Genomic DNA, 144,179 nt, shown 5'->3' with positions numbered 1-144,179 from the left:
AAAAGAAACATAAAAGCTAAATAGAACAAATGGAAAGGGAAAATAATACAGGAAATAAAAAACAGACTCCATTTAGGAGCCAACTACTATCTTTCTATGTACTTGGCAGGTGAGCATGAAAACAGGATTTTGGAAGAGTTTAGCAAAATCATCTATTCCTGCAGAAATTCCTCTTTATTGATACTAGTCACTACTTGATTTTTTTTTTTTCCTACTCCATTAAAAACATTCTTCTAACCCCACCCCAGTACTGTTACTTGGGTGTTGATAATTGATGGCATCAATGCAATACTGTAAGAGAAGATGGATGATAAACAGATTGAGTCAGCCTTAATGGATATGTACATGCTTTGAAAAGAAATAATAGGTGATTAGAACAGTGTTAACTGATTCTTAATCAGAGTCCAATATAGTGAGAATTGTTTTAATATCATGTGTCAAATGTTTGCGCTTTTTTGCTGCTATTGTTTTTGTTATACGTATCTTGATCATTTAAAACTTGTGTTACTCTGGGAATATTTATTCTCAAACTATCAGTTTCTACATGTAGAACAAGTGACTATGAATTTAGAAGAACTTAAAATCCCATCAAGTTCTAATACCCTGGGATTAAGGTAAGAATACTTACCAGATCACTATCTTTTTCATTTACCTTCTGTCTATACTGTGTCAGCAGTGGTTCATTTTTCACAGGAAAAGTCAATTTTGATACTTAGAGAGAAAAATTGACCTACTGCAATATTTTTTTATAATCTGATTTGAATGGCCTTCTGTGTTCATAGAAGAAATTTGTGCTTCCCTCAGGAAGACTGCTGTTCCCTAGGATAATTCAAGACCTTTTATATTTCTCTGAGGCTTTTGAGACTAGTTTTCTGATTTCACATCAGATCCCAGGAACACACACTGATACCTCACTCCCACTGGGAATATTTACTGCATAATTACAGTTTTACTGAGACTGAGAAACTTTTTAAACACAAAATTAAGTGATGTCATGTTTTTCTACACGTTAAGAATGTCTCAGGGAAACATATTATTATATTGTGGCTCACAAAATGCTATGCTATTATATGTAAAATTGTATTATATATTTGCCATCTAATTTTATTTAACCTGCTCAAAGCAATTTATCAAACAATTAATAAGCTATACTAGGATGGTGGAATAAACTGGTATAGCCTTAAATTGGTGCAGTGATGCTCAGGCCAAAGCTGTGATGGCATCTTTGAGGAAGAGCAGGAAGATAAAGACTCTGAGTTCAGGAGCTTCGGATGATTCAGTGACAATGGACTCTCCCACAGGAGTGCTTTCTACTATATGTCAGGTCTGGGAAACCAAATGACAATTTTTTTGTTTCTTCTGGAAAAAAAAAAAAGAATAAGGGAGAAAATATGTTTATATTAACTTCAGAAAATTATAGGCATCACTTTTTTTTTTGCTTTATTTTTTATTTTTATTGAACACTCTTTGAAACACAATCATCAAATAACTCAAAATGTTTAATGTCCCAGTGGATCCCACTGACTAAAAGATTAAAATTCGAGTATGAGAAGAAATCAATGTAATTCCAAACTTTAATCTATCAAAATAAATCGAGCTGATGAATTCAGTTAGGTATTTTGTTGGACCTTGAAACATAATCAGTGATCTAATTTAGAGCCTGAAAGAGATCAACTCTTACTTTGGGAAATGTCGTAAGTCTGCCAAAGTAGGGTGACAGCTTTTATGATCCTATATAATCCATGCTAATTGTTCTATTCAGTTATCAGTCACATAAATTTGCAGTGGGTTTGTACAATTCCCTTGTTGGGGAGTATAACCCATCTCTTTGAAATTAGTGGCTCATAAGGACAGTTACATTTGGAATTGTGCAGAATATACAAAAGAGAATTTCAATATATGCTGAAGATCATCATCACTTTTACCTATCAAATTAAAAAAGGGATTTAATTAATTATAATAGTAGTGGTCAGTGTCAATAAGGACTGAGAAAGATGTAACTCTGGTACACATTTTTCTGGAAAGCCACTGGTAACATATTTCCCAAGTCTTAGCCTTGAAAACCATAAAAGCTATATGATTTTTAAATGAGATTTTTTTTCTTGACAGTGAAAGTGGGTCTCCCCATCATGTCCAACTCTTTGTGACCCCATGGGCTGTAGCCTGCCAGGCTCCTCTGTACATTAAATTTTCCAGGCAAGAATATAGGAGTGGATAGCCATTCTTTTTTCCAGGATATCTTCCCAACCCGGGGATCAAACTCAGGTCTCCCAAATTGCAGGTGGACTTATTCTTTGTTAGTTATTAAAAGAAATAATTTAATTACATTTTGATAAAATTGAGAAAAAAATATCTCCAAAGCTACAATGTAACATTGTTTAGAATTCTAACTATAGGGAAAGTTAACAGTGAAAAAATAGAACTTTTTTTTTTAAACTATAGGGCATCATATCTTGGGTAGAAAATGATCATGTTATTTAAAATTATGGTTTTGCATTTTTAAAAATATGGTTAATTTAAAAAATAAAGATATCAAATTGTACATGTAGTGTATATACGCAGATGTAAGTGAAGATGTATATGTAGAGATATGAATGCACAGAGATATCATATGTTATCACTCTCATTTGGCTACAACCCTAAAAAGATAACTCCTTTATCCATATTAAGAAAGGCAACTAAAAACTTCCCCAAGGTCTCTCAAGTACTACAGTGCAGTTTCTATGTAAGTAGGATCTACCATTCAGACATTTTCCTGAGGAAAAAAAAAAAAAACAAATGAAAATCAGGCAATTTTATTCTCTGCCCTCCTTCCTAGCAGCAGGAGAATTATAACATGCTTTCATATATACAGTAATGAGATTGATTCAAGTACTGGAAATCTTGGTATCCAGTATACCTGGTATATTCTCTATGCATGCATGCCAAGTCACTCAGTCATGCCCGACTCTTTGAGACCCCCATGGGCTGTGGCCCGTCAGGCTCCTCTGTCCATGGGATTCTCCAGACAAGAATACTGGAGAGGGTTGCTATGCCCTCCTCCAGGGGATCTTCCAGACTCTGTGATTGAACCCAAGTCTTTTACTTCTCTTGCACTGGCAGGTGGGTTCTTTACCACTAGTGCCACCTGGGAAGTGCATATTCTCCATACCTTGAGCTAATTTCTTTAAAATAGAAAATTCTCCAGTTCTTTAAATTGAAAACATTTCACTTTCCTGAAGTCATACTCTTTTTTATTGCCTGACCAAACAACAAATCGAAGCAAAACGAAACAAAAACAAATTGTAGCAATAATAGCAACAAAAATTGAGTGTTTTGCCTACTTCAGAGTTAAAACAGAAAAATCAACTTGGAAAATTTCCTTCCTTAAGTTTTAGACTAATAATAAGAAGCTAATCCATGATAAAGCCATAGCTTCATCATTTTATGCCCTCTTTATTCTTAGTAATATTTCTTGTTCTAAAGTCTACTTTCTACTTTGTTTTATATCAATATAAATCATGCATGAGATGCTTTCTGCCATTGTATATTTAACTCAATACATCTTCATAATTGAGATTTCTTTAGAAAGCAGTTTAAGTCACTCATTTTAGAGGCACATGAGTTAAAAAAAATGAGTAACATCAATGTAAATTACACTCTACACAGCTATAGGAGTTACCAAAAACTAATTGAAATCTAAAGTTAAATAATAGAAGAGTATGGAATTTTACATCAGTATGTACTGAAGAGCATCAATGCCTGTAGTGTTTCCATATTAAATAATCCTCTTGATTATGCCACACACTGATTTTTAAATCACGATCAGAGGACTTAAGTAATATGTATTTCCATTTTTTCAGAATAAGAATAAAGGAATTGTGTCTCTGAATTAATCAAAAAAATTAGTCATCCTTTGTCAAGATAGATAAGAAACATGAAAATTTATGCCCTGAAAATGGATTATTTATTATTGATTTGAGTCAAGGTTAATATAACATTTCTGCTACTTTCCACTGATATTCTAGTTGATGTAAATATCAAGTAAGCAATGATTTGTAGAAGAATATATTTTATTTATGAATATATAAAATAATGTTGGTTATCACTACATATCAAAATGTTAACCAGAAAAAAGTGATTTACATAATTCACCCTTGTAAGTTTGAAATCATATAAGCATTTGAAATTACCTCATTGAACTGTTTTCAAGTTTTTACTTCATCCTCATGGAAATAGAATTATTTCTCTTAATATTTTTCTCAAAAGGTTTGAAATTTCATTCAAATACAAAGATTATAGAACACAAAACAGATGTGTAAGTAGTTCTAGCAAAACTGATAAGGCAACAGATGAAAGAAAATATAAATATGATTGTTAATTTCAAATTAGATACATGTGCCTATGAGGGTGAAAGTGAAAGTTGCTCAGTAATGTCCAACTCTTTGCAACCCCATGGAGCACAATTCATGAAATTCTCCAGGCCAGAATACTAGAGTGGGTAGCCTTTCCCTTCTCCAGTGGATCTTGCTGACCCAGGAATTGAACTTGGATTTCCTGCTTTGCAGGTGGATTCTTTACCAACTGAGCTATCAGGGAAGCCCCTAAATATCACATTGCTTAGAGGAAAATGTAATCCTCCCTGATATACACAACCATATAGATTAGATTATTTCAATGTTTAGATTATACTTAAAAATTAGAGCTATTTTAAAGCAATGTTCAAGTCCCAGGAAAGCTATTAGCTCCCAATTTTTACAGAAAATACACTCAATTGTTTTATGGAGACTTTCTAGAGAGTCCTGTTAAGGAGAACTAAGATACAGGCTTGATCAAACTGCCATGTGAAGTAATAATATATGTATAATGATTGGGAAGTGATAGGCAGGCAACACAAAACATACAACATGTATAAAGTATCTGTTTTTGTTCTCAGTATTTAAGAAGCAAGCTAATTTTCTTAAGCCTCTTGTAAATTCTTTCATTCTCTATACTGAGACTTTCTTCCAAAATAAGTTAGAATTGTAGCTACAATGTATGCAAAATTTCATTTCTTCAAGCACCTAGCAAGATACCTTGTAGGCATATGACATAAAATAATAGCTTAAAATATGTTTAACTCATTGACTCTTGACCATTATGTTCTTTCAGTTCAGTTCAGTTCAGCCACTCAGTCGTGTCTGACTCTTTGCAACTCCATAAAACGCAGCACGCCAGGCCTCCCTGTCCATCACCAACTCCCAGAGTTTACTCAAACTCATGTCCATCAAGTCAGTGATGCCATCCAGCCATCTCATCCTCTGTCATCCCTTGCTCCTCCTGCCCCCAATCCCTCCCAGAATCTGAGTCTTTTCCAATGAGTCAACTCTTCGTGTGAGGTGGCCAAAGTATTGCAGTTTCAGCTTCAGCATCAGTCCCTCCAACACCCAGGATTGATCTCCTTTAGAATGGACTGGTCGGATCTCCTTGCAGTCCAAGGGACTCTCAACAGTCTTCTGCAACATCACAGTTCAAAAGCATCAATTCTTCGGAGCTCAGCTTTCTTCACAGTCCAACTCTCAGTTCCAAATAAAACTTAACGTCATTCTCTTTTGTTTCTCTTTAAAAATCTGTCTATCCTTCAAGGCCAAGTAAAAGATGCATGATAGCCACTAATGATTTTTTACAGTCTCTTCCCACCAACTGTATTATGATATTAACTAACACCACTGGCTTGGGAGGTTCTTGAAAGTAAAACTATATCTTTCCCTATCATCTATTCACCAAATTTAAAGTACTAAATTAGTCATTTATTTAAGACTACTTGTTAGTCATGAGGAAAAAAGGAATAACAGAACTAGAGTTTACTGCACATATACAATATGTTTGATATATTATCTATATTTTTGTTCTATATACCACTTTATGAACAAAATCATATTAAATTGGTTTTGTAGATAATGACTGAGTCAGGTCAATCCATATTCTCTGACAAATTTAGTCAGAGCCAGGTATAGTCTCCTGATGTAAAACTCATACTTTTTCCATTGTGTTTTTGTTTTTCTAATCTAAAGTGATTTTTTAAGTGAATTTTTGACACATAATCCATTCAAAATCAGAAAAGTGTTCTTTAATAACCAAAGTAAATATTTAGCAGTTACATGCCTTCAATGTGAAAACAATTTTGTTTTCAGTAGTTTGCTGACTGTGTCCTTGACATCTTTATTTCTCAGACTGTATATCAGGAAATTCAACATGGGGATGACCGCTGTGTAGAACACAGACACCACTTTGTGTGCCTCGAGGGTGTGGAGTTGGGCACACAGTAGAGGAAGAGGATGGTGCTTGGGAAGATGCTGATGGCGGTCAGGCGGGAGGCGCCGGTGGAGAAGGCTTTGCGACGACCACCAGCCGATTGCATCTTCAAGGTGGTGACAACAATGAACATGCAAGACATGAGAATGACGAGCAATGTGATCACCTCATTAAAGGTGGCAACAGTGAAAAGAAGCAGCTGGCTGAGATAAGAATCAGAATAAGAGAGGGAAATCAAGGAAGAAAGCTCACAGAAGTGATTGTGTTGAAACCGTGAAAAGAGAATTTGACAACAGCAAACGTGAGAGTCAAGGAGCAAGCCATTCCCCATGCATATGACACGACCACTAACATGGCACAGAGTCTCTGGGACATGACGACTGTGTAGAGAAGAGGGTTGCAAATAGCCACGAAGCCGTCATAGGCCATCACAGCAAACAGAATTAATTCAGTCACCACAAAGGTGCAAACGAGAAAGAACTGCACCATACATCCCCAAAATGAAATGGTTCTGTCTTCTGCAAGTAGGTTCACTGGCATCTTGGGGGCAATGATGGAAGAATAGCAGAAATCCACAAATTAGAGGTGGCTGAGAAAAAAGTACATGGGGGTGTGCAGTTTGGGGTTAACTTTGATGATGACTATCATCCCAAGGTTCCCTGCTATGCTGAAGTTGTAGATGGCCAGAAATACCAGGAAGAGGGGGGCTTGCAGTTCTGGAGAGTCTGAGAAACCCAAGAGGGGGAATGTGGCCCAACAGTTGTATTTCTCTTGGTCAAAGACATGCTTCCTGATGGACAGATCTGAAAATCTGTCTTGGAAATAATATATTAGAAGAGTGAGTGACACATAAAGCATGCTTAGCTGTGCCCTGTGCAGAGGGGATATGAAATGAATCCTGATAGCGGTTCATCAGCCAAGGAAAAAATAGCTGCAGCTTCAGAAAAGAATTACTAGTTACTTTTTTTTCCTCAAAAATTATAAAACTTTATTCTGTTCAAGTTCAGAAATATAATTTTAATGACATACAAATGTAATAATTATAAATCAAGCAATTTTGTTTGTAACATGTAATCAAATCCTCATATGAGACATTCTAATACTGATTTCCATGAATTCTGCAAAATGAAATACTTTTAGCTGATACCATTATTAATAAAAAGTGAAAACACTTGAAATAACTTCTATAATCAGAATTAAGTTTTACATAAAATATGTGCATATTTGTGATGTAAACAAAGATTAGTCTGTGTGGTAAGTAACAACAACTTATTTTTTGCCGTTTAATTGGTAAGTCCTGTCTGACTCTGCAACCCCATGGACTGCAGCCCACCAGACTCCTCTATCCACTGGATTTCCTAGGCAAGAATACTAGAGTGGGTTGCCATTTCCTTCTCCAGGGGATCTTCCTCACCCAGGGATCGAATCCAGGTCTCCTGCATTGGCAGGTGGATCCTTTACCATTGAGCCACCAGGAAACCTATACTTACTTATGCTCATATTTTAAATATGTGATTAGCACTTTAATCATCATTCCTCTTTTTTGACTGAAAAGTTCAGCTAGCAAATTAAATAATGATTTACAGCTTTCGGGAAATAATACCTATTGAGTGGCCTTTTTTACATGTGAGTAACAGAAACTTGAAGAAGCTATGACTTGCCTAGTGACATACAGGCATTGAAGCTCAACTGTAGCTAGAGCCCACGTTCCTTATTTCCCAGTGACACACCCATCTCCAAACAGGCTGTGATTCACATCACAGATTGAGATGAGCACTTCTACTTTGTTAAGATCACATTTTACTGCTCACTTTGCTAATTCTTTTGGCCACTTTAAAGACAAACTTCACTCTCTAAAGCTATAAAAGTTAGTCCAATGTTTATGTGAGGGCTGCAGAGATCTTCTGAAGATCTGTGTAAAGATGGAACATAAAGAATGGATGTTAGGGAAAGCCCTTTTTAGAAATAAATATGGTTAAAAGTCCTAAATATTGACACTTGTCTAGATAATTCTCTCTTCCTTGCTGCTGCTGCTGCTGCTGCTGCTAAGTTGCTTCAGTCGTGTCCGACTCTGTGCGAGCCCATAGACGGCAGCCCACCAGGCTCCCCCGTCCCTGGGATTCTCCAGGCAAGAATATTGGAATGGGTTGCCATTTCCTTCTCCAATGCATGAAAGATAAAAGTGAAAGTGAAGTTGCTCAGTCGTGTCTGACTCTTAGCGACCCCATGGACTGCAGCCTACCAGGCTCCTCCATCCATGGATTTTCCAGGCAAGAGTACTGGAGTGGGGTCTCTCTTCCTTAGGCACCTAGAATACTCATATTGTCAGAAGCATGGATGAAAATTGAGATTCTCCACACTCTGATGACACTTAAAATAAAGGAGTTCTTAATATAGAAAAAAAAAAAAAAAAGGATGGATTTCTTAAACTGGCACATAGACAGGAAGCCCAGTTACATTTGAATCTCAGGGAGATAATGAATTAATGCTATAAATGCATCCCAACTATTCTATGGAGGTTTTCATACTAAACATTCATTGCTTATTAGAAGTTCAAAGTAAATTTACCATTCTGTATTTTTGATTGCTAAATCTGTCAACCTTATATCTAGAAGAATTTAGAATGTTATAGTGAACAATACATTCCACTTGGAACTTCCTTGTTTTAGAACAATAGGGTCTTGCCTGCCAGAAATTCCCTCCATCAAATAATGAAGACTTCTTGCTCAGACTAATATATCTGGTAAAAGGTCATCTCTATTTCCACATCCCTAGAACCAAGTGACTCTAGATGTTTCAGCATTAAAGGTTAGAGGTCCCATGTAGCAGGACTCTTGATGGTCCTGCATGTTCAGATATCCAAGGATTTAAGGATCAGTCAGAAGGTGATCTTTCCAAATTAATTCTCACTATTATAAAATTCTTTACTAGTGACCTTTCTCAGAATTTCTCAAACTCAGCACTATTGATATTTTGTGCTGATTTATTCTTTTTTATGGGTACCTACACTGTTCAAGGTACCACATATAGCAGCATCTCTGGCCTCTATGACAGCATCACCCTCCCCCTGGTCTCTCCATTGTGGCAATAAAAAAGATCTCCAGATATTGTCATGTGTACACTTGGGAGGGGAGAGAAGGTGCATTAATTGCCTGTAACGGAGAACTACTGTCTTGTTTCTTTTATTCTGGTAGCTATTCATTTTTCTTCTGTTTGACTTAAAACTATTTCTTATCTCCCAAATGATGTTATCATATGGATTAAACAATTTAGTTTATCTTTGGATCTGGAAAGAATGGTCTAAAATCTTCTTTCTAGAATGGAATTGGAGAAATCAACCTGCCTGACTTCAGGCTCTTTTACAAAGCCACAGTCATCAAGACAGTATGGTACTGGCACAAAGACGGAAATATAGATCAATGGAACAAAATAGAAAGCCCAGAGATAAATCCACGCACCTATGGACACCTTATCTTTGACAAAGGAGGCAAGAATATACAATGGATTAAAGACAATCTCTTTAACAAGTGGTGCTGGGAAAACTGGTCAACCACTTGTAAAAGAATGAAACTAGAACACTTTCTAACACCATACACAAAAATAAACTCAAAATGGATTAAAGATCTAAATGTAAGACCAAAAACTATAAAACTCCTAGAGGAGAACATAGGCAAAACACTCTCCAACATACATCACAGCAGGATCCTCTATGACCCACCTCCAAGAATATTGGAAATAAAAGCAAAAATAAACAAATGGGACCTAATTAAAATTAAAACCTTCTGCACAACAAAGAAAACTATAAGCAAGGTGAAAAGACAGCCTTCAGAATGGGAGAAAATAATAGCAAATGAAGCAACTGACAAACAACTAATCTCAAAAATATACAGGCAACTCCTACAGCCCCGTTCCAGAAAAATAAATGATGCAATAAAAAAATGGGCCAAAGAACTAAATAGACATTTTTTCCAAAGAAGACATACAGAGGGCTAACAAACACATGAAAAGATGCTCAACATCACTCATTATCAGAGAAATGTAAATCAAAACCACTATGAGGTACCATTTCATGCAAGCCAAAATGGCTGTGATCCAAAAGTCTACAAGCAATAAATGCTGGAGAGGGTGTGGAGAAAAGGGAACCCTCTGACACTGTTGGTGGGAATGCAAACTAGTACAGCCACTATGGAGAACAGTGTGGAGATTCCTTAAAAAACTGGAAATAGAACTGCCTTATGACCCAGCAATCCCACTGCTGGGCATACACATTGAGGAAACCAGAATTGAAAGAGACACTTGTACCCCAATGTTCATCGCAGCACTGTTTATAATAGCCAGGACATGGAAGCAACCTAGATGTCCATCAGCAGATGAATGGATAAGAAAGCGGTGGTACATATACACAATGGAGTATTACTCAGCCATTAAAAAGAAAACATTTGAATCAGTTCTAATGGGGTGGATGAAACTGGAGCCTATTATACAGAGTGAAGTAAGCCAGAAAGAAAAACACCAATACAGTATACTAACGCATATATATGGAGTTTAGAAAGATGGTAACGATAACCCTGTATACGAGACAGCAAAAGAGACACTGATGTATAGAACAGTCTTTTGGACTCTGTGGGAAAGGGAGAGGGTGGGATGATTTGGGAGAATGTCATTGAAACATGTATAATATCATATATGAAATGAGTTGCCAGTCCAGGTTCGATGCACGATACTGGATGCTTGGGGCTGGTGCACTGTGACGACCCAGAGGGATGGTATGGGGAGGAAGGAGGGAGGAGGGTTCAGGATGGGGAACACATGTATACCTGTGGCAGATTCATGTTGATATATGGCAAAACCAATACAATATTGTAAAATTAAAAATAAAAAAAAATATATATATATGTAAATTTAAAAAATAAAACTTATTTCTTATGATTTCTTCCTAATTTTTTTTTCATTTTGCTTTTTTGAGCTGACATATTTTTCCCCCTGCTCTAAAATCTTGTTTAGAGCTAGTCCTATTGATTATATTTCTCCAGAAGGTTCATTTCATTCTTTCAGTTCAGTTTTATGTAAATACCTCCCTATTGTCTGAAAAGTCACAGAAGCACAGAGCCACATAACTAAAAACTCTCAGGCCCCTCTGTCCTTCTCCTCCCAGGAAACACTTGTCCAGGAGACTATGAAGAAGCTCAGTTACACCAAGGACCCTCTACAGAGCTCCGTAGAAAGTATGGCCTTCCTGTTCTAAAAACATAACATTTGCAGGGGCTCAAACTTTCCCTAAAATAATTTTCCTTATAAAGAACTGACAAGCCTAAGATATCTTCTAGATCACCTTACACGGGAAAGAACCTGCAGGTGGGAAGGGCAGCCTCCCCTCCAGCCTCTGGACAGTCACTGATTTAGGGGAGAGGACTCTCATGTCTCTTCTATTCCTGGTGTCAACAAGACCCTAGAGAAAACTCCCTGCCTTGTTCTTTGGAAGCCTCAGAACAAGCAATTAGAATTAATGATTGTTTTCTGATGAAATTCTGATTTCTTGAAAAACAAACAGCAGCTTTAGAAATATTTTATATGAAAATTGATCAAAATTGTCAATGTCTTCTCCCCATGCTCCATGATCACTGAGGTAGAATCCAAACATTTTGTATAGTAACAAGAGACAGCAAAAGTTATGCTTACTAATAAGTAAATACACTTTTAGTATATTGTTTTATTCTTTTAAATTTTTTCTAGACTTACTGAAGTACAATTGACAAGCAAAAATTGTATATATTTCAGGTGTACACTTTAATGTTCTGATAAATAAATATATATTTAATCTGGCATGAGCAAGTGCACATACAATTAAGTTAATTTTCTTTTTTGTAGCTTGAATATTGAATATGATCAACATTGATGGCAAAACATTTACAAGGAACTCTGCAACTTATTTACATTCATTGTAATATTTAATTTTGTGTGTGGTTTATAAATGTTATCTCCTCACCCTCACTGAGGATTACTGTATCCAGCTAGAGGAATAATATAGTTCTGTTCATGTATTAATATGACAGTTTCTGATAGAAAATAGTATATGTTATAACCTTGTATAACACCACTGGGTGTTGCAGAGAAAACTTTGTACTTTGAATGTTATATAATACTACTCAAGTCTCCTTCATTGCAGGCAGATTCCTTACCATCTGAGCCACCATGGAAGCCAATTGTTAAATAATATATCCTTTATTCTTTAGTAAAGAAAAAGAAAAGAAGATGGAATAGGGACTGTTGGATATTACCCAGGGTCTGATAGAAGTATCAACACTAAGATCATACTTAATAAATGTTACCGGATATGTTACATACCAACAGGGAAAGAAATCATTCTCAGTAAATGATGTTGTGAACATTTCTATATAGTTTGGCAATGAGAGCTGCACAATTTGTTTATAAGTACTGTTTAACTTAACAAAGTATAAAACAACAACAAAAAACCCATAAGCTTAATACTTACCAAAATTTGAGTTCAAATATCATCCAAATTTGAGATAAAATATAGAATGGAGCTGGATTTATTTTCACTGCATTTGTTCTTTAAATCACTAAAAGTAAATGTAAGTACATAAAAATCTAGACTGCATATTGAAAACAAAACAAAAACCAACTACAAAGTAAACTACATATCGAAAAGCATGCCTGATACATAAAATTAAATGTTACCAAACTATGATATTTTGTAAATATTCTTCATAGAGGTTGGCAATTTTAAGGTGTAAAATGTTTTATAAATTATTTTGAAAAACTTGAACACCCAATGGAAATGTAAGCAAAGTGAACAGATATGAAAGGACATCATTGAACATTAAAATGCTTCCATCTTTTAAATTTCTCTTGCTGTTGTTTTTCTCCATTGCTTCTAATTTTTAGGTTCACATAGGAAATAACCCATAAATCCATGTGAGGATGTTTTCTGAAGTCTTATTTTATCTAAAATATATTATTAGCGAGAAATGTTTCTTTATACACTTTTTCTTGCTGATCTGTGTACTTTGAACACATGATTTTACTTGACACAAGGTATAAATATAGAAATAAAGTTGAATGCTTTATCTATATTTCCATGGTCCTGTGATTTATATATTTCTTTCGCTCCCTTCCACAATTCTGAATCACTCTTTCCATTCTATCTGATCAACAAAGTCACCAGCTTCAAAGAATATTTATTTTTGATGGCTAAAATTCCTTTTGGAACAAGTTGCCCAGGAAAACTTCATTTAGTTACTAAGTCTAAAATCAACTAAGGAGACTCTGAGTTTCCACTGCAGAGGGCACAGTTTCCAACCCTGGTCCAGGAACTGAGATCCTGTATGCCTTATAGCAAAGCCTAAAAAACAAAACCCATAACAACAACAACAACAACAAAGCAAAGCAACCCAAGAAAATATAGCAATTCTTACTTTAGAAATTATAAGGAAATTATGACATTTTTTGTACAATATGGAACTATGAAACTTTACTTAGGTCTTAAAAGATGACCACCACACTCTGTCATCTTTGGTTTATAAATATTACAAAGAATAAAGTATAATGTATCTATAATTAAAATAATAAAATGAAGATAAAAGGCTTGAGGACTACTTGAATATTCAGTTACTGAGAGATTTATACAGTAAGTGGAGCTTCCCAACTGGCACAGTGGTAAAGAATCTGCCTGCCAATCCAAGAGATGTGAGTTCGGCCCCTGGGTCAGGAACATCCTCTGGAGGAGGAAATGGCAACCCACTGCAGTATTGTTACCTGAAAAGGCCCATGGACAGAGGAGCCTGGCAGGCTACAGTCCATGGGGGTCACAAAGAGTGGGACACATATAAGTGACTGAGCGAGCGTACGCGCGCACACACACACACACACACACTAAGTGAAATGAGAACAGGTTAGAAAAAGAAACTCTGCGTTGTGTACTGCAATCCCTAAAAAGTTATGGTTGTAGCCTTTTGTCATATTTTCATGTCTACTCTTCGATTCTTTGGGCCACAATATTGCTGCTGGGACTTGCTATCTGAATCCCCAGATGCACTTGTTAACTGGCTTACCTTTCAGTTCAATTCAGATCAGTTGCTCAGTTGTGTCCAACTCTTTGCAACCCTATGAACTGCAGCATGCCAGGCCTCCCTGTCCACCAACAACTGCCAGAGTCCACCCACTCTCACGTCCATTGAGTTGGTGATGCCATCCAACCATCTTATCCTCTGCCATCCCCTTCTCATCCTGCCCTCAATTTTTCCCAGCATCAGAGTCTTTTCCAATGAGTCAGCTCTTAGCATCAGGTGGCCAAAGTATTGCAGTTTCAGCTTCAGCATCAGTCCTTCCAATGAACACCCAGGACTGATCTCCTTTAGGATGGACTGGTTGGATCTCCTTGCAGTCCAAGGGACTCTCAAGAGTCTTCTCCAACATCACGGTTCAAAAGCATCAATTCTTTGGTGCTCAGCTTTCTTTATAGTCCAACTCTTACATCCATACATGACCACTGGAAAAACCATAGCCTTGACTAGACAGACCTTTTTTGACAAAGTAATGTCTCTGCTTTTTAATATGCTATCTAGGTTGGTCATAACTTTCCTTCCAAGGAGTAAGCCTCTTTTAATTTCATGGCTGCAATCACCATCTGCAGTGATTTTGGAGCCTCAGAAAAGGCTTACCTTTAGGTTCAGCCAAAGGCAGAAAAAAAGAGAAAGGGGAGGGGGAGGAAAAGGAGGAAAAGTTCAAAGGAAATGGGAAGGAGAAAAGAAAGAAATGTCTTCTTGCTTTCCAGTTTCTTACCATACTCTACTCAGAAGCAAAAGCAGCAGTCTGGCTTGTCCCAGGGACCAAAGACCAACGGGGCCTGTGCCTAGAAGCTGAAACGTGTAGACACCCTTAAAGCTCTGTCTCTTCCTCATAAGCCTCATATCAGATGAGCAGAGCATGTCCTCCAACCTCTGAGATTCTGACAAGGATGCTTCTTCCCTGTTGTCCGCACACACAAAGAGTGATAGCTGCTTTCTGAAGTTAGTAATCATTAAATCAGAGACTGCCTTGGTGATCCAGTGGTTAAGAGCACACCTCCAATCTAGGCACCACAGGTTCAATCCCTGGGCGGGGAGCTAAGATCTCATATGCCACGGGGCAACTAAGCCCACACACTATAACGAGACAGCCTATGTGCTAAAACAAGAGAAGTCCACGGACTGCAACTAGAGAAGCCTGCATGAAGCAACGAAGACCCAACACAACCAAAATAATTAAATAAATAAAATACCATTAAAAGAACACATTCTTCATCTCTCCAGGCTTCCAAAATCTAACATTCCACATATTCAACCTCACTAGGGATTTCTTTTCCTAAGTGGACCTGCCTCATATAACACACCATGTACAACATATTCAACATGGAATAATTTTGAACCAATTTACAATCTTAAAAGTCAACATGGTACTTTAAGTTCTAATATTAAACTCAATATACATACAGTTTATATACTAGTTTTTATTCATCTAACTATCTAGTAAAAAATAAAGATAACTTATAATATGTAAGTGATAGTGAGAGAGAAAGGAATAAATAGTTCCAGGTCTCAAAGATTTTACTGAAACACATGTAAAGTATCTTCCTAGTGCCAGTGAGTACCTACATGTTGTCAAAATGTAATCTCGGTACAATGTTGAGAGATTAACACTAATAACCATTGTTCAAACTTGAGGAAACAGAAATTAAGAAGTTTGTATTACTTGTCAAATTAAAAAATGAGAGTCAAATTACCTATCCTGGTTTTCATAAACTCCAGTGTAGTTCTTTCTAACATTAGTATAGACACACAGAGAGATGCTTCATTGAGAAAGTGAATGCAATGTAGAAATTTACATAAAACATAATAGAAGCACAAATAGAGTATAGTGGCACATATGAACCAAGGTTGAAGGAAGACATGAAGTTTAAACACATAAAGGAAGGATGAACAAAGGTCATTTTATCAAGACACAAAAAGAAATATACACAGAGGTCAGAAGTCCACTTTTGAGTCACAGTAAACATTAAATGCATATTTTTAAAGTAAGCCTGAAGAAATAATTAAAAGTGAGAAAAGAGGCAAAAGTCAGAAATGCTGCTATCCATAACAATGGCTATTAGATAATTGCATACATAGACGTATCTGATGGTCTATAGTCCATGGGGTCGCAAAAGATCTGAACCTGATTTAGTGACTAAACAACAACCAACCAATACATACACATATATAATCTATCAATATATCTACATAATGTGTAGGTATATACATTTATAAGCATATAGACATAACTGGGAGATATTATAGGTTTGGTATATTCACTTTATTGTTATAAGGCAAATTAGGCTTCCCTGGTGGCTCAGACAGTAAAGAGTCTGCCTGCAGTGCAGGAGACCCTGGTTCGATCCCTGGGTCAGGAAGATGCCCTGCAGAAGGAAACATTGCCTTAAAAAAATCCCTGGATGGAGAACCTGGCAGGCTACAGTCCATGGGGTTGCAAAGAGTTGGACACGAATGAGCAACTTCACTTTCACTTTCCAATAAGGCAAATATCATTAATAAAGCAGGTCAACACATTTTCAGTGTGCATATGTCTAAGTGTGCACACTGAAATATTACTTCTAATAAATATACATATATTGGGACTTCCTTAGTGGTCCAGTGGTTAAGAATCCACTGTCCTTTTCAGGGGACTTGTGCTTGATCCCTTGTGGGGCAACTAAGATACCACATGCCACAGGGAATTAAACCCAAGCACTGCAACTAGAGAAGTCCACAGGCCACATAGAAGAACCAGCCAAAATAAAATAAAATAATTTAAAAAATTTATGCAAATCAATAAAAACTAAAAAATATGCATATTCTAGTTGAAAAATACTTTAAAATGCTAACCACCATCTAAACTTTCAGTGAGTTATAATCTTTTTCAATAGTAACATCAGAGATGGCAGATCACCATAACTTATACAGTAATGAAAAAGTTTAAAACATTGCAAGAATTACCAAAATGTGACATGTAACAGAGACATGAGTGAGCAAATGTTGTTGGAAAAACAGTGCTAATAGACTTGCTTGATGCAGGGTTGCCACAAATCTTTAATCTGTAAAAATGCAGTATCTGCAAAGCACAAAACTATCAAGTGCAATAGATAATATACTTCTATGCACACACACATACACACACACAAACACACATATACACATACGTAAAGAGATGACCAATTATGTGTTAGGACTATTCTTAAGCTATTTTCACTTGACATGTAGTTTAATTTCCCTAAAATTTCTGTAACATAATTATTATCAATGTCTCTATTATTCAGATGTGATAATATATGAAACCCCAAAACCACTGTATACTGCAATGACAAAAACAAAAAATAATAAAGGAAGTAAGAACAAAACAATAAAGAGAATATATATATATTTATATACACATATGGAATCTTATTCTATGTAAAAACTGACAAAGGTGTGTTCCTTATTGTAAAATAACAGGTGTTCAATTGTAAAATGAATCATAGTCCTCATAATGGATGTTAAAATAAAATGTGATACTTAGGTCATTAAACTCATGAAAGTCTAAAGAAAATAAAATTTGTGTGTTTTAACGGTCCAGTACATGGTCCAATTTAAAACATTTTAGATAGCATCAAAGCAAAGAAGTAGGCTGCACATTTTGAAATATTCTCAATCAATCCTAAACTTGTAAATTGAAAAGGCACAAAGATAAGAGAATTAAAAAGACTCACTCATAGCTATTCACATCTTGACGGTTCTTTTCACTCCAACACTGAAACGCATCATTACCCTTTCATCAGCCTCCAATTTCTAACCCTGAGTCCTGCTAGGAAAATATTCTCTAGGGTAATATTTTGGAGCTCATCACTTTTCTGAGAGCTTCTTTCACATCCTTGTTCCTCAGACTATAGATCAGGGGGTTCAGCATGGGGATCACTACAGTGTAGAACACCGTGGCCACTTTGTCAGTATCCATGCAGTTGCCAGAGTGGGGCCGGCAATAAATGAAAAGGATTGTTCCGTGAAAGACAATGATGACAGTGAGGTGGGAAGCACAGGTGGAAAAAGCTTTGCGCCTTTTGTCTGCAGAGTGCATCCTCAGGATGGTGATGAGAATAAACAAGTAGGACATGAGGATGACCGTGATGGTGATGATCTCATAGAATGTGGCCACAATGTATAGCACCAATTGAGTCACGATGACATCAGAGCAAGCAAGAGACAAGAGAGGGGGGAGGTCACAAAAGAAGTGGTTGATCACATTTGATCTGTAGGATGGGATCTGAAGAGCTAAACACAAGTGAATCAGAGAACACACAACACCGTTGAGATAGCAACAAGACACCAACTCCACACAGAGATTCCGGGACATGGTGATCATATAGAGCAGTGGGTCAGAGATGGCCACAAAGCGATCATAGGCCATCACTGCCAGCAGAATGACCTCAGTTACCACAAATGTGCAGAACAGGTAGAACTGCACTGCACATTCCAGGAAGGAAATGGCTTTGTCTTCATTTAAGATGTTAGCTAGTATCTTTGGTGTGATGGTCGTGGAGTAACAGAAATCCACAAAGGACAAGTGGCTGAGGAAAAAGTACATGGGGGTGTGGAGTCTAGAGCTGACCTGAATGAGAGCAATCATGCCCAGGTTTCCCCAAACTGTGACTCCATAGATGGAAAGAAACAGCAGGAAGAGGAAGACTCTAAGCTCAGGGGCATCTGACAATCCAAGGAGGATGAAGTCTGTCACAGCAGTGCAGTTTTTCTCATCCATGTCCTCACTTTACTGTGGTTGCAGAAAAATATTAATAGTTATTCTCCATGAGATCTTCCCCAATTTAGTTTTGACTGTCTCCTAAAAGGGGAGAAGGCAATGGCAACCCACTCCAGTACTCTTGCCTGGAAAATGTTGCAGTCCATGGGGTCTCTAAGAGTAGGACATGACTGAGCGGCTTCACTTCACTTTTCACTTTCATGCATTAGAGAAGGAAATGGCAACCCACTCCAGTGTCCTTGCCTGAAGAATCCCAGGGATGGGGGAGCCTGGCAGCCTGCCATCTATGGGGTCGCACAGAGTTGGACACGACTGAAGCGACTTAGCAGCAGCAGCAGCAGCAGCAGCAGCAGCAGCAGTCTCCTAAAAGAGACATGACAATATATAGGAATTATTTTATAGCAAAGAAATAAGGCATTGCTTTTGGGAAGTTTAGGAAAAGTTCAGAATTTGCATCACTCAAATACATCGAGTCCGTAGTTTACTACACAGATCACAGGAAAGACTTGCTTCCGTATGAGCCTGTATGATTCCTTAAACTAGTTATACACAATTCGGAGCTTAGAACTTAATCATCAGAAAGATATCAAATATTATTTAATTATCCATATTGTTTTTTATTAAATTAGTATGTACTCAGCACTATATATAAGGGCTTCCCTGGTGGCTCAGTTGGTAAAGAACCTGCCTGCAGTGCGGGAGACCTGGGATCGATCCCTAGGTTGGGAAGATCCCCTGGAGAAGGGAACGGCTACCCACTCCAGTATTCTGGCCTGCAGAATCCCACGGACTGTATAGTCCAAGGGGTTGCAAAGAGTAGAACACTACTGAGAAAATTTCAGTCACTATGTATAAAATAAATAACAAGGACCTATTGTACTGCAAAGGGGACTATATTCCATATCTTATAATAATTTATAATGGAGAAGACTCTGAAAAAGAATATATCTATATCTATACAGAATAGATACAGTTACATAGATATAGACATATCTCAGTCATTTACTGTATACCTGAAAGGAACACAGCATTGAAAATTCACTATAGGTTAATAAAATGGTTATTAAAAATATTCCAATACCTTTTTACTGACTCACTCTTTAATCATTTTTCAAAGTATTGGGATTCAGTGGATACTTTTTTAGAAAATATTACATAGTAGTCATCTACTTTTGTAATGAAATATGTGAAGTATGCTTATTTAAGATTGCTAATTCACAAGTGTTTGTTTATTTAAATATGATTTAGTTGGGAAAGCAGATTTTATAATCTATATATTTTCCTATAAAATTTGTATAGTGGAGCCGGGTGGGCTGCAGTCCATGGGGTGGCAAAGAGTCAGACTTCACTTTCACTTTTCACTTTGATGCATTGGAGAAGGAAATGGCAACCCACTCCTGTATTCTTGCCTGGAGAATCCCAGGGAAGGCAGAACGTGGTGGGCTGCTGTCTATGGGGTCGCACAGAGTCAGACACAACTGAAGCGACTTAGCAGTAGCAGCAGCAGCATTGTTAATTATGGTACACACTGTCTGTCATTCTTCAGGGAACTGATATTCAAAATCTAACATTCTGTAACTGTGACTCTCAAGCCTTATGAAGACCTATTTGACAAATATATCCTCTGTTTTAGCTCTATTTGAAGAGCTAAACAATTATGTGAACATGTAATTAACAGAAATGCTTGCTGCTGCATTGCACCATTATTTATGAAGGTAAAATTTAGAAATAAAGTGTCCAGCAACAGGAAAAGAGTTCAAAGATATACTGCATACATATTATGGAAAATCACTCAGCTTTTTGAAGAAGTTTGCTTTTTTTAAATATAAATTTATTTATTTTAATTGGAGGCTAATTACTTTACAATATTTTAGTGGTTTTGCCATACATGAAGAAGTTTTAATGATCCAAAAATGATTATGATAAGATGGCAAGTGAAAACATAGTAAGCCAGATTACACAGACAGGATTTTATACATGCATAATAAGCTGCATTGTATATCTGATCTTCACAACATACATTAAATATAAGTATTTTACTCTGATAACTTTAAAAATAAACTTTACAAAAGAATCTTGCCCGAGTTCTCGCAAAACACAAAAGTTTTAAGGGTTGTGTTTATTATTTTTTTTAAATAAAGGAGATATATATTCAAAGCTTTTGACATATTGAAAATGCCAATGAAGGGATTTTCTCTCGTCAACCTTAGTAACAATAAAATGATTTGGAGGCACCAGTTGGTTATTTTCAGGGGGAAAGAAATCTGGCATAAACCCCAACACATCCAGGTATTTTCCACATTCTTCAAATAACTTCAAAAAGGTTACTGTGTGCATGTGTGTTCAGTTGTGTCCAACTATTTACAACTCTAGGGACTGTAGCCTGCTAAGCCACTACATACATGAGATTTCTCAGACAAGAATACTAGAGTGGGTAGCCATCCCTGTCTCCAGGGGAGACCCTGAACCTGGGTCTCTGCATTACAGGCAGATTCTTTACTCTCTGAGCCACCAGGGAAGCCCCCTGGACAGATGAGATGCTGCTAAATAGTCTACAAGGTACAGAGCAGCATCTCCCTCCCCAACCCCATCCTCCACACACCCACAACACATGAAGAGACTAAAATATAATTTGGCCCAAAATGTGAATAGTATCAAATGTGAGAAAATTACTATAGAGAGACATCTACAAATCCCTTTGGCACAAGGACAAGGTAATCCCTTTCCTGTCTGATCCAGAGGTAGTTCACATGTCTGTGTTCCTCCTGGAACAGTTCCGAGGACCCCTCAGCACCAACTCCCAGCCTCAGAGTGACTGTCGGGACACTCTCCCTGCTGTCTTTCCCAGGTTCTGTGGATGGAGTTAAAGTGAGGGGGGAGGAGGAGGGAAGGGGAGAGGAATCAAGCATTCCTCCTTGTTGGCTCACACTCTTTCCCTCTTACACTGACAGCTGTTTCAAGATATTTGGCTCTGCAGATGGAGTTGTTCCCATTTCCTGTCGAGATTGTTTCTCAGCACAAGAAGTGAAAATACTTTCAAAAAGGAGTCCTCAAAATTTGGGCATTTCTTAAAATACTCTATAAATACAGGCTAACTACAGACTTTTAAAAATATGTCTAACGTCACTACCCTCTTTTACAATTGTCCCCCCTCTCATACATGGCTAACAATGCTACCCTTATGAGAAGACAAACAAACAAGCTTCCACACCTCAGGAAATACAGTTCAGTCCATTCCCCCAGAAACAGAGTGTAGTCCAACCAACCTGTGAGATAGATCTTGCTTCCTGTTTGTGAAGAGGCTATGAGGGAAAATGTTACATGTTTTACATTTTTATGTGTGTATATCCCTGGAGCTCATATTTCTTAAGCTTCCAAACCAATCATTGATCTCTGAGGGATAACAACAAGACATCAAGCAAACAACTTCATCTTGGGACTCAAATAATTAAGGAGTTTTATGAGATGCAGTCAGATGGGAAAAGCTATTTAAAGCTGGTTCATGTACCAAGTCTCTTCAATAATGTCTGACTCTTTGTTACTCTATGGACCATAGCCCACCAGGCTCCTATGTCCATGGGATTCTCCAGGCAAGAATACAGGAGTGGGTTGCCATGCTCTCCTCCAGGGCATCTTCCTGACCCAGGGATTTGAACCTGTGTCTCCTGAATTGCAGGTGGATTCTTTATCCACTGAGCCACCTGGAAAGCCCCAAGTTGATACATGTTATTACAGTTCAACACAATTCCTTTCAGATGTCATGATGAACTGCGGAGCATTTTTTGCTGCTTTCAAACATTGCCCTCTGAACCAGGGATTATGTTGCCATTATGAAATATGTGGATAAGTCTTATAAACTGTGCAAGTCTTACACTTAGAACTCCTTTCTGGAGGACATAGGGTTTGAAGTCACAATAGCATTCTACCGAATACCAGGAAGGGGTGGAAATAATGATCCGCCTTTGCTGAGAATAACAGCAATTGCTCACATTTGCTGATCACTTTGTGTGTGCTGTGTACTCTTCTGAATGCAACCACCCACACCTTTCATCTTTATAAAAATAAGTGAGATGATTATAGCTATAAAAATAAGTGAGATGATTACTGCTATGCAGCATCTAAGATGACTTAGACACTGGCAGCTGTAACTTGCACAAAGTCATAAGTGCAATCACTGATAGAATGAGCTCATATGTTGCTCTTTGATTTTTGCCATCTGGCCCTGTGTTAGGAAGAGCAAAGCTACTGATGGTGCTGGAAACCGTGCTCCCTGCTCAATGCAGAGACGGTTTAATGAGTCTGCCTGAAGGATCTCTCCCAAGTCACTTCTTATCTGACTGCATAACCTCTCCTTCAACCAACAGTGCTCAAAGGAGAGTCTGTTGTGTGTGCCCATGAATATACCAAACATTCAAGAATTCCATGTAATTTCATTTTTCAGAAACAAGGATTCCTCTTATTCATTCATGTATTACCCCGTGAATTATCTCAATTAGAAAAGCAAAAACAAACTCCCAAAACTTAAAACATAAGAGTGCTATGAAGTACTGCTTTCCAGAAATCCTGACATTATCTTTGTGTGTGTGTGTGTGTAATAAAGTTTTATTAAAATATAAAGGAGATAGAGAAAGTTTCTGACATAAGCATCAGTTAATCAAGATTTTTCCAACCCTTGACATGACTTCTTGTTTCTCTCTGGTTTATATATCTTTTCTTTTTCTCAAAAAATAAGGACTTTACACAGGCATTTTAGACTATACAGTGATGTTTTGAAATTAGATATTAGTGGATTGATGATTATATCTATTTAGTATCTATTTTTTGTTGTTGTTGTTCTTCGTATACCCTTAAAGTATTGCCATTTTTTAAAAAATTTTTTTAATTTTTTAATTTTTTTTTTTTTTAATTTCAGGTATACACGTGCTCCCCATCCTGAACCCTCCTCCCTCCCCCCTCCCCATACCATCCCCCTGGGCCGTCCCAGCGCACCAGCCCCAAGCATCCAGCATCGTGCACTGAACCTGGACTGGCATCTCGTTTCATACATGACATTTCACATGTTTCAATGCCATTCTCCCAAATCTTCCCACCCTCTCCCTCTCCCACAGAGTCCATAAGACTGTTCTATACATCAGTGTCTCTTTTGCTGTCTCGTATACAGGGTTATCGTTACCATCTTTCTAAATTCCATATATATGCATTAGTATGAATGGATAAGAAAGCTGTGGTACATATACACAATGGAGTATTACTCAGCCATTAAAAAGAATACATTTGAATCAGTTCTAATGAGGTGGATGAAACTGGAGCCTATTATACAGAGTGAAGTAAGCTACAAGGAAAAACATAAATACAGTATACTAAAGTATTGCCAGTTTTAAAATGCATCTCCCTGAGGGAGAGAGTTCCATTACAGGAAGAATAATAAGACATCTATAAAGAACAGCATGGGCAGTGATGTTTTATATTATCTGGGCAAAATGAACTCTCTGCTTATCTATTTATCTAAGTCTTAAAGGCAGGGCAGGTATTTTTTTAAGTAATTTAAATATAAACTTATAATTGAATTCTATTTAATGATCATTTTAATAAAATGTATAATAAAATTATGAAGTTGTAAGTTTTTGATGAACTATATTTATGCAAATAAGATACTATAGTTTTATTAAAGTATTATATCAAAAGATTCAATGGTATCAACAAGTTAAATTGTCTAAACTTTTTAATTGCACATTTTAATCAAGTTGCATTTAAGAAAAGCTGATATGCTTAGTTGCTATATGATAAGACTTGAGAAGGTCTTTGTGGTAACATCAGAAATTAAGAAGGTCAGTGGTTTTAAAGACAGCATAACAAGCTACTCCAAAACACTAGCTTAAAAAACAAAAACAGAAAACATCTGCTTATTGCATGGATCACTATTACATGAGTCAGTAAGGTCAGTACCCTCATCTGATCTTGACATGGCTGATCTTGGCTGGTGTACTTATGTGTATTTTATCAGCTTTGCAGTCTAGGTGATTTAAGAAGGCCTCACACTCTAGTCAGGGGGTTGCTAAATGCTATTTCATGGAATAGGGGTGTAAGGCATATTGCTCATTATCCAATAGGCTAGCCTGTGCTTATTCAACATGGGAGTTTTCTAAGAGACTATGCAAATTCCAAGAGATTTTGAGAAAGCCACAGGGCCATCAGATGCTTGAAGATGGCACAATGTCTCTTCAGCTACCTTTTATATCAGCCAAAGCTAGTCACAAAGTAGTCTACATTCAGAACATGGAGAGATTGATTCTACCATTAATCAGAAGAGTAGAAAGGGGCTTGGATACCTGGATAACTGAAGACCTGGGATCATGTTGAAAACTACCATATTGGCTAGCAAATCACCTTAAAAGATAAAACTTCCAAAATTTTAGTCTTCAGCAAAATTAGAAGGCAATCTAACTTTAATGCATTACTTTAAAAAATTTGAGGAAAGATCATTGTGAGAAATTGGCTGAAATATTTGTGTCATTCTTATTCCAGCACAAATCCTGACATATTCTATTCCCATTTACATTTAATGCTCTCAAATATTATGAGTGTTTAGATCTTTTGAAAAGTAGACATTGCAGAATTTATCTAGACATATTGAATAGAGAGAATAGTGTACAAATTATTCAAGCAAAAGTGAGCTATTAATGTTAGGTGAAGTAAAAGTCACTCAGTCATGTCCAACTCTTTGCGACCCCATGGAATTCTCCAGACCAGAACATTGGAAGACCTGTTATTTCTGTTTTTCAATATTTATTCATTTGACTACACCAGACCTTAGTTGCAGCACATAGAACCTTTCAGTTGCAGCACGAGGAATCTAGTTCCCTGACCAGAGATCAAAGCCAGGATCCCTGAATTGGGAGTGCAGACTCTTAGTCCCTGGACCACCAGGAAAGTCCCATGATCTGGTATTTCTAATTTGCAAAATTGAATAGGTCTGGATGCTAGGAACTACCTTCTTTTCGTATGTTGAATATGGTCATATAGGCAACTGGTTTTAAGCTCTTAGGGCAACTCCAACTACTGTTATTTTAAAGCTAGGAGTTTAGTTGAGAGGGTTTCCCTTGTGGCTCAACTGGTAAAGAATCTGCATGCAATGCGGGATACATGGGTTTGATCCCTGGGTTGGGATGATTCCCTGGAGAAGGGAAAGGCTACCCACTCCAGTATTCTGGCCTGGAGAATTCTATGGCAAGTCCATGGGGTCACAAAGAATCGGACACGACTGAGCAACTTTCACTTTCACTTTCTTTAGTTGAGAAGGATACAGACATTTTATTCAGGGGGGAAAAAAAAAACTGATAATGTTTTTGATGTCTTCATAGGCAGAATAATTGCTTGAAATGCATGTTAGGCAGGTACTCACCATGCTTCCTTTTTGTATGTAAAATTTTCTAAGATCTGGTCTACAATTTTTAAGTCTCTGGTGGACTCTATCACTGGAGAAGGAAATGGCAGCCCACTCCAGTATTCTTGCCTGGGAAATTCCATGTATAGAGGATCCATGACTCACAGCTCTAAAGCAAGGACAGCTCCAGGTGATCTGAGATGTGCCACATTGTTAACACCTCACACCATTGCCACCACTTGTTTGTCAAAGCCTCTGCACAGCAAAGGAAATGATCAACAGAAAGAAGAGGCAGCAGAGTGGGAGGAAATATTTGCAATGCATGTATCTGATAAAGTAAGGGTCCTCAAATTCCAGGATTTAATGTCTGACAATCTGAGGCGGGTCTGGTAATAAAAGTTTTGCAGCAAACTAAATGCCCAAACCCACTTAAAACATTTTAGGTGGATCAAACCAAAGAAGTAGGCTGCAAATTTTGAAATATGTTCAATTCTATTCTTATAAGTTGACAAGGCACAAAGATTGTTGTTCAGTCACTAAGTCATATTTGATACTTGTGACCCCATGGGTTGCAGCTCGTCAGGCTTCCCTGTCCTTCCCTATCTCCTGAAGTTTGCTCAGACTCATGTCCATTGAGTCAGGGATAAGTGAGTCAAAAAGACTCACTCCAAGGTACCCTCTTCTTGACTGTTCTTCCATTTCCAACACTGAGTCCACCATTTCACCCTTCTGCCAGCCTCTGATTTGGGACTTAGAGTCCCACTAGGACAATATTTTGGAGCTCACCACTTTTCTGAGAGCTTCTTTCACATCCTTGTTCCTCAGACTATAGATCAGGGGGTTCAGCATGGGGATCACTGGGTGTAGAACACTGTGGCCACTCTGTCAATGCCCATGCTGGTGCCAGAGTGGGGCCGGCAATAAATGAAAAGAATTTTTCCCTGTAAGACAGCAATGGCAGCGAGGTGGGAGGCACAGGTGGAAAAGGCTTTCCACCTTCCCTCTGCTGAGTGCATCCTCAGGATGGTGATGGGAATAAACAGGTAAGAGATAAGGATGATCATGCTTCTGATGATCTCACTGAAAGTGGCCACAATGTATAGCACCAATTGATTCACAGTGACATCAGAGCAAGCAAGAGACAACAGAGGGGGAAGATCACAAAAGAAGTGGTTGATCACATTTGATCTGTAGGATGGGATCTGAAGAGCTAAACACAAGTGAATCACAGAACATACAGTAACATTGAGATAGCAACAAGACACCAACTCCACGCAGAGATTTCAAAACACAGTGACCATGTAGAGCAATGGGTCAGAGATGGCCACAAAGTGGTCATAGGCCATCACTGCCAGCAGAATGACCTCAGTTACCACAAATGTGCAAAACTGGTGGAACTGTACAGCACATTCCAGGAAGGAAATTACTTTGTCTTCTTTTAAGATGTTAACTATCATCTTTGGTGTGCTGATCGTGGAGTAACAGAAATCCACAAAGGACAAGTGGCTGAGGAAAAAGTACATGGGGATGTGGAGTCCAGAGCTGACCTGAATGAGAGCAATCATGCCCAGGTTTCCCCAAACTGTGACTCCATAGATGGAAAGAAACAGCAGGAAGAGGAAGACTCTGAGCTCAGGAGCATCTGAGAATCCAAGGATGAAGTCTGTCACAGCAGTGCAGTTTTCCTTGTCCATGTCCTCACTTTACTGTGGTTGCAGAAAAATATTAATAGTTATTCTTCATTGGATCACTCCCAATTAGCTACTAAAAAGGACATAAGAATAAATAAGATAGTCAACTTTTTTCAGCAAAGAAATAAAACATTGACATTTTGAAGATTAGGAAAAGTTCAGATATTGTAGCCCACAAATGCATAGAGCTCACATTTATATTCACAGATCACATGAAATAATTCACATCCATGAAAACCTGTGTGTTTATTTAAACTAGTTATACACAATTTGCAGCTTGGAACCAAATCATTAGAAAGACATCAAATGTTATTTAGTTAGCCATATTTGAAATTTAAATATTTTTTTATTTGTAGACTTTTTAATCAGTTATTGAAATACTGGGATCCCTGGGGATTTTTTTTAATACTACACAGGAAATTTCTTTCTTTCTTTTGATGAAATGAATAAAACTATGCTTATTTAAGATTATTAACACACAAGCATCATGTTTTTATTATTAACCTTTAAATGGAAAAGTGAATTTTATACTCTATTTTAGCATGTTTTTTCTATACAATTAGCCTAGTGATTTTTAAATTATGATATACAATGTTAGTCATTGTTCAGGGAATTGTTATTTAGGTCTAAACTTTCTGAACTGTGACTGAAGCCTTCTAATACCTATTTGACAAGTGAAATCACTACTTTAATATATTCAAGAAATAAAATTTGTGAATATTAAATTAACACAAGTTCTTATTGCCACATTGCACTATTATTTATGATAGGAGCTTAGAAACAAAATGTCAAAGAGCAGGGTAAAAGTTGAGCTACATGTAGATTATGGGAAACTATACAGCTTTCAGAAGAGCTTTCAATGACCTGAAAAATGACTAAGGAAATGGCAAGTTAAAAATAGAAAGCCAGATCACAAAGATAGATACAATATATCTATACATAAGTCATAGTGCATATTTAATTCTCAAACCATCCAAGAAACATAAATATTTTTATCAATATTTTACTCCAATTGCTTTAAAAGTGCATTCAGAAATTTGTCTACTTTTTTTTTAATAAAGGAGAGATATATTAAAAGCCTTTGATATGTAGAAAATGCCAACAAAGGGTAAGACCATGCTTATTTATTCTCTCTCCTGATCCTAAGTAACAATAAAATGACTTAGTAGCACCTACTGCTTATTCCTGGAGGAAAGGAATCTGGACTAAAAGTCAACACAGCCAGATTTTTCCTTATTCTTCAAATAACTTGAAAGAGGTAAATGATATGTGAATTAAGGAATCCTGGTTGAATACAAATAGTAATTCTGATGACATGCATTGCTTTCTTCAATGGCCAGTAATAAGTGAGTTGTCTTTTCTGATTTCAAAGTAGTAAATAATTTTGAAAACCTTTTCCTGTTTTTTAAGTTCTAAAGATGAAAAGTTGTCTGCTGATTACTTATAGAGCAGGAGTGATGTTGATCCCTGTTGGACATTTGTCAATGTCTGGAGATATAGTGGGCTGTCACAACAGGAAGGGGTGCTCCTGACATCTAGAGGGCAGACTACAGATGCTGCTAAACAGTGTGCAGGCACAGGACGGCATCTCCTTCCCCATTCCCATCCTCCTCACACACCCACAACATAAGCAAAACCCAAAATATAATCTGGCCCCAAATGTTAATAGTATCACATTTGAGAAAACTGTTGTAGAGATACATGGCCTTGGCACAAGGTCAAACTACTAGCTCTCCTGTCTGCTTCAGAGGTGGTTCACATGCCTCTGCTCCTCCATCTGCAGTCCTGAGGACCCCTCACCACCACTCTCACCATCAGGGTGACTCTCAGGAGAATTTTCCTGCTCTCTTTTCCAGGTTCTGTGGATGGAGTTAATGTGAGGGAAGAAGAAGAGGGAAGGGGAGAGGAATCAAGCATATTCCCCAATTTGCTCACAATTTTTCCCCTGTTACACTAATAGCCATTACAAGGTATTTGATTCTACAGATCTAATTGCTCCCATTTCCTGTCGAGATCATTTTTCAGTAGGTAAAGGGAAAACACTTTCATAGAGTTCTCCAAACTTGGCATTTGTTAAAACACTCTCCAAATATAGACTTTTAAAAATTATTTCTAATGTCATTTCCCTCTTTTACAATTCCTCCTTCTCTGACATGTGGCTAATAATAAATCACCCTCATTAGAAAACAAAGAAGTTTCCAGACATCAGGAAATATCATTTAATCCATTCCTCCCCAAAATATAGTCCGACCAACCTGTTGATCAGTATTGCTCCCTGTGTTTCTGAGGATGCAATGAGGGAAAATGTCACAGGCTTTATGTTTTCATGTGTGTGTATCCAGGGAGCCCACATCCCTTGAGATGCCAGAACCAACCATTGGTCTCTGTGGGATCTCAACCAGATATCAAGAAAACAAGGTCGTTTTGGGACTCAAACAATGAATGGCTTTCATAAGATGTAAAAATAGGGGGGAAACTCTCCTGAGTTGGTAAATGTTATTGTAAGACAACATGATTCCTTTCAGAGTTTATGATAAATTAGAGTTTTGTATGCTGCATGCAGACATTGCACTATGAACCAGATAATGTTGCCATTATGACATATGTGAATGAGTCTTATAAACTCTGCTGGTCTTATACTCAGAGCTCCTTTCTGGAGGACATAGGGTCTAAAGTCACAACAGCATCCTGCCAAATACCAGAAAGGGGTGGAAACAATGAACCTCCTTTGCTGAGAATGATAGCAACTGCTCACACTTATTCACCACTTTCTATGTGTTAGGTACTGTTCTGAATACAACTATTAACACATTTCATTTTAAGTACAGTTATGCAGCTTTGTTAACGTGCGTTGAGGCACAGGCAGTTGTCACTTGCACAAAGTCACAGATGGAATCACTGATAGATTGAGCATATGTGTTGCATTTTGGTTTCTGCACCCATATGGCTCTGTGAGGAAGAGAGAGCTGATGGACGGTGCTGGATGCAGACCCTACTCACTGCAGAGACTGTTTATGTGTCTGCCTGCAGGGTCTCTCCCAGGTCTGCTGCTTCTCTGCCTGTGTAATCTTTTCCTAAACCGACAGGGTTCGAACGATAAGATGTGGTTTGTGCTCCTGGATATACCAAACATTCACAAACTCCATGACTCTAAGTAGTACCAAGTAAATTGGTTTCCAAATTCTCAACAGCTTTCATGTGTTTCCCTAAGATTGATTCATCTGACAATTTCCCGAGATGGTGGAGTGTTTCTGCCTCTCCATTCCACCCAGTACTTTCACTATTCCTTTTGTTTCATTTTTCAAAAGTAAAGATTCGTTATCCATTCACATATTACTGTGAGAATTACCCAAATTAGAAAAGTAATAGCAAACTTCCAAAATCTAAAACATAAGAACGCTGTGAAATGCTGTGTTCCATGAAGCCTGATATTTGTTTAAATTAAGACATTTCAAGCCCATGGTATGACTTCTTGTTTCCCTCTAGATTATATAACTTTCTTTTCTCAGAAAATATGGGCATTGGACATGTATTTTAGCCAAAACAGTGATGTTTTGGTATTATATATAAAACTCATTACTATTATACATAGTAAATTCATGATGATATCTCATTAGCATCATTTTTTTTTTGTCGTTGTTCTTAGTATACTCTGAAAGCATTGCCACAAAATGCACCTCCCTGGAGTGTGTCTCATGGCAGAAAGACTAAAAAGACAGCATTATTTGCAGTGATGTTTATATTATCTACGCAACCCACTCATAGAAAACTGCTTTGCATATCTATCTTAAAAACAAAGCAGAAACTTTTCTTAAAATTGATTTAAATATAAATATTTAACTGAAATTTATTTTATAGGCATTATGCATAATTTTAGTACACAAATACTAAGATCTAAGTTTTTGATAACCTGTATTTATATCATATAAGATCATATTGTTTGAGTGAATCATTTCGTCAAAAGATTCAATGACATCAACAATATGTTAAATTTTCTAAACTTTTTAATTGTACATTTTAACTGAGCTGCCTCCAAGCAGAAGGAAAGAAGAAATGCTGAATCCCTATATGATAAGACTTGGTTGGGAAGGTGATTGTGGCAGCATCAGAAATTAAGAAAATCAGTTGTATTTTAAGACAGCACAACAAACTACTCCAAAACATATGAGTTAAAAACAGCTGTTTATTGTATGGATCACAGTTACATAGGTCACTCAGGCAGTTCTGATGATCTGATTCAGAGGTGACTGATCTTTGCTAGTATGTTTGTGAAAGTCTTTCAGTCATGTCCGACTCTGCGATCCCATGGACTTCTCCATGTTTGCGATCTCATGGAATTCTCCAGGCCAGAATACTGGAGAGGGTAGCCTTTCCCTCCTCCAGGGGATCTTCCCAACCCAGGGATTGAACACAGGTCTCCTGCACTGCAGCGATTCTTTACAAGCTTAGCCACAAGGGAAACCCAAGAATACTGAAGTGGGTAGCCTGTCCTTTCTCCAGCGAATCTTCATGACCCAGGAATCAAAGCCGGGTCTCCTGCATTGCAAGAAGATTGTTTACCAACTGAGCTATCAGGGAAGCTGGTATGTTTATGTGTGTTATTAGCTTGTCAGGCTTGGTGATCTAAGAGAGCTCATACTTCAGTCTGGAGGTTGGCTAGATGCTGTTTCATGGGATAGTGTTGTGACCTATATTGCTCATTTACCAATATGCTAATTTGTGCTTGTTCACATGACAGTTATTCTAAGAGTTTGTGCAAATTCCAAGGGATTTTGATATTGCTACAGGGCCTTTCTTGTAACTGACACAATATTTCACTTCAAGGACATTATATTAGCCAAAATCACTCACAAAAGTAGCCTAAATTTAAAAAAAAATTGAGGAATTGATTTGACCATTTGATCAGAAGAAAAGAAATATGTGGGCATGCCTAATTAAGTGGAGAATTGGGATCATGCTTGCAATATATCACACAGGGTAAAAAAAAAAAAAATCCTTTTGAAAGACAGAATCTCCAAAAATTTAGCCTTAAGCAAACTGGAAGACGATCTAATTTTGTTTAAAGTATTACTTTGAAGAGTTTGGTGAAAGATCATTTTAAAACATTGAATGAAAGATCGGCATGTCAGTACTATTCCAGCAGAATTTCTGACAGAGTTTCTATTCCCATTTACAGTTAATACTCCCAAATATTCTCAGTATTTTCATCTATTAAAAAGTGAGCATTGAGAAATTTGTTTAGACATATTGATTAGAGAAAGAGAAGGGTGTTTAAGTTATTCAAGCAAAAGTGAGCTATTGATGTTAGAGAAATCTGATATTTCTAATTTGCCTTATTAAATAAACCCTAATACCAATGTCCAGGCTTCCCTGGGGGCTCAGCAGTGAAGAATCTGCCTGCCATTGCAGGAGACATGGGTTCAACCCTTGGGTCTGGAAGATCTCCTAGAGAAGGAAATGGCTATCCACTCCAGTATTCTTATCTGGGAGATCCTATGGAGAGAGGAGCCTGGTGAGCTACAGTCTGGGGGTGGGGGTGGGGGGTGCAAAAAGTCTGAGATGACTTAGTCAGTAAATCACAACAACCATAACAAAACTGATGGCTATCTGGTTTACATTTTATTTTGAATATGGTTACACAGGTAATTACTTTTCAAATCTCTGGGCAACTGCAAGCACTTTTTTTTTTTTTTTAAAGATGTGAGTTCAGTTGAGAAGGATACAGATGTTATATTTAGGGGGAAAAAACATGAAGAATTGATAATATTTTTGATGTCTTCATAGGCAAAATAATAGAAAGTGAAAGTGGCTCCATCGTGTTTGACTCTTTGTGACCTCATTGACTATATAGTCCATGAAATTCTCCAGGCCAGAATGCTGGAGTGGGTAGCCTTTCCCTTCTCCAGGGGATCTTCCCAACCCAAGGATCAAACCTAGGTCTTCTGCATTCCAGGCAGATTTTTTTACCAGCTGAGCCACAAGAGAAGCCCAGGATAATAGAATGAAATGCCAATTGGGTAGTCACTTGTCATGCTTCCCTTTTGCATGTAAGATGTTCTGAGAATGAGTTCTCCATTTTTAAGCCTCTGGTGGAGTTTATCATAGCTGTTCATGCTGCCATATTGGAGTTCTTTTGAAAACATATTCAGAATATAGATAGTGTCTTATCAACTTTCATTCATGCCAAGTAACCTGTATATACAATACAACCCAAATACTCCAACACACAGGCAGATATACACATGAGTTATACAGCATTCACTCAATAAAAATTTTGTTGTGTCATTAGCACATTGCTACATTCTGATCTCCCTGTTTGTCATGATTTAGTCTCCTGGATGAGACTCCTGCATTGAAATATGTCTCCTAAAACCCTGTCTCTTCAGTTATCCAAGAGAAGTCAATACAACACCTGTTTTATGAAGGACTTGAGCTTTTTTTTTCTCTCAAATCCATTGTGATACTATTTATCTAACTTATACAGTTGTCACTTTCTTAAGTACCCTCCTGTCAACACTGGATTTTCATTCCTTAAAGGATGAACACCATGTCTTATTTTAACTGCTATTTGTATTTTTGGAAGACAAATGCGTGTGATAATTGAGAGCTTAGCTTTTCTTGGTATAAAAAAGGAAGATGAAATTAAATTTATTAAGATTACACAAGGTATGCCACATGACACATATATTGTATTTTCATCTATGTAATACAATTATTTTGCCTAAAATTTTAGATGAAAAATTTAAAAATTGAGAGACTATTATTTTTTTCCCAGTAAGAGACAGAGTCAAGTTTAGTGTCTTTGACTCAAAATTCATGTTCTTCAAATTTACAGCATTTAACACTATTTAAAAAACTTTTTATTTTATATTCAGATATAGCCTTTTAACAATGTTGTGATACTTTCAGGTGGAAAGTGAAGGGACTCAGACATATATATACATGTATCCTTTCACCCACAGACCCTCCTCCCATCCAGGCTGCCACATAACAGTGAGAAGAGTTCCATGTGCTATACAGTAAATCCTTGTTGGTTATCCATTTTAAGTATAAGAGTGCTCATATCCATCCCAAACACCCTAACTATCCCTTGTCCCCATCCTTCCCCAAGCCCAGCATTCACAAATTTTACAGCATTCACTCTTCATTAATCTAAATGTATCTTTACAAACCAACCTCTGCAGACACACTATATAACTCTACTATTATACAATGCTCAATAAGAAGCACTTTACAGTTCATGATCTTGGAGACTGTGTCCTTGACATCCTTATTTCTCAGACTGTAGATCAGGGGATTCAACATGGGGATGACCACCGTGTAAACACAGATGCCACTTTGACTGTGTGCCTGGAGGGTGTGGAGTTGGTCACAGAGTACAGGAATAGGATGGTGCCAGGGAAGATGCTGATGGTGGTAAGGTGGGAAGCGCAGGTGGAGAAGGCTTTGCAGCGACCACAGGCTGAAGGCATCTTGAGGATGGTGACAACAATAAACACCTAAGACAGGAGAATGATGAAGAGTGTGCTGACCTCATTAAAGGTGGAAAAAATGAAAAGCAGCAACTGGTTGAAATAAGTATCAGAGCAAGAGAGGAAAAGCAGAGAGGAGAACTCACAGAAGAAGTGATGATTGTGTTGAAACCTCAAAATGATAATTTGGTAACAGATCATGTGAATGTCAAGGAGCAAGCTACACCCCAGGCATAAGATCCAACTACTAACATCACACAGAGTCTTGGGGACATGGCCACCATGTAGAGCAGAGGGTTGCAGATGGCCATGAAGCAGTCTTAGGCCATCACAGCTAATAAAAAGGACTCAGTCACCACAATGGTACAAAAGAAAAAGAATTGTATTACACAGCCTACAACTGAAGTGGTTCTGTCTTCTACCATGAGGTTCACCATGGTCTTGGGAACAACGATGGAAGAATAACAGAAATCCACAAAGGGGAGGTGGCTGAGGAAAAAGTACATGGGGCTGTGCAGTTTGGGGTTAATTTTGATGGTTAGAATCATCCCAAGATTTCCTGCCACAGTGACACTGTAGATGGTGAAGGATGTCAAGAAGAGGGGGACTTGCAACTCTGGGTAATTGGAGAAGCCCAGGAGAGTGAACACGGCCCCACTTTTATTTCTTTCTCTAGAAACATGGCTTCTGTTTTTCAGAATCTGAATCAGTCCTAGAAAGAAAAATATTAAGGGAAATAAGGATGTAAGACACTTGGTTAACTATTCCTTTCCAAAGCTGGAAGAGGAAGCAAAGGGTCTCTTTTAGAACCTCTCTCTGTGTTTCTTTCTTACTCACGATTGCTACATGTCTAAAATTTTAAAAAGATAACCATTTAAACTTTTATTTAAATAGCACAGTACCATTATTAAACTTTTTAGTTTGAATTATAATTTCAACATTTAAAGATAATATGAAATCAAAAGATTTGGGAGTTATTTTAAGTGAAATCCTTCTATAACACTTTTAGGTCCTCTTGAACATTATAAATTCATAAAAGATTAACCTAGCCTAGTACCATAACTGATTATTTCAGTCCTAAAACTAGCAGCAGAAGTGAGAAAATTTTAAATTACACTTTGCATCACATGTTCACAATGTGACACTAAGAATGACCCCTCTAACAGTTTACATCTGTGCCTTTATTGTTAATTCCACATGATACTTTAATATTTACTTTTGTTTCTGACTCAGTAAATCTATTGTCAAAATAAACCTTAGTTAATTTTTTTCAGATAGTGTTCTTCTCAACCCAAGGAGCCCTAATTATCAATCCCACCTCATTGCTTGTGGAATAATAACACTGAACAAATAATAAGGATAATACAGTCTATGTCTTTATCAAAGACATGCCAAAGCAGAAGACAGAGATCCTTGACTTACATGTCTGTGACTGGAATCTTGATCCAGACTCCCGGAAATTTTCCATTTGTCTAAAAGAGAATCTATGTTCAACGTCTTAGTACTAAGATACTCCATTTATTCATAATCATGTTCCAATTTGTGACAAACTAGTGATCTTAAGCCTATGGGAAATTGTCCAATGAAAATGTACATATCAGAGAGCTATACTAGAAGGCAGCAGCAGGTGAGATGAGAAAGGAAGTTGAGAAAAATGTAACTAACACTACTAAAGATTCTAACATAGAAATGTCCATAAATAAAGACATTTATTCTGTCCCATATTACCTGTAATATAGGTAATATTTAAGGTAGTACTTCAGTGTGATGATATTTCATGAGAAAATGCTAATAGAAAAGAATTGTATTTCTCTAATTGGTGACCAATGACTTCTAAAGGGATAGTGGTAAAGAATCCACCTGCCAATGTAGGAGATGCAAGAGATGCAGGTTCAGTCCCTGGGTTGGGAAGATCCTCTGGTGGAGGAAATGGCAACCCACTCCAGTATCCTTGAGTGGAATATTATGTGGACAGAGTCGGGTTGGCTATGTAGTCAATGAAGTCACAAAGAATAGGACACAACTGAGCGACTCAGCACACATGCATGCACAATTGATGACCTACACCTCTTAGACCCTACCATACCAGGACTTTTCTCTATCATTTCCGATAAGGTTGTCTCTAGTCCCATAACTCAAGAAATAGATTTTATATGGCTCAGCAGTGATGTCAGATCATAGGCAAAACTGAGACACTCAAGATCCCTATATCTTCCTATACTCATAAATTTGAGTATAAATTTTAAAAAGACAATCTATCACAAAGCTAGACATTCTAAATATAGCTGATTTGTCTAAGCCACTTGAAAATTAATATTAAACTAATGTTTTATTTCATCCAATGGATTTTGTGACCCAAATGTTATTTTTAAATTGCTGGTGAGTTTCATTGGATTTAGGAAATATGACAGCTAATATCTTTCCTATATCTTTCTTCTCTATTTTGTTTAATTTTTGCTCTCAAGGCTGGTTTACATACCTAATTAAAAATAGTGCCCTTTTCTTTTCTTTCACTAGCATTTGTTTAATCTCTGCTTATTTTTTATTAAATATTTGTCTTTATTTCACTTTGACTACTCCTTCAAAAGTTTGTAGAAACCAGATAATGCACCTTCCACAGATTCTCAGAGCTCTTCTAACTCTCCATTCCAGGCACTTGTTTGTGTTCAGTCACTCCATTGCTTCAGACTCTTGTGAACCCATGGACTGCATGTAGCTCGCCAGACTCCTTTGCCTGTGGAATTTTTTCCAGGCAAGAATACTGAAGTGGGTTACCATTTCCTACTCCAGGGATGTTCCTAAACCAGGGATCAAACCCGAATCTCTTGCATCTCTTGCACTGGCAGCAGATTCTTTACCACTGTTCCACCAGGGAAGCCCTGTTGTTTTAAGGGCTCAGCTGAGCCAGTTCTCACACAAAGCTCTGTAGGCTGAGTCCACTTCCTCTTCCTTTACAGTTCAGATTGGTAACTTTCACAATGACTCAGTATTACTCAAGGACTCTCTATGTCTAAATGGTAAATTTTCCCTCACACTTTTTTTCCAATACCCTTCTTAGAAAATAATATTAATTTTTGTTTAGAATCTTATTTTTGAACTTAATTTTGGTTGGACGGGATACATACAGATATACCCCCTCCCTTCTGAGCCTCCCTCTCCCTCCCATGCCTTCTCCTAGGTCATCACAGAGTGCCAGGCTGAGCTCCTGTGTTTCACAGCAGCTTCCCATGATACCTGCTGATGGGTGAAAGTAGAATCTCTCCTGGTTGGGAGTGATGGATATAGTCTTATATCTAAAGTCACAACCTATGGGGCATAAACTCTAGAGACTGTCTGTTGCCTCATTCTCTTAAAGCCTTGAAATGATTAAAGTTAATCACAATTCTCTGATGTAATTCTTTATTGTGTTCTATAAAACCTGGAGCAGCGTTAGGGGCATTTCACATGAACATTTGTAGGTTAAAAATCACTTCTCTCAGACCCTTCCTCACACTGATACTTTTTTACAATTATAAAAATTATGCAATTATAGATGAAATCATTATTAAATATTAATTTAAGGACTATAACATGCCAGGCATAACCCTGTTCCTCCATTATTTTACTCTAACATATGGAAGAAGTATGAAGGTCCAGCATTTAGATCATCATGATTCATTGAGAGTTAAAGCAGAGATATTTACAAAGTTAAATATTTAGTTTGGACAATGAACTGATCCCTTTAAAATAACTGTTCTGTTCGATTGCACCACCACATCCATTTCATTAATTACTTCTGTTTATTGAATTATTGAAATAACACATATTCATTGTAGAAACCAAGGACTATAGAATTTAAATAAGGAAAATTAACACAGTAGAAATAATTTTTATTAACTCAAGTCCATTTCAAATCTCACAGTCAAGTTTAGTAAATATGACCAACATTACCTGAAGTAAAAGATAAAGGTGAGCATCTCCAGTGGTGCAGTGTGGGCATAATTTATCCCCTGAAATGATGTGATGAGAAACTTCACCTCTGTGACATTTTTCCACAGGGTCTATTATCTCATCCTACTGTAAGAAAATTATTAGGAAAACCCGTGTCTGCAAGCATTCTACAGGATACCTCATCCATACTCCTTAAAATTATTGAAGCCAAAGGGAAAGAAAAATAAGAAAGAGTCAAAATTTGTCACAGATCAGACATTAGGGAGACATAATGACAGTACAATGTGGTACCTGGATTGGGTCCAAGGAAATAAAGAGGGAATTAAAGGGAAAAAGCTGATGGAATCCAAGTAAAATTTAGATTTTAGTGATCATATTGTACTAATATTTATTTTTATTTTATTGTGGTAAGAACATTTCACATAAGACCTACCAAATTAAGATATTTTAAATGTACAATACAGTATTGTTGACTACCAATATGATTTTTGTACAGTATATGTCTAGAACCCATTTAACTTGCTTAATTGATATTTTATGTCCATTGATTTGTAACTTGCTGTTTCCCCTCCTCTTGCCTCTGACATCTATCACTCCACTTTTTGACTCCATGAACATATAAGTGGAGTTATACAGTATTTGTCTTTCTGTGACTGACATATTTCACTAAGCATACTGTCATCCATGTGGTAATTTACTGCATAATTTCTTTCTTTTTTTATGCCATTTTTATGTACATGCCACATTTTCTTGATCCACTTTTTGGTCCATAGACATTTAATTTATTTCTAAACTTTGTTATTGTGAATAGCTCTGCAATGAACAAGGGAACGCTAATATCTCTTTTAAATCATCATTTTAATTCTTTTGAATTAAATAAATAAATATTCAGAAGCAGAGTTACTGGATTATCAGAGCACATATTTAATTTTTATACTATGAAAAGCCACCATACTATTTTCACAAGTATATTTAAGTAACAATCAGAAAGCAATTTTTCCATGCCAGTTCTCACTATCATAATTCTTTATCAGTGATTTTTTTCAGAGATTTTCAATTCTGACACTATTGATATTTTGGACTGGATTATTCTTTTTATGGGGAGCTATCCTGTGCAGCTTCTCTGGCCTCTGTCCACTAGATAACAGTACCTTCACCCCTGGCCCCTGCATTGTGACACCAAAAATACCTCCAAATATTTTCTATTGTCCCCTTGGGAGGTGAGGGGGAGTGAATAAACCACTGACCATCTTTTACTCGATTCTGGTAGATTTTCGTGTCCTTCTAGTTAACTTATATGCAATTAAATATCTATTTCCTTATCTCCCAAATACTATTATATAAGCCACATGTATTATCGTCAGTCCTGGGAAGCATGGTATCTAAAATGTTTATCCTTACAATTTCTTCCCATTGTTTTTGTTTGTGGTCTTGTGAGTCAGCACTTGTTTTTCCATGCCAGGCTAATTGGTGTAAACAACAGCTCAGGAATCGCAAAGAGGAGCTACCCCACGTCCGAGGTCATGGGTGGCAGCCAAGAGGAGCTACCCCATGCCCGAGGCCAGGGGCTGCGGCCGGGAGGAGCAACCCCACCTCCAAAGGGGCGGTGGCTGCACTGGTGCAGGAGGGCCTAGAGGAGCTATTCCACGTTCAAGGTCAGAAGGGGCGGTGGTGAGGAGATACCCCTCGTCCAAGGTAAGGAGCAGTGGCTGTGCTTTGCTGGAGCAGCTGTGAAGAGATACCCCATGCCCAAGGTAAGAGAAACCCAACTAAGATGGTAGGTGTTGCAAGAGGGCATCAGAGGGCAGACACACTGAAACCATACTCAAAGAAAACTAATCAACCTAATCAAACTAGGACCACTAGTTAGCCTTGTCTAACTCAATGAAACTAAGCCATGCCCATGGGGCCACCCAAGATGGGCAGGTCACGGTGGAGAGGTCTGACAAAATGTGGTCCACTGGAGAAGGGAATGGCAAACCACTTCAGTATTCTTGCCTTAAGAACCCCATGAACAGTGTGAAAAGGCAAAATGATAGGATACTGAAAGAGGAACTCCCCAGGTCAGTAGGTGCCCAATATGCTACTGGAGATCAGTGGAGAAATAACTCCAGAAAGAATGAAGGGATGGAGCCAAAGCAAAAGCAATACCTAGCTGTGGATGTGACTGGTGATAGAAGCAAGGTCTGATGCTGTAAAGAGCAATATTGCATAGGAACCTGGAATGTCAGGTCCATGAATCAAGGCAAATTGGAAGTGGTCAAACAGGAGATGGCAAGAGTGAACGTCAACATTCTAGGAATCAGCGAACTCAAATGGACTGGAATGGGTGAATTTAACTCAGATGACCATTATATCTACTATTGCCGGCAGGAATCCCTCAGAAGAAATGGAGTAGCCATTATGGTCGACAAAAGAGTCTGAAATGCAGTACTTGGATGCAATCTCAAAAATGACAGAATGATCTCTGTTCATTTCCAAGGCAAACCATTCAATACCACAGTAATCCAAGTCTATGCCCCAACCAGTAATGCTGAAGAAGCTGAAGCTGAACGGATCTAGGAAGACCTATAAGACCTTTTAGAACTAACACCCAAAAAAGATGTCTTTTCATTATAGGGGACTGGAATGTAAAAGTAGGAAGTCAAGAGACACCCGGAATAACAGGCAAATTTGGCCTTGGAATACGGAATGAAGCAAGGCAAAGACTAATAGAGTTTTGCCAAGAAAATGCACTGGGGTCATAACAAACACCCTCTTCCAACAACACAAGAGAAGACTCTACACATGGACATCACCAGATGGTCAACACCGAAATCAGATTGATTATATTCTTTGCAGCCAAAGATGGAGAAGTTCTATACAGTCAACAAAAACAAGACTGGGAGCTGACTGTGGCTCAGATCATGAAGTCCTTATTGCCAAATTCAGGCTGAAATTGAATTGAAAGTAGGGAAAATCACTAAACAATTCAGGTATGACCTAAATCAAACCCCTTATGATTATACAGTGGAAGTGAAAAATAGATTTAAGGGACTAGATCTGGTAGACAGAGTGCCTGATTAACTTTGGACTGAGGTTCGTGACATTGTACAGGAGACAGGGATCAAGACCATCCCCATGGAAAAGAAATGCAAAACAGCGAAATGGCTGTCTGGGGAGGCCGTACAAATAGCTGTGAAAAGAAGAGAAGTGAAAAGCAAAGAAGAAAAGGAAAGATATAAGTATCTGAATGTAGAGTTCCAAAGAACAGCAAGAAGAGATAAGAAAGCCTTCCTCAGTGATCAATGCAAAGAAATAGAGGAAAACAACAGAATGGGGAAGACTAGAGATCTCTTCAAGAAAATTAGAGATACCAAGGGGACATTTCATGCAAAGATGGGCTCGATAAAGGACAGAAATGGTATGGACCTAACAGAAGAGGAAGATATTAAGAAGAGGTGGCAAGAATACACAGAAGAACTGTACAAAAAAGATCTTCATGACCAAGGTAATCACGATGGTGTGATCACTCACCTAGAGCCAGATATCCTGGAGTGTGAAGTCAAGTGGGCCTTAGAAAGCATCACTATGAACAAAGCTAGTGGAGGTGATAGAATTCCAGTTGAGCTATTTCAAATGGTGAAAGATGATGCTGTGAAAGTGCTGCACTCAATATGCCAGCAAATTTGGAAAACTCAGCAGTGGCCACAGGACTGGAAGTGGACAGTTTTCATTGCAATCCCAAAGAAAGGCAATGCCAGAGAATGCTCAAACTACCGCGCAATTACACTCATCTCACACGCTAGGAAAGTAATGCTCAAAATTCTCCAAGCCAGGCTTCAGCAATAAGTGAACCATGAACTTCCTGATGTTCAAGCTGGTTTTAGAAAAGGCAGAGGAACCAGAGATCAAATTGCCAGCATCTGCTGGATCATCGAAAAAGCAAGAGAGTTTCAGAAAAACATCTATTTCTGCTTTATTGAGTTTGCCAAAGCCTTTGACTGTGTGGATCACAATAAACTGGAAAATTCTGAAAGAGATGGGAATACCAGAGCACCTAACCTGCCTCTTGAGAAACCTATATGCAGGTCAGGAATCAACGTTAGAACTAGACATGGAACAACAGACTGGTTCCAAATAGGAAAAGGAGTACATCAAGGCTGTATATTGTCACCCTGCTTATTTAACTTCTATGCAGAGTACACCATGAGAAATGCTGGGCTGGAAGAAGCACAAGATGGAATCAAGATTGCCAGGATGAATATCAATAATCTCAGATATGCAGATGACACCACCCTTATGGCAGAAAGTGAAGAGGAATGTAAAAGCCTCTTGATGAAGGTGAAAGAGGAGAATGAAAAAGTTGGCTTAAAACTCAACATTCAGAAAATGAAGATCATGGCATCTGGTTCCATCACTTTATGGCAAATAGATGGGTAAACATTGGAAACAGTGTCAGACTTTATTTTTTTGGGCTCCAAAATCACTGCAGATGGTGACTGCAGCCATGAAATTAAAAGACGCTTACTCCTTGGAATAATAGTTATGACCAACCTAGATAGCATATTCAAAAGCAGAGACATTACTTTGCCAACAAAGTCTGTCTAGTCAAGGCTATGGTTTTTCCAGTGGTCATGTATGGATGTGAGAGTTGGACTGTGAAGAAAGCTGAGCGCTGAAGAATTGATGCTTTTGAAGTGTTGTGTTGGAGCAGATCTTGAGAGTCCCTTGGACTGCAAGGAGATCCAACCAGTCCATTCTGAAGGAGATCAGCCCTGGGTGGTTCTTTGATGCTAAAGCTGAAACTCCATTACTTTGGCTACCTCATGCGAAGAGTTGACTCATTGTAAAAGACTGTGATGCTGGGAGGGATTGGGGGCAGGAGGAGAAGGGGATGACAGAGGATGAGATGGCTGGATGGCATCACTGACTCGATGGACGTGAGTCTGAGTGAACTCCGGGAGTTGGTGATGGACAGGGAAGCCTGGAGTGCTGCGATTCATGGGTTCACAAAGAGTTGGACACAACTGAGCGACTGAACTGAACTGAACTGAAAATCCTATTTAGAGCAACCTTGTTGATTCTATTTCTTCAGAAGTTACCTTTTAATTCTTTTAAATTCAATTTTGGTTAAATACCTGCCTATTCTCCCTTGAACAGTTCTACCCCGAATTGGCAGAAGCAGAGAGACATGCACCAAAGAGTCTCAGGGCCCCTTTGTCCTCACCCCCAGGAAACACTTGTTCAGCACACTGCTATGAAGGAGTTCAGCTAAGTCAGGCCCTTCTACACATCTTTCAGGAAAATATGCACTTCTTGTTCCTGATATGTAACGTTTGTGGTGACTCAAAATTCCCCCAAGTGATTTCCCTCATGAAGAAATAACTGAAGCTAAGGTATATATTAGATACCCTACATGGGACTGTGGGAAAGGCAGCCCCCCTCCGCCCTCCAGAGGACTTGTTGATTTACCAGGAAGGCTGAGTCCCATATGTCTCCTCCACTCTCTGTGGCACAAGGCCCTAGAGAGAATCCCTTTCCTTCCTCTTCAGTGGCTCAAACAAGCAATTAAAGCTAATTATTGTTTTCTGATGCAATTTATGTTTCTTGAAAACATGAGGAAAAATCAACAGCAGACTTAGAAACATTGTATATGAAAGTAAGTCAAAAGTTTAACTGTCACCTTCTCACTAAGCCCCATTATCATTCCCAGAGACTCCAAAACTGTTGCATAATGACATCATAGCAAAAGTTATGAAGAAGGCAATGGCAACCCAGTCCAGCACTCTTGCCTGGAAAATCCAATGGATGGAGGAGCCTGGTAGGCTGCAGTCCATGGGGTCACCAAGAGTTGGGCATGACTGAGTGACTTCACTTTCACTTTTCACTTTCATGCATTGGAGAAGGAAAGGGCAACCCACTCCAGTGTTCTTGCCTGGAGAATCCCAGGGAAGGGGGAGCCTGTTGAGCTGCCATCTCTGGGGTCACACAGAGTCTGACATGACTGAAGCGACTTAGCAGCAGCAGCAGTAGCAGCAAAAGTTATCTAGATTGCACAGTAAACATTTCTCTTTTTTAAATACACAGAGTACATCATGAGAAACGCTGGACTGGAAGAAACAGGCTGGAATCAAGATTGCCAGGAGAAATATCAATAACCTCAGATATGCAGATGACACCACCCTTATGGCAGAAAGTGAAGAGGAACTAAAAAGCCTCTCGATGAAAGTGAAAGTGGAGAGTGAAAAAGTTGGCTTAAAGCTCAACATTCAGAAAACGAAGATCATGGCATCCGGTCCCATCACTTCATGGGAAGTAGATGGGGAAACAGTGGAAACAGTGTCAGACTTAATTTTTTTGGGCTCCAAAATCACTGCAGATGGTGACTGCAGCCATGAAATTAAAAGATGCTTACTCCTTGGAAGGAAAGTTATGACCAACCTAGATAGCATATTCAAAAGCAGAGACATTGCTTTGCCAACAAAGGTTCATCTAGTCAATGCTATGGTTTTTCCTGTGGTCAGGTATGGATGTGAGAGTTGGGCTGTGAAGAAAGCTGAGTGCTGAAGAATTGATGCTTTTGATCTGTGGTGTTGGAGAAGATTCTTGAGAGTCCCTTGGACTGCAAGGAGATCCAACCAGTCCATTCTGAAGATCAGGCCTGGGATTTCTTTGGAAGGAATGATGCTAAAGCTGCAACTCCAGTACTTTGGCCACCTCATGTGAAGAGTTGACTCATTGGAAAAGACTCTGATGCTGGGAGGGATTGGGGGCAGGAAGAGAAAGGGATGACAGAAGATGAGATGGCTGGGTGGCGTCACTGACTTGATGGACGTGAGTCTGAGTGAACTCCGGTAGTTGGTGATAGACAGGGAAGCCTGGCATGCTGTGATTCATGGGGTCGCAAAGAGTAGGACACGACTGAGCGACTGATCTGATCTGATCTTTATGCTTTTAATTTCTTTTAGATTTACCAAGGTATAATTGACAAACAGAATTTATATATAAGTAAGGTATAAATTTGATGTTTTGATATATATATGGCAGAAGTTTGAGCTGTGACTCCCTCGGCGGTGAAAGGAGGAAGCATTGTGAGCGGTGTCGCTCTGGGCAGTGAGTCAGCAGAGGGAAGGGGCCAGCAGCTTCACTCCCCTTGTTCCTGTCTCCTGATTCTTAAAGGAGTTACAACGGCCCAGTCAGGTCTCAGGTTGACAGTTCCAACAAGTATTTCTCAATATGATTCATAACAAAACTTAAGGGTTGAAGGATCTTGTGTAAAACATACACACAGAGGTGATGGGCCAGGAATGAAGAGACGTTACCTCTTGTTCTGATATTCATCATTCAGTTTCCTCATGTGCAAGACACGAGGACAGTTTTGAAAGGATTCTTACATTAAAATTGTATAATTCTGTCAAAACCACCAATGTAAACATTTCCGTGTTCTGTTGAACTATCATGCTTCATTACCCTATTGTTATTTAACTCCTATTTCAAAATTACTGGGTTTCCCTGATAGCTCAGTTGGTAAAGAATCCGCCTGCAGTGTGGGAGACCTGGGTTCGATCCCTGGGTTGGGAAGATCCCCTGGAGAAGGGCAAGGCTACCCACTCCAGTATTCTGGCCTGGAGAATTCCATGGACTGTACAGTCCATGGGGTCGCAAAGAGTTGGACACAACTGAGTGACTTTCACTTCACTTCAAAATTACTATGTTAATATTTATCTGAAGATATATTTATCTGTCAAAGATATACTTGTATATGTGTGTATTTATGTATATTTACACATATTATATGTAATATAATTTTACCATTATTAGGAAATATTAAGAAGTATTGGGGCATATGCCATTATCAGGGCTTCCCTGGCAGCTCAGAGGTAAATTATCTGCCTGCCATAGGACATTCGGGTAATCCCAGGTTTGGGAATATTCCCTGGAGAGTGCATGGAAACCCATGTATTCTTGCCTGGAGAATCTCGTGGACAGAAGACTCTGGTGGGTTATAGTCCATGGAGTCCCACAGAGTCAGAACACAGCTGAAGTGATCTCACATGAATGCAAGCAAAGCACATTTTAAAACTGATAATGGTATGCATGAATGCTTAATTCTGTGTGAGTGAACACTGTAGACAAACAAGTCTATTTGCTGAACTGGAGGACCTGTGTGTTAAGGGGAGGTGGGGGTCGGGGACAGTAAGATTTTGGCAGGAAAGGCGCTCCAGAGGCCACTTTTTCCCTTAAATCTTTGCTCTCCAATGAATTGAAGACTCCTTAGAAGGGAAGTTCTTCCTTGGGGATGAGTTACACACCTTAACACTTACTGCAATGCTTATGTCCATACCTAGAGGAGCTCTATTAGGGAGCAGACAGAGAGAGAAGGAGGTAGGGAGACAGAAGGGTGGAGGTGCGCACAGAAGGCCCAAGCTTTTAGTCTGTCTGCCTTCAGCTACCCCATTGCTGTATCCGGCTTTCAAGGATTCCCATTTGAGGTGACCACCCCAGAAAAACCTAGAATGAATTACCTCTATTATCATTCTCTCCTAACATTAGATATAAATTGCCACAGATAAAAATTACTTTACAGTGAAATTACTCTTAAGGAAGAAATTCATTGTCTAACAAAAATAAACAATTTCATCTGAATCTGAATAAAAGTAGTAATCTTCAACAAAAAGCTTCTTTCAATATTAAACTCATTTCACTCGTTTTAAAGTATCTAACCTCAGCAATATGTCTTTTGTGCTCATTAAAAGAAAAGCTTTGATGTGCTTTTGTTTCCAGATATGTTACATCTTAGTTTTGCTAATTTTGGTTAAAACAAACAAACAAACAAACACCTATGTCTCACAAATTGTCTTTTTTTTTTTTCTTCAGATTCTAACAGGTAATTTATTTTGTTTTGTATTTTTGTTAATGCTTGGTAGATATTCTGATAAGCCTCAATGCATCAGATGTAATGGTAAATTTTGACTTAGGTATTCACTTCTGATTATTTCCCTACTGATCATTCCACCACTTAAAAGAGCATAGCAATTCACACGTATTAAGAAGAAAATGGAATACACCAGAATATTTCTCTTTATGAAATATCCAATTGTTATAATAAGACTAGCTTATGTTGATATAATGTTTGTAGTAAACAAATAACTCTTTATGATAACACACTGTTGAAGAAGGAAAAGAGCTATTATTTATTATTCCAATTTCAGAGGAACGAATAGAAGGTCAGGGAGGACTGACCAAGGCATAAAAATATTAAAATAGGGGTTCCAGAAGATATCAAAGTTTTGATTTCTGGTTGAGTTATCTTTCCTTTTTATTGTATTATTTATATATTTATTTTTTAATCACCTAAATAAACTGAAGTGACATTTAGGAACTATCAAGCTTCTCTGTGCTCTTTATACTTGAGATAGCTTGTTAAAATTGTTAATTAAAGGGGCTTCCCTGGTGGCTCAGTCAGTAAAGAATCCACCTGAGATGTGGGAGACCAGGGTTCGATCCCTGGGTTGGGAAGATCCCCTGGAGGAGGGCATGGCAACCCACTCCAGTGTTCTTGCCTGGAGAATCCCCAAAGACAGAGGAGCCTGGAGGGATGCAGTCCATGGGGGTAGAAAAGAGTTGGACACGACTGAGTTAAAATTAAAGGACCCGATTACAGAGGGATACTCAGAGTAGTGGTCCAAGAATCCTATCCACAGCTCTCAAATCCCTTGACCATTCATTCAATTCAAAAGAATGGAGAATCTTTGAAGAAGGGACGAATAGAGAGCATAGCATTGACATATAAACACTATCAGGTGTGAAACAGACAGCTAGTGGGAAGTTGCTGTATCACACAGGGAGCTCAGCCTGGTGCTCTGTGATGACCTAGAGGGATGTGACGGGGGTGCGAGGGAGGGAAGCTCATGGGGGAAGGAACATATGCACATCCATGCCTGCTTCATGGTGTTGTATGGCAGAAACCAACACAAAACTGCAAATTAAACACTCGAGTTAGAAAAGTAACACAGTCTCTCTGGAGAGAGGAGCTACACTGCGTGAGTAGCTCCAGCCTCCTCGGAAGGAGTGGGGTGCTGCTGCCTCTTCTCCAGGCAGGAAGGGTGGGCTTCCAGCAGCTCAGGGTGCTCTTGGTGGGTTCCTTCCATTCATGCTTCAAGTCCAAGAGCAAGGCAGAGGGAGTGGAGGGCCAGTCTTGGTTACTGCAATCTCCACGGATGAATGATGAGGATGAATGATGAGGATGCATCTCCTGCGGACCACAAAAAAGAAATTCTGCCTAATTTGGCAGTTCCCCAGGGGTCCAACGATTACAACTCTGTGCTTTCACTGCTGTGGTCCAGGTTCAATCCCGGGCAGGGGAACTAAGATCCTGCAAGCCTTGTGCACAGCATGGCCAAAAAAGAAGAAGAAGAAGAAAAAAATCTAATTAGGACTCAGGGGTGAATAGGTGGAGCACAAAAGAGTTTCAGGGCAGTGAAACTACTCTGTGTGATACTGTAATGATGGACATTTATCGTTATATGTTTGCCCAGATCCTTAGAATGAGTACCACCAAAAGTAAGCTGTGGGCTCTGGGTGATGATGACATGTCAATGCAAGACCATCAGTTGTAACAAATGCACCATCTGGTGAGGGATGCTGACCTAGGGGATGTTATGCAAATGTGGGATCAGGGAGTAAGTGGGAAATCTCTGTGTCTTCCACTCAATTGTGTTATGTGTCTAAAACTTCTCTAAGAAGTCAAATCTATTAAAAAGAAATTATGCCTAAGAGGACCGCTTCAGAGGGTGAGGAGAAGCCAACAGCCAAGAAGTCTCATCCCAGGGTTCCAATCTAGGGACGGGGAGAAGAAAACAGAGATGAGAAGCCCTTCCTCCCCAGGCCTCAAGTTCCAGCCCCACCTGGAGTGGGAGTAAGGGGTGTCTTATTGTTGAATGAGGAATGGGGTGTAATCAGTTCACTATAACTGAATAATTTTAATTACTGAGTAGTGATTGTAAATTTGTAACTCAAAGGAATTGGACTTCATTTTAATTCTCTTAAAAAAATGACTAAGTTTTTGATTTAGTGCATTTCTTCCCCCCCGCCTTTTGCTACTTTCTCATCATTTTGTGTTTTGCTTTTGTGTTTTCCTATGATAAAATCATCATAAGTATTTCCATGCTGTTATGCAATCTTCATAATCATCATTTTAATGACAATACTGAGTTCCCTGTATGAGTGCTGCAATTTGCTTTCTTATTCCTGGGCTGCTGGATCTATAGGCTATTTAGAAAAATTTTAAATAGCTTTTCCCATATTTTAGCATTGTTTGTTTACTTGTTTTAGAACATAAGCTTACTATCATTAATAATTTTATAATAATTTATAAATAGTGCCTATAATTATAAGTTGCTCTCCAAATCATAATTTCAAACTTCCACTGTTACCAAATTCAAATAAGAAAAAATTCCAGTTTATCTAAGCCAGTTTTTGGGGTCATCTTTTCAAAAAAGTTTGCTAATTTAGCAAGTAAACATTTTTCACTATAGTTTTGACTTACATTTCTTTGATAACTAGGGGGCTTGGTGTTTGTCTAATTCTGTGCATTAAAAGCATTATCTGTTTTGCCTTATTTATTAAAAATCTTTTTCCCAAATGTGAAATGATGAGAAAAATATTAAGACTCTCTAACAGACACATGGTAAACTGATACAAACAGGTGAGACAGAGGGTAGAATTACAACTACTAAGTAAACATGTAAGAAAGTGCTGATCTCAGTAGTTATTAAATAAAAGGAAATTAAAACAGTAGTGAGGTTTATAAAGATATCACCTCTCTGTTTATTACCTCTTTGTAAATTTGAGCCCAATCTTTTATTTACCTTCTAGATCTTATTAACTTTTTCACATGAAAGAGTTTTTATTTTATTGAGTTAAATATAGGATTATTTCCTCTTTTTATGTTTGTTTAACTAGAAAATCAGTCTCTCTTCAAAAATGGATAAGTATTCATATCAGTTTTCTCTGATCTTTTTTACTAAGTCAATTTTTTGATTCATCAGAAGTGAATTATGTTGCATGGTAAAAACTGAAGAAATGCATGAATCCAACTCCCCCAAGGCCCATTTATTGAATGATCCTTTCATTATTCCTTGGCTTGTGATGCTTCTTTTATCATATATGCAAATATAATTTCTTTTCAGTCACCTTATCTGTTGCAATAATCTGTATGCTCATCAATTTATAAAAGTAAACCAATGTTTTAATTACCATAATTGTACAATTAGTTTTAAATATATGGTTTACTATTTTTTTTTGAAAGATTTCAAAGATGTTACCAGATATTCTAACAGATGGGGTTTAAATTATTTCCTCAGTATTGAAAATGGATCCTGTTATAATTTTACTCTAGTCACATTAAACCTATAGATTAATTTTGGAATATTTAAAATCTTGACACTATTGAGTAGTATAAAAAATTGATATAGTTTTTTTGTCTTAGATATAAATATGTTTTCTTTTTTTAAAAGTTTTGTCTCTAGACCACTCATTTTTCTCATTTGGATAATTCTTACTTAATTTTTGCTATCTCTGATGGGAATTCTTGAATTTGGTATATAGAATTGGAATTGATGTTTTTCATATCTAATTCTTACTATTCCACTTTGCTGAATTCATCTATGAATTCTGTTTTTCAATTGGTTAGTTTTCTAGAGCTTCTGCATGTTAATTTCTACAAATCATCATAAATTTTTTTCTGCTTTTTTATTATGATTTTCGGTATTTTTTGGTTTATAAATTGTGAAATTGATAAGAATTTCTGAATTATCACTATTTTTGAATTAATAGAAATCTTTCCTTTGCTAGTGATTTGAAAGGAAAAGACGTTAGTTCTTTCCTCACTGAGCATGATGCTCTGTTGTTTTAAATAAACTCTCTAAATCCAACCTTTTTGTCTTTTTTAAAGGGTTATAATTAGAAATGAGCATATTTTACCATTTGCTTTGTTGCCATCCCTTTAAGGAGGTAATACAAGTTTTTGTTATTTATCTTTTTTATGTTACATAGGATGGCTCAGAGTCCCTTGGACTGCAAGGAGATCCAACCAGTCCATTCTGAAGGAGATCAGCCCTGGGATTTCTTTGGAAGAAATGATGCTAAAGCTGAAACTCCAGTACTTTGGCCACCTCATGCGAAGAGTTGACTCATTGGAAAAGACTCTGATGCTGGGAGGGATCGGGGGCAGGAGGAGAAGGGGATGACAGAGGAGAGATGGCTGGATGGCATCACCAACTCGATGGACGTGAGTCTGGGTGAGCTCTGGGAGTTGGTGATGGACAGGGAGGCCTGGCGTGCTGCGATCCATGAGTTCACAAAGAGTCGGACACGACTGAGCGACTGAACTGAACTGAACTGAACTGAGGATGGCTCAGATGGTAAAGAATCTGCCTGCAATGTAGGAGACCTGGGTTTGATCCCTGGGTTGGGAAGATCCCCTGGAGGAGGGCATGGCAACCCACTCCAGTATTCTTGCCTGGAGAATCCCAATGGACAGAGGAGCCAGGCAGGCTGCAGTCCACGGGGTTGCAAAGAGTAAGACACAACTGAGCAACTAAGCACAGCATAGGATGTTAATCAATTTTATAAACAATCTGCTTTTCATTAGTCAAGTGAATGTCCTTTGGCATAATAAATTGTTGACTTCTATTCCTATTGTACAAAAACACCTGGACAACATCATTAACAATGTAGAGTAGATTTAATATGGAGGAAATTGCCTAGCAGAGAACAGTGTCACACAGACAGATAACCCAGAATCTCACTGTCCCACAGTTTAGGGAAGGGAGGTAGTGAAGGACAGGGAGGCCTGGTGTGCTGCAGTTCATGGGGTAGCAGAGTCAGACACGACTGAGCAATTGAACAAAAATGTGCTTCCCAGGTGGCACAGTAGTAAAGAGTCTACCTGCCAATGCAGGAGATGCAAATGATGTGGGTTTGATCACTGAGCTGGGAAGATCCCCTGCAAAAGGAAAAGGCCACCCACTCCAGTTTTCTTGCTTGGAAAATTCCCTGGACAGAGAGAGGAACCTGGTGGACTAGTCCATGGGGTCACAAAGAGTTGAACATGACTGAGCGCGCACACACACACACACACACACACACACACACACACAGAGTGGGCTCTTGGTATATGGAGGCTCCTCTGTCTGTAGAGGGAGCCTTAGTCTTGCCCTATGTATTCATGAAGATGGCGAGGGATCATCTATGTGAGTATGCAAGAATGGATGCTCCCAGGCCTAGAAGGGGTCTTTCTAGAAAAGAGGACCCCTGGAAAGTTGAGGCTGCCTTTCCTTTCTTTGAGGGGATTCAGGTCTCCTGTGCCAGCTCTCCACTGAACTATCAAAATGGAGAGGAAACAAGCTAGGACCATGGAGTGTTTCCTGTTCCCTGTTACTTCATTTACAATTTTAGTATCTGTGTTCATCAAGAAGACTGGGCTGTAGTATGAGTCTTTTGATTTTTAAATCTTTGTATATAGGATTGTGTTTTATACTGTTTCCTGTGAAGTAATAGCCACTTAGAGCTATTCCAAGACCAGGGGGATAATCTTGCTTGAACCACATGATTCATCTGAATTTACCTTTATTGTAATTGATTCTAATTGTTTTTATGGTTTTGACTTTTGTTAATTTTATGCCTCTTTTGGCCAAGTTGTTTGTTTCTTCCTTTGCGTGTGTTCTATTGGATAGGGCTTCCCTGGTGGAATAGAAGATTTTCTGTATGCTCTTATGTTTATAATAATTTGGAAAATGGAGAACTTGATTTTAATTTTATTAGTGGTAAGGTTAGCAATTTTTATAGATTTATTGAAGTTGTGTTTGTGATGTTATTATGAAAACTAAATATTACAATTAACTCCATTTTATGGAAAAGTAAGAAGAATATATGCTCTTTTGCTCTTTTCCCTCTTTATATACTTTTTGTTAGTTTAATCTGGGGTTGTAGGCCCTGTTGTTTAAGGTAAATAAATGCTTTTATTAAAGTATATTGTGTCATTTGTGTCCTATGTTAGTTACCATAGTTATGCACATTATTTTAGACATCAATCTTTCTCCTTTAGTGTTTAGTGATTTCTGAAGTTTTTTCTTATGCTATTTTCAGGGTTTTTGCTAGTTCTTTACCATTCTACTATGACTTCCCAATGATAGAGTTTTAAATTGGATTCATTTTTATTTTCCAGTGGACAAATTAACATCTTAAACAATCTTTTTCATAGACATATCTGAGTTTGTCATTTTGCTCTCAACCATGACTAGCAAATTGACTGGTTACCATATTTTTTGTGCCATCACCTCTCTATAACTTTACTACTAAAACCCAAAGGCATTTCTTTACTGTTTTCTGCAGAGAAACAAAAATAGAAACTTTATTGATTATACATTAATTCTTGGAAAATTACCTTTTTTCAGTTTAGAAGATTTCAAGATGACTTTTATTTTCTTGTAATTCAAAGAATAAAGTTAACAGGAAACACATTGCCTATTAAATCTGCCATGAACACAGTGACACTTCTTTATTTCTATTGGTGTCAGGTCCTTTTATACTACGGAGAGATTTTTTTTTTTATTACAGTTGATTTTGATCCACTTTTTTCCTTTAAAGATGATCATAGTTGTAATTTCAGTCTCTGTCATCTTACTTCCATTTCTGTTGTCTTCTTTTACTTTCCTAGGTCTTTAATCTGAATTTTATGATTCCATCTCAAGCTTATCTTGTATTCTTCAAAATTTATTTTTCTGCTAAGTCAAATCTGCTATTTAGTACTTCCAGTAGAGATTTTATTTCAGTTCTTAAATTTAGATTAACTCTCTTATTTTTGTCTATTTGATAGAAAAAAGTGAAAGTGAAGTCGGTCAGTCATGTCCCATTGTTTACGACCCCATGGACTGTAGCCTACCAGGCTCCTCCATCCATGAGATTTTCCAGGCAAGAATACTGGAGTGGGTTGCCATTTCCTTCTCCCGTGGATCTTCCCAACACAGGGATTGAATCCAGGTCTCCCACATTGTAGGTAGATGCTTTACTGTCTGAGCCACCAGGGAAGTCCATTTGATAGAATCATGCCTTTATATTTCATTGAGAACATAATCCAGAAGTTAATTTTTTTTCTTATTTCCTGGAGTAAATCTATTCCTGGGGAAGGATTTATTTTTAAAATTGTATTTTAATATAAAACAGACAGAGAAAATTGCATAAATATGCACAGCATAAAAAGCTCTGAGAAGTTAACACCATATAATTCGAATCTAGGTCAAAAAATTCAATATGGTCAGACTCCCAAAAGCTCTTTGTAGAACAAACTACATAATTTGTAGGGTTCAGTGAAAAGTCAAAATGTGGTGCTCCTTGTTTCAAAATTAGTAAAAATTTCAAGACAACAACAACAGAGCATTAAATCAAGTGCAGAGCCCTTCTGAGCATGCAGCCCTGCCCAGCTGTGCAAATTCACATGCTTAGCTTTTGAAGAGGCTGTGAGGAGTAAATGAAATCATGTTTGTGTGGCCACTGTATTAAACTGAATTAAGATGCAATTTTATTTTCCTGTCTTGCCCATTCAGCCACAGTTATCTTCTCCTTCCCTGGAAGAAGACTCCTGCAGGCCCGTGATAATAGTCAGAGTCTTGGATAATGCACAACTGCAGAGATTTTAAGTTACAAATATTGTCTCATTTAAGTAATTGAAGTGGGTAGTCCTGTACAATAATTGGAATTCCTCATTTTTGTAGCTTGGTTGTCCCTTGGCTTAGGGCTAGAGGCCTGTAACAGGAAGGTGATCCTCCGTCTGAGCCCATTTGCTGCAATTTCAGTGTCTTCAGTTAAGTGGGGAAGGATTCAGAGGATAGGACAGCCTTGCTTGGTTTAGTGACTTAGGTCGTTGGCCATGGCAGGTTGTCCATGTTGTCTTTCTTTTCCTGTGGTGTGTTTAATGGGTACTCAGCTAAGAGGCTGACTGCTGTGTCCTCTCCTGCAATCATCTGGAGGGTGCATCTCACTCCTGTGGTGCCTAATGATTCAGTTTTAGCTCACCTGATCTCTGACTTTTGCTCTTGCTGCACCTATCAGCTGTAATCTCCATGGATCCTCAGGGAGCACTATTCAAGTGGGAGGGGACATGGGTAAACCGATGGCTGATTCATGCTGATGTTTGGTGAAAACCAATGCAATACCTTAAGGCAATTATCCTTCAATTGGAAATAAATAAATTAAAAAAAAAATAAAGACTGAAGGTAATTGAACATATGCCAGACTTTTCTCCCACATGGCCCACATCTGATTCTGAGACAAAGCTCATTTCTCCTGTTCTGATGAACTCAGGGAGATAGTCCACTTCCAGCTCTCTGCCACCCAGTGAGTTAAGCGGGCCCTTTTCCAACCCTCTACATTTCCTAGGTGAGAGTCGGTCACCAGTTCACAGTCTATTGTGTGCATGAGTCAGGCCCTGGACCTCAAAAACTCTCACCTGTTGGAATACACTCCCCAGCACCCTGACTAGTCCTGTTGAGGACCATCATCTCTTCCTACTAGACATGGAGGAGAGTTGCCTCCATGCATAATAAAATTCTCATGGTATTACAAAAGTTTGCTTCCAGAATGTAAATCTGTAAACTGCAAAATTGTGTTGTTACGAGTCTAATAAAAACCTATGCTTTTTGGTCAGGATAAAGATAGTGAAACTTACCTTATAAAACTTACCCTACATTTTCACAATGGATCAAGAGTCATTCATGTACTACTCACCTTCATATCACCTTCTAGGCATTTTGAGAATGGAGAGTTAGGTTGAGGGTGGAGCTTCCTAGTAGTAGCATCGGTTCAGTTCAGTCGCTCAGTCATGTCCGACTATTTGTGACCCCATGAATTACAGCACGCCAGGCCTCTAGGTCCATCACCAACTCCCAGAGTTTACTGAAACTCAAGTCCATTGAGTCAGTGATGCCATCCAGCCATCTCATCCTCTGTCTCCCCTTCTCCTCCTGCTCCCAATCCCTCCCAGCATCAGAGTCTTTTCTAATGAGTCAACTCTTCGCATGAAGTGGCCAAAGTACTGGAGTTTCAGCTTCAGCATTAGTCCTTCCAGCGAACACCTAGGACTCATCTCCTTTAGGATGGACTGGTTGGATCTCCTTGCAGTCCAAGGGATTCTCAAGAATCTTCTCCAACACCACAGTTCAAAAGCATCAATTCTTCAACGCTCAGCATTCTTCATAGTCCAACTTTCACATCCATACCTGACCACTGAAAAAACCATAGCCTTGACTAGAACCTTTGTTGGCAAAGTAAGGTCTCTGCTTTCGAATATGCTATGTAGGTTGGTCATAACTTTCCTTCCAAGGAGTAAGTGTCTTTTAATTTCATGGCTTCAATCACCATCTGAGGTGATTTTGGAGTTCCCCCCCCCCCCCCAAAAAAATAAATTCTAACACTGTTTCCACTCTTTCCTCATCTATTTCCCATGAAGTGATGGGACCAGATGCCATGATCTTCATTTTCTGAATGTTGAGCTTTAAGCCAACTTTTTCACTCTCCTCTTTCACTTTCATCAAGAGGCTCTTTAGTTCTGCTTCACTTTCTGCCATAAGGGTGGTGTCATCTGCATATCTAAGGTTATTGATATTTCTTCTGGCAATCTTGATTCCAGCTTGTGCTTCCTCCAGCCCAGCATTTCTCATGATGTATTCTGCATATAAGTTAAATAAGCAGGATGACAATATACAGCCTTGATGTATATTATATATTCTATATGTATATCCTTTTCCTATCTCGAACCAGTCTGTTGTTCCATGTCCAGTTCTAACTGTTGCTTCCTGACCTGCATATAGGTTTCTCAAGAGGCAGGTCAGGTGGTCTGGTATTCCCATCTCTTTCAGAATTTGCCACAGTTTATTGTAATCCACACAGTCAAAGGCTTTGGCATAGTCAATAAAGCAGAAAAAGATGTTTTTCTGGAACTCTCTTGCTTTTTCAATGATCCAGCAGATATTGGAAATTTGATCTCTGGTTCCTCTGCCTTTTCTAAAACCCGTTTGAACATCTGGAAGTTCATGGTTCATGTATTGCTGAAGCCTGGCTTGGAGAATTTTGAGCATTACTTTACTAGCATGTGAGATGAGTGCAATTGTGTGGTAGTTTGAGCATTCTCTGGCATTGCCTTTCTTTGGGATTGGAATGAAAACCGACATTTTCCAGTCCTGTGGCCACTGCTGAGTTTTCCAAATTTGCTGGCATATTGAGTGCAGCATTTTCACAGCATCATCTTTTAGGATTTGAAATAGCTCAACTGGAATTCCATCACCTCCACTAGCTTTGTTCTTAGTGATGCTTCCTAAGGCCCACTTGACTTCATATTCCAGGATGCCTGGCTCTAGGTGAGTGATCACACCATCGAGATTATCTTGGTCATGAAGATCTCTTTTGTACAGTTCTGTGTATTCTTGCCGTCTCTTCTTAATATCTTCTGCTTCTGTTAGGTCCATACCATTTCTGTCCTTTATCGAGCCCATCTTTACATGAAATGTCCCCTTGGTATCTCTAATTTTCTTGAAGAGATCTCTAGTCTTTCCCATTCTGTTGTTTTCCTCTATTTCTTTGCACTAATCGCTGAGGAAGGCGTTCTTATCTTTCCTTGCTATTCTTTGGAACTCTGCATTCAGATGCTTATATCTTTCTTTTTCTCCTCTGCTTTTCACTTCACATCTTTTCACAACTATTTGTAAGGCCTCCTCAGACAGCCATTTTGCTTTTTTGCAATTCTTTTCCATGGGGATGGTCTTGATCCCTGTCTCCTGTATGATGCCATGAACCTCAGTCCATAGTTCATCAGGTACTCTGTCTATCAGATCTAGGCCCTTAAATCTATTTCTCACTTCCACTGTATAATCATAAGGGATTTGATTTAGGTCATACCTGAATGGTCTAGTGGTTTTCCCTACTTTCTTCAATTTCAGTCTGAATTTGGCAATAAGGAGTTCATGATCTGAGCCACAGTCAGCTCCTGGTCTTGTTTTTGCTGACTGTATAGAGCTTCTCCATCTTTGGCTGCAAAGAATTAATCAATCTGATTTTGGTGTTGACCATCTGGTGATGTCCATGTGTAGTCTTCTCTTGTGTTGTTGGAAGAGGGTGTTTGCTATGACCAGTGCATTCTCTTTGCAAAACTCTATTAGCCTTTTCTTGCTTCATTCTGTACTCCAAGGCCAAATTTGCCTGTTACTCCAGGTGTTTCTTGACTTCCTACTTTTGCATTCCATTCCCCTATAATGAAAAGGACATCTTTTTTGGGTGTTAGGTCTAAAAGGTCTTGTAGGTTTTCATAGAACCGTTCAACTTCAGCTTCTTCAGCGTTACTGGTTGGGGCATAGGATTGGATTACCGTGAAATTGAATGGCTTGCCTTGGAAACGAAGAGAGATCATTCTGTCGTTTTTGAGGTTGCATCCAAGTACTGCATTTCAGACTCTTTTGTTGACCATGATGGCTACTCCATTTCTTCTGAGGGATTCCTGCCCGCAGTAGTAGATATAATGGTCATCTGAGTTAAATTCACCCATTCCAAACCATCTTAGTTCACTTATTCCTAGAATGTCAATGTTCACTCTTGCCATCTCCTGTTTGACCACTCTAATTTGCCTTGATTCACGGACCTAACATTCCAGGTTCCTATGCAATATTGCTCTTTACAGCATTGGACCTTGCTTCTATCACCAGTCACATCCACAGCTGAGTACTGTTTTTGCTTTGGCTCCGTCCCTTCATTCTTTCTGGAGTTATTTCTCCACTGATCTCCTGTAGCATACTGGGCACCTACTGACCTGGTGAGTTCATCTTTCAGTGTCCTATCTTTTGTCCTGTTCACACTGTTCATGACGTCCTCAAGGCAAGAATCCTTAAGTGGTTTGCCATTCCCTTCTCCAGTGGATCACATTCTGTCAGACCTCTCCTCAGTGACCCTTCTGTCTTGGGTGGCCCCACACGGCATGGCTTAGTTTCACTGAGTTTGACAAGGCTGTGGTTCATGTGATCAGATTGGCTAGTTTCCTGCGATTATGGTTTCAATGTGTCTGCCCTCTGATACCCTCTTGCAACACCTACTGTCTTAGTTGGGTTTCTTTTACCTTGTACGTGGGGTGTCTCTTCACGGCTGCTCCAGCAAACCACAGCCACTGGTCCTTATCTTGGATGAGTGACCCCTCCTGACCTAGAACGTGGAGTAGTTCCTCTCGGCCCTCCTGCGCCTGATATTCTGCCACCCAACTTCCGGCAACCCAGCATAGAGTTTACATTATCTTGGGTGTCTTATATTTTACAGTATTCCTATCAGTCTCCTCACATCCTTTTTTTTTTTCCCCTCACATCCTTATCTGACTGCTTTCTCTAAGATTAAATTTTCTAGGAGTCACGGAATAGGTTTTCCTTCAGCCCTTTGTATATCTGGCATCCTTTGGATTGAGAGTTGTTTACTTTCACTTTGCTATCTGGTAACTTCTAATATCCTGAAAGATATGCAAGATTTTGCTGCTAAGTCGCTTTAGTCATGTCTGACTCTGTGCGACCCCATAGAAGGCAGCCCGCCAGGCTCCCCCATCCCTGGGATTCTCCAGGCAAGAACACTGGAGCAGTTGCCATTTCCTTCTCCAATGCAGGAAATTGAAAAGTGAAAGTGAAGTCACTCAGTCATGTCTGACTCTTAGCGACCCCATGGACTGCAGCCTACCAAACTTCTCCGTCCATGGGATTTTCCAGGCAAGAGTACTGGAGTGGGGTGCCCTCGCCTTCTCCTCAATTAATCATGTTTACCTCCATAGGTCTTATGCGACTTTTTCCCCCCTACTTACTCATCTTTGAATATAGAGTCAAACACACAGATTCATTGGGAGATTTGCTGTAAACCATTTCCCAGTGGATCTGGGTGGAAAAGATGTTCCTTTAAGAGCTCAAACAGAAGGGAAGTTATGAAACAATCCTGGTGTCTAGTAGATATTTTTAAAGTGTCACTTCCTCTTTTTAGGAAGTATAAAGAGACTCATGGTTATCCTGGGAGGAAATGATGGAAGAGCTTATACTTGTGCAGCTTGATGAATTCCAAATTCCTGCATAAAGAGGCAAAAAGAACCTTCAAGTAAGAGACTTTATATGGAGCCTGAGGGGAAAATGCAAATCTTGTCTAAAGCAACTGAGTTTCTATCCTAAGAGGTGGAACTCCAAGAACCAGTTAACTTGAAAAGCTAGTGGAAGTAGAGAAGTTACATTTAGAGAACAGATTCCAAAAGGGGTCCTATCTCATGAATAAGACATAAGGAAAATTGTATCAAACTCTAGAAAAATGTAGCATTTTCTTGATTTTTTTTGTTATTGACCTGCAAAGAAGGCTCTCTTCAAATAGCTTTATGAGTAATTTTAATAAAAATTTGGTAAGAAAGTTCTAAGATAACTTCTCTAGAATTCTCATGCACCAGAAGCTGTTACTTAAAAACAGAAAAAGTAATTTTGCATACCTAATACCAACACTTACTCATCATTTATTGCATTTGTGTATATAAGAAGTGGATCCTGAGCCTTTACCATATCATGCACTTTGGAGAGGGCAATGGCAACCCACTCCAGTACTCTCGCCTGGAAAATCCCATGGACAGAGGAGCCTGGTAGGCTTCAGTCCATGAGGTCGCTAAGAGTCAGACATGACTGACTGACTTCACTTTCACTTTTCCTTTCATGCATTGGAGAAGGAAATGGCAACCCACTCCAGTATTCTTGCCTGGAGAATCCCAGGGACGGGGGAGCCTGGTGGGCTGCCTTCTATGGGGTCGCACAGAGTCGGACACGACTGAAGTGACTTAGCAGCAGCAGCAGCACTTTGTAAGAACTGAGAATGCAAAAGTAAGGAAAACCAGATGAAGCTTTGTTCTTGTAGCTTGCTTTCTGTACGGGGAGGGGTGATTTGAAAATAAACAGTAAACACACACATACACACACATATATACAATATTTCATTTGATTACAAGTGTTAAGAAGAAAAATAAATCAGGAAAAGGGGATGGAGTGGAGAACAATAAAGGGTAGAAAGAAAGGGCAGCATTATTTGAAATAGGTTAGTGAAAGAAGTGATGTTTACTGAGGTAAAAATTCTCTTATCTAAAGAAAGTGGGGAAGTTAGCCATGAATACATCTGAAGGAAGAGTATCAGGCATGAGAGCAAATGCCAGTTCAAAATATTAAATTCATGACAACATTTATAGAAGTAGTAGTAACAGTGACAGCAGTACCCGTGCAATATATTAAATGCACAACATATTTTCATCCCTTGTTCTGAATAATTTCTGTATATCTTTATGCTGGTGTAATTTTTTTTTTTTTTTTTTTATGCCCATAAGGGATTTTATGTGCTTGTGTGTGTACACAGAAGGGACTATTCAGAGATTTACTTTTCTTTTCAATTATATTCTTAAAACTTTAATTGCAGATTCACATGCAGTTCTAAGGAATAATACAGAGGATTCTGGGTATGCTTCATCTGATTTCTTTCAGTCTTTGTGTGTGCGCTCAGTTGCTCAGTCATATCTGACTCTTTCCTACTCCATGGATTGTAGCCCACCAGGCTTCTCTCGCAAATCTGGAGTTCAGTAAGACCACAAGGTACTGGCTTTGGTACAATCCTTCAGCTTTACTCAAATTTCACATTTTATATACACTTATTTTCATATGTGTGTATATTTTTCTCGGAGAAGGCAATGGCACCCCACTCCAGTACTCTTGCCTGGAAAATCCCACGGATGGAGGAGCCTGGTAGGCTGTAGTTCATGGGGTCGCTAGGAGTCGGACACGACTGAACGACTTCACTTTCACTTTCCTGCATTGGAGAAGGAAATGGCAACCCACTCCAGTGTTCTTGCCTGGAGAATCCCAGGGACCGGGGAGCCTGGTGGGCTGCCGTCTATGGGATCACACAGAGTCGGACACGACTGAAGTGATTTAGCAGTATATAGTTCTATGCAGTTGTGTCACATGTTAATTTGTGTGGCTACCACCATGTCAAGATACAGACAGTTCCATCTCTCTTAGGATTCTCCATGCTGCTTCGGTATCATCTATCTACTCATGATGCTGGTCCCTAACCCTTGGCAAGCATTAATCTGTTCTCCATGTCTATAATTTTGTCATTTTGATAATGTTACATAAATGAAAGATTGCTGCATGTAATCTTTTATGGTTGGCTTTTTTTTTAACTTAACGTAATTTACTTAAGATTCATCCAAGTTATTGCATTTATCAATATTTCATTCCTTTTTTCTGTTAAATAATATTCCATGGTATGGGTGTATTACAACTTGCTTAATCAGTCATCAGTTGAAGGACATTTAGATTGTTTCCAGTTTTTGGCTAATTTAAATAAAAATACTATGAGCATTAGTTTGTGAGCATTCAAGTTTTACATGAAGCTAAGTTTAATTTCTCTTGGATAAGTGCACAAAGATGAAATTGCTACATCATATGGTAAAGGTATATGGTATATTTAAATTTGTAAGGGACTGCCAAGATGTTCTCCAGAGTGGTTCTATTATTTCACATTTACAATAGCAATGTGTGAAGCATTCAGTTTCTCAACATGAAATCCAGCATTGGGAAATGCCATTTTTAAAAAATTTTAACTATTAAAATAAATGTTACTTTGGATTTTTAAAATAAACCTTCAGATTACCAAATTTAGAAGTTCAAAAGGCATACTTCATTTTCAGTATATATCTGAAATTTGTGTGCATTATTATTCTATTGATATATCTATAAAATTTTAGCAATAATCTTGAGGGGTCTTTTAATAGTATTTGGTATCACCTACACATTTAATCACTGTATAATATTTTTAATAGCATTAAAATAACATTTTTAAATAAAATTTTTATAAACATAAACATTATAAAATATAATAATATGTGTATAATATAAATAAAATAAAATATAATATTTTTATAAATATGAATATTGCAAAATACAATAACATTTTAATTAATATTTTATAAATATAAATATAATAAAATATAATATTTTATGAATATAAAAATGAATATAAATATAATAAAATACAATATTTTATAAATATATATTTATATAATTTATATATATAATTATTATAATATATTTATATAATTTATCTAAATATATATAATTTAATATAAAATATATATTATATATAACATATATAATGTTAATAATAATATTTATATATATAAATATATGATACTTATATAATTTATATTAATATATATTAATTATATATGTAAATCATATTATTATCATTACATTATTATATTATATAAATTATATATATTATATGATGTATATATTATATTAATATTATTGTATATACTATTATTACCATTATGTATAATATATATAATAAAAAATATATAATATATAATGTAATATAATAATACTATTATATATTTATATAATATTGTATATAATAATATATAATATTGTAAATAATAACATCTAATATCTAATATATATAATATAATTTTATATGATATATATAATATCTAATATATAATAATATATAATATATATAATTTATAATATGTATAATACATATAATATATAATATACAATATATATTATAAGATATAATATATAGAGTTATAATATATAATATGTATTGTTGTATATTATTATATTACATATTACTATATTATATTTTATAATATATCATAATGTATATTAAATATTATATATATTATATTGTATATAATATAATATGTATTATGTTATATATTATATTATGTATATTATTATATTATATACTATTATTATATACAATATTATATATAATATATATTACATATCATACTAATATTAAATTCATATTATATATATTATATTATATATAATGTATATATTATGTATTATTTTAATATTATAGTGATATTATAATTATATGTAAATATATAATTTTAATATATACATATCATATAATATATATAATATATATCATAATTATAATAAACATTAATATTATATAATATACAATTATATGATATATTATATATATTATAACATATTATATATAATATGTATTAATATATACATAATATTATATATTATAAAATATGTATAATTATAATTATATAGAAAAAATATATAAATATATATACATAATATACATTAATATATGATTTCATACATATAATATGTATTAATATACATAATTAATATATAATATAATAATATATTAATAATATATCATTATATATTATATATATGATAGATATATTTTATATAATATATATCTATATTATATAATATATTGTAATATATTACATATAACATAAATATATATAATAATATATATTAATAACACTATAGTAATATTGATAATTATTTTTATTATTAATAATCATATATCAATATATATGATATTATATATATATATATATATTGCAATTCTAGAGGAACCAACTCTTCCAGCCACAACCCGTGAACAACTACGAGATTCTTCCCTCAACGCGAGATGAGGCTCTTTTCCAAAGCAGTGTCTTGAGAGAAACCCCACGTTCTCTCTTGAAATGTGAAAGGGTACTTGACATCCTTGATGCAACTCAGGAAGGTCCCCGAGATACCTGTCCCCACTAGAGAGGAACCCTGAGTTTCACGCCACAACTCAAGAAGAGCCGCGTTTTCCCCCTCCTCTAATCGAGATGAGAGTCAATTTCCCGGCTTTGTCGGGAAAGGAATCCCGATGTTGCCATCGGCCCTCAGGAGGAGGCCGGTCTCCCCTTGAAACTCGAGCGCATCCCCAGGAGTCGTGCCTCAATTTGAAAAGACCCCGATTTCCCCAACCACTCCAGATAAGCCTGATTCCCCTGCATGGACTTGACTGGAACCCCGAGGATCCACTCAAAACACAAAGCCCCGTAGCACTTCGAGAGAAAGCCTTAGAACCCTGTGTCCACTCGACAGGAAGCCTGACACCTCTTTGAAACCTTGAGAGGGAAGCTGAGTTCCATATCTCCACACGAGATGGGGCCTGACTCCCCTGTTGAAACTCCATAGGAACCCCGAGATCCATGTCAAAACTGAAAAGGCACCCTGAGGTTCTGGCCTCAATTTGAGATGAGGCCGTATGCCCCTGCACCGACTGGAGAGGAATCCCGAGAGGCCCCTCACAACTAGAATGGGGACTTGACATTCCTGAGGCAACATGAGCGGGTCCCTGAAGTCCCCGTCGCAACTCGAGAGGAACTCCAAGTGTCCTGCCGCAACTCGGGAAACCCAGGAGATCCTCCCCTCAACGCTAGATGAGGTCCCTTTCTGCTGCAAAGTCTCGAGAGAAATCCCTCCTTCCCTCTTGAGCCTCAAAAGGGTACTTGACACCCTTGAGGCAACTCAAGAAGTTCCTCGACATACCTGTCTACACTCGAGGAGCCCCGAGTTTTCCGCGACAACTCAAGAAGAGCCCCGGTTTCCCCTCCTCATCTCGAGATGAGGGTCTATTCCCCTACTTAATCTGCAAAGGAATCCCGACATTTCCATCGCACCTCAGGAGGAGGCTGGTCTCATCTTCAAACTCAAGAGGAACACCAGTGGTCGTGCCACAATTCGAAAAGACCCCGATGTCCCCATCCACTCTAGATAAGGCTTCATTCCCCTGCAACGACTCGTATGTCACACTGAGGATCAACTCACGACACGAAGGGAGGCCTGAGAGTCCCGTGGCACCTCTAGAAATAGCCCCTGATCCCTACCTCAACTCGACAGGAGGCCTGACACCCCTTTTCTACCTCGAGAGGGAAGCGGAGTTCCATGCCCCAACACGAGATGACGTCTGACTCCCCAGTGGAATCTCCATAGGGACCCCGAGATCCCTGTCAGAGTTAGAGAGGAACCCTGAGTTTCCCGCCTCAACTTGACATGAAGCCCTTGACATGAGGTGGGTGGGTGGTGGGCGAGTGGTGGTAGGGTGATGGGAGGGTGGTGGGTGGGCGGTGGGCGGGTGGTGGGAGGATTGTGGGAGGGTGTTGGGAGGGTTCTGTGAGGGTGGTGGGCAGGTGGTGGGCGGGTTTTGGGCGGGTGGTGGGAGGGTGGTCAGAGGGTTGTGGGAGGATTTTTGGAGGGTGTTGGGAGGGTGGTGGGAGGATGGTGGGATGAAGTTGGGAGCATAGTGGGAAGATGAATGGGAGGGTGGTGGGAGGGTGGTGGGAGGGTGGTGGGAGGGTGGTGGGAAGGTGGATGGAGGATGGATGTCGAGTTTATGGAGGTATATCTTCAGTGAGCTCCTGGTCTGGAACAAGGAGGACCCCAGAACTGCACAGTACACAATGAATTGGTCTAGGCAGCACAGCTCTGTAGCATTAGCATCTGGCTGACCACCACTGGGATTCCCGCCTGGCCAGGTGGAGGTGGGGTTTTTGGAAGAGGGAGGAGGGGATTTGAACCTGGGGGCCCATAAACACATCCCTTCGTGGCCTGTGTCTGTTTCCCCATTCCTAGCAGCCCCTTCTCTGGAGCCGAGTTCATGGCTTGAGGGCTGAGGATGGTGGACCCACCAAGAGGCCTGCCTCCTCCTGCTTCCGCCAATTCTCCTCCTCAGCCTTGATAGAGGCTCTGCCTCTTCATCTTCCTGCCTCTTCATCTCCTGTCCCTGTTCAAACCTGCTGGTCAGGTCCCTGGGCAGTTTGATGGCATACTTCTTAGGGGGTGCCTTTTCCTCCTCCTTGACACTCTGTCACAAGACAAGAGGAAAAGGATTGGCAGCCACCCACATTCTTGCTCCTGGAGTCTGCAGGCTGTCTGAACCCAAACATAGAAACAGCTTCAGCTCCAGACCTGTGACTGTGGGCATGTCCTCCCATTTCCCTAACCACAGCAATTTCGCCAGGCTTGATCTGCCAAATGAAGACAGGCCAATTTCTGTATGACTTGCCCATCCAGGCCAGAGTTCAGGAGGTATGACTTCTGTTCTTCATCCCCCACGACCTAGACTAGCTATGATCTGGATCTGATTTAGAAAATGGGGCAAATTGTCGGGAATCAGATTTTCCAGGTTTACCACTGCAGGTCTTCACATGTTGACTTGAAGTGAGAGTTTCCTGGGCTCGGAAAAAGAACAAAGCCTGTGTGTGTGTGTGTGTGTGTGTGTGTGTGTGTGTGTGCATGTGTACATGAGCGTGTGTACACAAATGTGTGTTAGGTGGCCAGAAAAATGTCAAGGAAAAGATACCACAGAAGCTGCAGAATGGGGAGAATCTCCTGGGTTTGCTTCTTCTGGGTTTGAATCTCCTGGGTTGCGTCCCACCACACCCATGAACAACCATGAGATTCTCCCCTCAACGTGAGATAAGGCCCTTTTCCAGAGCAGTGTCTCGAGAGAAACCCCAATTTCCCTCTTGAAATGTGAAAGGGTACTTGACACCCTTGATGCAACTCAGGAAGGTCCCCGAGATACCCGTCCCCACTAGAGAGGAACCCCGAGTTTCATGCCACAACTCAAGAAGAGCCGCGTTTTCTCCCTCCTCTAATTGAGATGAGGGTCAATTCCCCTGCTTCGTTGGGAAAGGAATCCCGACGTTGCCATCGGCCCTCAGGAGGAGGCCAGTCTCCCCTTGAAACTCGAGCGCATCCCCCAGGAGTCGTGCCTCAATTCAAAAAGACCCCGATTTCCCCACCCACTCCAGAGAAGCCTGATTCCCCTGCACAGACTTGACTGGAACCCCGAGGATCGACTCAAAACACGAAGGGAGGGGTGACAGCCCTGTGGCACCTAGAGAAAAAGCCTCAGAACCCTATGTCCACTCAACAGGAAGCCTGACATCTCTTTGAAACCTTAAGAGGGAAGCAGGGTTCCATGTCTCCACACGAGGCGAGGCCTGACTCCCCTGTTGAAACTCCATAAGAACCCCAAGATCCATGTCATAACTGAAAAGGCACCCTGAGGTTCCAGCCTCAACTCGAGATGAGGCCCTATGCCCCTGCACCGACTAGAGAGGAATCCCGAGAGGCCCCTTGCAACTCGAATGGAGACTTGACTTTCCTGAGGCAACATGAGCAGGTCCCTGAGGTCCCCATCTCAACTCGAGAGGAATTCCAAGTGTCTTTCCGCAACTTGAGAAACCCAGGAGATCCTCCCCTCAACGCAAGATGAGGCACCTTTCCACTGCAGAGTCTCGAGAGAAATCCCACCTTCACTCTTGAGCCTCGAAAGCGTACTTGACACCCTTTAGGCAACTCAAGAAGTTCCCCAACATACTCGTCTCCACTCAAGAGGAACCCTGAGTTTCCCGCCACAACTCAAAAAGAGCCCCGGTTTCCCCTTCTCATCTCGAGATGAGGGTCCAATCCCCTGCTTCGTCTGCAAAGGAATCCCGACGTTCTCGTCGCACATCAAGAGGAGGCCAGTCTCACCTTGAAACTCGAGAGGAACTCCAGGGGTCGTGCCACCATTCGAAAAGACCCCGATGTCCCCATCCACAAGAGATAAGGCCTCATTCCCCTGCAACAACTCAAATGTCACCCTGAGCATCAACTCACGACATGAAGGGAGGCCTGAGAGCCCCGTGGTACCTCTAGAAATAGCCCCTGATCAACTCGATAGGATGATACCTCAACTTGACAGGAGGCCTGACACCTCTTTTCCACCTGGAGAAGGAAGCGGAGTTCCATGCCCCAACACGAGATGACGTCTCCATAGGGACCCCGAGATCCCTGTCAGAGCTAGAGAGGAACCCTGAGTTTCCCGCCTCAACTCGACATGAGGCCCTAGTCACCTGCACCAACTCGAGAGGAATCCCGAGAGGCCCCTCACAACTCGAAAGGATTCCTGACTTCCCAGAGACAACATTAGAGGCTCCCTTAGGTCCCCGTGGCAACTCGAGGGAAACCACACCTCCTCCTGCAACTTGAGAAACACCTTGAGATTCCCTCTTCCATGTGAATTGAGGCCTGATTCCCCCACCGTGTCTCCAGAGCATTCCCACCCTTGCCTTCACAACTCGAATGGAGACTTGACTTCCCTGAGCAACACGAGAGGCTCCCTGAGTTCCCAGTGATACCTAGAGAGGAATCTCAAGCCTCCAGCCGCAACTCAAGACAAACCACGAGATGCCCCCATCAGCGCAAGATAAGGCCCTTTTCTCCTGCAGCACCTCGAGTGCAATCCCAGGTTCCCTCTCAAAAGTCGAGAGAAAACTTGACTCCCTTTAGGCAACTCAAGGGGCCTGAGATCCCCATCACAACTCGAGATGAAAGCTGAGTTTCCCACCACAACTCGACTAGAACCCCATGTGTCCCACCTCATCTGGAGATGAGGGCCCATTCCCTGCCTCAACGCAAGAGAAATCCCAACTTCCCCTTGCACCACAAGAGGAGGCCTGTGTCACCAAGTGAATCTCAAATGGAAACCCACGGATCCTCCTGCAAGGAAAAAGGACTCCCAGTTCCCCCTCTGCTCCAGATAAGTCCTGATTCCCCTGCACTGGCTCCAATGGAACACCTCACAAGAGGATGGGAGGCCTGTTGGCCTGGCCTATCCTCTTGAAAAAGCCCAAATTCCCCACCTGAACTCTATTGGAGGCCTGACAGCCCTTTGACAACTCGAGAGAAATGCAGAGTTCCATGCCTAAACATCAGACGAGGCCTGACTCCCTAGATGAACCTTGATGGGAAGCCCGAGATCCCGGTCGCCGCCAGAGAGGAACACTGAGTTTCCTGACTGAACTCTAGACACGGCCCTATTCACCGGCAGTGACTTGAGAGGAATCCCGACGGGCCCCTCGCAACTCAAAGAGACCTGACTTCTCTGAGGCAGCATGAGCCGGCCCCTGAGATCCCCACTGAAACTCGAGAGGAACCCCACGCTTCCCACCACAACCCGTGAACAACCATGAGATTCTTCTCTCAACGCGAGACGAGGCTCTTTTCCAGAGCAATGTCTTGAGAGAAACCCCACGTTCCCTCTTGAAATGCGAAAAGGTACTTGACACCCTTGATGCAACTCAGGAAGGTCCCCGAGATACCTGTCTCCACTAGAGAGGAACCCTGAGTTTTCATGCCACAACTCAAGAAGTGCCGTGTTTTCCCTCTCCTCTAATCGAGATGAGGATTGATTCCCCTGCTTCATCGGGAAAGAAATCCCAACATTGCCATCGGCCCTCAGGAGGAGGCTAGTCTCCCCTTGAAACTCGAGCGCATCCCCAGGGGTCATGCCTCAATTCGAGAAGACCCTGATTTCCCCAACCACTCCAGATAAGTCTGATTCCCCTGCACGGACTTGACTGGAACCCCGAGGATCCACTCAAAACACGAAGGGAGGGATGACAGCCCCGTGGCATCTCGAGAAAAAGCCCCAGAACCCTGTGTCCACTCGACAGGAAGCCTGACACCTCTTTGAAACCTCAAGAGGGAAGCAGGGTTCCATGTCTCCACATGAGACAAGGCCTGACTCCTCTGTTGAAACTCTATAGGAACCCCGAGATTCATGTCAGAACTGAAAAGGAACCCTGAGGTTCCGACCTCAACTTGAGATGAGGCCCTATGCCCCTGCACCGACTGGAGAGGAATCCCGAGAGGCCCCTTTCAACTCTAATGGAGACTTGACTTTCCTGAGGCAACACGAGCGGGTCCCTGAAGTCCCCGTTGCAACTCAAGAGGAACTCCAAGTGTCCTGTCACAACTCGAGAAACCCACGAGATTCTCCCCTGAACGCGAGATGAGGCCCTTTTCCAGAGCAGTGTCTCAAGAGAAACCCCACCTTCCCTCTTTAGCCTCGAAAGGGTACTTGACACTCTTGATGCAACTCAGGAAGGTCCCCGAGATACCTGTCTCCACTCAAGAGGAACACCGAGTTTCATGCCACCACTCAAGAAGAGCCCCGTTTTGCCCCTCCTCAACTCTAGATTAGGGTCGATTCCCTTGCTTCATTGGGAAAGGAATCCCGATGTTTTTGTTGCCCCTCAAGAGGAGGCTGGTCTCACCTTGAAACTCGAGCAACTCCCCGGGAGTCGTGCCTCAATTAGAAAAGGTCCCAATTTCCCCAACCACTCCAGATAAGCTTGATTCCCTGCACTGACTCGACTGGAACACCGAGGATCGACTCAAAACACGAAGGGAGGTGTGACAGCCCAGTGGCACCTCGAGAAAAAGCCCCAGACACCTATGTCCATTCGACAGGAAGCCTGACACCTCTTTGAAACATCGAGAGGGAAGCTGAGTTCCATGTCTCCACACGAGACGAGGCCTGAGTCCCCTGTTGAAACTCCATAGGAACCCTGAGATCCATTTCAGAACTGTAGAGGAACCCTGAGGTTCCGGCCTCAACTTGAGATGAGGCCATAAGCCCCTGCACCGACTGCAGAGGAATCCCAAGAGGCCCCTCACAACCCGAATGGAGACTTGACTTTCCTGAGGCAACATGAGTGTGTTTGAGGTCCCCGTTGCAACTCGAGAGAAACCCCAAGTTTCCTGCCGCGACTCGAGAAACCCCAGGAGATTCTCCCCTCAACGCGAGATGAGGCCCCTTTCTGTTGCAGCGTCTCGAGAGAAATCCCACCTTCCCTCTTTAGCCTTGAAAGGGTACTTGACACCCTTTAGGCAACTCAAGAAGTTCCCTGACATACCCGTCTCCGCTTGAGAGGAACACCAAGTTTCCCACTACAACTCAAGAAGAGCCCTGGTTTCCCCTCCTCATCTCGAGATGAGGACCCAATCCCCTGCTTCGTCTGCAAAGGAATCCTGATGTTCCTGTCGCTCCTCAGGAGGAGGCTGGTCTCACCTTGAAACTCGAGACGAACTCCAGGGGTCGTGCAACCATTCGAAAAGACCCCAATGTCCCCGTCCATTCGAGATAAGGCCTCATTCCCCTGCAAAGACTGAAATGTCACCCAGGGTATCAACTCATGACACGAATGGAGTACTGAGAGCCCCGTGGCACCTCTAGAAATAGCCCCTACCTATTGATTAGGTATGAATAGGTAGCCCCTATTGATACCTACCTCAACTCGACAGGAGGCCTGACACCCCTTTTCCACCTCGAGAGGGAAGTGGAGTTCCATGACCCAACATGAGATGACGTCTGACTCGCCAGGGGAATCTCCATAGGGACCCCGAGATCGCTGTCAGAGCTGAGTTTCCCGCCTCAACTCAAGATGAGGCCTTAGTCGCCTGCACCAACTTGAGAAGAATCCTGAGAGGCCCCTCACAACTCGAAAGGATTCCTGACTTCCCAGAGACAAAATGAAAGGCTCCTTCAGGTCCCCGTGATAACTTGAGGGAACCCGCACTTCCAGCCGCAACTCGAGAAACACCTTGAGATTCCCCCTTCCATGCGAATTGAGGCCTGATTTTCCTGCCGTGACTCTAGAGCACTCCTGCGCTGGCCCTCGCAACTTGAATGGAGACTTGACTTCCCTGAGGCAACACGAGAGGCTCCCTGAGCTCCCGGTGGTAGCTGCAGAGGAACCCAAGCCTCCCACTGCAACTCGAGACAACCCACGAGATTCCCCCGTCAATGCGAGGTGAGGCCTTTTTCTCTTGCAGCACCTTGAGAGCAATCCCGAGTTCCCTCTCAAAACTCGAGAGGAGGCTTGACTTCCTTCACACAATTCAAGTGGGCCCAAAGATCCCCATCACAACTAGAGATGAAAGCCGAGGTTCCCACCACAACTCGAGAAGAGCCCTGTGTGTCCCACCTCATCTGGAGATGAGTGCCCATTCTGTGCTTCAACTCAAGAGAAATCCCAACTTCCCCTCGAACCACAAGAGGAGGCCTGTGTCACCAACTGAATCTCAAGTGGAACCCCGCGGATCCTGCTACAAGGAAAAAGGACGCCGAGTTCCCCCTCAGCTCCAGATAAGTCCTGATTTTCCCTGCATCGGCTCCAATGGAACACCGAGTATCTGCTCACAACAGGATGGGAGGCCTGTCGGCCCTGCCTATCCTCTAGAAAAAGCCCAAATCCCCGCCTGAACTCGACCAGAGGCCTGACAGCCCTTTGACAACTCGAGAGGAATGCAGAGTTCCATGCCTCAACACCAGGCAAGGCCTGACTTCCTTGTTGAACCTTGATAGGAAGCTGGAGATTCCAGTCGCTGCCGGAGAGGAACACTGAGTTTCCCGACTGAACTCTAGACAGGGCCCTATTCACGGGCAGCGACTCGAGAGGAATCTCACCAAGCCCCTCGCAACTCGAGGAATAATATATAATAATTATATATTATTGTTATATATTATTAATAATAATATTATTTTATTATCAATATAATATATTAATATATTAAATAATATATTTATATATTATATTATATTACAAAATATATATAATATAATATCAGCTCAGTTCAGTCACTCAGTCGTGTCAGACTGTTTGTGACCCCATGAATCGCAGCACGCCAGGCCTCCCTGTCCATCACCAACTCCCGGAGTTCACCCAGACTCATGTCCATTGAGTCAGTGATGCCATCCAGCCATCTCATCCTCTGTCTTCCCCTTCTCCTCCTGCCCCCAATCCCTCCCAGCATCAGAGTCTTTTCCAATAAGTCAACACTTCGCATGAGGTGGCCAAAGTACTGGAGTTTCAGCTTTAGCATCATTCCTTCCAAAGAAATCCCAGGGCTGATCTCCTTCAGAATGGACTGGTTGGATCTCCTTGCAGTCCAAGGGACTCTCAAGATCTGCTCCAACACCACAGTACAAAACTGTCAATTCTTTGGCACTCAGCCTTCTTCACAGTCCAACTCTCACATCCATATGTGACCAAAGGAAAAATCACAGCCTTGACTAGACGAACCTTTGTTGGCAAAGTAATGTCTCTGCTTTTGAATATGCTATCTAGGTTGGTCATAACTTTCCTTCCAAGGAGTAAGCGTCTTTTAATTTCATGGCTGCAGTCACCATCTGCAGTGATTTTGGAGTCCAAAAAAATAAAGTCTGACACTGTTTCCATTGTTTCCCATCTATTTCCCATGAAATAATGGGACCAGATGCCATGATCTTCGTTTTCTAAAGTTGAGCTTTAAGCCAACTTTTTCACTCTCCACATTCACTTTCATCAAGAGGCCTTTTAGTTCCTCTTCACTTTCTGCCATAAGGGTGGTGTCATCTGCATATCTGAGGTTATTGATATTTCTCCCAGCAATCTTGATTCCAGCTTGTGTTTCTTCCAGTCCAGCGTTTCTCTTGATGTACTCTGCATATAAGTTAAATAAGCAGGGTGACAATATACAGCCTTGATGAACTCATTTTCCTATTTGGAACCAGTCTGTTGTTCCATGTCCAGTTCTAACAGTTGCTTTCTGACCTGCATATAGATTTCTCAAGAGGCAGATCAGGTGGTCTGGTATTCCCGTCTCTTTCAGAATTTTCCACAGTTGATTGTGATCCACACAGTCAAAGGCTTTGGCAAACTCAATAAAGCAGAAATAGATGTTTTTCTGGAACTCTCTTGCTTTTTTGATGATCCAGCAGATGTTGGCAATTTGATCTCTGGTTCCTCTGCCTTTTCTAAAACCAGCTTGCACATCTGGAAGTTAACAGTTCACATATTGCTGAAGCCTGCCTTGGAGAATGTTGAGCATTGCTTTACTAGCGTGTGTGATGAGTGCAATTGTGTGGTACCTTGAGAATTATTTGGCATTGCCTTTCTTTGGGATTGGAATGAAAACTGACATTTTCCAGTCCTGTGGCCACTGCTGAGTTTTCCAAATTTGCTGGCATATTGAGTGCAGCATTTTCACAGCATCATCTTTCAGGATTTGGAAGAGCTCAACTGGAATTCCATTACCTCCACTAGCTTTGTTCATAGTGAAGCTTTCTAAGGCCCACTTGACTTCACATTCCAGGATGTCTGGCTCTAGGTGAGTGATCACACCATCGTGATTATCTTGGTCATGAAGATCTTTTTTGTACAGTTCTTCTGTGTATTCTTGCCGTCTCTTCTTAATATCTTCTGCTTCTGTTAGGTCCATACCATTTCTGTCCTTTATCGAGCCTGTCTTTGCATGAAATGTCCCCTTAGTATCTCTAATTTTCTGAAGAGGTCTCTAGTCTTCCCCATTCTGTTGTTTTCCTCTATTTCTTTGCATTGATATCTGAAGAAGGCTTTCTTTTCTCTTCTTGCTATTCTTTGGAACTCTGCATTCAGATGCTTATATCTTTCCTTTGCTCCTTTGCTTTTTGCTTCACTTCTTTTCACAACTATTTGTAAGGCCTCCCCAGACAGCCATTTTGCTTTTTTGCAATTCTTTTCCAGGGGGTGGTCTTGATCCCTGTCTCCTGTACAATGTCATGAACCTCAGTCCATAGTTTATCAGGCACTCTATCTATCAGATCTAGGCCCTTAAATCTATTTCTCACTTCCACTGTATAATCATAAGGGATTTGATTTAGGTCATACCTGTATGGTCTAGTGGTTTTCCCTACTTTCTTCAATTTCAGCCTGAATTTGGCAACAAGGAGTTCATGATCTGAGCCACAGTCAGCTCCTGGTCTTGTTTTTGCTGACTGTATAGAGCTTCTCCATCTTTGGCTGCAAAGAATATAATCAATCTCATTTTGGTGTTGACCATCTGGTGATGTTCATGTGTAGAGCCTTCTCTTGTGTTGTTGGAAGAGGGTGTTTGCTATGACCAGTGCATTTTCTTGGCAAAACTCTATTAATCTTTGCCTTGCTTCATTCCGTATTCCAAGGCCAAATTTGCCTGTTACTCCAGGTGTTTCTTGACTTCCTACTTTTGCATTCCATTCCCCTATAATGAAAAGGACATCTTTTTTGGGTGTTACTTCTAAAAGGTCTTGTAGGTCTTCCTACAACCGTTCAATTTCAGCTTCTTCAGCATTACTTTTTGGGGAATACACTTGGATTCCTGTGATATGGAATGGTTTGCCTTGGAAACGAACAGAGATCATTCTGTCTTTTTTGAGATTGCATCCAAGTACTGCATTTCGGACTCTTTTGTTGACCACGATGGCTACTCCATTTCTTCTGAGGGATTCCTGCCCACAGTAGTAGATATAATGGTCATTTGAGTTAAATTCACCCATTCCAGTCCATTTCAGTTCGCTGATTCCTAGAATGTCAACATTCACTCTTGCCATCTCTTTTTTGACCACTTCCAATTTGCCTTGATTCATGGACCTGACATTCCAGGTTCCTATGCAATATTGCTCTTTACAGCATGGGACCTTGCTTCTATCACCAGTCACATCCACAGCTGGGTATTGTTTTTGCTTTGGCTCCATCCCTTCATTCTTTCTGGAGTTATTTCTCCACTGATCTCCAGTAGCATATTTGGCCCCTACTGACCTGGGGAGTTCCTCTTTCAGTATCCTATCATTTTGCCTTTTCACACTGTTCATGGTGTTCTCAAGGCAAGAATACTGAAGTGGTTTGCCATTCCCTTCTCCAGTGGACCACATTCTGTCAGATCTCTCCACCATGACCTGCCCGTCTTGGGTTGCCCCACGGGCATGGCTTAGTTTCATTGAATTAGACAAGGCTGTGGTCCTAGTGTGATTAGATTGACTAGTTTCCTGTGAGTATGGTTTCAGTGTGTCTGCCCTCTGATGCCCTCTTGCAACACCTACCATCTTAGTTGGGTTTCTCTTACCTTGGGCATGGGGTATCTCTTCACGGCTGCTCCAGCAAAGCACAGCCACTATTGCTTACCTTGGATGAGGGGTATCTCCTCACCATTGCCCTTCCTGACCTTCAACGTGGGATAGCTTCTCTAGGCCCTCCTGCACCCGTGCAGCCACTGCTCCTTGGACATGGGGTTGGCCCTCCCAGCCGCCACCCCTGGCCTCAGGCGTGGGGGTGTGGGGGTAGCTCCTCCCAGCGGCCGCCCCTGGCCTTGTTTGCAGGGTATCTCCTCTCAGCCGCTGCCCCTGACCTCGGACGTGGGGTAGCTCCTCCTGGCCGCTGCCCCTGACCTCGGACTTGGGTAGCTCTTCTAGGCTGTTTCTGCACATTCGCAGCCTGGCACTCTCGGCTGCTGCCCCTGACCTCGGACGTGGGGTAAGTCCTCTTGGCCACCGTCCTTCGGGCATGGGGTCCTCCTGGCTGCTGCCCCTGACCTCGGATGTGGGGTAGCTCCTCTCGGCCACCCTTAGTGCACCCCCTTGGAGCAGTTAGGGTCATCAGCCCTGTTGCTCCCCCCTCAGAGCAATTAGGGTCATCAGCCCTATTGCTCACCCCTCAGAACAATTAGGGTCATCTGCCCTATTGTTCCCTCTGTATTGAGTTTTCGGGACGGCTAGGACCCCACTCAGGGTGCTGCGGACCCCCCTGTAGGATAGACAGGGCGAGAGGAGTGGGAAGTATTGAAAGTGTTAAAGGGTTGGAGGGAAAACCCGGTTTCTAGAGTTAAAAGTCGAAAGAAACCTGATCTTTGAAAACTAAAACTATATCTTCTACTATATTTAATTTTCTGACATGGGTAACACTGAATCAAATGAAAGACAGCTCTTTATAGGAGTAATTTTGCAGTTATTAAGTAAGAGAGGAATCAAAGTTAAAAAATCTACCATTCAATCATTTTTTTCATTTGTACAAGAATAGTGTCCTTGGTTTCCAAAAGACAGGACTGTTAATTTAGATACTTGGGTGAAGGTAAAAAAAAAAAAAAAAAAGCAACTAAAAACTTATCCTATAAATATGATTAAAAATGTTCTGGACCCCCGTCATGAGCTGTTGGATAGCCTATGGGAGAGGCTATAGCGGTGGATGGTAGTGGGTCTCCACCTTCTGTGCAGATCATGTTGTCTGCCATTGACGAAGGAAAGGAGGGAGACTGTGCTCTACCTCCTGAGGAAGGATAGGGCTTACAGGACGCTGCGGCCGGGCGCCCTGGTGAGCCCCCTCCCCCTCTACACAAACCTTTAAAAATTTATCCAACAATTTCTGATTTAAGGCGACTACCCCACCTCCACTTGCACCTCCCAGAGCCTAGGAACTCCCCAGTTTACATCCAAAGCCTCCCAGAGCATTGCCTAAGGCTGAAAAAAAAAAAAAAGCTTTCTTTTAAACAAAGGAGCTTTAAAGAATACACAATATACAGAGCCTGCTTATTGCAGAAAACCCCCTCAGGGGGGCCTCACCCAAGCAAAAAAAAAAAAAAAAAAAAGAAAGAAAAAGAAAAAGAAAAGAAAAAAGTGAAAAAGAAAAAGAAAAAAGAAAATAGAGAAACATCTAAAGATAGAGAAAGAGCTAAAGAGTGAAAAGGAGAGAGGAAAGGAGGAGGAAGGAATCAGAGAACGCAGCAAGATAGAGAAAGGAAGAAAGGACGTTAGAAAAAGAGATACAGAGAGAAAGAGACGGAGGAGCGAAGAAAGAGAAAGAGAGTAAAGGGAAAGAAATGAAGGAAAGAGAAGGGTAGTGAAAAAGGAAGGGGGAGAGAAAAGTGAGAAAGGCAGGAAGAGAGGGAGAGAGAGAGAGAATAAAAAACAGGAAGAGACGCTGTGACCAGGCGCCCTGGTGAGCTCCCTCCCCCTCTGCGCAAACCATTAAAAAAAAAAAAAAAATTATCCATCACTTTCTGATTTAAGGCGATCGCTGCCGCCTCCGTTTTGGCCTTCCAGGGCCCAAGAGTTCCCCACTTTGCACCCAAAGCCTCTCAAAGTGTTGCCTAAACCTGAGGAAGATAAAAAGTTTTTTGAACAGTGGAGCTTTTAAAACAGACTTCGTGCACAATACGCAGAGCGTGCTCCTTGGAGAAAATCCCCTCATGGGGGTCTCACCCAGGCTAAGAGAAAAGCTGAAAGGTAAGGGGATTTAGCAACAGTATTAACCCCTGACATGCCGGTTGCTCTGATACCAATGGGAGTGGCTGGCCCCCTGCCTGAGGGCATTGTAAGATTTGTGCTGAGACATAGTTTGCTTTCTTTTCAAAAAACTTCGGTGGTGCATGGTGTAGTAGATTCTGATTATATTGGAGAAATTAAAGTTTTGATCTCGCCACCTACCAAAACTGTGCAAATTAATAAAGGTCTAAGAGTAACACAGCTTTTGCTTTTACCTTATCAGACAGGAAAAAGCTTGACTTCTCAAGCTAAGAGCCACAGAGCATTTGGATCTAGTGATCTAGCCTTTTGGGTGCAGGAAATTACAGCTCCAAGGCCTTTATTTATTTTTTTTTCAAGGCCTTTAAAAGATCTTTTAATTCAAGAAAGTAAAATGTCAGGGCTATTAGACACAGGAACAGATGTCTCTTAACATTTCTGGGAAAGACTGACCCAGCTCCTGGCCAAAACATACTACTGAAAATGAGTTGTTGGGTTTAGAGAAAGTGGTATGTGGGGTAGGAATGCTGTAAAGAAAAAGGTGAGGGAGGGTTTAAAACCTTGAAGAGTAGTGAGTTCCCCGTTGCTGGAAGTATTCAAGCAAAGATTAGATGGTTGCTTTTCATATAAAAGGCTATAGACCAGATTTAGGTTACAAAACGATAACTGGAGAAGCTTATAAAGATGTTGTGCAACACCTCTTTACTTGCTTCTCATATTTAGGTCTGCCAAAAGTTTTGAAAACTGATAATGCCCTTTTGAAGCTGTAGAGAGATTGTTTACTAACTTTAAATGATTTCCAAAAATTATTAGGGGACATTAATTGGATATGCCCACATTTAAAACTGACTACTGCAGATTTAAAGCCTTTGTTTGATTGCTTAAAAAGCGATCCTAATTCCAGTTCTAAGAGAAAGTTGACTAATGAGACAGGGTCGGCTCTTGTTAAAGTAGATGAGCCTTTAAATGATCAGTTAATTAGGATTAATATTACCAAAAGATGAGATTAAATTATTCTTGCCACAATACATACACCTACAGGGTGCTTGTGACAAAAAGGCCCATTGGTTCCATCTACCAGTGACCCCAAGAAAAAGTTTTATCTTATCCCAGCTTGGTGGCACAATTAATTATAAAAGGAGGAAAAAAGAAGTGTGGAACTTTTTAGAAAAGAAGTAGCAAATATAATAATTCCATTCAATAAGGATAAACTACAAGTCTTTTACAAAATAGTGATGATAGCTGCCCTGATAGATTTCAGGGGTCAAATTTTGTTTCATTTGCACTCAAGCCCCCACAGTAGTTAAAAGTTCAAAAATGTTAGGTTGGCAGTTTGAGGATACCTGTGGAACTTTCCAACCCTATGTAGTTCCTACGCTCCCCTTTACCGTATGGGGGAGGGACGTGCTGTCTCAAATAAGAGATACTCAGAGAAGGGTTTTCTCAATTTCTTAGTTATCAACAGGAGGTACAATTAACAATACTTTATATATTGTTATAAATACATAATATAAATATATTTGCCTAATTACAGTTTGCCTAATTAGTATGTACTAGTCGCTCAGTTGTGTCCGACTTTTTGCGACCCCATGGACTGTAGCCCGCCAGGCTCCTCTGTCCATGGGATTCTCTAGGCAAAAATACTGGAGTGCGTTGCCATTTCCTCCTCCAGGGGACCTTCCCAACTGTACATAAAGGAGACTTCATTAATGTGCGTTAGAGGATATCCCAGGTTAACTGTCATAAAAAACTGTCTCTTCAGCCTTTAAATTCTATACCAATTCTACACCTCTGGTTGGCCAACTGTTTCTTTATTTAGGTTTTAAGGTGAATGACCTGGGGCTATTTGTTTCCATTAACCTGACTGCAAATCTAAACGTGCAGTTGAAATGTCTATTTTTCTTGCCATCCTCAGAAGAGATTGTTGCAGATCTACTCTATGATTCTCATTCTTTTCAGCTTACAATACAAATAGCTTATTATTTTTTGCAACCTATGTCTTATAATAAAGCAGTGCTGAAAAATTAAATAGAAGAATGTTCAGTCGCCATATAGGCTACGAAAATGATTTGCTGGTGGTGATTTTTAAGCTTGATTCTAAATAGATTTATGAAGAATGGCACTTGGAAGATGTAGGTATGGGTATAAATAAAATATAATAAAGGTATACCTGATTCTATTTATAGATCTGTACTTAATTAATTTGTATATAAATTAATATGTATACTATATATGCATATTATATATATACTATATAATTAAATATATATTGCAGTAATATAATGTATGTGTGGCTGATATTAATTGGTATGGATTGATGTGCTGTGATGATATATGTTCTATATACTGTATAACTATATTATATATGTATGACATGTATTACTGCAGTACATTGGTTTGTGTTGGTTGGTATTAGCTGTGTACGGGTTGTATTGCTGTAATATAAATTAATTAATATATTAATTATAAGATTAATTCAAGTATATTGATTTATATATATATTATATGTCAATAAGTTTATACTTGTTGCCACATATAAATACATATATAAATACATTTGCATTTAGGTATATCTGTATACCAAAATGAGATAAGGAGTTTATACATTTATTATTTAAATTTATACAGAGACCTAAACTAAACATTAGACCTAAATTAACATATATCTAAATTTATGTTGTTAAAATGTAAATTTTAAAAATTAAAAAAATTAAGCTGACAACTGCTTGACAATTCCTTTGCCATAAAACCCCATAGGTGTAATTGGGGTAGCCAGGCAAAAAATTGGTTTTATGGCAAAACGGCCCCCTAGAGTGGGTCCATCTTCCCGCTCAAACTAAAAAAGTAGTGGCTTCTTATCCAGGATTGATAGCTACTTTGATATTAAAGGGAAAAAGCGGAGCATTGAATTATTTGGTAAAGAGCCATCAGAAATTGTAATTCCATATAATAAGGAACAACTTGATGCTCTTCTAATGTTTGAAAACTGGCAGATTGCTATAGGAAACTATTTTGGTCAAATTTTTGCATCATTTGTTTTGCTGAATTTTATATCCAGACATCCAGTTATTTTTCCTGTCAGATGTAAACAATCCCCTATTCTAAATGCTCAAATAGTTTTTACTGACGGGTCAGCAAACGGTAAAGCCTCCATAGTTACTAAAAATCACCAAAAGGTTTTGGAAACACAGGAAACTTCAGCTCAAAGGGCTGAAATAACAGCAGTCATAGAGGCTTTTGCTATGTTTGCAGATGAAGAATTTAACCTTTATTCTGATTCTCAGTATATTGTCAGGTTGTTTCCACACATTGAAACTGCGGTTTTGCCTGAAAATAAAACTACCGTATTTCATTTGTTAACTACCATACAGCAACAAATTTGGAAAAGAAATAAAATATTTTTCATTGGACACATTCGGGCTCATTCCGGATTGCCTGGCCCTTTATATGCCTTTAGTGATTTGGCTGACTTGTTAACCAGAAATACAGTGGCTACTGTGATTGAGGAGGCCAGAGCCTCTCACTCACTTCATCATCAATATGCTACTGCCTTAAGATATCAATTCCAAATTCCCAGAGAGACTGCTCGAGAGATTGTGTGTTCTTGCTTACACTGCCCCACTGTTTATAATAGTCTACCTATGGGAGTTAATCCTCGTGGTCTCAAACCTAACGTACTCTGGCAAATGGATGTAACTCATGTTTCTTCATTTGGAAAACTGTCCTTTGTTCATGTAACTGTAGATACCTTTTCTTATGTTATTATTGCAACTGCTCGTACTGGAGAGGCAGTTAAAGATGTGATACAACATCTCTTTACTTGTTTTTCATATTTGGGCCTGCCAAAAGCTCTGAAAACTGACAATGCTCCTGCTTACCCTTCTAAGTCTTTTCAGGAATTTTGTATAAAGTTTCAAATTAAACATAATACAGGCATCCCTTATAATTCCCAGGGACAAGCCATTGTGGAAAGAACACATCAAACATTAAAAACCCAAATTCAAAAATTAAAAGAAGGGGAGTTTAAGTATAGCTCTCCCCATCAAATCTTGCAACATGCTCTTTTTGTAATAAATATTCTAAATACTGATCCGGCGGAACTACTGCAATGCTTCGTCATTGGTGCCTGGAGCAATTAAATGCAAAGCCATTAGTCAAATAGAAGGACCTCCTCAGGACAATGGAAGGGTCCTGACCCATTATTAACTAGCCCTCGGGGATGTGCTTATATTTTTTCACAGGACGCAGATTCTCCAATTTAAATCCGGGACAGGCTGATTCGCCATGTTGCAGTCCCCCAGACATCCGGTTCCCCCATTGCTTCGATCACAAAAGCAGAGGGGCACTCCTCTGCCCCTGCCGCTGCAGCACAGAACAGCCGTGCATTGGAGCCGCGGGCCGGACCAGCCTGGCTGCCAGGACCCAGCGTACAGCACTCACAGCCAGTAGCCCCGCCAGCGTCCGTCTGCACTCGCTTGGCAGCCGCTGAGCCTGAGGCCGGTTCAGCGAGGGAGCGGGGGCGGCGCACGCCGGAAGGGGAGGCAAGATAAACATCGAGATCCGGGCGAGACTGACGAGGCTGCTGCAGCGCGAACTCCAACCAGAAAATAATCCTACTTATTCTGTTTTGGCTTGTCTACACTCTCCTTATGTTTTTCTCTTTACCAACGATTCTGTAAAAGTTAATGTACATATGACTTTCACTGGTGGACCCAATGTAGTGACTTGTGAACAATGTATGCTCTCATCTTGTTTAAACCCTCAATATAATGTTTGCTCCTTTGTAGTGTTACAATGTCCACCTTATCTTATGATGTAATCACTTATTGATATGATAATTTTGGTCTTGCTGTATTACAACAACTACAAGATTTAATGTGACAACGGCGATTTGTGGGCTTACTTATTTTAGGAATAGCAGCTTTAATAGCAGCAATTACTTCTGTTACTGCGGCAGCAATATCATTGACTCAACAAGTGAATACTGCCCAATATGTTGATACCATGTCTAAAAATGTTTCAGTAACTCTAGCAACACAGGAAGCTATAGATTGAAAGTTAGAGATGAGGGTAGATGCCTTGGAGGAGGCAATGATGCATATTGGGACTGAGTTACAGGCTTTAAAAGTGAAAATGGCTCTGTCTTGCCATGCTGATTACCGGTGGATATGCATGACATCTTTAAAGGTAAATGAGACAGATTATGAATGGGAAAAAATCAAAAATCATATCTCAGGTGTTTGGAACAGCTCTGACATTGGCCTGGACTTAAGGAAACGTCATAATCAAATACAGACCTTGGAACACTCTTGACTGGATTTTACCACCGCTGGAGCAGCTAATGACTTTTTTTCACACTTTCTCTAACTTCATTTCAGGAAAAAACATTCTGTCTAATCTGTTGATGCTTTAATTTTGCTTCTCATAATCATTCTTCCTTGTATTGTCAGGATTCTTCGGCAGAACATTCAGAAGCTCGCGACTGAGCTGCGTGTGGCTGTTTTAAGAAATAAAAAAAGGGGGACATGCTGGGAGCAGGAGCTCCACCCATGGCAAAGGTCATGAGGAAGGAGGCTCGGCATATGGAAAGGCGGGATCGAGCCTCAGGAGTCCCCCTGGAAATCCTCGAGCATCTACCCCCAAAACCAGAGTCTGCTTACTTTCTGCTTTGTGCTCTCACCTACACCTCTGACTTTACAGGGGGCTGTCCCCCACTACCTGTCTCTGGAAAAAAAGAGTTAACTTACAGCTCCAGTTAGTAAAGTTCCTGGGTGTGATAGTGTTTCAACCTACAAACTCCTTTGGAAGTCCTCTAGCCTGCCTGAATAAGTTTTTCCGGCCACATGTGATTGCTCAGAGCCTCCCAACTGTGAGAGGCATGAGATGTTCTAAACTGTCTAAATACGGATTCCTTTGAGCAGTTAAAAGATTGATTAGAAATTGTATTGATAAGGGGTTTTTCACTTGTTGGGCCAATGTTTGCTGCTAAGTCTCCATATCCCTTACCTGCTGTGTCCCTGGCAGTGTATTGATTAATATGATTGGTGTAAGTAGTAGCTTTAATGTTTGTAACCTTGGACGCTTGAGTTAATTCTTTTTCTTGTTATATCCCACCATACCTTTGCCCTATAGGAATGCAACTTTAATGCTTTTGGAGGGTGGCACCTGACTAATCACCTTTAGAGGAAAATAAGTTTTCTGAAGAAAGGGTCTTAAAATGTTAACAGGCCTCTGGGCCAGATGATGATGCAAATCACCTAAACTTTGGCATATGATAAGTTTGCAGGAAGAAAGCCTGGCTTACTGCATGACTCTAACCCTTCCCCCATTATCCTCTATGCATAACTTAAGGTATACAGACTACTTTGGAAAATAAAATGCGGGCCTTGTTCACCAAAACTTGGTCTCCCCATGTCGTTCTTTCTCTCACCTTCTGGCTGAATTATTCAGCCTCTTTTCTCCACTGAATTTCCTCACTGAGATATCCTTATTTAACCATTCTTTATATCCTTAATTAACGTTTAATTAAGCAATTGTTTCCTGATCCTCGCCGACACCGTCCCCGCTTCAAATTCCCTGGATCCACCGGGGCTGGACCCTGGCAAAAAAGAGCCTCAGTTCCCAAATTCAGCTCAGCTGGGGGTCTGAAATCCCTTTGACAACTTGAGAGGAAAGCAGAGTTCCATGCCTCCACCCACGTCGAGACCTGACTCTTTGTTTTAAACGGCAAACACAGCTGGAGACCCACATCAGAACAGAAGAGGAACCCTGAGGTTCACGCCTAAACTCGAGATGAGGCCCTCTTCCATTGCACCAAACCCAGTGGAGTTCCGAGAGGCCCCTCCCAACTCCACAGTATTCTTGACTTCCTATAGGCACCCTGAGAAGGTCCCTGAGGTCACGGTCACAAGTCGAGGGAACCCAGGGTTTCCTGCCTCACTCGAGAAAAACCTCGAGATTTCCCATTCAATGTGTCTTGAGGCCCGATTCCCCTGCTGTGACTCGAGAGCAATGCCGTGCTCCCCCTTGCAACTCGAATGGAGACTGGGCTTCCCTGGGACCACACGAGAGGCTCCCTGAGTACCCCCTCATAACTTGAGAGAAACCCCTCACATCACGCTACAGCTCGAAAAAAACCACGAGATTCCCCCGTCATCGCGAGACGAGGCACTTCTTCTCCTGAAGGGCCTAGAGAGCAATCCCGAGTCCTCTCTCAAAACTCCACAGGAGGCTTGACTCCATTTAGGCCACTCAATGGGCTTCAAGAGATACCCGTCGCACCTCGAGAGGAGAGTGGAGTTCTTTGCTTCCACTCAAGATGAGGCCTGACTCCCCGGTGAACCTTGAATGCAACCCCAAGATCCCTGTCTCCACTGGAGAGGAACAGGGAGTTTATGGACACAACCCTAGATGAGGTCTATTTGCCCTGCAGTGACTTGAGAGCAATCCCCAGCTCCACCTCACAACTCGAATGGACATTGGACTTCCCTGGGGCAACACGAGAGGCTCCCTGAGTTCCCCGTCGTAACTTGAGAATTCCACCACAACTTGAGAAAAACCACGAGGTTCCCCTGTCATCGCGAGATGAGGCCCTTTCCCGCTGCAGCGTCTCAAGAGAAATCCCACATTCCCTCTTGAAATTCGAAACGGTACTTGACACCCTTGATGCAACGCAAAAAGTTCCCCAACATACACGTCTCACTCGAGAGGAACACCGAGTTTCCCGGCACAACTTAATCTGAGCCCCTTCTCCCCTCCTGATCTCGACATGAGGGTCGATTCCCAGCTTTGTCTGGAAAGGGATCCCGACCTTCCTGTCGCACCTCAGGAGGAGGCCAGTCTCACATTGAAACTCGAGAGGAAGCCTCGTGGGTCGTGCCACAATCCAAAAGACACCGATATCCCTGTCCACTCAAGATGAGTCCCGAAGCCCGGACACCTCTTCGAATGTAACCCTGAGGATGAAGTCACAACATGAAGGGGCACTGACACCCCAGTTGCATCGTCCGGAAAAAGACACAGGTTCCAAATACCACTCGACAAGTGGGCTGACAACCCATGAACAAATTGAGAAGCAAACGGAGTTCTGTGCTTCAACACAAAACGAGGCCTGACTCCCTTGTTCCAACTCTGCAGAAACACCGAGAACGATGTCATAAATGGAGAGGAACCCTGAGGTTCCTGCCTCAACTCTAGATGAGGCCTTCTTCATCCCTTTAGCGATGCACGAGGAATAGCGAGGTTACCTTCACAACGCCAAAGGAGATCTGACTTCTCTGAGGAGACACGATCGGGTCCCCCAGGTTGACACGCAACTTGAGAGGAACCCTAAGCTTCCTGCCACAACTTCATGCCACACATGAAATTCTCCCCTGCACAGTTGAGGAGGCCTTTTTACGCTGCAGTGTTTCCAAAGAAAGCCCATGTTCCCTCTTGGAACTCGAAAGAGTACTTTACACGCTTTAGGAAACTCCAGAAATTTCTCCAGATACCCGACCCAACTTGAGAGAAAGGCTGAGTTTCCTGCCACAAGTCAAGAAGAGCCCCGTTTTCCCCTCCTCAAGTCAAGATGAGGGTCGATTGCCCTGCTTCGTGTGGAAAGGAATGCCGACATCCCCGTCACACCTCGAGAGGAGTCTGGTATCTACTTGACACTGGAGGGGAAACCGGGGTTTTGTCACAATTCGAAAGCCACGTATTTCCCATCCACTCGAGATCAGGCCTGATACCCTTGCACCGATTCGAATGTCAGCCGAGAATCAACTCACAACACGAAGGGATATCTGGAGCCCAAGTTGCTAGTTGGAAAAGGGCCCCGGGTCCAAAATTCAACTCACCTGGATGCCTGAAACCCCTTTGACAACTCGAGAGGAAAGCAGAGTTCCATGCCTCCCCACAAGTCGAGACCTGACTCCCTGTTTGAAACAGCATACACACCCCGAGACACACCTCAGAACAGGAGAGGAACCCTGAGGTTCCTACCTCAACTCGAGATGAAGCCCTCTTCCATTGCACCGACCCCAATGGAGTCCCGAGATGACCCTCCCAACTCCACAGTATTCCTGATTTCCCATAGGCACCATGAGAAGCTCCCTGAGGTCAGCGTTACAAGTCGAGGGAACCCAGGGTTTCCCGCCGCAACTCGAGAAACACCTCAAGATTCCCCCTTCAACGCGTCTTGAGGCCCGATTCCCCTGCCGTGACTCGAGAGCAATGCCGTGCTCCCCCTAGCCACTCAAATGGAGACTGTACTTCCCTGGGGCCACACGAGAGGCTCCCTGATTTCTCCGTCATAACTGGAAAGAAATCCCACACGTCATGCAGCAGCTCAAGAAAAACCATGAGATTCCCCCGTCATCGCGAGATGAGGCCCTTCTTTTCCTGCAGGGCCTAGAGAACAATCCTGAGTATGCTCTCAAAACTCCACAGGAGGCTTGACTCCCTTTAGGCCACTCAATGGGCTTCAAAAGATACCTGTGGCAACTCGAGTGGAGACCGAATTTCTTTGCTTGAACTCCAGATGAGACCTGACTCCCCGAGTGAACCTTGAGTGCAACCCTGAGATCCCTGTCGCCATTGGAAAGGAACACGGAGTTTCTGTACAGAAGACTAGATGAGGTCTATTTGCCCTGCAGTGACTTGAGAGCAGTTCCCAGCTCCCCCTTGCAACTCCATTGGAGATTTGACTTCCCTGGGCCAACACAAGAGGCTTCCTGAGTTCCCCGTCGTAACTCAAGAATCCCGCCGCAACTCGAGAAAAACCACAAGATTCCCCCGTCATCGCGAGATGAGGCCCTTTCCCACTGCAGCGTCTCAAGAGAAATCCCACGTTCCCTCTTGAAATTCGAAACGGTACTTGACACCCTTGATGCAACTCAAAAAGTTGCCAGACACACCAGTCTCACTCGAGAGGAACACCAAATTTCCTGGCACAACTTAATATGTGCCCCTTCTCCCCTCCTGATCTCGACATGAGGGTCGATTCCCCTGTGCCGGGGTCCAGCCCCGGTGGATCCAGGGAAATTTGAAGGAGGACGGCGTTGGTGAATACACTGGCTTTAATTAAATATTAATTAGAGATATAAAGAGTAATAGAATAAGGATAGCTGAGTAGGAAAATTCAGTGGAGAAAAAAGGCTGAATAACTTGGTTTACGTGGAAAGCTAATATAATTCCAAGGCAAGGAATTTACATCACATCTGTAGGCCGCAGGCGTCCTCCTGTTCTTCCTAAAGAGTGGAGACACTAAGGCCTCCCCGGTCAGATCTTAGAAGCTCAGGCATAATTAGTAGGCTAGACGAGCCTCCACGTTCCAGATGGGGATTCAGCCAGAAGGTGAGAGAAAGAACCACATGGGGAGACCAGTCTTTCGAGGACCTGATCTTATTTTTTATTTTTCCAGGGTCTGTTTTTACACACTGAGATGTTATACAAAAGTCATGCAGGGTAAGCAGTCCTGACTTTTATTAAAGTCAGGTGCTTCATACAAATGTATATAGAGGTCTTAGGGGTGTTACATCATCTTCTGGCCAGGGGGCTTGCTAACAATTTATGACCCTCTCCTTGTGACAGTGGTCAATCAACCAGAACACTTATTTCTCCAGGGGTGATAATTTTTTAAAACAGACGTCACCTTCCGAAGGTGCCAGATAAAGTTACATTCCTATAGGGTGAGGGTGTAGTGGGTTTTAATTAAGGAAAGAATTTGCTTAGCCTAAGGTCTAACATGATTAATATCAAAGGTTAATACTTATTTCTTCTATATATACATTAATGTGTATAAGGGTAAGGGATGTGGAAACTTAGCAACAAACATTGGCTCAACAAATGAAAAACCCTTCACCAATACAATTTCTAATCAGCCCACTATACTATACTATACTAATAGTTTTCTAACTTCTCTAAAGAACCTGTTTTTAGAAGGTTTAAAGCATCTCATGCATCTCACGGTTGTGAGGCTATAAACAATCACATGTGGCCGGACAAGCCTGTCATGTAGGCTAGAGAAACTTCAGAGGAGTATGTAGATTGAAACACTCCTGGCACGCCCAGGAATTATTATTAACTGGAGCTGTAAGTTAACTCTTTTTCAGAGAGAGGAGGTGGGGGACAGGCCCCCATAAAGTCAGATGTGTAGGTGAGAGCACAAAGCAGTAAAGTAAGCAGACTCTGGTTTTGAGGTAGATGCTTGAGAATTTCCAGGGGGACTACTGAGGTTCGATCCTGCTTTTGCTTGTGCTGGACTCCTTCCTCATGACTTTTGCCATGGTCGGAGTTCCTCACGCTGGCTCCCAGCAGCCTTGTTTGTCTGCAAAGGGATCCCGAACCACACGTCGCACCTCAGGAGGAGGCCGGTCTCACATTGAAACTTGAGAGGAAGCCTCATGGGTCCTGCCACGTTCCGAAAGACACCAATTTCCCCGTTCACTCAAGTAAAGCCCCAATGCCCGGGCACCTCTTTGAATGTAACCCGGAGACTGAAGTCACAACATGAAGGGGCACTGACACCCCGGTTGCATTCTCTGGAAAAAGCTGCAGGTTCCAAATACAACTTGACATTGACTGACACCCCATGAACAACTTGAGAGGCAAGTGGAGTTCCATTCCTCAATACAAGACTAGGCCTGACTCTCCTGTTCCAGCTCTGCAGAGACCTTGAGATCAAAGTCAAAAATGGAGAGGAACCCTAAGGTTCCTGCCTCAACTCGAGATGAGGCCCTATTGATCCCTGCAGCGATGTGCGAGGAATTCTGAGGTGCCCCTCGCAATGCCAAAGGAGATCTGACTTCCCTGAGGAGCCATGAGTGGTCCCCCAGGTCGACACACAACTCGAGAGGAACCCTAAGCTTCCCGCCACAACTCCAGGCAAATTACGAAATTCTCCCCTGCAGGCTTGAGGAGGGCCTTTTACGCTGCAGCGTTTCCAAAGAAAGCCCACGTTTCCCTTGGAACTCGAAAGGGTCCTAGATATGCTTTACGAAACTCCAGAAGTTTCCCGAGATACCTGTCCCCACACGAGAGGAATGCTGTTTCCTGCCACAAGTCAAGAAGTGCCCCTTTTTCCACGCCTCAAGTCAAGATGAGCGTTGATTGCCCTGCTTTACCTGGAAAAGAATGCCGACGTCCCCTTCGCACCTCGAGAGGAGGCTGGTATCTACTTGACATTGGAGGGGAACCCGGGGGTCTTGTCACAATTCGAATGCAACATATTTCCTCATCCACTCAAGATCAGGCCTGATTCCCTTGAACTGATTCGAATATCAGCTGAGAATCAACTCACAACACTAAGGGAGTTCTGATGCCCCGGTTGCTAATCCGAAAAGAGCCCCAGGTCCCAAATTCAACTCAGCTGGAAGCCTGAAACCCCTTTGTGAACTCGAGAGGAAAGCAGAGTTCCATGCCTCCACACTCGTCGAAACTTGGTCAATGTCTGAAATGGCAAACACAGCCCGAGACCCACGTTAGAACAGGAGAACACTGAGGTTCCTGCCTCACCTCGAGATGAGGCCCTCTTCCATTGCACCAAACCCAGTGGAATCCCGAGAGGCCCCTCGCAACTCAAAGTATTCCTGACTTCCCATAGGCACCCTGAGAAGCTCTCTGAGGTCACCGTCACAAGTTGAGGGAGCCCTGGGTTTCCTGCCGCAACTCGGGAAAGAGCTCGAGATTCCAACTTCAACACATCTTGAGGCCCGATTCCCCTGCCATGATTTGAGAGCAATGCTGCCGTCCCCCTTGCAACTCGAATGGACACTGAACATCCCTGGGGCCACACAAGAGGCTCCCTGAGTCCCGTCATAACTTGGGAATTCTGCTGAAACTCGAGAAAAACCACGAGGTTCCCCCGTCAGTGTGAGATGAGGATCTTTCACGCTGCAGCGTGTCAAGAGAAATTCCTGTTCCCTCTTGAAATTCGCAACGGTACTTGACACCCTTGATGCAACTCAAAAAGTTCCCCACATACCGTTCTCACTCGAGAGGAACACCAATTTCCCAGCACAACTTAATCTGAGCCCCTTCTCCCCTCCTGATCTTGACATAAGGGTCGATTCCCCTACTTTGCTGGAAAGTGATCTGGACCTTCCTGTCGCACCTCAGGAGGAGGCCAGTCTCACATTGAAACTCTAGAGGAAGCCTGGTGGGTAGTGCCAAATTCCAAAAGACACCGGTTTCTCCGTCCACTCAATATAAGTCCCAATGCCCGGGTACCTCTTCGAATGTAACCTTGAGGCTGAAGTCACAACATGAAGGGGCACTGACACCCCAGTTGCATCGTCCGGGAAAAGCCTCAGGTTCCAAATAGAACTCGACAAGTGGCCTGTCACCCCGTGAACATCTCGAGTGGCAAGCGGAGTTCCATTCCTCAACACAAGATGGGGCCTGAGATCCTGTTCCAACTCTGCAGAGACCCTGCAATTGAAGTCAGAAATGGAGAGGAACCCTGAGGTTCCCTCCTCCACTCGAGATGAGGCCCTCTTCCATTTCATCAAAGCCAGTGGAGTCCCGAGAGGCCCCTCCCAAAACCAAAGTATTCCTGGCTTATAATAGGCACCATGAGAAGCTCCCTGAGGTCACCGTCACAAGTCGAGGGAACCCAGGGTTTCCTGCCGCAACTCGAGAAAGACCTTGAGATTACCCCTTCAAGGCCTCTTGAGGCCTGATTCCCCTGCCATGACTCGAGAGCAATGCAGTGATCCCCCTCACCAATCAAACGGAGACTGGACTTCCCTGGGGCCACACGACAGGCACCCTGAATTCCCCGTTGTAACTCGAGAGAAACCCCACACGTCATGCCCCAGCTTGAAAAAAACCACGAGATTCCCCTGTTATTGCGAGATGAGGCCCTTCTTTTCCTGCAGGGCCTCGAAAGAAATCCCGAGTCCTCTCTCAAAACTCCACAGGAGGTTTGTCTCCCTTTAGGCCACTCAATGGGCTCCAAGAGATACCCGTGCCAACTCGAGAGGAGGGCGGAGTTCTTTGCTTCACCTCGAGACGACACCTGACTGCCAGTTGAACTCAATGCAATCCAAGATCCCTGTCGCCACTGGAGAGGAACACGGAGTTTCTGGACACAACCCTAGATGAGATCTATTTGCCCTGCAGTGACTTGAGAGCAATCCCCAGCTCCCCCTCACAACTTGAAAGGAGATTGGACTTCCCTGGACCAACACCAGAGGCACCCTGAGTTCCCCGTCATAACTCGAGAATCCCGCCCTAACTTGACAAAAACCATGATCTTCCCCCGTCATCGCGAGATGAGGCCCTTTCCTGTGGCAGCATCTCAAAGAAATCCCATGTTCCCTCTTGAAATTCAAAACGGTACTTGACACCCTTAATGAAACTCAAAAAGTTCCCCGACATACCGGTCTCACTCGAGAGGAAAACCGAGTTTCCCGGCACAACTTAATCTGAGCTTCTTCTCCCCTTGTGATCTCGATATCAGGGTAGACTCAGCTGCTTTGTCTGGAAAGGGATCCTGACCTTCCCGTCACACCTCAGGAGAAGGCCAGTCTCACCTTGAAACTCAAGAGGAAGACTCGTGGGTTGTGCCACATTCTGAAAGACACAGATTTCCCCATCCACTCAAGACAAGTCCCAATGCCAGGGCACCTGTTCGAATGTAACCCTGAGGATGAAGTCACAACACGAAGGGGCACTTACACCCCAGTTGCATCATCCGGAAAAAGCTGCAGGTTCCAAATACAACTCGACAAGTGGCCTGTCACCCTGTGAACAATGTGAGAAGCAGGCGGAGTTCCAATCTTCAACACAGGAAGAGGCCTGTCTCTCCTGTTCCAACTCTGCAGAGACCCTGTGATCGAAGTCAGAAATGGAGAGGAACCCTGAGGTTCCCGCCTCAACTCGAAATGAGGCCCTATTCATCCCTGCAGTGATGCGTTAGGAATCCCGAGGTGCCCTTCGCAACGCTGAAGGAGACCTGACTTCCCTGAGGAGACACGATCGGCCCGCAGGTTCAACGCAACTCGAGAGGAACCCTAAGCTTCCTGCCACAACTCCACCAAACTATGAAATTCTCCCCTGAATGCTTAAGGAGGCCCTTAAGGAAAGCCCACGTTTCCCTTGGAACTTGAAAGGGTCCTTGACACTTTTTACGAAACTCCAGAAGTTTCCCGAGATACCCGTCCCCATTCGAGAGGAACGCTGAGTTTCCCGCTACAAGTCAAGAAAAACCCCGTTTTCCCCGCCTCAAGTCGAGATGAGGGTCGATTGCCCTGCTGCCTGGAAATGCATACCAACTTCCCCATCACATCTCGAGAGGAGAAGGTTATCTAATTGACACTGGAGGGGAACCCGGGGGCCTTGTCACAATTCGAAAGCCACGAATTTCCCCATCCACTCGAGATCAGGCCTGATTCCCTTGCACCAATTCGAATGTCAGCCAAGAATCAACTCACAACACAAAGGGAGTTCTGAAGCCCCGGTTGCTAATCTAAAAAGAGCCCTAGGTCTCAAATCAACTCGGCTGGAGGCCTGAAACCCCTTTGCAACTTGAGAGGAAAGAAGAGTTCCATGCCTCGACAGACGTCGAGATGTGACTCCTGTTTTAAACGGCAACCACAGCCCAAGACCCATGTCAGAACATTAGAAGGACCCTGAGGTTCCTGCCTCAACTCGAAATGAGGCCCTCTTCCATTGCACCAAACGCAGTGGAGTCTCAACAGTCCCCTCCAAACTCCACAGTATTCATGACTTCCCATAGGCACACTGAGACGTTCCCTGAGGTCACTGTCACAAGTTGAGGGAACCCAGGGTTTGCTGCCTCAACTTGAGAAAGACCTCCAGATTCCCCTTCAACACGTCTTGAGGCCCGATTCCCCTGCCGTGACTCGATAGCAATACCATGCTCTGCCTCACAACTCGAATGGAGACAGCACTTCCCAGGGCCACACGAGAGGCTCCCTGAGTTCCCTGTCGTTACTCGAGAGAAAGCCCACACGTCGTGCCGCAGCTCGAGAAAAACCACGAGTTTCCCCCATCATCGCGAGATGAGGCCCTTCCTTTCCTGAAGGACCTAGAGAAGAATCCCGTGTCCTCTCTCAAAACTCCACAGGAGGCTTGACTCCCTTTAGGCCACTCAGTGGGCTCGATGAGTTACCCGTCACAACTTGAGAGGAGAGTGGAGTTCTTAGCTTCCACCTGAGACGAGGCCTGACTTCCCAAGTGAACCTTGAATGGAACCCTGAAATCCCTGTCGCCACTGGAAAGAAACACAGAGTTTCAGGACACAAGCCTAGATGAGGTCTATTTGCCCTGCAGTGATTGGATAGCAATCCCCAGCTTCCCCTCGCAACTTGAATGGAGATTGCACTTCCTTGGGGCAACACGAGAGGCTCCCTGAGTTCCCCGCCGCAACTCGAGAAAAACCACGAGGTTCCCCCGTCATCACGAGATGAAGCCCTTTCATGCTGCACCATCTCAAGAGAAATCGCATGTTCCCTCTTGAAATTTGAAACGGTACTTGACACCCTTGATGCATCTCAAAATGTTCCCGACATACTGTTCTCACTCGAGAGGAACACCGAATTTCCTGCCACAACTTAATCTGACCCCTTCTCCCCTCCTGATCTACATGAGGGTCGATTCCCCTGCTTTGTCTGGAAAGGGATCCCGACCTTCTCATCGCACCTCACGAGGAGTCCGGTCTCACATTGGAACTCGAGAGGAAGCCTTGTGGGTCATGCCACATTCTGAAAAACACCGTTATCCCCGTTCACTCAAGATAAGTCCCGATGCCCAGGCACCTTTTTGAATGTAACCCTGAGGATGAAGTCACAACATGAAGCGGCACTGACACCCCAGTTGCTTCCTCTGTAAAAAGCTGCAGGTTCCAAATACAACTCGACAAGTGGCCTTTCACCCCATGTACAACTCGAGACGTAAGCGGAGTTCCATTCCTCAACACAACTCGAGGCCTGACTCTCCTGTCCAACTCTGCAGAGACCCTGCGATATAAGTCAGAAATGGAGAGGAACCCTGAGGTTCCCACCTCAACTCGAGATGAGGCCCTATTCATTCCTGCAGTGATGCGGGAGGAATCTGAGGTGCCCTTCACAACGCCAAAGGAGATCTGACTTCCGGGAGGAGATAGGAGAGGTCACCCAGGTCGACACGCAACTCTAGAGGAACCCTCAGCTTCCCACAACAACTCCTCGCAAACTAGGAAATTCTCCCCTGCACGCTTAAGGAGGCCCTTTAATGCTGCAGCGTTTCCAAAGAAAGCCCACGTTTCCCTTTGAACTCGAAAGGGTCCTCGACACAGGTTACAAAACTCCAGAAGTTTCCTGACATATCTGTCCACACTTGAGAGGAATGCTGAGTTTCCTGCACCAAGTCAAGAAGAGCCCCATTTTCCCCGCCTCAATTGAGAGGAGGGTCAATTGCCCTCCCGACGTCCCATTGCACCTCCAGAGTAGGCTGGTATCTACTTAACACTGGAGGGGACCTGGGGGCCTTGCCAAAATTCGAAAGCCACGTATTTCCCCATATACTCGAAATCAGGCCTGATTACCTTGCACTGATTCGAATGTCAGAGAAGAAACAACTCACAATATGCAGGGAGTTTTGATGCCCTGGTTGCTAATCAGAAAAGAGCCCCAGGTCCCAAATTGAACTCTGCTGGAGGCCTGTAACCCCTTTGACAACTCGAGAAGAAAGCAGAGTTCCATGTCTCCACACACGTCGAGACCTGACTCCCTGTTTGAAACAGGAGTCACATCGCAAGACAAACGTCAGAACAGGAGAGGAAACCTGAGGTTCCCACCTCAATTTGAGATGAGGCCCTCTTCTATTTCACCAAACGCAGTGGAGAAACGAGAGGCCCTTCCCAACTCTACAGTATTCCTGATTCCCATAGACACACTAAAAAGCTCCTTGAGGTCACCGTCACAAGTCAAGAGAACCCAGGGTTTTGTGCCGCAACTCGAGAAAGACATCGAGATTCCCCCTTCAACACGTCTTGAGTCCCGATTCCCCTGCTGTGACTCGAAAGCAATGCCGCGCTCCCCTCGAAACTCGAATGGAGACTGGGCTTCCCTGGGGCCACATGAGAGGCTCCCTGAGTTCCGCATCGTAACTCGAGAGAAACCCCACACATCACGCCGCAGCTTGAAGAAAACCACGAGATTCCCCGTCATCGCGAGATGAGGCCCTTCTTCTCCTGCAGGGCCTAGAGAGCATTCCCGAGTCCTATCTCAACACTCCACAGGAGGCTTGACTTCGTTTAGGCCACTCATTGGGCTCCCAGAGATACCCGTCGCAACTTGGGAGGAGAGGAAATTCTTTGCTTCCCCTCGAGATGAGGCCTGACTCCCCGGCTCAACCCAGATGCAACCCCGAGATCCCTGTCACCACTGGAGAGGAACACAGAGTTTCTGGACACAAGCCTAGATGAGGCCTATTTGCCCTGAAGTGACTCGAGAGCAATCCCGAGCTCCCCCTCGCAACTTGAATGGAGATTGGACTTCCCTGGGCCAACATGACAGGCTCCCTGAGTTCGCCATCGCAACTCAAGAATCCCACCACAACTTGAGAAATACCAAGAGGTTTGCCATCATCGCGAGATGAGGCCTTTCCCGTTGAAACGTCTCAAGGGTAATCTCACGTTCCCTCTTGAAAATCGAAGCGGTACTTGACACACTTGATGTAATCCAAAAATTTCCCTGCCATTCTTGTCTCACTCGAGAGGAACACCAAGTTTCCCGGCACCACATAATCTGAGCCCCTTTTCCCCTCCTGATCTCGACATGAGGGTCGATTCCCCTGCTTTGTCTGGAAAGGGATCCCGACCTTCCCATTGCACCTCAGTAGGAGACCGGTCTCACATTGAAACTCAAGAGGAAGCCTCGTGGGTCTTGCCACATTCCGAAAGACACCGTTTTCCCCGTCCACTCAAGATAAGTCCCGATGCCCGGGCACCTCTTCGAATGTAACCCTGAGGATGAAGTTACAACAAGAAGGGGCACTGACACCCCAGATATATCGTCCAGAAAAAGCCGTAGGTTCCAAATACAACTCAACAAGTGGCCAGTCACCCCGTGAACAATGCGAGAGGCAACTGGAGTTCCACGCCTCAGCACAAGATGAGGCCTGACTCTCCTATTCCAACTCTGCAGAGACCTTGGGATCGAAGTCAGAAATGGAGAGGAACCCTGAGGTTCCCATCTCAACTCAAGATGAGGCCCTATTCATCCCTGCAGCGATGTGCGAGCAATCCCAAGGTGCCCCTCCCAACGCCAAAGGAGATCTGACTTCCCTGAGGAGACACGAGTGGATCCTCCAGGTTGACACGTGACTCGAGAGGAACCCTAAGCTTCCCGCCACAACTCCACACCAACCACGATCTTCTCCCCTGCATACTTCAGGAGGCCCCTTTTCAGTGCAGCGTTTCTAAAGAAAGCCCACGAACCCTCTTGGAACTCGAAAGGGTACTTGACACGTTTTATGAAACTCCAGAAGTTTCTCCAGATAGCCGTCCCCACTCAAGAGGAACGCTGATGTTCCCGAAACAAGTCAAGAAGATCCCCATTTCTCCATCCTCAAGTCGAGATGAGGGTCGATTGCCCTGCTTCGCCTGGAAAGGAATGCCAACGTCCTGGTCACACCTCGAGAGGAGGCTGCTATCTAATTGAAACTGGAGGGGAAACCGGGGGTTTGTCAGAATTCGAAATCCAATTATTTCCCCATCCACTCGATATCAGGCCAGATTCTCTTGCACTGATTCAAAAGTCAGCCAGAATCATCTCACAAACCGAAGGGAATTCTGATGCCCCAGTTGCTAATTCAAAAGGAGCCACAGGTCCCAAATTCAACTCGCCTGGAGGCCTGAAACCCCTTTGACAATTCTAGAGGAAAGCAGAGTTTCATGCCTCCACACAATTCGAGACCTGACTCCCTGTTTGAAACGGCATACACACCCCGAGACCCACGTCAGAACAGGAGAGGAATCTGAGGTTCCCTCCTCCACTCGAGATGAGGCCCTCTTCCATTGCACCAAGCCCAGTGGAGTCCCGAGAGGCCCCTCCCAAATCCAAAGTATTCCTGGCTTCCCATAGGCACCATGAGAAGCTCCCTGAGGTCACTGTGGCAAGTCGAGGGAACCCAGGGTTTCCTGCCACAACTCCAGAAAGACTTCGAGATTCCCCTTCAATGCGTCTTGCCATGATTCCCCTCGCACCTCGAATGGAGACGAGACTTCGGTGGGGCAACTCGAGAGGCTTCCTGAATTCCCTGTCGTAACTTGAGAGAAACCCCACACATTGTGCCGCAGCTAGAAAAAAAACACGTGGTTTCCACGTCATCGCGAGATGAGGCTCTTTCCCACTGCAGAGTCTCGAAAGAAATCCCACGATCCCTCTTAAAGTTCAAAACCATACTTGACATTGTTAATGCTACTCAAAAATTTCCCTGAAATACTGGTCTCACTTGAGAGGAACACCGCGTTTCCTGGCAGAACTTAATCTGAGCCCCTTCTCGCCTCTTTATCTCCACATGAGGGTTGAACCCCTGCTTTGTCTGGAAAGAAATCCCGACCTTCCCGTCGTACCTCAGGAGGAGGCCAGTTGAACATGGAAACTAGAGAGGAAGACTCGTGGGTCGTGCCATATTCTGAAAGACACCGATTTCCTCGTCCACTCAAGGTAAGTCCTGATGCCCGGGCACCTCTCCGAATGTAACCCAGGGGTTGAAGACACAACATGAAGGGGCACTGACACCACCTTTGCATCCTCCAGAAAAAGATGTAGGTTCCAAATACTATCAACAAGTGGCCTGACACCCTATGAACAACTCGAGAGGCAAGCAGAGTTCCATGCCTCAAAACAAGACGAGGCGTGACTCCCCTGTTCCAACTTTGTAGAGACACTGAGATCGATTTCAGAAAATGAGAGGAACGCTGAGGTTCCCGCCTCAACTCCAGATGAGGCACTATTCATCCCTGTAGTGATGCGCGAGGAATCCCGTGGTGTGCCTCGCATGCCAAAGGAGATCTGACTTCCCTGAGGATACATGAGCTGGTCCTCAGGTCGACACGTGACTCGAGAGGAACCCTAAGCTTCCCGCCACAACTCCACACAAACCATGAAATTCTCCCCTGCACAATTCAGGAGGCCCCTTTTCAGTGCAGCATTTCTAAAGAAAGACCACGGGCCCTCTTGGAATGTGAAAGGGTACTTAACACATTTTATGAAACTCCAGAAGTATCCCCAGATACCTGTCCCCACTTGAGAGTAACACTGAGGTTCCCAAAACAAGTCAAGAAGATCCCCGTTTTCCCCTCCTCAAGTCGAGATGAGGGTCGATTGCCCTGCTTCACCTGGAAAGGAATGCCGAAGTCCCTGTCGCACCTCGAGAGGAGGCTGGTATCTACTTGACACTGGAGGGCAATCCTGGGGTCTTGTCACAATTCGAAAGCCACGTATTTCCCCATCCATTCAAGATCAGGCCTGATTTCCTTGAACCGATTCGAATGTCAGCCGAGAATCATCTCACAAACCGAAGGGAGTTCTGATGCCCCGGTTGCTAATTCGAAAGGAGCCCCAGGTCCAAAATTCAACTCATCTGGAGGCCCTAAACCCCTTTGACAACTCGAGAGGAAAGCAGAGTTCCACGCCTCCACACATTCGAGACCTGACTCCCTGTTTGAAACGGCATATACACCCCGAGACCCACGTCAGAACAAGAGAGGAACCTGAGGTTCCCTCCTCCACTCGAGATGAGGCCCTCTTCCATTGCACCAAGCCCAGTGGAGTCCAAAGAGACCTCTCCCAAATCCAAAGTATTCCTGGCTTCCAATAGGAACCATGAGAAGCTCCCTGAGGTCACCGTCACAAGTCGAGGGAACCCAGGGTTTCCTGCAGCAACTCTAGAAAGATCTCAAGATTCTCCCTTCAGCGCAACTTGAGGCCCGATTCCCCTGCCGTGACTCGAAAGCAATGCCGCGCTACCCCTTGCAACTCGAATGGAGACTGGAATTCCCTGGGGCCACACGAGAGTATCCCTGAGTTCCCCATCGTAACTCGAGAGAAAACCCACACGTCGTGCCACAGTTAGGAAAACAACAACAAAAAAAGCAACACTTGGTTCCCCTGTCATCTCGAGAGGAGGCCCTTTCCAACTGAAGAGTCTCGAAAGAAATTCCACGATCCCTCTGGAAGTTTGAAACGGTACTTGACATCGTTGATGTTACTCAAAAATTTCCCCAAAATACCAGTCTCACTCGAGAGGAACAACACGTTTCCCTGCAGAACTTAATCTGAGCTCCTTCTCGCCTCCTTATCTTGACATGAGGGTCGATTCCACTGCTTTGTCTGGAAAGGAATCCTGACCTTCCCGGCGCACCTCAGGAGGCGGCCGGTTTCACATGGAAACTTGAGAGGAAGCTCATGGGTTGTTCCACATTCCAAAAGACACCGAATTCCCAGTTCCCTTAAGGTAAGTCCTGTTGCCTGGGCACCTCTTCTAATGCAACCCAGAGGATGAAGTCACAACGTGAAGGGGTACTGACACCCTGTTTACATCCTCTGGAAAAAGATGCAGGTTCCAAATACTATTGACAAGTGGCCTGAAACCCCATGAACAACTCGAGAGGGAAGGGGAGTTCCATGCCTCAACACAAGACAGGGCCTGACTCCTCTGTTTCAACTCTGCAGAGACCCCAAGATTGATGTTAGAAATGGAGAGGAACCCTGAGGTTCCCACCTCAACTTGAGATGAGGCCCCATTCATCCCTGTAGCAATGCGTGAGGAATCCTGAGGTGCCCCTCTCAACGCCAAAATAGATCTGACTTCCCTGAGGAGACATGCACGGGTCCCCCAGGTTGACACGCAACTTGAGAGGAACCCTAAGCTTGCCACCACAACTCCACGCACACAACGAAATTGTCCCCTGCATGCTTGAGAAGGCCTTTTTATGCTGCAGCGTTTCCAAAGAAAGCCCATGTTCCCTCTTGGAACTCGAAAGAGTACTTGACACGCTTTATGAAACTCCAGAAGTTGGCCCAGATACGCGTCCCCACTTGAGTGGAACACTGAGGTTCCTGACACAAGTCAAGAACAGCCCCGTTTTCCCCTCCTCAAGTCAAGATGACGGTCGATTGCCCTGCTTCGCCTGGAAAGGAATGTTGGCGACCCTTCACACCTCAAGAAGCGGCTGGTATCTATTTGACACTGGAGAGAAACCGGGGTTCTTGTCACAATTCAAAAGCTACGTATTTCCCCACCCACACGGGATTAGGACTGATTCCCTTGCACCTATTCGAATGTCAGCTGAGAATCAACTCACAACATGAAGGGAGTTCTGATGCCCCGGTTGCTAATTCGAAAAGAGCCCCAGTTCCCAAATTCAACTCGCCTGGAGGCCTGAAACCCGTTTGACAACTCGAGAGGAAAGCAGAGTTCCATGCCTCCACATAACTCAAGACTTGACTCCCTGTTTGAAACGTCATACAAACATTGAGAACCACCTCAGAACAGGAGAGGAACACTGAGGTTCCAGCCTCAATTCGAGATGAGGCCCTCTTCCATTGCACCGACCCCAGTGGAGTCCCGAGAGGCCCGTCCCAATACACAGTATTCCTGACTTCCCATAGGCACCATGAGAAGCTCCCTGGGGTCACCGTCAGAAGTCGAGAGAACCCTGGGTTTCCTGGCGCAACTCGAGAATGATCTCGAAATTCCCCATTCAACGCATCCTGAGGCTGATTCCCCTGCCATGACTCGAGAGCAATGCCGCACTCCCCCTCTCAACTCTAATGGAGACAGGATTTCCCTGGGGCTACACGTGAGGCTCCCTGAGTTCCCCGTCGTAACTCAAGAGAAAACCCACATGTTGTGCCACAGCTGGAAAAAAACCAAAAGACTCCCTCATCATCACCAGATGAGGCCCTTCTTTTCCTGCAGGGCCTAGAGAGCAATTCCGAGTCCCCCCTAAAACTCCATAGGAGGCTTGTCTCTTTCTTTAGGCCACTCAAATGTCTCCAAGAGATACCTGTGGCAAGTCTAGAGGAGAGCAGAGTTCTTTGCTTCATCTTGAGACGAGCCTGACTCCCCTGGTGAAACATGACTGCAACCCCGAGATCTCTGTCGCCATGGAGAGAAACATGGAGTTTCTGGACACAAGCCTAGATGAGGTCTATTTGCCCTGAAGTGACTCGAGAGCAATCCCCCAGCTTCCCCTTGCAACTCGAATGGAGATTGGACCTCCCTGGGCCAACACGAGAGGCTCCCTGAGTTCCCTGTCGTAACTCGAGAATCCTGCCACAACTCGAGTAAAACCACGAGGTTCCTCTGTCATCACCAGATGAGGCCCTTTCCCACTGAAGCATCTCAAGAGAAATCTCGCGTTCCCTCTTGAAATTCGAAATGGTACTTGACACCCTTGGTGCAACTCAAAAAGTTCCCGACATACCGTTCTCACGCAAGAGGAACACTGAGTTTCCTGGCAAAACATAATCTAAGCCCCTTCTCCCCTCCTGATCTCGACATGAGGGTCGATTCCCATGCTTTGTCTGGAAAGGGATCCCGACCTTCCAATCGCACCTCAGGAGCAGGCCAGTCTCACGTTGAAACTCGAGAGGAAGCCTCGTGGGTCGTGCCACATTCCGAAAGACAGCGATTTCCCCGTCCACTAAAGATAAGTCTCGATGCCTGGGCACCTCTTCGAATGTAACCCTTAGGATGAAGTCACAACAAGAAGGGGCACTGACACCTCATTTGCATCGTCCAGAAAAAGCCACAGGTTCCAAATACAACACAACAAGTGTCCTGTCACCCCGTGAACAACTCGAGAGGCAAGCGGAGTTCCATTCCTCAACATGAGACGAGGCCTAACTCTCCTGTTCCAACTCGGCAGAGATCCTGCCATCGAAGTCAGAAATGGAGAGGAACCCTGAGGTTCCAGCCTCAACTCGAGATGAGGCTCTCTTCATCCCTGCAGCGATGCGTGAGGAATCCCTAGATGCCCCTTGCAACGTCAAAGCAGATCTGACTTCCCTGAGGAGACACTAGTGGTCCCCTATGTCGACATATAACTCGAGAGGAACCCTCAGCGTCCCTCCTCAACTTCACGCAAACTACGAAATTCTCCACTGCATGCTTGAGGAGGCCCTTTTACGCTGCAGCGTTTCCAATGAAAGCCCACGTTGCCTTGGAACGCAAAAGGGTCCTCGACACACTTTATGAAACTCCAGAAGGTCCTGAGATACACGTCCCCGTTCGAACGGAACGCTGAGTTTCCTGCCACAAGTCAAGAAGAGCCCCGATATCCCCGCCTTAAGTCGCAATGAGGGTTGATTGCCCTGCTTCACCTGGAAAGGAATGCCGACATCCCCATCGCGCCTTGAGAGGATGCAGGTATCTACTTGACACTGGAAGGGACCCAGGGGCTTGTCACAATTTGAAAGACACGTATTTCCTCATCCACTCGAGATCAGGTCTGATTTCCTTGCACCAATAAAAATGTCAGCCGAGAATCAACTCACAACATGAAGGGAGTTCTGATGCCCTGGTTGCTAAAACTAAAAGAGCCCCAGGTCCCAAATTCAACTCATCTGGAGGCCTGAAATCCTTTGAAAACTCGAAAGGAAACAGAGTTCTATGCCTCCACACACGCCGAGACCTGACTCCCGTTTTGAAATGGCATAAACAGCCAGAGTCCCACGTCAGAACAGGAGAGGAACCCTGAGGTTTCCATCTCGACTCGAGATGAGGCCCTCTTCCACTGCACCAAACCCAGTGAAGTCCCGAGAGGCCCCTCCCAACTCTACAGTATTCCTGACTTCCCATAGGCACCCTGAGAAGCTCCCTGAGGTCACAGTCACAAGTTGAGGGAACCCAGGGTTTCCTGACACGACTCGAGAAAGACCTCTAGATTCCCCCTTCAATGAGCCTTGAGGCCGATTCTCATGAAGTGACTCAAGAGCAATGCCGTGCTCCCCCTAGCCACTTGAATGGAGACTGGATTTCCCTGGGGCCACATGAGAGGCAACCTGAGTTCCCTGTCGTAACTCAAGAGAAACCCTACAAGTCACGCAGCATCTCAAAAAACAAAACAAAACAAAACAAAACAAAAAAAACCCTCGAGTTTGCCCCGTCATAGAGAGATGAGGCCATACTTTTCCTGCAGGGCCTAGAGAGCAATCCTGAGTCCTCTCTCAAAGCTCCACAAGAGGTTTGACTCACTTTAGGCCACTCAATGGACTCCAAGAGATACCCGTCGCAACTCGAGAGGAGACGGAATTTCTTTGCTTCCACTCGAGATGAGGCCTGACTCACCGAGTGAACCTTGAATGCAACCCCAAGATCCCTGTCACCACTGGAGAGGAACACAGAGTTTCTGGATACAAGCCTAGATGAGGTCTATTTGCCCTGCAGTGACTCGAGAGCTAGCCTCGGCTCCCCCTCGCAACTCAAATGAAGATTGGACTTCCTTGGGACAATATGAGAGGTTCCCTGAGCTCCCCATCATAACTCGAGAATCCCACCACAACTCGAGAAAAACCACGAGGTTCGACCATCATCACGAGATGTGGCCCTTTCCAGCTGCAGCGTCTCAAGAGATTTCCCACATTCCCTCTTGAAAATCGAAACGATACTTGACATCCTTGATGCAACGCAAAACGTTCCCCCACATACCATTCTCACATGAGAGGAACACCAAGTTTCCAGGCAAAACTTAATCTGAGCACTTTCTCCCCTCCTTATCTCGACATGAGGATCGATTCCCCTGCTTTGCCTGGAAAGGGATCCCGACTATCCCATCGCACCTTAGGAGGAGGCTGGTCTCACATTGAAACTTGAGATGAAGCCTCGTGGGTCGTGCCACATTCTGAAAGACACTGATTTGCCCGTCCACTCAAGATACATCCCGATGACTGGGCACGTCTTCAAATGTAACCCTGAGGATGAAGTCACAACATGAAGGGGAACTGACACCCCAGTTGCATCGTCCGGAAAAAGCGGCAGGTTCCAAATACAACTCGACAAGTGGCCTGTCACCCCGTGAACAACTCGAAAGGTAAGTGGAGTTCCATTCCTCAACAAAGGATGAGGCCTGACTCTCCTGATCCAACTCTGCAGAGACCCTGCGTTTGAAGTCAGAAATGGAGAGGAACCCTGAGGTTCGTGCCTCAACTCGAGATGAGGCCCTCTTCCATTGCACCAAACTCAGTGGAGTCCCGAGAGGCCCCTCCCAACTTCACAGTATTCCTGATGTCCCATAGGTACCCTGAGAAGCTCCCAGAGGTCATAGTCACAAGTCGAGTGATCCCAGGGTTTCCTGCCACAACTCAAGAAAGACCTCGAGATTCCCCCCTTCAACTCGTTATGAGACCCAATTCCCCTGCCGTGATTTGAAAGCAATGCCACGCTCCCACTCGCAACTCTAATGGAGACTGGTCTTCCCTGTGGCCACACGAAAGGCTCCCTGATTTTCCTGTCGTAACTCGTGAGAAACCCCACACATCTCGCCACAGCTCGAAAAAAATACAAGATTCCCCTGTCATCGCAAGATGAGGCCCCTCTTCCTGCAGGACCCAGAGAGCAATCCCGAGTCCTCTCTCAAAACTCCACAGGAGGCTTGACTCACTTTAGGCCACTCAATGGGCTCCAAGAGATATCCATCGCAACTCGAGAGGAGAGCGGAGTTCTTTGCTTCCACTCGAGACGAGGCCTGACTCCCCGGGTGAACCTTGAATGCAACCCCGAGATCCCTGTCGCCACTGGAGAGGAACACGGAGTTTCTGGTCCCAAGCCTAGATGAGGTCTGTTTCCCTTGCAGTGACTCAAGAGCAATCCCCAGCTTCCCCTCACAACTCAATGGAGATTGGACTTCCCTGAGCCAACAGGAAGGCTCCCTGAGATCCCCTCCACAACTCGAGAAAAACCACACGGTTCCCCCGTCATTGCCAGATGAGGCCCTTTCCCACTGCAGAGTCTCACCTGAAATCCCACTTTCCCTCCTGAAATTCGAAATGGTAGTTGACACCCTTGATGCAACACAAAAAGTTCCTGACATACCGTTCTCACTCGAGAGGAACACCGATTTCCCCGGACAACCTAATCTGAACTCCTTCTCCCTCCTGATATCGACAAGAGGGTCGATTCCCCTGCTTTGTCTGGAAAGTAATCCCGACCTTCCCATCGCAGCTCAGGAGGAGGCCATTCTCACATTGAAACTCGAGAGGAAGCCTCGTGGGTCATGCCACATTCCGAAAGACACCGATTTCCCTGTCCGCTCAAGAGAAGTCCCGATGCCCGGGCACCTCTTCGAATGTAACCCTGAGGATGAAGTCACAACACGAAGGGGCACTGACACCCCAGTTGCATCGTCCGGAAACAGCCGCAAGGTTCCAAATACAACTCAACAAGTGGTCTGTCACCCCGTGAACAACACGAGAGGCAATCAGTGTTCCATTCGTCAACACAAGATGAGGCCTGACTCTCCTGTTCCAACTCTGCAGAGACCCTGTGATCAAAGTCAGAAATGGAGAGGAACTCGAGGTTCCTGCCTCAACTCGAGACAAGGCCCTATTCATCCCTGCAGTGATCCGCGAGGAATCCCAGGGTGCCCCTCACAACGCCAAAGGAGATCTGACTTCCCTGAGGAAACACGAGCAGTCCTCCAGGTCGACATGCAACTCGAGATGAACGCTTATCTTCCCGCCACAACTCCACGTAGACTATAACATTCTCCCCTGCACGCTTGAGGAGGCCCTTTTACACTGCAGCGTTTCCAATGAAAACCTGTGGTTCCCTTGGAACTCGAAAGGGTCCTCGACATGCTTTACGAAACTCCAGAAGTTTCCCCAGATACCCGTCCCCACTCGAGAGGAATGCTGAGGTTCCCAAAACAAGTCAAGAAGAGCCCCATTTTCCCCTCCTCAAGTCGATATGAGAGTCGATTGCCTGCTTCACCTGGAAAGGAATGCCAATGTCCCCGTCCCACCTCGAGAGGAGGGGGTGTCTTGTCACAATTTGAAAGCCAATTATTTCCCCATCCACTCGATATCAGGTCAGATTCCCTTGCACCGATTTAAAAGTCAGCCAGAATCAACTCACAAACCAAAGGGAGTTCTGATGCCCCGGTTGCTAATTCAAAAGGAGCCACAGGTCCCAAATTCAATTCGCCTGGAGGCCTGAAAACCCTTTGACAACTCGAGAGGAAAGCAGAGTTCCATGCCTCCCCACAAGTCGAGACCTGACTCCCTGTTTTAAATGGCATACACACCCCTAGACTCACATCAGAATAGGAGAGGAACCTGAGGTTCACTCCTCCACTCGAGATGAGGCCCCCTTCCATTGCATTGAGCCCAGTGGAGTCCTGAGAGGTCCCTCCCAAATCCAAAGTATTCCTGGCTTCCAATAGGCACCATGAGAAGCTCCCTGAGGTCACCATCACAAGTCGAGGGAACCCAGGGTTTTCTGTGGTAACTCGAGGAAGACTTCAGTATCCTCCTTCAACGAGTCTTGAGGCTCAATTCCCCTTCTGTGACTCGAGAGCAATGCCGTACTCCCCCTGCAACTAAATGGAGACTGGACTTCCCTGGGGCCACACTAGAGGATACCTGAGTTCCCCGTCGTAACTCGAGAGAAAACCCACACGTCGTTCCACAGCTAGAAAAAAAACATGTGGTTCCCCCGTCATCGCAAGATGAGGCTCTTTCCCACTGAAGAGTCTCGAAAGAAATCCCACGATCCCTCTGGAAGTTTGAAACGGTACTTGACATCGAGGATGATAATCAAAAATTTCCCCGAAATACCAGTCTCACTCGAAAGGAACAACGTGTTTCTTTGCAGAACTTAATCTGAGCCCCTTTTCGCATCCTTATCTCGACATGAGGGTCGATTCCCCTGCTTTTTCTGGAAAGGGATCCTGACCTTCCCGGAGCACCTCAGGAGGAGGCCGGTCTCACGTGGAAACTCGAGAGGAAGCCTCGTGGGTTGTTCCACATTCCAAAAGACCCCGATTTCCCCGTTCCCTCAAGGTAAGTCCTGTTGCCCGGGCACCTCTTCTAATGTAACCCAGAGGATGAAGTCACAACATGAAGGGGCACTGACACCCCATTTGCATCCTCTGGAAAAAGGCGCAGGTTCCAAATACTATTGACAAGTGGCCTGAAACCCCATGAACAACTTGAGAGGGAAGCGGAGATCCAAGCCTCAACACACGACTGGGCCTGACTCCCCTGTTCCAACTGTGCAGAGACCTTAGATTGATGTTAGAAATGGAGAGGAACCCTGTGGTTCCCGCCTCAACTAAAGATGAGGCCATATTCATTCATGTAGCAAAGCGCGAGGAATCCCAAGGTGCCCTTTGCAACGCCAAAGGAGATATGACTTCCCTGAGTAAACACCAGAGGGTCCCCCAGGTTGACGTGCAACTCGAGAGGAACCCTAAGCTTCCTGCAACAACTCCACACACACAACAAAATTCTCCCCTGCATGCTTGAGAAGGCCCTTTTATGCTTCAGCGTTTCCAAAGAAAGCCCACGTTTCCCTTGGAACTCGAAAGGGTCCTCCACACGCTTTACAAAACTCCAGAAGTTTCCAGCGATACCAGTCCCCACTTGAGAGGAATCCTGAAATTCCCGCCACAAGATAAGAAGAGCCCCGTTTTCCCCGCCTCAATTCGAGATGAGGGTCGATTGCCCTGCTTTGCCTGGAAAGAATGCTGACGTCCCCGTCGCACCTCGAGAGGAGGCTGATATCTACTTGACACTGGAGGGGAATCAGGGGTCTTGTCACAATTCAAAATCCACGGATTTCCCTATCCACTCAAGATCAGGCCTGATTTCCTTGCACGGATTCAAAAGTCAGCCGAGAATCAACTCACAACACGAAGGAGTTCTGATGCCCTTGCTGTTAATCAGAAAAGAGCTCCAGGCTTCAAATTCAACTCGGCTGGAGGCCTGACACCCCTTTGACAACTCGAGAGGAAAGCAGAGTTCCATGCCTTCACACACGTCGAGACCTATCTCCCTGTTTAAAACGGCATACATAGCCCAAGACCCAGGTCAGAACAGGAAAGGAAACCTGAGGTTCCTGACTCACCTCAAGATGAGGCCCTATTCCATTGCACCAATCCCAGTGCAGTCCCGAGAGGCCCCTCCCAACTCCACAGTATTCCTGACTTCCTATAGGCACCCTGAGAATCTCCTTGAAGTCAGTGTCACAAGTTGAGGGAACCCAGGGTTTCCTGCCGCAACTCAAAAAAGACCTCGAGATTCCCCCTTCAACGCCTCTTGAGGCCGATTCCCCTGCCATGATTCGAGAGCAATGCCACGCTCCCCCTCACCACTCGAATGGAGACTGGACTTCACTGGGGCCACACGAGAGGCTCCCTGAGTTCCCCAACGTAACTTGTGAGAAAGCCCACACGTCGTGCCGCAGCTCGAAAAAAACCACGAGATTCCCTTGCCATCGTGAGATGAGGCCCTTCTTTTCCTGAACAACCTAGAGAGCAATTCCGAGTCCTCTCTCAAAACTCCACAGGAAGCTTGACTCACTTTAGGCCACTCAATGGGCTCCAAGAGTTACCCGTTGCAACTCGAGAGGAGAGCGGAGTTCTTTGCTTCCACTCGAGATGAGGCTTGACTCCCTGGGTGAACCTTGAATGAAACCATGAGATCCCTGTCACCATAGGAGAGGGACATGGAGTTTCTGAACACAAGCCTAGATGAGGTCTATTTGCCCTGCAGTGACTCGAGAGCAGTCCCCAGCTCCCCCATGCAACTCGAATGGAGATTGGACTTCCCTGGGCCAACAGAGAGGAACACGAGAATCCCGCCACAACTCGAGAAAAACCACGAGGTTCCCCTGTCATAGAGAGATGAGGTCCTTTTCCACTGCAGCACCTCAGGAGAAATCCCACATTTACTCTTGAAATAAGAAGTGGTACTTGACACCCGTTATGCAACGCAAAAAGTTCCCTGACATACCATTCTCACTCGAGAGGAACACCGAGTTTCACGGCACAACTTATCTGAGCCCCTTCTCCCCTCCTGATTTTGACATTAGGGTCGATTCCCCTTCTTTGTCTATAAAGGGTTCCCGACCTTCCAGTCGCACCTCAGAATGAGGCCAGTTGCACATTGAATCTCGAGAGGAAGCCTTGTGAGTCGTGCCACATTCTGAAAGTCACCAATTTCCCCGTCCACTCAAGATAAGTCCCGATGCACGGGCATCTTTTCGAATGTAACTCAGAGGATGAAGTCACAACATAAAGGGGCACTGACACCCCAGGTGCATCGTACGGAAAAAGCCACAGGTTCCAAATACAACATGACAAGTGGCCTGTTATCCCATGAACAAAGTGAGAGGCAAGCGGAGTTCCATTCCTCAACACAAGATGAGGCCTGACTCTCCTGTTGAAACTCTGCAGAGAACCTCCACTCGAAGTCAGATGGAGAGGATCTCTGAGGTTCCCGCCTCAACTAGAGATGAGGCCCTATTCATCCCTGCAACGATGCATAAGGAATCCCGAGGTGTCCCTCGCAATGCCAAAGAAATCTGACTTCCCTGAGGAGAAACGAACGGTCCCCCAGGTTGACATGCAAGTCAAGAGGAACCCTAAGCTTCCCGTCACAAAACACGCAAACTACGAATTTCTCCCCTGCACGCTTGAGGAGGCCCTTTATGCTGCAGCATTTCCAAAGTAAGGCCACGTTTCCCTTGGAACTCGAAAGGGTCCTCTACATGCTCTACGAAACTCCAGAAGTTTCCCGAGATACCCATCCGCACTCGAGAGGAATGCTGAGTTTCCCACCACAAGTCAAGAAGAGCTCCGTTATCCCTGCCTCAAGTCCAGATGAGGGTCGATTGCCCTGCTTCGCCTGGAAAGGAATGCCGACGTCCCCATCACACCTAGAGAGGAGGCTGGTATCTACTTGACACCAAAGGGGAAATCAGGGGCCTTGTCACAATTCGAAAGCCACGTATTTTCCCATCCACTCGAGATTAGGCCTGATTTCCTTGCACTGATTCGAATGTCAGCCGAGAATCAACTCACAACACAAAGGGAGCTCTGATGCCCCGGTTGCTAATCCAAAAAGAGCCCCAGGTCCCAAATTCATCTCGGCTGGAGGCCTGAAATCCCTTTGACAACTAGAGAGGAAATCAGAGTTTCATGCCTCCACAAGCGTTGAGACCTGACTCCCTGTTTGAAACAGTATACAAAGCCTGAGACCCATGAAAGAACAGGAGAGCAACCCTGACGTTTCCACCTCAACTTGAGATGGGGCCCTCTTCCGTAATACCAAACCCAGTGGAGTCCCGAGAGTCCCCTCCCAACTCCACAGTATTCCTGACTTCCCATAGGCACCCTGAGAAGCTCACTGAGGTCACCATCATAAGTCCAGGGATCCCAGGGTTTCCTGCCACACCTCGAGAAAGTCCTGGAGATTCCCCCTTCAACGAGTCTTGAGGCCCAATTCCCCTGCTGTTACTCGAGAGCAATGCCGTGCTCCCCCTTGCAACTTGAATGGAGACTGGACTTCCCATGGACCACAAGAGGGGCTCCCGGAGTTCCACGTCATAACTTGAGAGAAACCCAACATGGCTAGTTGCAGCTTGAAAAAAACCACGAGTTTCCACCGTAATCGTGAGATGAAGACCTTCTTTTCCTGCAGGGCCTAGACAGCAATCCCGAGTCCTCTCTTAAAACTCCACAGGAGGCTTGACTCCCTTTAGGCCACTCAATGAGCTCCAAGATATAACCCTTGCAATTCGAGAGGACAGCGGAGTTGTTTGCTTCCCCTCGAGATGAGGCCTGACTCCCCAGGTGAACCTTCAATGCAACCCCGAGATCTCTGTCGTCACTGGAGAGGAACACGGAGTTTCTGGACACAAGCCTAGATGAGGTCTATTTGCCCTGCAGTAACTCTAGAGCAATCCCCAGCTCTCCCGCGCAACTCGAATGGAGACTGGACTTCCTTGGGGCAACATGAGAGGCTCCCTGAGTTCCCGGTCGTAATTCGAGAATCCCGCCACAATTTGAGAAAAACCACGAGGTTCCCCCGTCATCGCGAGCTGAGGCCCTTACCCGCTGCAGTGTCTCAAGAGAAATCCCATGTTCACTCTTGAAATTCAAAACGGTTCTTGACACCCTTGATGCAACTCAAAAATTTCGACAGCATACTGGTCTCAATCGCGAGGAACATCGAGTTTCCAGGCACTATTTAATCTGATCCCCTTCTCCGCTCCTGATTTCGACATGAGGGTCGATTCCCCTGCTTTGTCTGGAAAGGGATCCCGACTATCCCATCGCACCTCAACAAGAGGTTGGTCTCACATTGAAACTGGAGAGGAAGCCTCGTGGGTCGTGCCACGTTCTGAAAGACACCCATTTCCCCGTCCACTCAAGATAAGTCCCGATTACCCAGGCACCTCTTCGAATGTAAGCCTGAGGATGAAGTCACAACACATAGGGGCACTGACACCCTAGTTGCATGGTCCAGTAAAAGCGGCAGGTTCCAAATACAACTAGAAAAGTGGCCTGCCTGTCACCCCGTGAACAACTCGAGAGGGAAGCGGAGTTCCAGTCCTCAACAGAAGAGGAGGCCTGACTCTCCTGTTCCAACTCTGCAAAGACCCTGCGATCGAAGTGCGAAATGGAGAGGAACCCTGAGGTTGCCGCCTCAACTCGGGTAGAGGCCCTATTCATCCCAACTGCAATGCGCAAGTAATCCCAAGGTGCCCCTTGCAAAGCCAAAGGAGATCTGACTTTCCTGAGCAGACACGAGCAGTCCCCTAGGTCGACACGCAACTCGAGAGGAACCTTCAGCTTCCTGCCCCAACTCCACGCGAACTACGAAATTCGCTCCTGCACGCTTGGGAGGCCCTTTTACACTGCAGCGTTTCCAAAGAAAGCCCACGTTTTTCTTGGAACTTGAAAGGGTCCTTGACACGGTTTATGAAACTCCGGAAGTTTCCCGAGATACCCGTCCCCACTCGAGAGGAACGCTGAGTTTCCCGCCACAAGTAAAGAAGAGCCCCGTTATCCACGCATCAAGTGGAGATGAGGGTCGATTGCCCTGCTTCGCCTGGAAAAGAATGCTGATGTCCCCGTCGCACCTCTAGAGGAGGCTGGTATCTACTTGACACTGGAGGGGAACCCGGGGGCTTTTTCATAATTCGAAAGCCACATATTTTGCCATCCATTTGAGATCAGGCCTGATTTCCTTGCACCAATTCGAATGTCATCGGAGAATCCACTCACAACACGAAGGGAGTTCTGATGCGTCAGTTGCTAATCCAAAAAGAGCCCCAGGTCCCAAATTCAACTAGGCTGGAGGCCTGAAACCCCTTTGACAACTCAAGAGGAAAGCAGAATTCCATGCCTCCACAGACGTTGAGACCTGGCTCCCTGTTTGAAACGGCATACACAGCCTGAGACCCACGTCAGAACAGGAGAGGAACACTGAGGTTCCTGCCTCAACTCGAGATGAGGCCCTCTTCCATTTCACCAAAGCCAGTGGAGTCCCGAGAGGCCCCTCCCGAATCTACAGTATTCCTGACTTCCCATAGGCACCCTGAGAAGCTCCCTGAGGTCACCATCACAAGTCGAGGGAACCCTGGGTTTCCTGTCCCAATTCAAGAAAGACCTCGATATTCCCCCTTCAACCCGTCTTGAGGCCTGATTCCCCTGCCGTGACTCAAGAGGAATGTTGCAGTCCCCTTCGCAACTCGAATGGAGACTGGACTTCCCTGGGGCCACACGAGAGGCTCCCTGTGTTCCTCGTCGTAATTCGAGAGAAACCCCACACGTCGTGCTGCAGCACGAAAAAAACCACGAGCTTCCCCAGTCATCGCGAGATGAGACTCTTCTTTTCCTGCAGGTCCTAGAGAGCAATCCCGAGTCCTCTCTAAAGACTCGACAGCAGGCTTGACTCCCTTTAGGCCACTCAATAGGCTCCAAGAGATATCCGTCACAACTAGAGAGGAGAGCCGACTTCTTTGCTTCCACTCGAGATGAGGCCTGACTCCCTGGGTGAACCTTGAATGCAACACCGAGATCCCTGTGGCCACTGGAGAGGAACACGGAGTTTCTGGACACAAGTCTAGATGAGGTCTATTTGCCCTGCAGTGACTTGAGAGCAATCCCCAGCTCCCCCTCACAATCCAAATGAAGATGGGACTTCCCTGGGCCAACACAAGAGGATCCCTGAGTTCCCTGTCGTAACTCGAGAATCCCGCCGCAACTCGAGAAAAACCACGAGGTTCCCCCGTCATCACAAGATTCGAACCTTTCCTGCTGCAGCATTTCAGGAGAAATCCCACATTTCCTCTTGAAATTCGAAATGGTATTGACACCCTTGATGCAACAGGAAAAGTTCTCCGACATACTGGTCTCACTAGAGAGGAAAACCGAGTTTCCCGGCACAACTTAATCTGAGCCCCTTCTCCCCTCTTGATCTCAACATGAGGGTCAAATCCCCTGCTTTGTCTGGAAAGGGATCCCGACCTTCCCGTCACACCTCAGGAGGACACTGATCTCACATTGAAACTCGAGAGGAAGCCTCATGGGTCGTGGCACATTTTGAAAGACACCCATTTCCCCATCCACTCAAGATAAGCCCCTTGCCTGGGCACCTCTACGAATGTAACTCTGAGGTTGAAGTCAGAACACGAAGCGGCACTGACACCCCAGTTGCATCATCTGAAAAAAGCCGCAGGTTCCAAATAAAACTCAAAAAGTGGCCTGTCACCCCGTGAACAACTCAAGAGGCAAGCGGAATTCCATTCCTCAACACAAGACGAGGCCTGACTCTCCTGTTCCAACTCTGCAGAAACCCTGCGATCGAAATCAGAAATGGAGAGGAACCCTCAGGTTCACGCCTCAACTCGAAATGAGGCCCTATTCATTCCTGCAGCGATGCACGAGGAATCCTGAAGTGCCTCTCGCAACACCAAAGGAAATCTGACTTCCCTGAGGAGACACGAGCAGTCCACAGGTCGACACACAACTTGAGAGGAACCCTAAGCTTCCCGCCACAACTCCATGCAAACTACGAATTTTTCCCCTGAACGCTTGAGGAGGCCCTTTTATGCTGCAGTGTTTCCAAAGAGAGCCCATGTTTCCCTTGGAACTCTAAAAGGTCCATGACACGCTTTACAAAACTCCAGAAGTTTCCCGAGATACCCGTCCCCACTTGATACGAATGCTGAGTTTCCCACCACAAATCAAGAAGAGCCCCGTTTGCCCCGCCTCAAGTCTAGATGAGGGTAGATTGCCCTGCTTCACCTGGAAAGGAATGCCGACATCCACGTTGCACCTCGAGAGGAGGCTGGTATCTACTTGACATTGGAGGGGAACCTGGGGGCCTTGTCACAATTCGAAAGCCACGTATTTCCCCATCCACTCAAGATCAGACCTGATTTCCTTGCACCGACTCGAATGTCAGCTGAGAATCAACTCACAACATGAAGGGAGTTCTGATGCGTCAGTTGCTAATCTGAAAAGAGCCCCAGGTCCAAAATTCACCTCGGCTGTAGGCATGAAACACCTTTGACAACTCGAGAGGAAAGCAGATTTCCATACTGTTGGGAAGTGTAGTACAAAATAGCCATAAAAGGAGAAAGTCCTTGGGAAAATGGTGAAGGGCCAGAAGTCTTGGCTTTGTACTGCGGATAGAAAACCATCTCTTGCCTTTGGTTATCCTCGGCGCCAAGAGTTAATAATAAATAGGAATGTTACTTGTGAAAGCGGGTTGTGGGATAAGCCCATGATCATTTAGAGCACGCTGTCCTTGAAATGTTTTTACTGTTAATGTGTTATCTCCGCATGCGCTCTGCTCTCCATATACTTTAAGCTATTGGTTCCTGCTTCTATAAAAAAAGCTTGACTGCAGAAATAAACTTGTCAGTCCTTGCAAGAGACTGTCTGAGTGTCATTCTTTCAAGTTTGTCGTTTCCAAGTCCTGGGGAGAAAAACCCCAACAAGTGGCTCCACGAACAGGGACTTGAAAGGAAGGCTGAACAAAGCGACAAGCCCCTGCAGAAAGAGGTAAGCAGGATGGGACAACATAGCAGTAAAATTCCTTTCATTTCTATAATGCATCATTTTTTAAACAAAACGGTATTAATGTTTCAAGAGATCAGTTGAACGACTGTTATCATATTTTACTGGAACAATTCATGGTTCCCAGAAGAGGGGACACTCAATCTAGACATATAGAAAAGGGTTAAAAATAATGTTTTGCGAGCATGTCAGCAAGGGTTACCTGGTCACTCATACGGGCTATCATAGAACAAATTGAAGGACATGACATTGATTTGGAAGTAAAACCTATTCAATCTTTACATGAATATGAGCTTAAGGAACAAGATATGCAAGGTGCTTTGAAATATAAGAATGCTCAGACACAATCCTTAGAAAAACAACTTAGAGACATATATATACAGGATATGTCAAAACTGAAGCCACTTAGAATGGAGGTCATTTCATTCAATGGACAGCCCAAATCTAAGGGTTTTCCTTCTGCTTTGCCTGTAACAGCAATTGCTAACTTTGCTCGTACTAATCATTTCACTCCTCCTCGGGAGATGCCTGCTGCACTTTCGCTTTCCCAATGCAATTTAATCAACCTGCCCAAGGCCAAAATACTTGGGCTAATCTAAATTTTGGCATTTTGTCTAGCTTTAAGAAAGCATGCACTCTGTATGGACCTACTTCTCCTTACTGTATAGAATTTCTCAGAGAATGGGCTGACCGTTGGATGTCATATGATTTTTTTTCAAGTAGCAAAGATGGTTTTAAATCCTCAACAATTACTGCAATGGCAAATGTGGGTTAATGATGAGGCCTGACAACTGATGATTGACAAGCAATCTCATGGAAACCCTGCCAATTTAACCGATGATATACTCACTGGAAACAAGAGCCATGGCCGATAGGATTGCACAACTAGCTAATATTACCCTTGAGATGTTACATTTCATTAAAGAAACTGCCTTCAGGGCATAAGCAAAGGTTGATAGCACTAACTCTGATGGTTCATTTGTTAAGATTATTCAAGGACATGAGGAGGAATATTCTCAATTTATAGGAAAATTAAAGGATGCAATTGAAAAATCTATTAAGGATGTGACTTTACAAAGTATTATTTTAAAACAACTTGCTTTTGAAAATGCTAATGAGGAATGTCAATACATGCTTAGACCTATTCAAGAGACTAGCTCTCTTATGGAATATTTGAAAGCATGTAGGGACATCGGACCTATGTCCCATAGAGCAAAATTGGTAACACTGGAAACCTTTAATGTACAAAAGGCTGCTAATACCAAATGTTTTAACTGTGAGAAGTTTGGCCATATGAAAAAACAATGTCACCTGACAACACAGGCCAGAAAAAATAATACTACTTCTAATAGGAAGAGACCCCCAGAAGTATGTCCAAGATGTAAAAGGGGGTTTCATTGGCTGAATGAATGTCATTCTAAATTTGATAAGGATGGAAACACTTTAAACCCCAATGCACAGCAAAAACAACAGGGAAACTAATAAAGGGGCCATCCTCTAGCCCTACTACAAAAGGAGAACCTAATGTTATGACGCTACAAGCAACTACATCTAAGAGTGCTTGCATTGATATACCTAGTCCTTATGATATGGAACTAATAGAATTATACAACGCCCACAAAATTATCACTGGATATTATGGCCCGATTCCACCTGGGACAATGGGACTAATTTTGGGACGTAGTAGCTGCACAATGAGAGGTTTAATGGTATTGACCGGTGTTATGGATGAAGATTATGAAGGGAAAATACATGTTATGGTAAATGTTGTGAAAACGGGAAATGCATACTTACAAAAAGGAGAACATTTTGCACAATTATTACTTTTGCCATATGTTAAATCAATGAAGGCATCTGATAAAGTTCGGCAGGGAGGCTTTGGCAGTACCAACCTTACTGCTGTACTATCCACCTTATTAAAGGAACATCAGAAACCCATGCTTACTTTACGCATACGGGGAAAGAATTTCACAGGCATGTTAAATTCTGGAGCTAACATTTCAATCATTAGAGCTGCAGAATGGCTCCTGGATTGGGGTAAGGTTATGGCTCCTTCTAGACTATTAGGAATGGGTGAAGCTAATGCCACACAAACTTTTGCCAGTGCATCCTATTTACAAATGTATGGCCCTGATCAAATTGTAGCTTATCTTAAACCATATATTACTAATATCCCTATCAATTTATGGGGACGGGATTTTCTGGAACAAACGAAAGCCATAATTTCTTTAAATGAACCTTTTAATGGGGACCATTGAGTTAACACCACTGCCCCTCAATTGGGAATCTGATACCCCAGTATGGACACCTCAATGGCCCCTAACTAAAGAAAAATTGGCAGCTCTTACACAATTAGTTAATGAACAGTTACAGAAAGCTCATATAGAACCTTCATTTTCCCCGTGGAATTCCCCTGTTTTTGTAATAAAAAAGAAATCAGGAAAATGGCAAATGTTGATAGATTTAAGAAATGTTAGTAATACCATGTCACCTATGGGGCCCTTACAACCCAGATTGCCCTCCCCTTCTATGGTACCAAAAGGATGGTCTGTAGTTATTATTGACTTACAAGACTGCTTTTTAACTATACCTTTGCACCCTAAAGATAGAAAACGTTTTGCCTTTTCAGTTCCTTCTATAAATCACATGGCTCCTGTTAAAATATTTCAATGGAAGGTACTACCTCAGGGAATGATGAACTCCCCTACCATTTGCCAATATCTCATATCTGTTTTATTACAACCCATTAGAGATAAATACCCTACTACATTTATAATTCATTACATGGATGATATACTTCTTTCTATGGAATCTAAATTCTGTTTTCAACAGTTATATAATGAAGTTACTACTACTTTTCAAAATCATAGCCTGCTTGTAGCACCAGATAAAATTCAATGGAAAGCACCCTTTAATTATTTAGGACATGTTATGGAAGAATCTAAAACCAAACCTCAAAAAACTCAAATTTCTGTGCAGTCTCTATGCATGCTGAATGATTTTCAAAAATTGCTAGGAAATATTAATTGGCTGCAGCCATCTGTCAGCATCCCCACCTATGCCTTACAAAATCTATTTAAAATTTTAAAGGGATCCCCCAACCCTAACAGCCATAGGCAGCTAACACAAGAGGCCAAAGAAGAACTGGCCTTAATGGAGAAACACATTCAACAATCTTTTTCAACTCGGCTAGATTATGATCAACCAGTTTCTTTAGATATATTCCCCACTGAACATTCACCCACTGCAATTATAGCTCAACATAGCCCAATAGAATGTGTATATTTACACACTAAACAGTCTAAAAAAATTGTAACATATATTGAGAAAATAGGGCACTTAATTGTGTCAGGAAGAAGCCATATACAAACTTTGACTGGATTTGATCCATATGCAATACACATTCCCTTGACAAAAAAGGAATTACAAATTGCTTTACAGTATAACCTGACCATGCAAATGGCATTAAGTGATTTTCAGAATGTTATCTCACTTCATTTACCGAAAGGAAAATTATAGGACTTTCTACAATGTACTAAATTCATTATAACTAATATCATTGCATCCCAGCCTATTTCCAATGCACCCACTTATTTCATTGATGGCAACAAGAAAGGCAAACAGGGATTGTCGGCCCTGATATCAAAGAGAAATTACCCACTACCTATTCTTCAATACAAAGAATTGAATTGTATGCTTTATATGCTCTTTTGTCACTTCAACGTATATACTGATTCCAAATACCTTGCTTCCCTTTTTCCTGATTTTGTCACCGCCTTTTTATACAACCTAGATGAAGAATTATATACTCTCTTTTCACAGACTCAAGCTTTAATTCATTCAAGTACGGAATCTTTCTTTATTGCACATATACGTGCTCATTCAAGTTTACCTGGCCCTCTGGTCGCAAGAAATGATGCTGTTGACAGGCTCATAGCTCACATTTTTACATCTGCCAATGACAAACATGCTAATCTTCATACCAATGCTAACAGATTGCACTCTAAATACCATATTGCTCTCACTGAAACACGGCATATTATTAAAACTTATGATGTCTGCGCCCCTCTGCACTTACGAACTACAATCAGGAGTTAATCTCTGGGGGCAACAACCTAATTCCCTTTAGCAATCTGATTTCACTCATTGCTCCTTAAAGAAAATTTTCTTTACTTTTTGTCTCAATAGATACATTTTCCAACTTTATCTGGACAGTACCTGTCTCTTCAGAATCCAATAAACACGCCATTTCCGCACTCTTACTCACCTTCCCCATTATGGGAATTCCTTCTGTCTTGAAAACAGACAATGGATCTGCATTCACCTTGCATTTGTTTCGTTCATTTTTATCAGAATGGAACATCACACACATTACAGGAATACCCTATAATCCTCAGGGCCAAGCCATTAGGGCACCCTAAAAATTCATTTATCAAAACAGAAAGGGGAAATATGGAAGAGGAGATACACTTCTTATCCCATGAACCCTCAATTACTAATATCTTTAACTCTTTATTCCCTGAATTTTTTAAACTTAACAAAAAATAATTCTGATACTCGTGCAGATAGACATTTTACAGAAGACAAAAATAGCAAATTAGAAATCAATACACCAATATGGTATAAGCAATTTAATCAGTGGCAGCCAGGAATCTTACGACTCCTAGGCAAGGGTTATGGTCTTGTCATTGCAGATGGAGAGGAAATCTGGATTCCCCTTTGCCATGTCCACTACCGAGAAAGATCCCAAGACCAGACTCCCTCGGGAAGTGACGAAGTTGATGCAAAGGGTCTCGTCAATGACCCTGGAGGAGCCAATGAGGAAACTCCATCGTCTGAATCCTTACCCGACATGGGCTCAAGTGAAAACATGACTCGTCAGGCTAAGCAGACACTGAAGAGTACTGGAACTCCTATGACTCCAGATAAGCTGTTTCTGGCAATGTAAACTGTTCTGAAGAGCAGGAGGAACATCATAATTGCTCCTGGTTTAATAGATCAACCATTGGAGGCTTTCATAAATCTAAGACAAGTTTCTGGACTGATAAGGACATATTGCTCAATTGGTATAATGGGGGCTTATCACCCCCATGACCCAGGATTGTTGTCCCCATTGTGGGGCCAAAGCAATGGCACACTTGGAAAATTCCAGCAGCTTTAGAGCACTTTACTAATGTTTATGGGACTATGGGTGTGTTTCGTCCTTCTAATTGTACCTTCCTATACAATAGTACTGGCTATATTCAATCCTGTGTTCACCTTCTGTACTTGTTTATTGTAGGGCATTTTGATATTGACTTATCGGCCAAGATTGTCAATTATACTGCATGTGCATTGTATACCTGCCTTAATCACACAATTTCATATCACAATGCTAGCATTGCACTAGTTAAATAAAGATCTGAGTTATGGCTTCCCATAAACTTAACTGAGCCTTGGACTGATTCTGAATTTCTTTCTGTACTGTTGAAAACTGAGTTTAGGCGATCTAAGTGCATCCTTGGGTGGATTATTGCAGGAATCTTAAGCCTTATCTCCATTGTGACTGTAGGAACTTTGTCTGGTATGGCTTTACATAATTCTATACAAAATCATGATTTTATCACTGCTTGGCACAAAGACTCTCATGATCTGTGGACTCGACAAGCTCAAATAGATCAGCAATTACAAACACGAATTAATGAGTTACAAACTGTGGTTATCTACTTAGGAGATCAAATGCAGCAACTGACTTTCCGAACACGTATACGCTGTCACGAATTTTACGTCTTTTTGTCTGACTAACATGCTCTATAATAGCACTGAATATCCTTGGAATAAAATTAAGGTGCATTTGCAGGATCTCACAAGTAACTCAAGTTTAGACATCAATTTGTTGAAACAACAAGTTGCTAATTTTCAAGTTAGGGTACCTAGGGAATTGTATAGTACTCAATTCTATGATACTTTAACCAAAGCCCTATCATCTCTAGACCCTAGAGCTTGGCTTTCAGGAAGCAATATTTTTATATATGTATTAATCATCCTGCTCTTTTTGTCATTGATTATAGGATACAGAAGTCTCTACTCAAGACTCCATGCCTCCCACAATGGAGTCCAACTAGCAGCCGCCGTGCTTAATTTAAAAACAAAAGGAGGATATATTGGGAAGCATAGTGCAAAATAGCCGTAAAAGGAGAAAGTCTTTGGGAAAAAGGCGAAGGGCCAGAAGTACTCGGCTTTGCACTGCGGACAGAAAAACATCTCCTGCCTTTGATTATGCTCAGCTCCAAGAGTTAATAATAAATAGGGATGTTACTTGTGACAGCGGGTTGTGGGATAAGCTCATGATCATTTAGAGCACGCTGTCCTTGAAATGATTTTACTGATTATGTGTTAACTCTGCATGCGCTTTGCTGGCCATATACTTTAAGCTTTTTGTTCCTGCTTCTAAAAAAAGCTTGACCGCAGAAATAAACTTGTCAGTCCTTTCAAGAGACTGTCCGAGTGTTATTCTTTTAGGTTCGTCATTTCCAAGTCCCGGGGAGAAAAACCCCAACACATGCCTCCACACATGTCGAGACCTGACTCCCTGTTTGAAATGGCATACACAGCCCGAGACCCACGTCAGAACAGGAGAGGAAACCTGAGGTTCCTACCTCAACTCGAGATGAGGCCCTCTCTAATTTCACCACACAGTGGAGTCCCTAGAGGCCCCTCCCATCTCCACAGTATTCCTGAATTCCCGTAGGCACCCTGAGAAGCTCCCTGAGGTCACCGTCACAAGTCGAGGGAACCCAGGGTTTCCTGCCGCAACTCAAGAAAGACCTCGAGATTCCCCCTTCAACACGTCTTGAAGCCCAATTCCCCTGTCATGACTCAAGAGCAATGCTGCGCTCTCCTTTGCAACTCGAATGGAGACTGGACTTCCCTGGGGCCACACGAGGGCTCCATGAGTTCCCCATCGTAACTCAAGAATCCCGCCAAAACTCGAGAGAAACCACGAGGTTCACCCATAATCGAGAGATGAGGCACTTTCGCACCGGAGTGCCTCGAGAGAAATCCCACGTTCCCTCTTGAAATATAAAACGGTACTTGACACTCTTGATGCAACTCAAAAAGTTCCCTGACATACCGTTCTCACTCGAGAGGAACACCGAGTTTACCTGCACAACTTAATCTGAGTCCCTTCTCCCCTCCTGATCTTGAATTGAGGGTCGAATCCCCTGCTTTGTCTGGAAAGGGATCCAGACCTTCCCGTTGCACCTCAGGAGGAGGCCGGTCTCACATTGAAACTTGAGAGGAAGCCTCGTGGGTCATGCCACATTCCGAAATACATCCATTTCCCCGTCTACTCAAGATAAGTCTCAATGCCTGGGCACCTCTTCGAATGTAACCCTGAGAATGAAGTCACAACACGAAGGGGCACTGACACCCCTGTTGCATCATTTGGAAAAAGCCGCAAGTTACAAGTACAACTTGACAAGTGGCCTGTCACCCCGTGAACAACTCGAGAGGAAAGCGGAGTTCCATTCCTCAACACAAGCTGAGGCCTGACTCTCCTGTTCCAAATCTGCAGAGACCCTGGGATTGAAGACAGAAATGGAGAGGAACCCTGAGGTTCCCACCTCAAGCCAAGATGAGGCCCTATCCATCCCTGCAGTGATGTGCGAGGAATCCCGCGGTGCCCCTAGCAACACTAAAGCAGATCTGACTTCCCTAAGGAGACACCAGCGGTCCCCCAGGTTGACACGCAACTCGAGAGGAACCCTAAACTTCCCGCCACAATTCCACGCAAGCCACGAAATTCTCCCCTGCACGCTTGAGGAGGCCCGTTTACGCTGCAGCATTTCCAAATAAAGCCCACGTTACCCTTGCAACAGGAAAGGGTCCTCAACACACTTTATGAAATTCTAGAAGTTTCCCTAGATACCCGTCCCCACTCGAGAGGAATGCTGAATTTCCTGCCACAAGTCAAGAAGAGCCCCGTTTTCCCCACCACAAGTCGAGATGAGGGTTGATTGTCCTGCTTCACCTGGAAAGGAATGCTGACGTCCACGACACATCATGAGAAGAGGCTTGTATCAACTTGACACTGGAGGGGAACTCAGGGACCTTGTCACAATTCAAAAGCCACGTATTTCCCTATCCACTCGAGATCAGGCCTGATTCCCTTGCACCTATTTGAATGTCAGCTGAGAATCAACTCACAACACGAAGCGAGTTCTGATGCACCAGTTGCTAATCCGAAAAGAGCCCCAGGTCCCAAATTCAACTCGGCTGGAGGCCTGAAACCCATTTGACAACTTGAGAGGAAAGAAGATTTCCTTGCCTCCAAACACGTCGAGACCTAAGTCCCTGTTTGAAAAGGCATACACAGCCCGAGACCCATGTCAGAACAGGAGAGGAACCCTGTGGTACCCGCCTTAACTCGAGATGAGACCCTCTTTCATTGCACAAAACCCAGTGGAGTCCCAAGAGGCCCCTCCAACTCCACAGTGTTCCTGATTTCCCATAGGCACCCTGAGAACTCCATTAGGTCACCTTAACAAGTCGAGGGAACCAAGGGTTTTCTGCTGCACCTCGAGAAATACCTTGAGATTCCCCCTTCAATGCGTTTTGAGGCCTGATTCCCTGCCGTGACTCGAGAGCAATGCCACGCTTCCTCTTGGAACTTGAATGGAGACTGGACTTCCCAGGGGCCACACCAGAAGCTCCCTGAGTTGCCCGTCGTAACTCGGGAGAAACCCCACACGTCATGCCGCAGCTCGAAAAAAGCCATGAGATGCCCCCGAAATTGCGAGATGAGGCCCTTCTTTTCCTGCATGGCCTAGAGAGAAATCACGAGTCCTCTCTCAAAACTCCACAGGAGGCTTGACTTCCTTTAGGCCACTCAATGGATTCCAAGAAATACGTCGCAACTCGAGAGGAGAGTGGAGTTCTTTGCTTCCAGATGAGACCAGGCCTGACTCCCTGGTGAACCTTGAATGCAACCCCGAGATACCTTTCGCCACAGGGAGGAACATGGAGTTTCTGGACACAACCCTAGATGAGGCCTATTTGCCCTGCAGTGTTTCGAGAAATATCCCCAGCCTTACCTCACAACTCAAATGGAGATTGAACTTCCCTGGGGCAACACGAGAGGCTCCTTGAGTTCCCCGTCGTACCTCAAGAATCCCGCCACAACTCGAGAAAAACCACGAGGTTCCCCTGTTATCATGAAATAAGGCCCTTTTCTGCCTCAGAGTCTAAAGAGAAATCTCAAGTTCCCTCTTTACATTCGAAACGGTATTTGACACCCTTGATGCAACTCAAAAAGTTCCCCGACATACCAGTCTCACTCAAGAGGAACATCGAGTTTCCTGGCCCAACTTATTCTGAGCCCCTTCTCCCCTTCTAATCTCGACATGAGGGTCGATTCCCCTGCTTTGTCTGGAAAGGGATCCGGACCCTCCCGTCGCTCCTCAGGAGGAGGCCGGTCTCACTTTGAAACTCGAGAGGAAACATCATGGGTCATGCCACATTCTGAAAGACACCAATTTCCTGGTCCACTCAAGATAAGTCCCAATACCCGGGCACCTCTTCGAATGTAACCCTGAGGATGAAGTCACAACACGAAGGGGCACTGACACCGCAATAGCATCGAACGGAAAAAGCCGCAGATTCCAAATAGAACTCGACAAGTGGCATGTCACCCAGTGAACAACTCAAGAGGCAAGCAGAGTTCCATTACTCAACACAGGACAAGGCCTGACTCTCCTGTTCCAACTCAGCAGAGATCCTGTGATCAAAGTTAGAAATGGAGAGGAACCCTGAGGTTCCCGCCTCAACTCGAGATGAGGCCATATTAATTCCTGCAGCAATGCACGAGGAATCCCCAGGTGCCCCTCACAAAGACAAAGAAGATCTGACTTCCTGAGGAGACATGAGCGGTCCCCTAGGTCAACACGCAACTCGAGAGGAACCCTCAGCTTCCCGCCCCAAGTCCACAGAAAGTAGGAAATTCTCCCCTGCATGCTTGAGGAGGCCCTTTTACGCTGCAGCATTTCCAAAGAAAGCCGACATTTCCCTTGGAACTCGAAAGGGTCCTTGACATGCTTTACGAAACTCGAGAAGTTTCTCGAGACACGCGTCCCCACTCGAGAGTAATGCTGAGTTTCCCGCCACAAGTCGGGAAGCCCCCCATTTTCCCCGCCTCAAGTCAAAATGAAGGTCGATTGCTCTGCTTGCCTGGAAAGGAATGCCAACATCTCCATTGCACCTCGAGAAGAGGCTGGTATCTACTTGACACTGGAGGGGAACCCGGGGACCTTGTCACAATTCGAAAGGCACGTATTTCCCCATCCACTCGAGATCAGGCCTGATTTCCTTGCACTGATTCAAATGTCAGCCGAGAATCAACTCACAACACGAAGGGAGTTCTGATGCCCAGGTTGCTAATCCGAAAACGCTCCAGGTCCCAAATTCAATTCGGCTGGAGGCATGAAACCCCTTTGACAACTCGAGAGGAAAGCAGAGTTCCATGCCACCACACATGTCGAGACCTGACTCCCTGTATGAAATGGCATACACAGCCCGAGACCCACGGCAGAACAGGAGAGGTACACTGCGGTTCCCGCCTCACCTCTAGATGAGTCCCTTTTCCATTGCATCAAACCCAGTGGAATCCCGAGAGACCCCTCCCAACTCCACAGTATTCCTGAATTCCCATAGGCACCTTAAGAAGCTCCGTGAGTTCACCATCACAAGTCGAGGGATCACAGGGTTTCATGCCGCAACTCGAGAAAGAACTCGAGATTCCTCCTTCAAAGCTTCTTGAGGCTCGATTCCCTGCCGTGACTCCAGAGCAATGCCGCGTTCCCACTCTCAACTCGAATGGAGACTGGACTTCCCAGGGTCCACACGAGAGGCTCCCCGAGTTCCCCGTTGTAACTCAAGAGAAACCCCACACGTGCACTGCAGCTCGATAAAAATCACGAGATTCCCCTGTCATCGCGAGACGAGGCACTTCTTTTCCTGCAGGGCCTAGAGAGCAATCCCGAGTCCTGTCTCAAAACTCCACAGGAGGCTTGACTCCCTTAGGCCACTCAATGGGCTCCAAGAGATACCCGTCTCAACTCGAGAGGAGAGTGGAGTTCTTTGCTTCCAATCGAAGCGAGGCCTGACTCCCCTGGTGAACCTTGAATGCAACCCTGTGATCCCTGTCTCCACTGCAGAGGAACACGGAGTTTTGCCCTGCAGTGACTCGAAAGCAATCCCCAGCTGCCCATCGCAACTCGAATGCAGATTGAACTTCCCTGGGGCAACACGAGAGGCTCCCTGAGTTCCCCATCGTAACTCGAAAATCCTGTCACAATTCGAGAAAAACCAGGAGGTTCCCTCTTCATCGCGAGATGAGGGCCTTCTTTTCCTGCAGGGCCTAGAGAGCAATTCCGAGTTCTCTCTCAAAACTCCACAGGAAGCTTGACTCCCTTTAGGCCACTCAATGGGCTCCAGCAGATACCCATCCCAACTCAAGAGGAGAGTGGAGTTTTTTGCGTTCACTCGAGACGAGGCCTTACTCCCCGGGTGAACCTTGAATGCAACCTCGAGATTCCTGTCGCCACTGGAGAGGAACTCTGAGTTTCGGGACACAAACCTAGATGAGGTCTATTTGCCCTGCAGTGACTCGAGAGCAATCCCCAACTACCCCTCCCAACTCAAATGGAGATTGGACTTCCCTGGGCCAACACGAGAGGCTCCCTGAGTTCCCTGTCATACCACAGAATCCCACCGCAACTCAAGAAAAACAACGAGGTTCCCCCGACATCGCGAAATGAGGCCCCTTCCCGCTGCAGCCTCTCAAGAGAAATCCCACATTCCTTTTTGAAATTCGAAACGGCACTTGACAGCCTTGATGCAACTCAAAAAGTTCCCAGACATAACGTTCTCACTCGAGAGGAACACCGAGTTTCCCAGCACAATATAATCTGAGAACATTTCCCCTTCCTGATCTCGACATGAGGGTTGATTCCCCTGCTTTGTCTGGAAAGGGATCCGGACCTTCCCGTTGCATCTCAGAAGGAGGCCGGTCCCACACTGAAATTCGAGAGAAAGCCTCGAGAGTTGTGCCACATTCCGAAAGACACCGATTTCCCAGTCCACTCAAGATAAGTCTCAATGCCTGGGCACCTCTACGAATGTAACCCTGTGGATGAAGTCACAACACGAAGGGGCACTGACACCCTTGTTGCATCGTCCAGAAAAAGCCACAGGTTCCAAGTTCCAAATACAACTCGACAAGTGGCCTGTCACCCCATGAACAACTCAAGATGCAAGCGGAGTTCCATTCCTCAACACAAGTCAAGACCTGACCCTCCTGTTCCAACTCTGCAGACACCCTGCGATCAAAGTCAGAAATGGAGAGGAACCCTGAGGTACCCACCTCAACTCAAGATGAGGCTCTATTCACCCCTGCAGCAATGCACGAGGATTCCTGAGGTGCCCCTCACAATGCCAAAGGAGATCTGACTTCCAAGATGAGACACGAGCGGACCGCCAGGTCAACACGCAATTCGAGAGGAACCATAAGCTTCCTGCCACAACTCCACGCAAACTACGAAATTCTCCCCTGCATGCTTGATAGGCCCTTTTACGCTGCAGCGTTTCCAATGAAAGCCCAAGTTTCCCTTAGAACTAGAGAGGGTCCTCGATACGCTTTACGAAACTCCAGAAATTTCCCCAGATTTGCTTCCCCACTCGAGAGGAATGCTGAAATTCCCGCCACAAGTCAAGAAGAGCCCCGTTTTCCCTGCCTCAAGTTGAGATGTGGATCAATTGCCCTGCTTTGCCTGGAAAGAAATGCCGACGTCTCCACTGCACTTCAAGAGGAGGTTGGAATCTACTTGACACTGGAGGGGAAGCCGTGGGCCTTGTCACAATTCGAACGCTGGTATTTCCCCATCCACTCGAGATCAGGCCTGATTGCCTTTTAGCAATTTGAATGTCAACAGAGAATCAACTCACAACACGAAGGGAGTTCTGATGTCTCGGTTGCTAATCCAAAAAGAGCCCCAGGTCTCAAATTCACCTCGGCTGGGGGACTGAAACTCCTTTGACAATTCGAGAGGAAACAGTTCAATGCTTCCACACACGTCGAGACCTGACTCTCTGTTTGAAATGGATACACAGCCCGAGACCTATGTCACAACAGGAGAGGAACCCTGACGTTCCCCCCTCAACTTGAGATGAGGCCTTCTTCCATTGCACCAAACCCAGTGGAGTCCCAAGAGGCTCCTCCCAAGCCCACAGTATTCCTGACTTCCCACAGGCACCCTGAGAAGCTCCCTGAGGTCACCGTCACAAGTCGAGGGAACCCAGGGTTCCTGCCACAACTCAAGAAAGACTTCGAGATTCCTCATTCAACGCGTCTTGAGGCCCGATTCTCCTGCCATGACTCAATCCCCCTCGATCCTCGAAACTCGAGTTTCGATCCCCCTCGAAACTCGAATGGAGACTGGACTTCCCTGGGGCCACAGGAGAGGCTCCCTGTGTTCCCTGACGTAACTCGAGAATCCCGCCGCAACTTGAGAAAAACCATGACATTCCCTCCTCATTGCAAGATGAAGCACTTTCCCACTGTAGTGTCTCAAGAGAAATCCCACGTTTCCTACTGATATTCGAAACGGTACTTGACACCCTTGATGCAACCCAAAAAGTTCCCCCGACATACCGTTCTCACTTGAAAGGATCACCGAGTTTCCCAGCACAACATAATCTGAGCCCTTTCTCCCCTCCTGATCTCGACATGAGAGTCTATTCCCCTGCTTTGTCTGGAAAGGGATCACGACCTTCCCGTTGCACCTCAAGAGGAGTCTGGTCTCACATTGAAACTCGAGAGGAATCCTAGAGGGTTGCGCCAAATTCCGAAAGACACTGATTTCCCTGTCCACTCAATGTAAGTCCTAATGCCCTGGCACCTCTTCGGAAGTAACTGGGAGGACGAAGTCAAAACACGAAGGGGCAGTGACACTCCAGTTGCATCGTCCAGAAAAAGCAGTAGGTTCTAAACACAACTCGACAAGTGGCCTGTCACCAAATAAAAAACTCGAGAGGTAATCAGAATTCCATTCCTCAACACAAGATAAGGCCTGACTCTCCTGTTCCAACTCTGCAGTGACCCTGTGATCAAAGTCTGAAATGGAGAGGAACACTGAGCTTCCCGACTCAACTTGAGATTAGGCCCTATTCATCCCTGCAGCGATGAGTGAGGAATCCTGAGGTACCCCTTGCAACGCAAAAGGAGATCTGACATCCCTGAGGAGACACGAGCGATCCCCCAGGTCGACAAGCAACTCAAGAGGAACCCTAAGCGTCCCGCCTCAACTACACGCAAATTATGAAATTATCCACTGCATTCTTGAGGAGGCCCTTTTCTTTGGAAACACTGCAGCATTTCCAAAGAAAGCCCAAGTTTCACTTGGAAATCGAAAGGGTCCTCAACACACTTTACTAAACTCCAGAAGTTTCCTGAGATACCCATCCCTACTCGAGAAGAACATTGAGTTTCTCGCCACAACTCAAGAAGAGCCCTGTTTTCCCCGCCTCAAGTCGAGATGAGGGTCGATTGCCCTACTTCGCCTGGAAAGGAATGCCGACGTGCCTCTCACACCTCAAAGGAGGCTGGTATCTACTTCACACTGGAGGGGAACCCGGGGGCCTTGTCACAGTTCGAAAGCCACTGATTTCCCCATCCACACGAGATCAGACCTGATTCCCTTGCACCGATATGCATGTCAACCGAGAATCAACTCATAACAAGAAGGGAGTTCTGATACCCCAGTTGCTAATCCAAGAAGAACCCCAGGTCCCAAATTCAATTCCTCTGGAGGCCTGAAATCCCATTGACAACTCGAGAGGAAAGCAGAGTTCCATGCCTCCACACACGTCAAGACCTGACTCCCTGTTTGAAACGGCATACACAGCCCAAGACCCACATCAGAACAGGAGAGGAATCCTGAGGTTCTGGCCTGAACTCGAGATGAGGCCCTTTTCCATTGCACCAAACCCAGTGGAGTCCCGAGAGGCCCCTCCCAACTCCACAGTATTCCTGACTTCCCATAGACACCCTGAGAAGCTCTCTGAATTGATTATCACAAGTCGAGGGAACGCAGGGTTTCTTGCCGCAACTCAACAAATACCTCGAGATTCCCCCTTCAAAGCATCTTGAGGCCCGATTCCCTTTCGTGATTCGAGAGCAATGCCGCATTCCCCTTAGCAACTTGAAAGGACACTGGACTTCCCTGCGGGCACATGAGAGGCTCCCTGATTTCACCGTTGTAACTCAAGAGAAACCTCACACGTCACGCCGGAGCTCGAAAAAAAAACATGAGTTTCCCCCGTCATTGCGAGATGAGGCCCTTCTTTTCCTGCAGGGCCTAGAAAGCAATCCCGAGTCCTCTCTCAAAAATCCACAGGAGGCTTGACTCCCTTTAGGCCACTCAGTGGGCTCCAAGAAATACCAGTCACATCTCGAGAGGAGAGTGGAGTTCTGTGCTTCCATTCGAGATGAGGCCTGATTCCCTGGGTTAACCTTGAATGCAACCCCAAGATGTATTTCACCACTGTCGAGGAACATGGAGTTTCTGGACACAACCCTAGATGAGGTCTATTTGCCCTGCAGTGACTCGAGAGCAATCCCCAGCTCATTCTCGCAACTTGAATGGAGATTGGACTTCCCTGGGGCACTACGAGTGGCTCCCTTAGTTCCCCATCGTAACTCGAGAGAAAGCCCACACGTAGTGCCGCAGCTCGAAAAAAACCATGAGATTCCCCCGTCATCCCATGATAAGGCCCTTCTTTTACTGCAGGGCCTAGAGAGCAATCCCGAGTCCTCTCTCAAAACTCCACAGGAGGCTTGACTCCCTTGAGGCCACTCAATGGGCTGCAAGAGATACTTGTCGCAACTCGAGAAGAGAGCGGAGATCTTTGCTTCCACTCGACACGAGGCCTGATTCCTCGGGTGAACCTTGAATGCAACCCCGAGATCCCTGTCGTCACTGGAGAGGAACATGGAGTTTCTGGACACAAGCCTAGATGAGGTCTACTTGCCCTGAAGTTTCTCAGAGTAATCTCCAGCTCCCCTTCGCAACTCGAATGCAGATGGAACTTCCCTGTGGCCAGACAAGAGGCTCCCTGAGTTCCCCTTCGTAACTCGAGAGAAACCCCACATGTCACGCCGCAGCTCGAAATAAAGCACGAGATTCCCCCGTCATTGCAAGATGAGGCCCTTCTTTTTTTCAGGGCCTAGAGAGAAATCCCGAGTGCTCTCTCAAAATTCCACAGGAGGCTTGACTCCCTTGAGGCCACTCAGTGGGCTCCAAGAGATACCCGTTGCAACTATAAAGGAAAGTGGAATTCTTTGCTTCAACCCGAGACAAGACCTGAATCCCTGGGTGAACCTTGAATGCAATCCCGAGATCCCTGTTGACACTGGAGAGGAACAGGGAGTTTCTGGACACATGCCTAGATGAGGTCTATTTGCCCTGCAGTGACTTGAGAGCAATCCTCAGATTCCCCTCACAACTCGAATAGAGATTGGATTTCCCTGGGGCAACAGGAGAGGCGCCCTGAGTTCCCTGTCATAACTCGAGAACCCTGCCGCAATTTGAGAAAAACCACGAGGTTCCCCTGTCATCCCGAGATGCCACAGTGTCTCAAGAGAAATCCCACATTCCCTCTAGAAATTCGAAACGGTACTTGACACCCTTGATGCAACTCAAAAAGTTCCCTGACATACCAGTCTCACTTGACCGGAACACCGAGTTTCCCAGCACAACTTAATCTGAGGCCCTTCTCCCCTCCTGATCTCTACATGAGGGTCGATTCCCCTGCTTTGTCTGGAAAGGGATCCCGACCTTCCCGTCGCACCTCAGGAGGAGGCCGGTCACACATTGAAACTAGAGAGGAAGCCTCGTGGGTCCTGCCACATTCCGAGACACTAATTTCCCTGTCCACTCAAGATAAGTCCCAATGAATGGGCACCTCTTCGAATGCAACCCTGAGGATGAAGTCACAACACGAAGGGACACTTACACCCCAGTTGCATCGTCCAGAAAAGGCCACAGGTTCCAAATACAACTCGACAAGTGGCCTATCACCCAGTAAACAATGTGAGAGGCAAGCGGAGTTCCATTCCTCAACACAATACGGGGCCTGACTCTCCTGTTTCAACTCAGCAGAGTCCCTGATATTGAAGTCAGAAATGGAGAGGAACCATGACGTTCCTGCCTCAACTCGAGATGAGGCCCTATTCATTCCTGCAGCCATGCCTGAGGAATACCGAGATGCCCCCTCGCAATGCCAAAGGAGATCTGACTTCCCTGGGGATACACGAGCGGTTCCCCAGGTCGACGGGCAACTCGAGAGGAACCCTAAGCTTCCCTCTGCAACTTGATGAAAACTAAGAAATTCTCCCCTGCACGCTTGAGGAGGCCCTTTTATACTGTATCGTTTCCAAAGAAATACCACATTTACCTTGGAACTCGAAAGGCTCCATGACACGCTTTACAAAACTCAAGAAGTTTCCTGAGATACCCGTTCCCACTCTAGAGGAATGCTGAGTTTCCCACCACAAGTCAAGAAGAGCCCCGTTTTCCCCGATTAAAGTTGAGATGAGGGTCGCTTGCCCTGCTTTGCCTGGAAAGGAAAGCCGACATCCCCGTCGCGTCTCAGGAGGAAGCTGATATCTACTTGACACTGGAGGGGAACCCGGGGGCCCTGTCACAATTCGAAAGCCACGTATTTCCCCATCAACTCGAGTTCAGGCCTGATTTCCTTACACCGATTCGAATGTCAGCCGAGAATCAACTCACAACACGAAGGGAGTTCTGATGCCCTCGTTGCTAAAACTAAAAGAGCCCCAGGTCCCAAATTCAACTCGCCGGGAGGCCTGAAACCCCTCTGATAACTCGAGAGGAAAGTAGCGTTCCATGCTGCACACACGTTGAGACCTGACTCCCTGTTTGAAAAGGCATACACAGCCCGAGACCCACGTCAGAACACGAGAGGAACCCTGATGTTCCCACCTCAACTCAAGATGAGGCACTCTTCCATTGCACCAAACCCAGTGGAGTCACAAGCAGCCCTTCTGAACTCCACAGTATTCCTGATTTCCCATAGGCAACCTGAGAAGCTCCCTGAGGTCACCGTCACAATTTGAGGGAACCCAGGGTTTCTTGCCACAACTCGAGAAAGACCTTGAGATTCCCCCTTCAATGCATCTTGAGGCCCGGTTACCCTGCCATGACTCGAGAGCAATGCCGTGCTCCCACTCACAACTCGAAAGAAGACTGGACTTACCTGAGGCCACACCAGAGGCTCCCTGATTCACCATCATAAATGGAGAGAAACCCCACACATCCTACCGCAGCTAGAAAAAAACCACGAGATTCCCCGGTCTTCTCGAGATAAGGCCCTTCTTTTCCTTCAGGGCCTAGAGAGCAATCCCGAGTCCTCTCTCAAAACTCCACAGGAGGCTTGACTCCCTTTAGGCCACTCAGTGGGCTCTAAGAGGTACCCGTTGCAACTCGAAGGAAGAGGGGAGTTCTTTGCTTCCACTCGAGACGAGGCCTGAACCTGGTGAACCTTGAATGCAACCCCGAGATCTGCAACCCCGAATGCAACCCTGTCGCCACTGGAGAGGAACTCGGAGTTTCTGGACACAAGCCTAGATGAGGTCTATTTGCCCTGTAGTGACTCGAGAGCAATCCCCAGCTCCCCCTCGCCACTCCAGTGGAGATTGGTCTTCCCTTGGGGAACATGAGAGGCTCCCTGAGTCCCCGTCGTAACTTGAGAATCCAGCTGAAACTCGAGAAAAACCACGAGGTTCCCCCGTCATCACGATATGAGGCCCTATCCCGGTGAAGTGTCTCAAGAGAAATCCCATGTTCCATCTTGAAATTAGAAACAGTAATTGAAACCCTTGATGCAACTCAAAAGTTGCCCGACATACCGTTCTCACTCGAGAGGAACACTGAGTTTCCAGGTACAACTTAATCTGAGCCTCTTCTCCCCACCTGATTGTGACATGAGGGTAGATTCCCCTGCTTTGTATGAAAAGGGATCCAGACGTTCTGGTCGCACCTCAGGAGGAGTCCAGTCTCACATTGAAACTCGAGAGGAAGCCTAGTGGGTCGTGCCTAATCTCGAAAGACACCGATTTCCCAATTCACTCAAAATAAGTACCATTGCCTGGGCACCTCTTCGAATGTAACCCTGAGGATGAAGTCACAACTGGAAGGGACACTGACACTGCAGTTTCATTGTCCAGAAAAGATGCAGGTTCCAAATACAACTCGACAAGTGGCCTGTCACCCCATGAACAACTCGAGAGGCAAGCGGAGTTCCATTCCTCAACACAAGACGAGGCCTGACTCTCCTGTTCCAACTCTGTGGGGCACCTACTTTCGAATTCAGAAATGGAGAGGAACCCTGAGGTTACCGTCTAAACTCGAGATGAGGCCCTATTCATCCCTGCAGCGATGCGCGAGGAATCCAGAGGTGCCCCTCACAACGCCAAAGGAGATCTGACTTCCCTGAGGAGACACGAGAAGTCCCCCAGGTCGACAAGCAACTCGAGAGGAACCCTAAGCTTCCCGCCACAACTCCACGAAAACTACAAAATTCTCACCTGCACGCTTGAGGAGGCCCATTTACACTGCAGCATTTCCAAAGAAAGCCCATGTTTCCCTTAGAACTGGAAAGCGTCCTTGATATGATTTATGAAACTCCAGAAGTTTCATGAGATACCCGTCACCACTCAAGAGGAATGCTGAGTTTCCCACCACAAGTCAAGCAGAGCTCCGTTTTCCTCGCCTCAAGTCGAGATGAGGTCGAATGCCCTGCTTCTCCTGGATAGGAATGCCGACGTCCCTGTTGCACCTCGAGAGGAGGCTGGTATCTACTTGACACTGGAATGGAACCCGGGGCATTGTCACAATTTGAAAGCCATGTATTCTCCCATCCACACGATATCAGGCCTGATTTCCATGCACCAATTTGAATGTCAGCCGAGAATCACCTCACAATACGAAGGGAGATCTGATGCCCCGGTTGCTAATCCGAAAAGAGCCCCAGGTCCAAATTCAACTCGGCTGGAGCTTTGAAACCCCTTTGATAACTCGAGAGGAAAGCAGCGTTCCCTGCCTCCACAGACGTCGAGACCTGACTCCCTGTTTGAAACGGTATACACAGCCTGAGACCCACGTCAGAACATCAGAGGAAGCCTGAGGTTCCCACCTCAACTCGAGATGAGGCCCTCTTCCATTACACCAGACCCAGTGGATTCCCCAGAGGCCATTCCGAACTCACAGTATTCCTGACTTCCATAGGCACCGTGAGAAGCTCCCTGAGGTCAACGTCACAAGTCGAGGGAACCCAGGGTTTCCTGCTGCAACTCGAGAAAGACCTCGAGAGTCCCCCTTCAATGCGTCTTGAGGCCCGATTCCCCTGCCGTGACTCGAAAGCAATGCCGCGCTACCCCTCGCAAAGCGATTGGAGACTAGACTTCCCTGGGGCCACACGAGAAGCTCCCTGATTTCCCAGTCATAACTCGAGAGAAACCCCACTAGTCCTGACTCCCCAGGTGAACCTTGAATGCAACCCCGAGGTCCCTGTCACCACTGGACAGGAACACAGTTTCTGGACACAAGCCTAGATGAGGTCTATTTGCACTGCAGTGACAAAAGAGCAATCTGCAGGTCCCTCTTGCAACTGGAATGGAGATTGGACTTCCCTGACACAACACGGGAGGCTCCCTGAGTTCCCTGTCGTAACTAGAGAATCCCCCCACCGCTCGAGTAAAACCACGAGGTTCCCCCGTCATCGCGAGATGAGACCCTTTCCAATGGCAGCATCTCAAGAGAAATCCCACGTTCCCTCTTGAAATTCGAAACGGTACTTCACACCCTTGATGCAATCAAAAAAGTTCCCCAACATACGGTTTTCACTCGAGAGGAACACCGAGTTTCCCACAACTTAATCTGAGCCCCTTCTCCCCTCTTGATCTCAACATGAGAGTTGATTCCTCTGCTTTGTCTGGAAAGGGATCCCAACGGTCCTGTCGCACCTCAGAAGGAGGCTGATCTCACATTGAACCTAGAGAGGAAGACTCGTGGGCCGTGCCACATTCCGAAAGAAACCGATTTCCCCGTTGACTCAAGATAAGTCCCAATGCCGGGGCCCCTCTTCGAATATAACCCTGAGGATGAAGTCACAACATGAAGGGGCATTGACACCCCCACTGCATTGTTCCGAAAAAGCCGCAGGTTCCAAACACAACTCGACAAGTGGCCTGTCACACCAAGAAAAACATGAGAGGCAAGCAGAGTTCCATTCCTCAACACAAGACGAGGCCTGACTCAGCTTTTCCAGCTCTGTAGAGACAATACCATCGAAGTCAGAAATGGAGAGGATCCCTGAGGTTCCTGCCTCAATTTGAGATAAGGCCCTCTTCCATTGCAACAAAGCCAGTGGAGTCCCAAGAGGCACCTCCCAACTCCACAGTATTCCTGACTTCCCATAGGCACCCTGAGAAGATCCCTGAGGTCACTGTCACAAGTCGAGGGAACCCAGGATTTCCTGTCGCAACTCAAGACCTCGAGATTCCCCCTTCAACACGTATTGAGGCCCGACTCCCCTGATGAGACTCGAAAGCAATTCCGCGCTCCCCCTCGCAACACGAATGGACACTGGCTTTCCCTGGGACCACACGAGAGGCTCCCTGAGTGCCCCGTCGTAACTCGAGAGGACCCCCACACGTCGCGCCGAAGCTCGAAAAAACCCACCAGAGTTCCCCATCATCACAAGATGAGGCCCTTCGTTTCCGGCAGGGCCTAGAGAGCAATCCCAAGTCTTCTCTCAAAACTCCACAGGAGGCTTAACTCCCTTTAGGCCACACAATGGGCTCCAAGAGTTACCCGTCACAACTGGAGAGGAGAGCGGAGTTCTTTTCTTCGACTCGAGATGAGGCCTGTCTCCCCGGATGAAACTTGAATGCAACCCTGAGATCCCTATCGCCACTGGAGAGGAACACGGAGTTTCTAGACACAATCCTAGATGAGGTCTATATGCCCTGAAGTGACTCGAGAGCAATCCCCAGCTCCCCTCACACCATGAATGTATATTGGTCTTTCCTGGGGCCACAGGAGAGGTTCCCTGAGTTCCCCATCGTAACTTGAGAATCCCACCACAACTCTAGAAAAACCATGAGGTTACCCCGTCATCGCAAGATGAGGCCCTTTCCCGCTGCAGCGTCTCGAGAGAAATCCCATGTTCCCCCTTGAAATTCGAAACGGTACTTGATACCCTTGATGCAACTCAAAAAGTTCCCTGACATACTGGTCTCACTTGAGAAGAACACCGAATTTCCAGGCACAACATAATCTGAACCCCTTCTCCCATCTTGATCTCAATATTAGGTTCGATTCCCCTGCTTTATCTGGAAAGGGATCCCGACCTCCCGTCGCACCTCAGGAGGAGGCCGGTCTCATACTGAAACTCGAGAGAAAGCCTCATGCGTTGTGCCATATTCGGAAAGATACCGATTTCCCAGTCCACTCAAGATAAGTGCCTATGCCTGGGCACCACTTCGAATGTAACCCTGAGGATGAAGTCACAACACGAAGGGACACTGACACCCCGAGTTGCATCATTCGGAAAAGGCCACCGGTTTCAAATACAACTCAACAAGTGGCCTGTCACCCCATGAACAACTCGAGAGGCAAGCAGAGTTCCATTCCTCAACACAAGACGAGGCCTGACTCTCCTTTTCCAACTCAGCAGAGACCCAGCGATCGAAGTCAGAAATAGAGAGGAACCCTGAGATTCCCACCTCAACTCGACATGAGGCCCTATTCATCCCTGCAGCGATGCACGAGGAATCCCGAGGTGCCCCTCACAACGCCAAAGGAGATCTGATTTCCCTGAGGAGACAGGAGTGGTCACCCAGGTGGACACTCAACTTGAAAGGAACCCTCAGCTTCCCACAACAACTCCACACAAACTATGAAATTCTCCCCTTCCCGCTAGAGGAGGCCATTTTATGCTGCAGCGTTTCCAAAGAAAGCCCGCATTTCCCTTGCAACTCGAAAGGGTCCTTGACACGGTTTACAAAACTCCAGAGGATTCCCGATATACCCGTCCCCACTCGAGAGGAACACTGAGTTTCCCGCCAGAAGGTAAGTACAGCCCTATTTTCCCCGCCCCAAGTCGAGATGAGGGTCGATTGCCCTGCTTGGCCTGGAAAGGAATGCTGACATCCCCATCCCACCTCGAGAGGAGGCTTGTATCTACTTGACAATGGAGGGGAACCCAGGGGCCTTGTCCCAATTCGAAAGCCACGCATTTCCCCATCCACTCGAGATCAGGGATAATTTCCTTGCACCAATTCAAATGTCAGCCAAGAATCAACTCACAAAACGAACAGAGTTCTGATGCCCCAGTTACTACTCTGAAAAGAGTCCCAGGTCACAAATTGAACTCGGCTGGAAGGCTTGAAATCCCTTTGACAACTCGAGAGGAAAGCAGAGTGCCATGCCTCCACACAGGTCGAGACCTGACTCCCTGTTTGAAACAGCATACACAGCCTGAGACCATGTCAGAACAGGAGAGGAAACCTTAGGTTCCCGCCTCAACTCGAGATGAGGCCCTCTTCCATTGCAACAAACCAAGTGGAGTCCTGAGGGGCCCCTAACAAATCCACAGTATTCCTGACTTCCCATAGGCATCCTGAGGTCACTGTCACAAGTCGAGGGGAACCAGGGTTTCCTGCGGCAACTCGAGAAAGACCTCGAGATTCCCCCTTCAATGTGTTTTGAGGCCCGATTCCCCTGCAGTGATTTGAGAGCAATGCCACACTCCCCCTCGCAACTTGAATGGAGAATGGACTTCCCTGGGGCTACACGAGAGGCTCCCTGAGTTCCCCGTCATAACTCGAAAGAAACCCCACACGTCGCGCCACAGGTCGAGAAAAACCACAAGATTCCCCCGTCATCGTGAGATGAGGCTCTTCTTTTCCTGGAGGACCTAGAGAGCAATCCTGAGTCCTCTCTCAAAACTCCACAGGAGGCTTGACTCCTTTTAGGCCACTGAATGTGCCCCAAGAGATACCCATCGCAACTTGAGAGGACAGTGGAGTAATTTGCTTACACTCGGGAAGAGGCCTGACACCCTGGGTGAACCTTCAATTCAACCCTGAGATCCCTGTTGCCACTGGAGAGGAACACGGAGTTTCTGGACACAAGACTAGTTGAGGTCTATTTGCCCTGCAGTGACTCGAGAGAAAGCCCCAGCTCCCCCTCGCAACTCGAATGGAGATTGGACTTCCCTGGGGCAACACGAGAGGCTCCCTGAATTCCCAGTCGTAACTCGAGAATCCTGCCACAACTCGAGAAAAAAACACGAGGCTCCCCCATCATCGTGAGATGATGCCCTTACCTACTGCAGCATCTCAAAAGAAATCCCACGTTCCCTGTTGAAGTTCGAACCGGAACTTGAGACCCTTGATACCACTCAAAAAGTTGCTCGACATGCCGCTCTCATTCGAGAGGTACACGAGTTTCCCGGCACAACTTCACTTGAGCCCCTTCTTCCCTCCTGATCTTGACATGAGGGTCGAATCCCCTGTTTGTCAGGAAAGGGATCCCGACCTTGGCATCGAATTTCAGGAGGAGGCTGGTCTCACATTGACACTCAAGCGGAAGCCTTGTGGGTCGTGCCACATTCTGAAAGACACCGATTTCCCTGTCCACTCAAGATAAGTCCCAATGCCTGTGCTCCTGTTTGAATGTAACCCTAAGGATGAAGTCTCAACACTAAGGGACACTGACATCCCAGTTGCATCGTCCTGAAAAAGCCGCAGGTTCCAAATACAACTCCACAAGTAGCCTGTCATCCCTGAAAGAACTCGAGAGGCAAGCGGAGTTCCATTCCTCAATGAAGACGAGGCCTGACTCTCCTGTTCAAACTCTGCAGAACCCTGTGATCGAAGTCAGAAATGAAGATGAACCCTGAGGTCCCGCCTCAACTGGAGATGAGGTCCTATTCATCCTTGCAACAATACAGGAGGATTCCCAAGTTGCCCCTCGCAATGCCAAAGGACATCTGACTTTCCTGAGGAGACACAAGTGGACCCCAGGTCGACATGCAACTCGAGAGCAACCCTCAGCTTCCCGCCCCAAATCCATGAAAACTATGAAATTCTCCCCTGCATGCTTGAGGAGGCCCTTTTACGCTGCAGCGTTTCCAAAGACAGCCCACGTTTCCCTTGGAACTCGAAAGGGTCCTTGACACGTTTTACGAAACGCTACAAGTTTCCCGAGATACACGTCCCCACTCAAGAGGAATGCTGAGTTTCCCGCCAAAAGTCAAGATAAGCCCTGTTTTCCCTGCCTCAAGTCGAGATGAGGGTTGATTGCCCTTCTTCGCCTGGAAAGAAATGCCGACATCCCCATCGCACCTCGAGTGAAGGCTGGTATCTACTTGACACTGGAGGGGAACCCCCGGGCCTTGTCACAATTCAAAAGTCACGTATTTCCCCATCCACTCGAGATCAGGCCTGATTTCCTTGCACCAATTCGAATTTCAGCCAAGAATCAACTTAGAACACGAAGGGAGCTCTGATGATTCAGTTGCTAATCCAAAAAGAGCCCCAGGTCTCAAATTCAACTCGGCTGGAGGCCTGAAACCCCTTTGACAACAGAGAGGAAAGCAGAATTCCATGCCTCCACACAGGTCGAGACCTGACTCCCTGTTTGAAATGGCATACACAG

At 43.7% G+C, this 144,179-nt stretch overlaps 1 protein-coding gene and 3 pseudogenes across 1 annotated transcript; all 4 read right to left on the bottom strand.

Annotated features, from left to right (window-relative positions):
• Positions 1-6,125: 6,125 nt before the first annotated feature.
• LOC113907059 lies at positions 6,126-7,058 on the bottom strand (annotated as a pseudogene).
• An 11,104-nt stretch (positions 7,059-18,162) lies between these two features.
• LOC113907027 (olfactory receptor 5L1-like) lies at positions 18,163-19,098 on the bottom strand. The gene has a single exon (XM_027565926.1). The coding sequence runs from the start codon at positions 19,096-19,098 to the stop codon at positions 18,163-18,165; it is 936 nt and encodes a 311-aa protein (XP_027421727.1).
• Positions 19,099-27,244: 8,146 nt separating this feature from the next.
• Positions 27,245-28,176, bottom strand: LOC113907058 (annotated as a pseudogene).
• Positions 28,177-35,337: 7,161 nt separating this feature from the next.
• On the bottom strand, positions 35,338-96,358 carry LOC113907026 (annotated as a pseudogene).
• Positions 96,359-144,179: the final 47,821 nt, after the last annotated feature.

This window comes from Bos indicus x Bos taurus, chromosome 16 (assembly GCF_003369695.1).
Source record: "Bos indicus x Bos taurus breed Angus x Brahman F1 hybrid chromosome 16, Bos_hybrid_MaternalHap_v2.0, whole genome shotgun sequence".
NCBI lineage: Eukaryota > Metazoa > Chordata > Mammalia > Artiodactyla > Bovidae > Bos > Bos indicus x Bos taurus.
Note: the sequence above shows the minus strand (reverse complement) of the source record. Positions and strands in the feature narration are given on the sequence as shown.

Bases quoted from the DNA above. Each gene is read 5' to 3' on its own strand.
- LOC113907027 (XM_027565926.1), bottom strand. From the start codon at position 19,098: ATGGATGAGAAAAACTGCACTGCTGTGACAGACTTCATCCTCCTTGGA.